A 144,179-nucleotide genomic window follows, 5' to 3' on the forward strand; every position below is an offset into this window, starting at 1 on the left:
TATTAGAAGAATGTGAATAGAGATTTTCAAATCAAGAGTTTCCTTTACCATGAGAATTTATAAAAGGTTGAGTAGAAGTGTAATGTGATCCATTTGTGTGTAGATCAGAGAGAGAGAGAGAGTGAGAGAGAGAGAGAAGTGGGGATGGGGGAGAAATGGATTTGGGATGCTTGTTTGAGACCACAAAGCATACATAGGATGAATGGCTAGTCCATGAGTACGCTAGAATGAAGAATGTAAGTATGCAATGCATTTGGAGTAGGCACAAAATTATGATATTTGGGGGCTTAATTTGTCAAGAGATGTTAACATTTTTTGCAATAGGGAGAGAATCACATTTAGGTATGAGACAGTAGATTTAAGTGAACATAAAGAAATGCATGGGATACTAAGTAAGTGGGAATTGGGGGCAAAGGTAAGTAAAGAGACTACGACCTACAAATTGAAAACATGTGACAAGGGAGACATGAATGATTTTTTTATGGAGATAGAGAACCTAATGATAGAATGGAAACAAAGGTAAACACACATTTCATTAATTTTGGACTCCAATGTCTACCTTTGGACTAATCCTAAAATTCCTTCTCAAATGAAGAGTTTACATTTTGAAACGTTCCCTTCCCAATCAAAAGTTTATTTTATGGCACTATCCTTTCCACATAAAAATATTATTTACTCACATAATCCTTTTGCACATAAAAAGTAGGAAATTTCATTCGCATCTTACTCTAGGATACATTTTTATTTTAAAGAAATTTTCTTTTAGATCTTAACTTTTTAAAAACTTATTAACAATTTAAATGACCTAAAAAAATTTTAATGCATATAGATCTATATGTGTGTGTGTGTGTGTGTGGCCCATCCATGATATTAATTTACCCATAAGAGTTATCTAAAATCTTCAAGATTTCATAACGGTATTGATAAACACCTTTTGAGAGTATCAAAACTCTAAAATCTAGAAGATATGGCATCACAAGCCATTGCACATGAATGCATGTCACGAACATGCCTTTGGTTCATCGATGGAAGGACATTGGTACATATGGAGGGATGGGTGTGCGGCACTTGCCCACATGGCATATTGATGGAAGGCCATTGCTACATATGGTATGACAAGTGCATTGCACTTGCCCACATGGCATGGACATGCCCTGAGGGCTTTTGGTTCATTCGTGTCAGTGTTGGATTCATGCTACCGCTATTGACGAAGGGGAGGGAGGGGGAAAGAGAGATAAAAGGAGGGGGTAATAGAGAGAGGTAAAGGAAGGGGAAAGGGAAGGGGAGCTAAGGGGAAGGGAAGGGAAGCAAAGGGGAAGGGAACAAAGGGGGAAGGGAAGGGGAGGGAGGGAGGGAGAGAGAGAGAGAGATAAAGCAAACCAAAGGGGGGAAAGAAGGGGAGGGAAGGAGGAAAGAAGGCAAGGGGAGGGTGAGGAAGGGGGAAGGGGAGGGGTGAGGAAGAGAGGGGAAGGTTGAGAAAGGGGGAAGGGGAGAAGAGTGGTAGGGGAGGATGGGAAGGGGAGGGGAGGGGAGGGGTGAGGAAGAGAGGGGAACAGGAATGGGGAGGAGAGGGTAAGGGGAGGGAAGGGGGAGGGAGGAGGGGAGGAGAAGGGGGGGGCATGGCCATGGTTACAAGAGGGGGAGAAAGGGGAGAGGGGAGGGCTGCCGGGGGAGGGGGGGAGGGTTAGTGAGAGGTAGGGGGGGAGGGGAGAGGGGAGGGGGCATGGCCATGGCCATGGCCACACACTCCCCTCTTCCCCCCATTTTTTGTTTATACTTTTCCAGAGGCATACATGCATGTCTACGGCCATGCAATTTTGTGTTTAGGAGGAAAAGGGGGAGCAAAATGAAAGAGAATGCGAGGGACAAGGAAGTGAGAAGAGAGAAGAAGAGAGACAGAGAGGGGAGAGAAAGAAGAGGGAATAGAGAGGGAGAGGGGAGGGGAAGGGAAAAGCGAAGAGTTCACGAGAGGAGAGGGTAGAGGGGAGAGGAAGGGAAAAGAAAAGGGAGAGTGGAGGAAGTGAAGAAGGAGGGGAAGGAGACTAGCCTCCCTTAGGTTATGGTGGGAGGTCAACATGTAAGCCACCAAACCCTTAAAAATTCAAATTTCCCTCTTTTTTTTGTCTCCCTTTACCTCCCTAGAATTCGAATTTCCTCCCCTCCCTTCCCTTTCCTAGAATTCAAACTTTCCTTCTCTCCCTCTTCCCCCCCTCTCCCCCCACCTCCCCCTCCCCCCCCCCTCTCCCTCTCCCCTCTCTCTTGTCCCTTACCTTTCCCCTTCCCTCCATTCCCCCCCTCCCCTCTCTCTCATCCCTTACCTTTCCCCTTTCCTTTAATTCCTCTTGCATCCATTCCATTTTTTTCCTACCTTTGTGCTATCGTGACCATATTTTTAAATTTGCTTTTTCCAAACAAAACAATAAATAAATCCGTTCCCGGAGTTGGATTATAGTTAGTCTTTTTCTTTTGATGGCCATGATACTTTGCACTCACATCAATGCCACCTATCTTGAGGTGTGTGCAAATTATCATTGCCATCAGATATAGTTTGCATAGTTGAACTCACATTAGACCAAGTGTTTCACAAAGTCTCATGCACAATGGTCAAAACACACCATCTGATTTGTGTTATTCAAATGCGCACATATCCGATGGCCATGATAATTTGTATGCAGATCAATATCGCCTATTGTGAGGCACATGAAAAGTATCATTGCCATCGGATATGGCTTGCAAGGTGAAAATCGTACTAGACCATGTTTTTCACCAAGTCTCATGCACAATGGTAAAAAAGCACGCTCTGGGTTCCATTATTCAAACACGATACTTTGCATACACATCAACCTTGCCTAGATCAAGGCAGGTGCAAAGTATTATGTCCATCGGATATGGTTTTCATGGTCAAAGTCGCATGAAAGTTTTTTTGGGAGGGGATTATGTATAAACCCTCTATATCATGTGCATTCAAGGCCTATTTGTAAAATACCCTATATGTAAAAAAAACATAATAAATGTTACCCTTTTTCTATATAAATCTGTAATTCTTTTTCAAAATTATTTTAAATACCCCTTATGTAAATTACTTTTAATAGAACTTAGAAATAAAAAATAAACTTCTTTTGAAATCACGTGATAGTGGTACATAAGATGAGTGACCCCCCTGAGCATTAAAGCGTGTTTTTCACCAAGTGTCATGCACAACCGTTAAAAAGACATGCTCGGAGGTATATTATTTGAATGTGCACATGTCCGATGGGCACGATACTTTGCAAGTCTATCAAGGTAGATGGGATTGATATGTGTTCAAAAATATTGTGCCCATTTGATATGGTTTGCATGGTCGAAGTCACATTACACCACGTCTTTTACTAAGTCTCATGCACAACCATCTACCATTAAAAGACACGCTTCGAGGTGTGTTGTTCGAATGTGTACATATCCAATGGGCATGATACTTTGCACACACATCAATCCCACCTATGTTGTAGTATATGCAAAATATCATGTCCATTAGACATGTTTTGCATTGTCCAAGTCGTACCAAAGCATGTATTTTGCCAAGTGTCATACAGAACCATCAAAAAACACACTCTGAGGTGTGTTATTCGAATGCATACATGTCTGATAGGCATGATACTTTGTAGTTACATTAATTGCACCTATGTTGAGTCACATGGGAAGTATAGTTCCCCTAGGATATGGTTTGTATGGTCAAAGTCACATTAAACCCTGTTTTTCACCAAGTCTTACACGCAACTATCAAAAAACAGGCTCTCAGGTCTGTCATTCGGATGCGCATATACCCGCTGGACTTGCTACTTTTCACACGTGCTAATAACACCTACATTGAGACACATGCAAAGTATAATTCCCATTGAATATGCTTTGAATGGTTGAAGTCGCCACAAATCCAGTTGTTATCCAAGTGTTATGCACAACCATCAAAACGCTTTGAAGTGTGTTATTCGAATGCACAAATACCCGACATTACAAGGCATAGGTTCTTTTCTGATGAAAATACTGACCTTTTTTACACTAAAAAGTTTTTTTTTAATGGGCACAAAGGTCGTTATTTACGTTGCGATAATTATCAAAAAAGAACGGTCGCTATATAGCGATGTTAGTAAACATCACTATATAGCAACACTTGTAAATGTCGCTAATTAGTGACACTGGTAAACGTTGCTATATAGTGACGATTAACAAAAGCTTTAAAAAAACATTAGTGGGGCTAAATAGGGCCACAATAAGCCCTATTTTGCCCCACTAATGTTTTTTATTTAGTAATTACAAAAGAATGTTTTTTATTACAAAATTTCCCTTGTGGAAAGGGTGATACAAAATCGCTCAAATGAACCGAGTGACAGAAGCATATACATGTTGAAGATATACAACATTGTTTGTTACAAAATTACCCTTTCCAAAAGGGTGATACAAAATCGCTCAAACGAGCCGATATACAAAAGCATATACATGGCGAAGTATATGCAAACTATTACTAATACTACTACTACTACTGCTCATCTGAATCGTCATCATCATCCTTGTCCTCATCTTGCTGGCTAGATCCTTGGCCCTCGTGAACTATGCCTGATCCCTGGCCCTCGTCAAAGCCATGTAAGCCTAATCCCTCATCATCACTGCTCACCTCCGCTGATGGGACGTTCGAGCTTTGATTCTAAGAGTGAAACCATATTAATTGGAAATTAGATTGGAACTTAAAGAATAAAACAGTTTAAAAAGTGAGATTATAAGTAGGAGTAGACTTATACCATGTGAGAAGCTACCTCAGCCCAATCGACCGTTACTCCCAATGCCTCCTACTCAATAAACCATAGCTTTGTTCCTACGTAAAATGCGCGTCTCATGTCTGTGTCTAAAGGAAGGCGACCCATCGCAGCTTGCTATGGGTCCAATTTACAAGCGTTAGATAAAGTACATGCAATATGTAGTAAAACAAATAGAACAATACATTAAATCAGAAGAAGTAGACTTACCACGGTTGCCTTGAATGCCAACTATCCGCCTGCACTAAAATGCGAGGTAGCTATAGAGTCCAACCATCTCCTCGCAGCCCTCCTCTGACCCTTGAACATTTTGGGATGCTGCTTCTTGAAAAACTTCCAATTAGCTTTGTCTGCCCAGCTGGGTTTAGCCTTCCCCTTTGCGATGGAAGTTATGATGCTTCAAGACCAAACCCATGTGCTCTCGAATGTAATTCTCATTGAACTCCCAATTTAGGGGGTTAGGGTATTTTCTTTTCAATTCATCAGTGATTGACTACTTCTTTTGGTCATCTTAGTACTGCCAGTCAGTAGCTATGCTGCTCCTCAAGTGGTGGCTCATCAACTGCCTCATGGTGGCCATCACTGCTACGTCCTTTTTATCTTCTATTATCTCTCCAACAGCCGTGATTTGATAGGGCAGGTCCTTGATCGGGTAAGGACTCATGGTAGTGGTAGAGTCAAAGCGAGTGGTGTTACTGCGACCGCTTTCGAAGTGAGGAGTAGCAGTGGGAGTAGGAGAGAGTAAGGGACCTGACTGGTACTAGGTCTCGAGACCAAGTGGAGGCATGTAGGGATGTGAGTGTGCTTACTCATCTACATCTCCCGAGTCAGCACAACATAAGCGACCCCTCCTACTCTTCCTTCCCTTATGATGGGCACGCCCAGCTGATGACCCCTCAGTCAAAGGGGCTAGAGGGGACGGCTGAACAGTAGGTCCAGCCATCAGTGTAGGAGAGGGATTTGTTGAGGTCCTCTGGGATAGCAGAGATAAGAATCCCATTGCCTCTGCATCCGTCATCTGTGTGACAAACTCGTCACGAGTCTCGACAAAGCCATGGGTTGCTAGCAAAGGAGTTCCCCGAGGGGTAGTCACAGTGCTACTTTCGAGAGGAGTCGGGCCAGGGGTAGTTGTAGGGGTAGGCCCCTGAGGTGTCGCTTGAGTGGAATCAAAGTTCTTTGGAGAATAGAGATCATGATGTCTCCTCCTACGAGGGTTTCCGTACTCGTCGGATGTGCGACGTGATTCCATGTCTAATTTGGGGGGATTGGACAAACGTAGACACAAACACGAAAATAAAAAATAAAAAACAAGAGCAGGTAAGAAGTGGAAAGCATATGAGGGAAAGCATATGCATAAGAGAAGGAGAAGCATAAGAGAAGCAAAAGAGAAGGAGAACCATAAGAGAAGGAGAGGGGAAAAGAAAAGAAAGAAAAGGGGAAAAGAGATTGAAAGAGGGGAAAAGAACCAAATATGCACAAGAGAAAAAAAGAGAGAAAGCATATGCATACGAGAAAAAGACAAAAAGCATATGCTTATGCTTATTCATAAGCATATGAGCATATGCTCACGCATAAGCATAAGCATAATCATAAGCATAGGTATAGGCATAGGCATATGCTTATGAAAAGAAGCATAGGTATAGGCATAGGCATATGCTTATGAAAAGAAGAGAAAAAGAGAGGAAAAAATAAGAGAAGGGAACGAGAAGGAGAAGGAGAAGGAGAAGGAGACATATGCTCATGCATAAGCATAAGCATAAAAGAAGAAAAAACATTTGCATAAGAGAAAAAGAGAGAAAGCATATGTTTGAAAGAGGGGAAAAGAGATTGAAAAAGGAGAAAAGAACCAAATATGAATAAGAGAAAAAAAGAGAGAAATCATATGCATAAGAGAAAAAGAGAGAAAGCGTATGCTTATGCTTATGCATAAGCATATGAGCATATGCTCATGCATTAGCATAAGCATAGGCATAGGCAAAGGCATATGCTTATGAAAAAGAGAGGAAAAAAGAAGAGAAGGGAAGGAGAAGGAGAAGGAGAAAAAGGAGACATATGCTCATGCATAAGCATAAGCATAAGAGAAGAAAAAACATTTGCATAAGCGAAAAAGAGAGAGAGCATATGTTTGAAATAGGGGAAAAGAACCAAATATGCATAAGAGAAAAAAAGAGAGAAAGCATATGCATAAGAGAAAAAGATAGAAAGCATATGCTTATGCTTATGCATAAGCATATGAGCATATGCTCATGCATAAGCATAAGCATAAGCATAGGCATAGGCATAGGCATAGGCATATGCTTATGAAAAGAGAGGGAAAAAGAAAAGGGAAGGCGAAGGAGAAGGAGAAGGAGGAGACATATGCTCATGCATAAGCAGAAGCATAAAAGAAGAAAAAACATATGCATAAGAGAAAAAGAGGGAAAGCATATGTTTGAAAGAGGGGAAAAGAGATTGAAAGAGGGGAAAAAGAAGAGGGGAAAAGAGCATAAGCATAAGAGAAGGAAGAGGGAAAAAGAGCATAAGCATAGGAGAAAAAGAAAGAAAGCATATGCTTATGGTTATGCATGAGCATATGAGCATAAGAGAAAAAGAGAGAAAGCACAAGCTTGTGCTTATGCATGAGCATATGAGCATATGCGCATGCATAAGCATAAGCATAGCCAAATGCATATGAGCATAAGCATAAGCATAAGCATAAGAGGAGAAAAAGAGAGTGAAAAATAAGAGAAAAAAGAGGGGAAAAGAGATTGGAAGAAGGGAAAAAGAAGAGGGGAAATAGCATAAGCATAAGAGAAGGAAAAACATATGCATAAGAGAAAAAGAGAGAAAGATTATGCTTATGCTTATGCATGAGCATATGAGGGAAAGAGTGGGGGAAAGAGAGAGGAAAAGAGGCAAAGAGGGGAAGAAGAGGGAATAAGAGAAGAGAGGGGAAGAGAGGGTTCCTACATCCATCACTGCAGCTAGCGCTTAAGGCACTAGCTACAGGCCAATGCAAATAACGAAAATAACAAAAGGAAAAAAGAGAAAGCACTTTCTTACATGGAAAAGTCCCGCTCGATGTTTCATGGATTGGCCCTACAAAAGAGAGGAAACATACCATTTTTCAGATAACTAGTTAGAGGAAGGAGGAGTTTCGAGGAGCAACTTCTCAAAGGGATTGGATTGAGGAGACAAGCATAAGCCTACAAACAAGGAGAAAGCATGAACCTACAAACAAGGAGAGAGAGGAGGAAGAGAAATACAAAAAAGAGAAGAGGTGAGTCTTCTTTCTTTCACCAAATCTCGTTTTTTGTCCTTAGCCTCTGAAAATCAAGCATGAAAATTAGCACATAGCCAAGTTAGCAATACAAGGAGAAACATGCTTCAACACTCACAAAATGAGATCTCACAAAAAATGAACCTACATTGCTTAAAGAGACTCACCTTCTTGAAAAACTTCATTTCACACAAGCAGAGAGGGAGAAGGGTGGAGAGGGAGCACAAGTGTTGGGAGAGGGGCTGGGTAGGGGTGAGCAGTGGGGAATAGAGAGAATGAAAGCAAGGTCATCGAATATAAGGTGGGAGGAGAGATTTTTGCTTTTCTCGCAATAGAGTTATGAAAGACGGCATCGCGCAGGGTTTCAGGTTTAAGCCCCCAACGTCGCTATATAGCGACGCTGGTTAGTCACTATCTAGCAACATTTATATCCAAAAAACATCGCTATATAGTGATAGAACAGGGCAAAGCATCGCTATATAGTGACTGAACAGGGCAAAGCGTCACTATATAGCGACGGTTCAAAGTAGTTATTGTTGGAATTCATGGGTGGCTATTTTTTGGATCTTAATAGATTTCCTTACAACTCATGTTGTGATTTTGGAAGTGTGCAAATGGAAGGGATGAGTGGAAGCTCGTCAGATGATGCATCAACGCGTGGGAGCACAGAGTGGCTTATAGAGAGATTCTATTGTCATTGCACTCATTGTAAGTGAGAAGTAGGACATCAACTTTGTATTGTCATGCACCACTTGCGGATGTATGAGGAGGAGCCCAAACCAATACCCACCATTGGTGTTGCAAGTGGTGATGGATCATTAGTAAGTCAATGCTATTTGAGTTCGTAATTAATATTGGATACCATTATGACACGAAACTTTGAGACAAGATCTTATATTTACACGAAATCTTGAAACTAGATGAGGAGGGTGGTGAGGGTACACATATACCTTCACACTTTGAGAAAGATTATAGTCTCCTGGATGTGCCAAATGATGACGAGGGTATGGTGGACATGATGGATATGGGCTTGTCTCTCAATCTTGAATCTACAAGCAAAGTATGGGTGGTCGAATACAAGTGTCTCGGCCTTAATGAGGTTAGCTCCCGCATTAATTTGACTCATTATTTGGATATTGTTTTTTTTGAGAATCATCATGTATGTTTGAGAATCATCAATATTCAAAGCCTATGTATGTTTGAATTGTGACTCTCTTTTATGCTTCTCTCTTTTATCCTCTCTTTTTGTCTCTTTTCTCCTCTCTTTTTCTCTTTTATCTCCTTTCTTTTTCTCCTCTCTTTTCCTCTATTTTCCGCTCTTTTCTCCTCTCTTTCCTTCTCTTTTTTTCTCTCTTTTATCCCCACTTTTTCTCTTTTCACTTTCTCTCTTTTTCTCTCTTATCTCCTCTCTTTTTCTATATTTTTTCTCCTCTCTTTTCTCCTTTTTCTCCTCTCTTTTCTCCTCTCTTTCCTTCTCTCTTTTTCCCCATGTGAAGCTTCAATAGTCTACCATTGAGCAAATAGATATAGACTTCTGTCACTCTAATTCAAAGAATGCAGGAGTCTATAAATGTTTTCTCAATGTCAGGGTGTAGGATTCTAAGCTTGCTGAATGTCTTATCGGTATTCTAAGTTGTAGGATTAGTGTACCAAAAAAAGAAAGAAAAGGGGAAAAGAGAGGTGAGAATCATCATGTGTGTTTAAGAATCATCATTATTCGAAGCCTATGTATGTTTGAATTGTGATAGGTTTCTCTAGAAGATGTTGCCTGCACCAAATACCATGCTCGCATCAAGAGATGAAGCGAAGAAGATGCTGAGAATGGTGGGTATGGATTATGATACCATCCATGCTTGCCGTAATGACTGTATTCTCTTTCGTCATGAGCTTGGAGATTTGGCTAGTTGTCCGAAGTGTGGGGAACAATGATATAGAGATGACTTGCAGGGTGAGCAAATACCGGTAAAGGTCTTGAGACACTTTCCCATCATTGCAAGAATACATCACATGTTTCGATGCAAATCCATAGCGGAGTTGATGACTTGGCATGCATCTCATGGGTCCACTGATGACACATTGAGGATTCCCACATATTGTGTAGCTTGGAAGCACATAGACAACCAGTGGCCGGACTTTGCGAGGGAGCCACGCAACTTACATCTTGGGCTCGCCATGGACAGCATGAATCCTTTCGGTTTATGCTCGTCATCTTGGTTGACATAGCCCATAGTCTTAGTGAATTACAACATCCCACCATGTGTAACAATAAAGAAGGGACACCTCATGCCTGCACTACTTGTGCCAAGGAAGTACAAGGAAAAAAATATGGATGTGTACATGGCACCTTTGATAGAGGAGTTACAGATCTTATGGAGAGGAGTGCGGGTCTTTGATATTTTCAAAGCTCCCAGACATACCAATGATATTTTGGTTAGGGATATCTTGATGTGGACCATGCATGACTACCCATGATATGGAGAGTGTGCATGTACATGGTTATGTCTTTACATGTATAATATAGGATTATGCTTCTATGACTCTCTTTCGCATGCATGTCTTATACTAAGGCATTCATGCATGCGTACAAGACTTGTTACAAGTGGGTACCATGCTTGTCCTGTATGTGGACCGAGTTTGAAATCACTTACATGACACTCCAAACATATGAGGAAAAATGTTTATGAAGGTCATGCTCGATACCTTTTGCTGGACCATCTCGTGCATGGAGGCCAGCTTGATCCACCACCACCATATTTAAAGGCAAGTGACTGGATTCAGGCCTGGAGGGCGAATGGACAGGAACCTCCTCGTGGTATGAAGAGGCTATCAATCTTTCATGAGTTGGATTATTGGGGTCAGTTACAAATCAATCATCTCTTGGATCCCATGCATATCTTTAAGAATGTGGGGGCTACTATTTGGGCACACTTAGTTGGTTCCAAAGACTCGAGAGGGGTGAGAGAAGACTTGTGTGCTATGAATAGGATGTCTCGTTTGTGGCCCCAAGTGCGTGCTTTGGGAAAAGTTATCCTCCCAAAAGCAACATGGATCCTCTCCACGAGACAGGAGGCAGTGATCAAGGAAAACATTGCCTCTTTTCAAACACCCATAGGGTACATGCATTGCTTGAAAGGAGCATTTTCAAAGGACAATAAGCTTAGTGGGCTCAAGTCCCATGATTGGCACAAGGTCTTACAGGTATTCTAAGCTATAGGATTAGTGTACCGATAATCATGATGCGTTAGTGTAATTATGATTATGTTATATTATTGAATGACTTCTTTGTTGCTTTGATAGTTCATCCTCCCAATTACAATAAAAGGATGCTTACAAGAAGATGTTAGAAATACTATATTCAAGATCAGTGGTATTGTAAGGTATGCTTACTATCAAATCGCAATGATTGCATTTTCTTCAATTTAAGCTGAATAATCTGTAGACTGATTATGAATATATCTTACATGGACATGTGAAATAGGTGGATATCTCAAAAAGAGATCTCCATATTGAGCATGGAGAAGGCTAGGGTGGAAGCCATCGAAGCCATATGCTTGCTTGAGAAGTACTTTCCCTCGAGCATTATGACAACCTCGGGGTGGTCACTCATCATATGTAACTCTATCACGTGAGTTCAACAAAAGGATATTTTTTATTTCTAAAATTTACAGAAATAAACATACATAAGGGACTATTTTAAATAGTTTTGGAAAAAAATTACAGATTTGTATAGAAAAGGGGTACATTTTATTAATGAAAAATTTTACAGATAAGGGATTTTAAATATAGGCCTTGAACGCACGTGATATAGAGGGTTTGTACATAGTGACCCCCCCGAGATGACAACTCAAGTGCACTTGCTTGTGCACATAGTTGATGAGGTGGCCATTGTAGGTACCGTTCATAGTCAGTGGATGTTTTTTCTCAAGCGATTTATGAAAACTTTGAAGGGATTTGTAAGACAAAGAGCAAAACCAGAAGCAAGCATGGCAGAGGGATGGCTTGTGCAAGAGTCATTAGTGTATATCATGAAGTTTCTTGCATCCACGAATCCCGATATGCCGCAAGCTTGGTATAACAAGGATGATGATCGCATCGTTGGTGAGGTTCCCCAAGGAAAAGGGATTGAAAGAAAGATGAGCGAAGAGCAAATGAAGAAATTCAATAAGTTTTGTATCCTCAATAGCAAGGAGATGTAGAAGTGGATTGAGAGATATGAGCGGCCAAAGCAGAAAGAATAAATGCAAGGACGAGATCTAGAATAATGTACAAGTGATCGCAACCATATCCATGGGATCTCGCCTTTCTCCCCACTCACATGTCACTTGATTGGCTACAACTCGCTCTACATAAAGCCGAATGCAATGGAGAGACAATAAACGAGCGCGAGCGAGAGTTATCATCTAGATGTATGATGCATGTAAGTTTCTTACCTCTTGACATAATTAGGAATTATTTGTGGCAATATATGCTATAAAATAGATGTATCTTCATTGTTTTAGTGATGCTCTTTTGTAGTACAAAAAGTACAGTGCATTATGGTCATATGGACGACATTTTCATGTGGAGCACATTGATTCAAAGGGAGTCACATATGATTGTGGAGTCATGGCTAACTTCACACAAGATAGCTGGGCAAGTGCTTTGGATACCAATCTTCTCTCCTCACAGTTGGATTATTGTGGAACCATACACAAAATCTATGAAATTGATTTCAAACGATTTAGTATTTTCATTCTTGATGTAAAAAGGTTTAGAACTATTTACAACAGTTGCCATGTGACAATGAGAAAAGACAGTAGCAGTTTCTTTGCAATAGACTCCACCAAACTTTGGACCGATGAAAGTGATACTTTTGTTCTTCTCGAGCATTGTGAGCAGGTGCTTACTAATGATTTAATTAATCGAAGCATTCATTTTTAAAGATCCATTGATACATGTACTTAAGCATAATTTCATATATATAATTGATGGCATTTGGCACCCAACTTCAATATAGGGTGTTTTTCATCTGGATCGTTCTGATCCAAGATGGTGGTACGTGATCCAAGTTGCACCACGAAGTAAGCAAAATTTTGAAGATAGAGATGTGGATATGGAGATGCCACTACCAATGCCAGATCCAATTAATCTAGATGGATCTAGCAAAGAAATTGAAGATCACAATATGAGCCAAGAGGAAGATGCACATAATGACATTGTACGGGAGGAAGATGGAGATCACGATATTGAGGAAGAAGATGATGATCATCAAGAATCACCACACTTTATTGAAGAAGATGATCAAGTACTCTTAGGTGAACGTACGATGCTAGAGTACAATGATGATATAGGTGATCAACTCGGCATAGAGATAGAGATAGACTCGTTTGGCACGTTAGGTTGATGTAAATGCTCTTCATTGATTTTTTTCATCTCAAACTTGGACATGAATATATATATATATGAGCTTCAAAGGTTTGATGTACATGCTCTTGTACTTTTATTCTCTCAAAGGATCAAACATGTATGAAAAGGAAAAAAAAATAATCATTGGGAAAAACTATCTTTTAAGGTCGGTATGGGAAAAAACACTCTCTGTAAAACGTCGCTATAGGAAACTGTCTCAGTGTTGCTATATGACGACCATTCATAATTCTAATAAGTGTCGCTATATAGTGATGCTTCTTAAACGTCGCTATATAGCGATGCTTGTAAAAAGCATCGCTATATAGTGACGCTTGTATAAAGTCGCTATATAGCAACACTTAGCGAATCCCGCTTTGATTACCAACGATTAGCGCCCTGTGCCCGCTAAACGTCGGTGCAAAAGCATCGGAATAAGACCCGTGTGTAGTAGTGTGATGGGAAAGATACTTTGCAAGAACATCAATCTTACCTATGTTGAGTCACATGCCAAGTATCATGCTCATATGATATGCTTTGTATGGTCAAACTGACCATAAACCTCATTTTTTACCGTCTTATGCACAACCGTCAAAAAACACACTCTGCAAGTGTGTTATTCGAACTCGCACATACCTGACAGCTATGATACTTTACACACGCATCCAAAACATACCCAATGGGTATGATTATTTGAGTGCGTCTTAGAGTTGTTTTTATTGATGCACGTGCAAAGTATCGTGCCCATTAGGTACCTAGGCATTCAACTAACATACTTCAAAGCGTATTTTTTTATGGTTGTGCATAACACTTGGTGAAAAATAGGGTTTGTGGTGAATTCGACCATCTAAATCATATTCATTGGGCATGATACTTTGCACACACCTCAATAGAGGTGGTATTGACATGCATGCAAAGTATCATGCCCATCGGATATATGGGCATACGAAAAACACACCTCAGAACTTGTTTTTGATGATTATATATTACACTTGGTGAAAAATGGGGTTTGTTGTGACTTCAACCATCCAAAGCATACCTGATGGTCACAATACTTTGCATGCACCTAAATGTAGGTGGTATTGGCACGTGTGCAAAGTATCATGCCAATTGATTGTGTGTGCGTTAGAATAACACACCTCACATACTATGCTTGGGGGGGTAACTCATGATATGTAACCCTATCACGTGAGTTCAACATAAGGTTATTTTTAATTCCTAAATTTTACAAAAATTAACTTACATAAGGGAATATTTTAACTCTTTTTGGAAAAAAATAACATATTTGTATAGGAAAAGGGTACATTTTATTAAAATTTTTTTACAGATATGGGATTTTACAAATAGGCCTCAAACGCATGTGATCTAGAGGTTTATACATAGTGACCCCCCCGAGATACTATGTTTTGACGATTGTACATAACACTTGGTGCATAACGGGGTTTGTGGTGACTTTGATAGTCCAAAGAATATTTGATGTTCATTATTCTTTATACATGTCTCAATAGACATGGGATCAATGCACATGCAAAGTATCATTCCCATCGGGTATGTACGTGCTCCACTAACACACATCAAATTGTATTTTTTTATGGTTGTGCATAACACTTGGTGAAAATGGATTTTATGGCTACTTCGATCATCCAAATCATATCTAATGGGAACAATACTTGGCACATACCTCATAGTAAATGGGAATGACACACATGCAAATTATCATGCTCATTGGGTATGTGCGAATATGAATAACAGAGCTTAGAGCACGTTTTTTGATGATTGTACATAACACTTAGTGGAAAATGGGATTTGTGGTGACTTTAAGAATCCTAAGCATATCTAATGGAAACAATAATTTGAACACACCTCAAAGTAGGTGGAATTTGTGCGTGTGCGAAGTATTGTGCCCATTGGGTATGTACACATGTTTTCTGATGGCGTGCATAACACTTGGTGGAAATAGGGTTTATGGCGCCTTCCGCCAGCCAAAACATATCTAATGCACATGATACTTTGAACGTGCCTAAACATAGATGATGTTGATGCAAGTGCAAATTATTGTGCCCATCGGGTATGAGCATGTTCGAATAACATGCCTTAGATACTATTTTTTGACAGTTGTGCATAACACTTGGTAAAAAACAAGGTTTGTGGCAATTTTAACCATCTAAATCATACCCAATGGGCACAATACTTTTCCCACGCCTCAAAATAGGTGGATTTCATGTGCTTGAAAAGTATCATGCCCATTGGGTATGTACACAGTCAACAAATGCACTTCAAAGCATATTTTTTTACGGTTGTCATAACACTTTGTAAAAAACGGGGTTTCTAGCGACTTTGACCACATTACAGATCATATCAGACAGGAATGATACTTTGCAGGAGCCTAAACATATGTGGGATTGGAATGCATGCAAAGTATCTTCCCCATTGGATATGTGTGTGTTTGAATAACACACCTACCTCATCTCACATACTATTTTTTTACCATTGTGCATAATGCTTGGTGCAAAACAAGGCTTGTGGTGACTTCCACCATTCAAAACATATCTGATGGGAACAATAATTTAATTTCACCTCAACATATGTGGGATTGATTCACTTGCAAATTATCATGCCCATCAAGGTATATACCCTGTAGGACTAACACACTTCAAAGCATATTTTTTTACGGTTGTGGTGACTTTGACCATCCAAATCATATCCAATGGGCATGATAGTTTGCACGTGACTTAGTGTAGGTGATATTGATGAACATGCAAAGTATTATGTCTATCAGACATGCAGTGTGAATTTGAATAACACACCTCAGAGCATGTTTTCTAATGATTGTGTATAAAACGTGGTGAAAAATTGGGGTTATGGTGACTTTGACCATTCAAATCATATCTGATGGGCATGAAACTTTGCATAAACCTCAATGTATGTGGGATTTATATGCATGAAAAGTTTCGTACCCATCGTGTATGTGCGTGTTTGAATAATGGTTGTGCATAACACTTAGTGAAAAATGAGGTTTGTGGAAACTTCGACCATCCATAGCATATTTGATGGTTACGATACTTTACAAGCATCTCAACATAAGTGGGATTCAAGCACGTGAAAAGTGTCGTGCCCATAGGGTATGTATGCATTCGAATAATACACCTTTGAGCTTGTTTTTTGATGGTTGTGCATAACACATGGTGAAAAACGAGATTTGTGGCAACTTCCACCAGCCAAAGCATATTCAATGGGCGTGGTAATTTTTACACACCTAAATTTAGGTTGTATTGATGTGTGTACAAAGGATCTTTCCCATCCGGTATGTGCGCATTCGAATCACACCTCAAAGCATGTTTTTTGATGATGCGCATAACACTTGGTAAGAAATAGGACTTGTGGCAACTTCAACCATCGAAATCATATCCGATGGACAAAATACTTTGAATGCACCTCAATATATGTGGGTTTGATATGTGTGGAGATTATCATGCCCATTAGGTATGTGTGTTCTCGAATAACACACCTCAGATAATATTTTTTTATGGTTGTGCACATGCATATGTAACACTTGGTGCAAAACGGGGTTTGTGGCGACTGCAATAGTACAAATCATATATTATGTGCACAACACTTTGCACTTACCTCAATAGATGTGGTGTTGATGTGCGTGCAAAGTATCGTGCTCATGGGGTATGCACACGTTCAAGTAACAGCATATTTTTTTATAGTTGTGCATAATCCTTGGTGAAAAATGGGATTTACGGTGACTTTGATCATCCAAAGAATATCTGATGGGAATGATACTTTGCACACACCTCAGCATAAATGGGATTGACATATGTGAAAATTTTCATGCCCATTGGGTATGTGCGCATACAAATAACACACCTGAGAGCGTGTTTGTTGATGGTTGTATATTACACTTAGTGGAAAATGGGATTTGTGGTGACCTCAAGCATCCGAAGCATATCTGATGGGCACATTACTTTGCATTGGGATTGATATGCATGCAAAGTATTGTTCCCATGGGGTATGTACCTGTTTGAATAACACACCTCAAAGCATGTTTTTTGACGATGTGCATAACACTTGGTGGTAAATAGGGTTTATGGCAACTTCCACAAGTCAAATCATATCAAATGCACATGATACTCTACACGCATCTCAACATAGGTGGGATTGATGCAGGTGCAAAACATCGTGCCCATCGGCTATGAGTGTGTTTGAATAACACACCTCAGATTCTATTTTTTGATGGTTGTGCATAACACTTGGATAAAAAAAGGGTTTATGGCGATTTTGACCATCCAAAGCATATCTCTCTTTCCTCCTCCCTCCCCTCTGTCAATAGCTACTGCATGAATCCCACACTGACACGAATGAGCTAAAAACCCTGCAGGCATGTCAGTGCCACATGGGCAAGTGCAATGCACCTATCCCGCCATATATGTACCAATGGCCTTCCAGCGATGTGCCACATGGGCAAGTGTAGTGCACTTGTCTCCACTACTATACACGGATCTTATTGCGATGTCTACGTACCGATGTTTAGCACCTACTTAGCATTAATCGTCGACATGAAAAGCGGGTTTCGTAAAGCATTGCTATATAGCGACTCTTGCTAAAAGTCGCTATATAGCAACTATTATAAACGTCGCTATATAGCGACATTGATATACTATTTTATAGCGAAGTTTTTTCAGAGAGGTTTTTTTTATATATAGGCCTTAAAAGTTAGTTTTTTCCAATGACAAATTTTTTTAAATTTCATACATGTTTGAGCTCATAGAGAATAAAAAAATGAGAGCATGTACATCAAGCCTTTGAAGCTCATATATTCATGTCCAAGTTTGAGATGAGAAAAATCAATTAAGAGCATTTACATCAACTGTTTCATCTTGAGCCAAGTCTAAGGCGCCAAACAAGTCTGTCTCCAACTCTATACCGAGTTGATCTCCTATATCATCATCGTACTCTAGCATTGTACGTTCACCTAAAAGTATTTGATCAACTTCTTCAATAAGGTGTGGTGATTCTTGATGATTGTTGTCTTCTTAATCAATATGGTGATCTCCATCTTCCTCCCGTGCGATGTCATTATGCACATCTTCCTCTTGGCTCATATGGTGATCTACATCTTCTTCGCTAGATTCATCAATTGGATCCGGCATTGGTAGTGGCATCTCCATATCCACATCTCGATCTTTAAAAATTTTCTTACTTCATGGTGCAACTTGGATCACGTACCACCATCTTGGATCAGAACGATCCGGATGAAAAACCACGTATATTGAAGATGGGTGCCAAATGTCGTCAATTATATATATGAAATTATGCTCAAATACATGTATCAATGGACTTTAAAAATAAAAGCTTAGATTAATTAAATCATTAGTATATGCACTTGCTCACAGTGCTCGGGAAGAACAAAAGTATCACTTTCATCGGTCCAATGTTTGGTGGAGTCTATTGCAAAGAGACTGCTACTATCTTTTCTCACTGTCGCATGGGGACCGTTGTAAATAGTTCTAAACCATTTTACATCAAGAATGAAAATACTAAATCGTTTAAAATCCATTTCATAGATGTCGCGTATGGTTTCACAATAATCCAACTGTGAGGAGAGAAGATTGGTATCCGAAGCACTTGCTCGGCTATCTTGTGTGAAGTTAGCCATGACTCCACAATCATACGTGACTCTCTTTGAATCGATGTGTTCCACATGAAAATGTCGTCCATATGACCATAATGCACTGTACTTTTTGTTCTGTAAAAGAGCATCATTAAAACAATGAAGATGCATCTATTTTATAGCATATATTGCCACAAATAATTACTTAATTATGTCAAGAGGTAAGAAACTTACATGCACCATACATCCAGATGATAACTCTCGCTTGCCCTCGTTTATTGTCTCTCCATCACGTTCGGCTTTACGTAGAGCCAGTTGTAGCCAATCAAGTGACATGGGAGTAGGGAGAAGAGCCAGATCCCGTGGATATGGTTGTGATCACCTGTACATTACTCTGAATCTCATCCTTGCATTTATTCTTTCTGCTTTGGCTACTTCATATCTCTCAATCCATGTACCTGCGCACTCTCCATATCGTGGGTAGTCATGCATGGTCCACATTAAGATACCCCTGACCAAAATATCATTGGTATGTCTAGGAGCTCTGGAAATATCAAAGACCTACACTCCTCTCCATAATATCTGTAACTCCTCTATCAAAGGTGCCATGTACACGTCCATGTTTTTTGCCTTGTACTTTCCTGGCACAAGTAGTGCAAGCATGAGGTGTCGCTTTTTTATTGTTAGCCATGGTGGGATATTGTAATTCACCACGACTATGGGCCATGTCGACCAAGATGTTGAGCGTAACCCGAAAGGATTCACGCCGTCCATGGCTAGCCGAAGATGTAAGTTGCGTGGCTCCCTCGCAAAGTCCGGCCACTGATTATCTATGTGTTTCCAAGCTGCACGATCTGTGGGAATCCTCAATGTGTCATCAGTGGACCGATGAGATGCATGCCATGTCATCAACTCTGCTATGGATTTGCATCGGAACATGTGTCGTATTCTTGCAATGATGGGAAAGTGTCTCAAGACCTTTACCGGTATCCGCTCACCCTGCAAGTCATCTCTATATCATTGTTCCCCACACTTTGGACAACTAGCCAAATCTCCATGCTCACGACGAAAGAGAATACAATCATTACGGCAAGCATGGATGGTATCATAATCCATACCCACCGTTGTTAGCATCTTTTTCGCTTCATCTCTTGATGCGGGCATGGTATTCTGTGTAGGCCACATCTTATGGAGCATCCTATGGCAATTCAAAACATACATAGGCTTCGAACAATGATGATTCGGTATACACTATCCAAATGATGATTCTCAAAACAAACAATATGCAAAGAATGAGTCAAATTAATGCAAGAGCTAACCTCATTAAGGCTGAGACACTTGTATCCGACCACCCATACTTTACTTGTAGATTCAAGATTGAGAGACAAGCACGTAGTTTAGACATCCTAGCACCCTCGTACAATTTTGTTGATTGCAACTCTCTCATTTTGACCTCAGACTCTGACATCACGTGTACATGGGATGCAATGCCCCTAAAAATGGAATCCATCATGTCGACCATACCCTCGTCATCATCCGGGAGACTATAGTCTTGCTGAAAGTGAGAAGATATATGCATACCCTCGTCACCCTCCTCATCCTGTTTTAAGATTTCGTGTAAATATAAGATCTTGTAGTTTCTAGTATACAATAAGACTGCGAACTTAAATAGCTTTGACTTACCGATGGTCCATCAACACGTGAAACACCAACGGTGGGTATTGGTTCCGGCTCCTCCCCATACATCTGCAAGTGGTGCATGATAATACGTCGTTGATGTCATACTTATCACTTGCAATGAGTGCAATGACAGTATAACCTCTCCGTAACCCACTTCGTGCTCCCGGGCATTGGCGCATCATCGGACGATGTCCCTTCTATCTACACTCATAAAATCACAACATAAGCATGAAGAAGAGATATTAACAGTTATAAAATAGCATCTATGAGCTTTTTTTCATGCTACAACAAAAAAGTGACTGTAAGCGTCGCTATATAGCGACCTTTTTGCTCTGTTCTGTCGCTATATAGCGACATTTTTAATTAAAAACGTCGCTATTTAGCACCCATAGACGTGCACACAAACACGTTTACTGAACTAAATAAAAAACTTACGAGCGCGTCTCTTTGCGCATCTATTTTGGCATCTGGAGATCCGCGTCTAACAGCACGTCTATATAGGACACACACGCACATATAGACGCACATATAAACGATTAAATAGACGCTCTTATAAACGCATTTGTAGATGCAAAAATAGATGCTTGTCGACAGACAGACGCGTATATAGATGCGTTTATAGATGCACTGATAGACGCGCTTTATAATATTTTTTTGTAATTTTACAAAATGATGTGTATGTTGTGTATGCTATATAGTTACAAGAATCCCATTTCCACATTGTGTAATTCAATTCTTATAGCCAACCGCATTTTAATTAAAATTCCAAATAAAACATTACCTCAACATTACAAATCCAAAACTAAAATTGAAAGCTCAAAAAGTTCTTGTATGTACATATAGCACGAAGCTAAGCCACGTCATGTGGCTTCAAGTACAAAAAATAAGGAAGCTAAGGCACGTCATGTGGCTTCAAGTACAAAAAATAAGAGGAGTATATATACAAGAGGCACGAAGCCAAGCCAGTGGCTTTAAGTACAAAAAAGAGTAGCTAGCACTTCTTCTACAACTAATCCTCGCTCCCTTCCATTCTTCCTTCCACGCTCCCTTCTGTGCTCCCTTCTGCACCTCCTTCCTCGTCTTCCTCGTTGTCTTGTGCACGGGCCTGTAAACAAGGGACAACATATATCAATGTATGAAAAATCAAATCTTTACTTATAATATTGGCATTATTTAATTACTTTCAAATACCTCGGGGGCCGCTCCAGTAGCCCGGATATACTGCTCCTCAGTAATCAACCCGTCATCATAGAAGTGCCTCCATGTATCTCCTCTGCGATGGTGGCGGTGGTAGGTTGTCTCCACAAGAGTAGGGTATCTGCCCACGATCTCAAGCTTCAAGATGACACAATTTGCGGAGGGATTAGTACAAAGAAACAACCTCCTAATAAACTACATAAGCAATATAATTTGAGATCGATACTTACAAATTGGGCCTCCCATGATTCAACACCCCCTGCTCCAAAATGCGCGCTTCCATATTCCTCCATCTGGATCCTTCGTGCCTCCACGTGCTGCAGACTGGGGTCCTCCCTCGCTGACTTGATTGCTTTCTTCCACTCACGCTTGTGAGCGGTGTGGGGCGGGCCCCTTGGTGGTTGACCTCCCTCGAGCCTGGCAAGCTCCGCTAATGCCTGCCTCTTAAGCGAAGATCTTTTATTGCCAAGTATCGTAACAATATTTGACTTGGCCCATTTATCTATGAACTGGCGATTGGGGGGGTTAGGATACCTAGAGCGAACAGCAGCGAGGGTCTCATTAGCCAACCTCTTTGGCTGGTCTTTGAAGTGAATAAAGCAATCTCTGTAATTTTGTTAGCAATTACAGAGCGCATGAAGGCCATGATGTCCTTCCCCCGTGCATCCATCAAGATGCCTCCTGTCTGAGTGATGTCATAGAATATTGTACCATCACTCGGAGGCACATCTAAATAATTTGAATCATCATCGTCCCCACCGCCACCCCTCCCAAAGCACTGTGCCATGCATCCCCCACCGCTCTCCCTGCTACTACACTTGCTACCATGTCGTGTCGAGATCGTACACTAGCCACTCATAGCTGGAGATTGCATGGGACTACACTGACCAGTCGTAGCTAGAGAACTGAGTCTCGACTGCACAGGAGTATGTCGATGGCTCTGTGAGATAGAAGGACCTCCTGACGGCATGGGGGAAGGGGCATAAGACGGCATGGGGGAAGGGGCATAAGACGGCATGGGAGATGGCCTCGGCTGTGTAGCCGGCTGGGCTGTGCTGACTCGGCTGGGGTGATCTCAGCTGGTGTGGGGTGGTTTGGAGTCTGTAGTGCCGACTCTTGGGGGGTGTTTAGAGTACCCGTCATATACTCGTATAACTCCATAGGACTAGGAGGGTGTCCTAAAAGGTTATATAAGTCCCTAAAAATAGACACCTGGGGATCAAGTGAGTTGGAAGCGCTTCCTGGCCACATGATGAACTGGAAAAAAGAAAAAAAATCTATTACTGATGAGCTGAGAAGAAAGGGGAAGGATTACTGTCAGAGTGCATCTGTAGACGCGTCTCATTAGTGCGTCTATTTTTGTGTATAACAGCACGTCTATAGACACGGCTGTCTGTGTCTGCAAACAGACTAGACATGCGTTTAGATGTGCCTGTAGATGCGGTTTTAGACGCGCTCTGGGATGCACCTATAGATGCGCTCCGACAGATGAACTTTTCTAAAAAGTAGAAAAGGACATTGCGCCCGACACCCAAACGTGACACTGATACCCAGATCATGCGTTGATACCCAGATCATGCGTTTTTTGGATACGAGAAAGTACAAATCCAAAGAGAGCAAACTTCCAAAAAAGATCAACTGCAAAAAGACTTACCTTGGATAGAGGTATGGAAGGTTGTTCTCCTTTTTCAAAGTTGCTTGTCCTCCTTGTTCGCCCTCCTCTCCTTTAAGCTTGGAAGTAAGTGTGGGTGCCTTCCTCTTAAGTGTACGCTTGGAAGTAAGTTGGGTGCCTTCCTCTTAAGTGTACGCTTGGAAGTAAGTTGGGTGCCTTCCTCTTAAGCATCGAAACTGTGGATCTGCTAATAAGGAAGCAAGCAAGCTACGTGAAGTATAAGTAATGTCAAGAAAAGCGAAGCGAGCGCGCTAAAAGCAAGTTTTAAAAGCCGCGTCTATAGGCACGTCTAAAAGCGCGTCTATTTGCGTGTCTAAAGATACAGAGTAGATGCAATTTTAAACACGCTTTTAGACGCGCTTTTAGACACACTCCATAGAACAAACATACGCGCTTTTAGACGCTCCTTTAGATGTGCCACAGAGTTTAAAATTAAACATTTGAAGAAGAACAAATTTTTTTGGGTTGTTTGTTTGTAGGATGTCTTCATCCTCAACAAGTAGCTCCAGTGAGGATGAATCCCTCCGTATCCACCATCGCGAAATGTGGTTGGAGCAAAAAATCAAATGTATGTGTGATTGATGTTAAGGAAACATGTATCGTGCACGCAGGATTACACTCAATCACTACAAGGCGTAGGCCATTTTCCGACGGAAATACCGACGCTTTTTACATTAAAATTTTTTTTTTTCACGGGCGCAAAGGTCGCTATAAAAGTCGTTAAAATCGTCGGAAAAGGAGCGTCGCTATATAGCGACTCTGTTAATCGTCGCTATATAGCGACACTGGTAAACGTCGCTATATAGCGACGATTAACAGAAGGTAAAAAAAATGGTTAGTGGGGCTAAACAGGGCCAAAAGGAAGCCCTGTTTAGCCCCACTAACCTTTTTTTTTTTTTTGTAATTACAAAAGAAAGTTTTTTATAACAAAATTTCCCTTGCTTGCAGGGTGATACAAAATTGTTCTTGTGAACGATGAGGAAGAAATGCATATACATATACAACTGTGTTTGAAACAAAATTACCCTGTGAAAGGGCGATACAAAATGGCTCTAACGAGCGGATATGAAAAATGCTACTACCACTACTAATCCGAATCCGAATCCGAATCGTCTTGTTGGGCTGTTCCCTGGTCCTCGGCACCTGCATCTTCTCCCTCGTCCCCGACACCTGCGTCTTCTCCTTCGTCATCGGCACCTGCGTCCGATCCTTGCCCCTGTTGATCGCTCGTCTCTGATGATGGGACGCTTGAGCTTTGACCCTGAGAGTGAACCATATAAATCGAAAATTAGATTGGAACTTAAATTAAAAAGTGAGATTACAAGCAGGAGTAAACTTATACCGTGCGAGCAGCCACCTCAGCCCAATCGACTGTCGCTCCCATTGCCTCTTGCTCAATGAACCACGGCTTGGTTCCTATCCGAAATGCGCGCCGCGTCTCTGCATCCGTAGGAAGACGACCCATCGCAGCTTGCTGTGGATCCAATTTACGAGAGTTAGAGTTTGCTAAAGTGCATGTAATATGTAAGTAAAAAAAATAGAACAATACATTAAATGGAAAGAAGTAAACTTACCACGGTTGCCTCGAACGCATACCGTCCACCTGCACCAAAGTGCGAAGTACCTACGACATCCAGCCGTCTCTTCGCAACCCTCCTCTGACCCTCGAACATTTCAGGATGGTCCCTATTCTGCTTCTTCAAGAACTTCCAATCAGCTTTGTCTGCCCAGCTGGGTTTAGACAACCCCTTTGTAATGGAAGTACGCATGGTTGATCTGCGATGCTTTAGGACCAAACCCATGCGCTCGAGCATATAACTGTTATTAAACTCCACATTTGGCGGATTAGGAAATCTGAGTTTTAACTCATCGATCACCGCCTGCTTCTTTTGGCCATCTTGATACCGCTAATCGATATTTATGCCGCTCTTGAAGTGATGACTCATCAACCGCCTCATGGCGGCCATCACTGCTTTGCCCTTTTTGTCTTCTATTATCTCTCCGGCAGATGTGATTTGATAGGAGAGATCCCCTGATGAGTAAGGGGGACTGACGGTAGCAGAGTCTGAAGGAGTGGAAGCTGCGCGACCGCTTCCGGATCGAGGAGTAGCTGTGGGAGTAGGAGAGGGAAAGGGACCTGACTGATATTGTGTCTCCGGACCAAGTGGAGACCTAAAGGAGCGTGAGTGTGCTGACTCGTCTACATCTCCTGAGTCAGCACAACATGAGCCGCCCATCCTACTCTTCCTTCGCTTGCGGGAGGCATGCGCAGGTGATGATCCCGCGGTCGAAGGGGCGCGAGGGGATGGCTGGGCTGTACGTCCACCCGTCGGTGTAGGGGAAGGAATTGCGGAGGTCCTCTGAGAGAGCAGAGAGAAGAATCTCGCTGCCTCCTCATTGCTCATCTGCGCTACAAACTCGTCGGGAGTCCCAACAAAGCCATGCGCGGCTAGCAAAGGAGTCCCCTGAGGGGTAGTCGCAGTGCTATGTGGAAGAGGGGTCGGACCAGGGGTAGTCACAGTGCTAGGACCGAGAGGAGTCGGACCAGGGGTAGTCCTCGGGGTAGTCGCCTGAGAGGAATCAAAGTCCTCTGGAGCATATAGATCGTGAGCTCTCCTCCTGCGAGGCTGTCCGTACTCGTCCGATGAGCGACGTGATCCCATGTCTAGCATAGACACAAACACGAAAATAGAAAACAAATAAACAAACATGAGCATTCTCATAGGCATAGGCATAGGCAAGAAGAAAGAAGAGGGAAAGGAAAGAAGAGGGAAAGAAAAGAGGGAAAGAAGAGGGAAAGATAAGAGGGAAAGAAGATGTAAAGGAAAGAAAAGAATGAGAATGAGGAAATAGAGAATGAGAGAAAGGGAAAGAGATGAGGGAAAATAGAGAATGAGAGAAGGGGGAAATGAGAGAAGGGGGAAATAGAGTGGGAAATAGAGAATGAGCTTATGCAGAAATAGAGAATGAGCTTATGCTTCTCTCATTCTCTATTTCCGCATAAGCTCACGCATGTGCATGAGCTTATGCGGAAACTTAAGCATAAGCTCATGCACATGCATGAGCATAAGCATGAGAAGGAGCTTATGCGGAAAAAGAGAAGGAGCTTATGCGGAATAAGAGAAGGAGCTCATGCGGAAACTTGCGGAAACTTGCATGCGGAATAAGAGAAGGAGCTTATGCGGAAAAAGAGAATGAGAGAAGCATATGCTTCTCTCATTCTCTATTTCCGCATAAGCTCTTGCGGAAACTTACGCATAAGCTCATGGACATGAATGAGCATAAGCATGAGCTTATGCTTATGCTCATGCATAAGCATAAGCATAAGCTCATGCTTATGCTCATGCGGAAAAAGAGAAGGAGCTTATGCGGAAAGAGAGAAGGAGCACTTGCGGAAACTTGCGGATAAGCTCTTGCGGAAACTTGCGCATAAGCTCATGCTCATGCATGAGCATAAGCATGAGCTTATGCTTATGCTTATGCTTATGCTTGCGGAAACTTGCGGAAACTCATGCTTATGCTCATGCGGAAATAGAGAAGGAGCATAAGCATGAGCATAAGCATAAGCATAAGCATAAGCATGAATGAGCATAAGCATGAGCTTATGCTTATGCTTATGCGATGTCATAAGCATAAGCTCATGCATAAGCTCATGCTTATGCTCATGCGGAAACTTGCGAAGGAGCTTATGCGGAATGAGAGAAGGAGCTTATGCGCAAAAAGAGAAGGAGCTTATGCGGAAAAAGAGAAGGAGCACTTGCGGAAACTTGCGCATAAGCTCTTGCGGAAACTTGCGCATAAGCTCATGCTCATGCATGAGCATAAGCATGAGCTTATGCTTATGCTTATGCTTATGCTTGCGGAAACTTGCGGAAACTTGCGGAAACTCATGCTTATGCTCATGCGGAAATAGAGAAGGAGCTTATGCGAAAAAAGAGAAGGAGCTTATGAGGAATAAGAGAAGGAGCTTATGCGGAAACTTGCGGAAACTTGCGCATAAGCTCTTGCGGAAACTTGCGCATAAGCTCATGACAAGCTCCTTCTCTCATTCCGCATAAGCTCCTTCTCTATTTCCGCATGAGCATAAGCAGGAGCTTATGCTCATGCGGAAATAGAGAAGGAGCTTATGCGGAAGCATAAGCATAAGCATAAGCATAAGCTCCTGCTTATGCTCATGCGGAAATAGAGAAGGAGCTTATGCGGAATGAGAGAAGGAGCACTTGCGGAAAAAGAGAATGAGAGAAGCATATGCTTCTCTCATTCTCTATTTCCGCATAAGCTCTTGCGGAAACTTACGCATAAGCTCATGCGGAAGAATGAGCATAAGCATGAGCTTATGCTTATGCTTATGCATAAGCATAAGCATAACCTCATGCTTATGCTCATGCGGAAAAAGAGAAGGAGCATAAGCTTCTCTCATTCTCTATTTCCGCATAAGCTTATGCGGAAACTTACGCATAAGCTCATGCTCATGAATGAGCATAAGCATGAGCTTATGCTTATGCTTATGCTTAAGCATAAGCATAAGCATAAGCATAAGCTCATGCTTATGCTCATGCGAAAATAGAGAAGGAGCTTATGCGGAATGAGAGAAGGAGCTTATGCGGAAACTTACGCATAAGGTCATGCTCATGAATGAGCAAGAGAATGAGCTTGAGCTTATGCTTATGCTTATGCTTATGCTTATGCATAAGCATAAGCATAAGCTCATGCTTATGGTCATGCGGAAAAAGAGAATGAGAGAAGCTTATGCGAATGAGAGAAGGGGGAAATAGATAAGGGGGAATGAGAGAAGCATAAGCATAAGAGAATAAGAGGGATGCGGAAATAGAGAATAAGGGGGAAAGGAAAGAGAGAAGGGAAAAGAGAGAGGGGGAAAGAGAGAATAAGAGAAGAGGGAAAAAAGAGAAGGGGGAAAATGAGAAAAAGAGAAGGGGGAAGAGAGGGTTCCTACGCCCATCACTGCAGCTAGCGCTTAAGGCGCTAGCTGCAGGCCAATGCAAATAACAAAAAGCTTAAATGGAAAGAAGAGGAAGCACTTACCTGTAAAAGTATGTCCCGCTCGGTGTAGTGGACTGGGCCCACAAAAGAGAGACTATGTCCCGCTCGGTGTAGTGGACTGGCCCTACAAAAGAGAGAAAACATCCCATTTTTTCAAATAAGATGTTAGTGGAAAGAGGAGATCACAAAAGCAACTTCTTTTGAGGAGACAAGGAAAGAGAAGATTGAGGAGACAAGGAAAGGAGGAGATTGAGGAGAAGAGAAGGAAGAGAAGGAAGAGAAATACAGAAAGAAGAGGTGAGTTTCTTGCTTTCTTTCATGAAATTTCGTTTTTTGTTTGAATCCTTTCTAATCAAGCATGAAAACTAGTTTAAAACTTTAGCAATACAAGTAGAAACACTCACAAAACCAAAGCTAACAAACAAACAACCTACATTGTTGAAAAAAACTCACCTTTTGAAGAACTTTCTTTCTGGAAACCAAAGAGGGAAAAAGGAGAGAGAGGGTGCACAAGAGGTAGGAGGAGGGTGAGGAGTGGGAAATAGGGTAGGAGCTTGCTTGGAATAGATGGGAGGTCAGTGAAAATAGGTGGGAGGAGATTTTGGAGAGCTTAGTTTAGAGATTAGGAAAGCTTTGAGCAAAACGCCGCGGGTTTCGCCGTTTCGGGTTTTAACCCACAGAGTCGCTATATAGCGACGCTCTTTCGTCGCTATATAGCGACGGAACAGAGCGTCGCTATATAGCGACGCTTACTGTTTGTTTTTTAATGAGGCCTCTTGTTTGTGACTCAAACATGCTATGCCTATAATTGTCAATATCTCCTCTTACTACATAGCCTTACTATATAGGATTTTTTGTTTCAATCCTTACTATATAGCGATGTCATTCTTTTTATATAGCCTCAAGAGAAGCTCAAATTAAACATGCTATGCTCATAATTGTGTACATCTCCTCTTCATGCTTATGTTTTGGTTTTATAAGTGTAGATGGAAGGGACGAGTGGAAGCTCATCCGATGATGCGCCAACGCCCGGGAGCACGAAGTGGCTTACGGAGAGGTTATATTGTCATTGCACTCATTGCAAGCGAGAAGTACGACATCAACGTCGTATTATCATGCGCCACTTGCGGATGTATGGGGAGGAGCCGGAACCAGTACCCCCCGTTGGTGTTGCACATGTTGATGGAGCCGGACTTTGCGAGAGAGCCACGCAACTTACATCTTGGGCTAGCCATGGACGGCGTGAATCCTTTCGGGTTACGCTCGACATCTTGGTCGACATGGCCCATAGTCGTGGTGAATTACAATATCCCACCATGGCTAACAATAAAAAAGGGACACCTCATGCTGGCACTACTTGTGCCAGGAAAGTACAAGGCAAGAAACATGGACGTGTACATGGCACCTTTGATAGAGGAGTTACAGATATTATGGAGAGGAGTGCAGGTCTTTGATATTTCCAGAGCTCCTAGGCATACCAATGATATTTCCGTCAGGGGTATCTTGATGTGGACCATGCATGACTACCCAGGATATGGAGAGTGCGCAGGTACGTGGTTATGTCTTTACATGTACAATGAGGGATTATGCTTTTTTTACTCTCTTTTGCACGCATGTCTTGTACTAACATATTCATGCACGCGTGCAGGGCTTGTTACAAGTGGGTACCATGCTTGTCCTGTTTGTGGACCCGCTCTGAAATCGCTTGCACGCTACTCCAAACACATGAGGAAAAATGTTTATGAAGGTCATGCTCGATACCTTCCGCTCGACCATCTCGCACGTGGAGGTCAGCTTGATCCACCACCATTATATTTAAAAGCAAGTGATTGGATTCAAGCTTGGAGGGAGAATGGAAAGGAACCTCCTCCTGGTATGAAGAGGCTATCGATCTTTCACGAGCTTCCTTATTGGGGTCAGTTACAAATCAATCATCTCTTGGATCCCATGCATATCTTTAAGAATGTGGGGGCTACCATTTGGGCACACTTGGTTGGTTCCAAGGACTCGAGAGGAGTGCGAGAAGACTTGCGTGCTATGAATAGGATGTCCTGTTTGTGGCCCCAAGTGCATGCTTCAGGAAAAGTTGTCCTCCCGAAAGCAACGTGGATCCTCTCTACGAGGGAGGAGGCAGTGATCAAGGCAGACATTGCCTCTTTTCAAACACCGACAGGGTACATGCGTTGCTTGAAAGGAGCATTTTCAAAGGACAATAAGCTTAGTGGCCTCAAGTCCCATGATTGGCACAAGGTCTTACAGGTATTCTAAGTAGAATTAGTGTACCGATAATAGTGATGCATTAGCGTAATTATTATTATGTTATATTGTTGACATGATTTCATTGTTGCTTTGATAGTTCATCCTTCCAATTACAATAAAAGGGTGCTTACAAGAAGATGTTAGAAATGCTATATTCAAGATCTGTGGTATTGTGAGGTATGCTTACTATCAATTCGCATTATCTATTTTCTTCATGGACATGTGAAATAGGTGGATATCTCAAATATCTTACATATACATGGACATGTGAAATAGGTGGATATCTCAAAAAGAGATCTCTATATCGAGCATCGAGAAGGCTAGGGTGGAATCCATCGAAGCCGTATGCTTGCTTGAGAAGCACTTTCCCTCAAGCATTATGACAACTCAAGTCCACTTGCTTGTGCACATAGTTGATGAGGTGGCTATAGCAGGTACCGTTCATAATCGATGGATGTTTTTTCTCGAGCGGTTTATGAAAACTTTAAAGGGGTTTGTAAGACAAAGAGCAAGACCAGAAGCAAGCATGGCAGAGGGATGACTTGTGCAAGAGTCATTAGTATATATCACAGAGTTTCTTGCATCCACGGATCCTGATATGCCGCAAGCTTGGCACAACAAGGATGATGATCGCATCATTGGCGAGGTCCCCCAAGGAAAAGGGATTGAAAGAAAGATGAGCGAAGAGCAAATGGAGAAATTCAATAAGTTTTGTATCCTCAATAGCCCTGAGATGCAGAAGTGGATTGAGAGATATGAAGTGGCCAAAGCAGAAAGAATAAATGCAAGGACGAGATTCAGAGTAATGTACAGGCGATCACAACCATATCCACGAGATCTGGCTCTTCTCCCTACTCACATGTCACTTGATTGGCTACAACTAGCTATACGTAAAGCCGAACGTGATGGAGAGACAATAAACGAGCGCGAGCGGGAGTTATCATCTGGATGTATGGTGCATGTAAGTTTCTTATCTCTTGATGTAATTAAGTAATTATTTGTGGCAATATATTCTATAAAATAGGTGCATCTTCATTGTTTTAATGATGCTCTTTTACAGTACAAAAAGTACAGTGCATTATGGTCATATGGACGACATTTTCGCATAGAACGCATCGATTCAAAGAGAGTCACGTATGATTGTGGAGTCATGGCTAACTTCACACAAGATAGCCGAGCAAGTGCTTCGGATACCAATCTTCTCTCCTCACAGTTGGATTATTGTGGAACCATACGCGACATCTATGAAATTGATTTCAGACGATTTACTATTTTCATTCTTGATGTAAAATGGTTTAGAACTACTTACAACGGTCCCCATGCAACTGTGAGAAAAGATGGTAGCGGTCTCTTTGCAATAGACTCCACCAAACATTGGACCGATGAAAGTGATACTTTTGTTCTTCCCGAGCACTGTGAGCAGGTGCATACTAATGATTTAATTAGTCAAAGCTTTCGTTTTTTAAGTCCATTGATATATATATAATTGACGACATTTGGCACGTGATTTTTCATCTTCAATATAGGTGGTTTTTCATCCGGATTGTTCTGATCCAAGATGGTGGTACGTGATCCAAGTTGCACCACGAAGTAAGCAGATTTTTGAAGATCGAGATGTGGATATGGAGATGCCACTACCAAATCCGGATCCAATTGATGAATCTAGCGAAGAAGATGTAGATCACCATATGAGGCAAGAGGAAGATGCGCATAATGACATCGCACGGGAGGAGGATGGAGATCACGATATTGACGAGGAAGACAACAATCGTCAAGATCAATCACCACACTTAAGCTTAATTGAAGAAGATGATCAAATACTTTTAGGTGAACGTACGATGCTAGAGTACGATGATGATATAGGAGATCAACTCGGTATAGAGTTGGAGATAGACTTGCTTGGCGCCTTAGACTTGGCTCAAGATGAAACAGTTGATGTAAATGCTCTTATTTAATTTGATTTTTCTCATCTCCAACTTGGACATGAATATATGAGCTTCAAAGGCTTGATGTACATGCTCTCATTTTTTATTTCTCTATGAGCTCAAACATGTATGAAAATTTAAAAAATTTTGTCATTGGAAGAAAATAAATTTTAAGGCTAAAAAAAAAAAAAAACCTCTCTGTAAAACGTCGCTATAATATAGTCTCAGTGTCGCTATATAGCGACCTTTAAAAGTCGCTATATAGCGACTTTTACTAACGTCGCTATATAGCGACTTTTCAAAGTCGCTATATAGCGACTTTTACTAACGTCGCTATATAGCGACGCTTATTAAAAGTCGCTATATAGCGACGATTTACGACACCCGATTTTTATACCGACGATTAACGCTAAGCGGGCGCTAATCGTCGGTACGTAAACGTCGCAATAGGATGCGTGTGTAGTAGTGAATCACATCTCAAAGTATGGAGAATGGGATGCGACCATAAACACGGTAAGGGTTTGTAAGTTAAGGTTGATTGAGATACCTATGGGTGTTCATATGTTTGAGTTATGATCCCGTTTTAATTTGATACAGGATGTAGTGCCACACCCGCATATGTTGCCCTATGCTTGTCGTGAGGAGGCAAAGCGTCGGCAATATGAGGTGGGATCTTCAGGAGGGACCGTTACGGATGCATGGAGTGATGGTGATAGTAGCCCTCCACCATTACCTCATGAAGCCGTGGAGGAGGAGGTGTTTGATGATATGGTGCGGGATTTATATGTCCATCAAGGGAGGGATGATAGCATGGAGCAGGATGATCTTTTTACTGCAGCATCGACTCCACTGTTTGAGGGGTGCACATTCTCTGTTCTATGTGCCTCCCTTGAGTTACTAAACTTGCAAACCATCTATGGATGGAGCAATGCAAGTTTGAATGCATTACTCAAGTAAGCTTTAAAGTCTATTTTGCAAACATGGTGAATTATGCTAGTGGGTCAATTACTGGAATGCTTTTCCTCATTTATGGTCTTCACGTGCAGTCTTCACATGCAGGCTATTGTGTAAAATGCTTCCAAGGGAGAATAAATTACCGACCTCAAGAGATATGTCAAGGCAACATGTGACCTCTCCTGGAGGATTAGATTACAAGCGCATCCATGCATGTGTCAACGATTGCGTTTTGTTTCGTGGACTACATAAGGATGCAAGAGAGTGTCCTACTTGTGGAGAGGCAAGATATAGAGCAGATCTCAAAACCTTGGACGTGCCTCATAAGGTATTGCGACATTTTCCCATAATCCCTCGCATCCAACATATGTTCAAGTGCAAATCTATTGCAGAGCTCATGTCATGGCATTCCTCCCATCGATCAACCGATGGCAAGTGGAGAACTCCCGCGGACTCTCCTGCGTGGAAGCATATTGAAGACACATGTCCAAGCTTCAAGGAAGAACCTAGGAACTTGAGACTTGGATTGGGTATGGATGGTGTGAACCCATTTGGTCTCAAAAGCACGTCTTACAGTGTATGGCCATTGATATTGGTGACTTATAATCTTCCACCCTCTATGGCTATTAAGAAAGGACATGTTATGCTGTCCCTTCTAGTTCCAGGGAAACATAAAGTCAAAAACCCTGATGTTTATTTGGAGCCTTTAATTGACGAGTAAGAGATACTTTGGAGAGGTATCGAGGTGCATGATGTGAGCAAGCCTCCCTCGTCATGAGACTTCAACTGCAAAGCAGTCTTGATGTGGACGATGCATGACTTCCCAGGCTATGGCGAGTGTTCAGGTAAGCATTGCACTTCTAATTATGAATAGGCAAAGGATGTGGCATCCTAAAACCACCTTCAACTCTTAATTGCATCTATTGTTCAAGTCTCACTACATCGGGTTACCATGCATGTCCTATTTGTGGTCCTTCACTAGTTGCCTCACGGGCATCTAGACGCATTGAATAAGGTCATCTATGAGAATCACCATCGATTTCTCCCACCTGATCATCCTATATATGTTGCCCCTTGGAATGAAGTCCTCCCACAATCACTCACCGCGGGATATTGGATAAGAATTTGGGACGGTTCCACAAATCCTCCATCACTTGGCCCTGTATGCTACAAGCTTCTCCCAGCTTGTTTCATCAATTAAAAAGTCCTCATCTGAAATGGCCCTGTACGCTACAAGCTTTCCAGATTCTGAAGTGATGTTGACATTGAATTGAAATCCATGGTTGACTACACTTGTTATTCTCAGTTTATGCTCATTCGCAAGCTTCTCAACATATGCAATCACCTGTGGTGGAATTTGGGCTCTCATGAATGAGGTGACTACTTCAGCTGCATCTTCTTGATTCTTCATCCACTTATGCGCCTATGCCTTTTCCTTAGTTGTAGATAAAGCGGCTATATGCTTCACAATATTAGGGTCAATATTGCATTGACCAGTAGGAATCACTTTTGATGTGACCAAATATCTGATTGCACTATCCACTGCATCACGTTTCACATGTACATTGATTCATCCTCCATGCAACGATCTTTGTCCTTCCTACCAAAAAACCATTCTTTGTTGAGAAGCTTTTCTATTACTAGCAAATACTTCACGGGCCTCCACATTCTTGCCATCCCCTCTTTTTTTCCAACATTTGACTTTTGTGATAGTAACAAAGGACCTTCATAAGTAACATCATCCTTCTTATATGCACTGCAAATAGCCACAACTTGCTTAAACATCTCATTAGGTTGAAAAATTATACTTGTGTAGTCGGCATACATATCTCTCACTACCTTGAAGCTTGTGAGAGATTCTTCTCGTTCTTGACTTCCCCTTAGTACAATTGCACTTAAACATGTATAAAGTTGACTAATGTGTCTACATCTGCTTTTGTGGCAGTTATTTTCAAATGTGTTGCTGGAGAACCAAGTGTAGTCCATAGATTCCTCGCTTTCATCAAAATTTCTGATGTTGAGGTTATCTTACGTCTTGCAAAAATATCATGTTTCAGTCTTTTGGACTCAATCAAATATTTTATTTGATGCTTAAAAATGCATATTGTAGTCATATAAAAATTGAAGGGAAGAACCTTTGACATTTGCTCTGTAGTGAGCCTTCTTGAGTCCCTTGCTTGTCTAGCAAGTTCATTACAAGCATATGCATAATGCTAACCATCAATCGGCTCAAATTTACAATGCAGCAAGAAATTTCTCTTTGCCTCTTTCAAAAATTTATCGAAATTTGCCTCTTCACCCTTTCCATGCGGAATTTGTCAAAGGCTTTGTGTGAATAATTTGCTGAAAGTCTCCTCAAAATGGGTAGGTTCTTCAAACGTAACTCCATTGTCATGGCTACCTATATTTGGACAGAACATGATTGGATGTAGGACCACATTAGAGACCATGGGTTTCTTGCCACCCACCAAAGCCTTGAATATTTGCATCGCATAAGATATATCAAGATTTTTATTATTGGTAAAAGTAGATGTTGACTCCACATCTCGAGCATTCACAGCATAGGGCTTTTGTCCCCATATATATCAGACATCATCTATTGTGATCATCTCATTGAGATGCAGATTGAGATTCTTTATTGACATGAGCTCATCTTAATCTTCCTTAACCTCTTGATTTGAATCTTCTTCCTCTTTATTTTCTTTGTCCTCCTCTTTCCCTTGTACTTGAAGTTTTTGAGTGGAGGAACGTTGCCTTTTTTTTAAAGTAGCCTCTGGAATTGTGTCCTCTTTATCTTTTTCCTATACTTTGTGAATGGAGGAACGTTGTATTTTTGTGAAAGTAGCCTCTGGAATTGTGGCCCTTGCAATACTAATCTTTTCTATTTTACATCTTTCTTTTCCTTTGATAGGTTGCACCAAAGTGGCCTTGGCTCATCCTTCCTCTTTCTCTATCTTTTGTATTTCTTTAGGCCACAATGGTTGTGTGGCTTATTCATTTTTCACTTGGAATGTAGCATCTGCTTCTTCTTCTATCTCAAAGAGTTTGCATGCAGAACCTTGATGTGGGGCTCCTTGTCTAGGCTCCTTCTGAGCCAAACTAGAAGTTCTCTCATCTTGCTTGTCTCCTCTTTATTTTTTAACCAAACTAGCATCCACATGATCTTGCTTGTGCCCTCCTTTCTCTTGATTGAATTCATAGTCTATCTTGAGTGATGATGTCTTAAAGTACTCAACCATAATCTTTTGACGCATCCTACTTGCCTCTGCATTGAGAAACGTACTCCATTCATCCATGAGAGCCTGTAATGGAGTTTGTAATTCTGCAATGTTTGATGGTGGAGGAGGTGGCATTGCGAACCTATTTAGACCTCTTGATAAGATAAAATGATAACCCCCCATACTAGGTTGTGAACACTTCACAAAAATATCCAAGTATGGGCTATTTGGTTCTATAGTAATTCCTGCAACCATGCTAGAAGTTATATCTTTCTTAGAGAAGCTTGCATTCTATGGATCCTCATCTTGCTCCATATCTTTTCTCGACATCATCAGATGTAACCAAACTTTTCTTCCCATGTGCATGTGATTCCACTTCCCTTCAAAGTTACCAGGGGCATACTCTTTCCCATTGAAATGTAAGGTGGTGCTAGAGACAAAAGCTCTAATGTCTTGAGAGTGCTCCATAATAGTAGAAAACCCTACATGAAAAATAATTCACAAGACTTTAGAAACAATGCTTCAATAAAATAGCCAATAAGGCATTAAAGTACAAACTAAAAGAAAGTATACTTTGCCCATACTGTAATGTGACCAAGATGCATTCTGCCCATCATATTCTGCCCATCATATAGTAATGGTTCCAAGTTGAAAGACAATGCATTTTGCCCATAATACTGTAATGTGCCCAAGCTGAAAGACAATGCATTTTGCCCATCATACTATAATGTGCCCAAGCTGTAATGTGTCCACTGATACAACTAAGTGTGTGTCCATTTAACAAAATCTTTGAATGGATGATCAAAAATAGCTCCAAAGGCTTTACAAGGGTCAATATATGTACATAAATTAAAAAATAATAGCCAATAAGGCTTTACAATGAGATGAGCAGAAGTAAAACTATGATCCATCATTAACAAATACATTGTGTCCACTGAAACTCTGACTCTGTCATCTAAATTTGAAACATTGCTTATAGGGTTGTGTTATGAGTGTGAAACTACACGTGAATGTAGGGCTGACGCCGATTAGGAACTAGTCGGGAATTTTTGAGCATGGCTTTGATTGGTTGTTTTGGAGTTCTGTCCTCTATGAATAAAATAATATATGCTAATCTAAGCTATACCAACCATCGAATCGAAGAAAATGCAACAAATAATTTTTTTCCGTATTCATTTTAATAGGTTTCCTGCAAGACAAGAGTTATAAACAAAATTTGATTCTTTTCACATATAATCAAAGTATATTTAATTTAGCAAAATATTTTAAACTAAATTGAATATACTTTAAATATACATTTAATGTAAAATGAATTAAAAATTAAAGATTAAATAGAAATTACAAACTATGAACTAGAGAGTATGTAAACACATAAATTATAAACTAAGATATAATAAATAAAAATAAAATGATGAAATGATAGACATAAAAAAATCCTTCATTTTCTCTCTTATATATACATATATATTCATATATATACATATATATGCATTCAAATGATAGGAACTAATAAGAACAATGGCGTCCTCTAGAGATGGTGGTAGGGATAGAGCATCTCCTTGTGTTGGCGGTGACAAGACCTGTGGCAGCGACAAAGATAGGGTGGGAGCTCCCCCCACAAAAAATACCCCTCTCCACTCCATTGAACTAGAGACACTAAATCATGAGGATAAGAGTAAAGTAGATCTCATCATGCAAGATCTCGAGAGGACCAAAGAAAATGCTAAAGATGGTATGAAGTCGGGTTTTACATTCCACATGGAAGAATGTGACATGCAAAACACTGGCGGGGATGTGCTCAAAGATCTACTCAGCTCTTTGAGAAGTGCCACCGATAGCAGACCGTCGTCATTAGGAAAGAAGACAATGGAAAGGCCCAAAAGTGTCATTTTTTCAGCTCCCAAACAAGATAGACAACCCAATGGAGCCAAGCAAAATCCATTGCAACAGATGCAAACAGGGGCTCCCTTGTCCAACATGTAGAGAGGATTCTATGCCAGAGCGATTCAAAGCAAAGCTCGCACAATCTTCAAAGTGCCCCAAACACCAAAACAAATAGTGTGGGAACATCTCTCCCCACGGGCCAGACACGTCTTTGATGATCACTCCAATGTAGGACTGGAAAAGCTAGCTAGTGCAGATGGAAGCGCTGTCAAAGGTAAGCTTCCAATAGTAAAAGTTCACAATGGAATGCTTAACGAGACAAAAAATGGTTGTGCTCATGTGCGGTACTTGGGTATATCCATGGACCACAACCCCCCGCTATGTTTCTTGAAGGATGGATCAAGAACTTCTGGTCGAGAAAGGGTTTGAACATCACTAGCATTCATTTTTTAAGAAACATGTATATTGTCTTTATCTTTGAAAAAGCAGAGATGGCAATGGAAGTGGTTCACAAGGGAACTTGGACAATTAGAAATCAACCTTTGTCAGTCTAGCCCTAGGAGCTATGCTTCAATCCCAACTCACCTCTTCCCATAGGCACCTATTTGGGTTGAGTTCCTTGATCTGCCTCTTTCTCTATTCCCACAGCTGGAGGCTCTCTTCTTGCCCCTTGGCTAGTTTCTAGATGTAGAAAGTGAGAGGTTCATAATCCCAAGAGGAAACCCTCTTGCTTGTGTTCTTATGGACCTATCCATAGACCCCCCTAATGCCATTAGACTTCTAGATGGAGATGGTGCAGAGTTGATTCAAAAAGTTTTCTATAAAAATATACCGAATTCCTGTTTCCTCTTTAGGGCGGTTGGCTTGATTTCTGATGCCCACCATCTCAAGCCGAAGATCATCATTCAGGGCCTTGGCTAGGTCATTGACTCCAGGTTCTGTTGCAGGGGGGGCCTCTTTAGTTGGAGGGGCCATGGGAGTAGAGAGGAGGGGGGCTCGTGGGCGAGGCTAGGGAAATCTTCGAGGCGGAGGATGAGGATATGCACCTTGTTGAGGGTAAGCATCTAAGGGAGGACCATACATTTGAAGAGGAGGCGGTGGATACATCCCTGATGAGGAGTGGGGGTATGCCCCTGAGTTAGACCCCCCAGGTTGTTGTTGCAGGAATTGAGGGGGATGCGGAGGGACAATCGTCTTCTTTGAAGCGGGGTCAGACTGAACTTTATCAAACTTTTGAGCAATCTCATGCACTAGCACCATAGTTTCTGGATTCTCCCATTTAAGCTTGAGGCGGAATTCATCACTCGCTCCTGCTACAAGGTAGCCTAGCACATGCTGAGTCATTCCAGCTCGAAATCCGGCATTGTCCTCCTGTGTGGCAATCAAACGGTCCAGGAGCACGGCCGCTCGATCCACATATCGACGTGCCGTCTCACCTTCTAAGTTTGCCACCTGCAGGTACACATTCTCCAGCTCCTCTTCTTTGCCGAAATACTCAATCATCGCTGCTGTCATCAACCTTGGCTAGCTTTGGCGAACATCTTCGGCTTGCTTCTGATACCACACTTGAGCCAAACCCTCTAGAAATGTGGGAAGAACCAATAGCCATCTGTCTTCAGTAAGAAAATTGAGAGAAACACAACGGCGCTTGAAGGCCACAAGATACTCATTTGGATTCCGTCCACAAAACACGGGAATATCAGCCATGCTTGGAAGATGGAAAAGAGAGGCTTATCTATGGACGAACAATAGTAAGAGGAACCTTGAACTGAAAATCGGGTGAAGATACATCCAAAAAGCACACATAGGCAGGGTAGGGTGTGACTGGTGTAGTGTGAAATATTACACGAGAAGAATCTTAAGCATAGAATAGCACATAAACAATCTTAAAAGGACCAACCCTCATGATATCACATCGATCATTACAAGCGAGGGTTAGAGGCACGGCGTTGCATGAGGTTGTTCATCAAGGCAAACAAGAATGCCATGACAAATGTCAACAGTTGGAGAGCTTGCACATCACCTTCAGCTTCTTCCAGTTCTTGTAGTCGCCATGCTATTTCTTCAAGGGGTGTGCGGTCTGGCATCCTTCTTTTGAGCAATGTCCTTGAGAACCCTCCTTATGATCTTCCGAAGTCGATGAACTCGTATCAAGTATGCCCAACACTTAGTTTCATGATGACCACAACATTTGCATTCCTTACAAATGATCACCCTCCTTCGTGGCTTGCAGCTTTGTTGCGGTGGCGCTTCCACTCGCGTCATGCGTGATTGAAGTACAAGCTTCACGTGCCAAGAAATCAGCAACAAGATTTCGAGCTCGAGGGATATGCTGAATTTTTACCTCTTCAAATTGGTTGCAAAGCTCTAAGGCTTGTTGATGTCATGGAACTAAGCCTTTGCTCCACACCTTCCACCTTCCACTAACTTGTTCACACACTAGTTGAGAATCTCCTTGCACCTCCAATTGCTTGGCATGATGTTCTTGTGCCTTTTGTAGCCCAAAAATGAGCGCCGAGTACTCAGCTTGATTGCAAGTATTTGTGGATGAAGACTTGCTGTAACAATACTCCTCACCCCCTGGTGAAGTGAGCTTCACACCTACGCCAGCCGCCTTGGTCGAAGGTTTGTAAGCTCCATCAAATTGAAGAATCCAAGATTTCATCACACCAAGACTAAAATTTGGACATCCCAAGTTTCTCGGTAGTCCAAGATAGGTAGGAGGAGAGGGTGGGGAGAATTCAACACTTGAGCCAAACGTTCAGCACCAAATAAACTTGCAATCCTTTGTTGATAGTTTATCTTAAGACCAAAAAGAATTACAATTTGAAGCTCAAAATGAGGCACAAAAGGCTGATTAGGTACAAATGGATTCCTTGGTCGAAACATTACCAACCATAGCTGAGGCCTAGAAACCTTTGTAATGAGATTGTGAATAAACCATTCAGGACGAGCTTTTCCACAGGAATCAACAGGCAGATGTTCCAAATCTCCCCCCAAGCTTGGGGAGCATCCCACCCTTCGATGAAGGACACCGTTTTAATCACCTCTGAAGCAGCAAGTAATTCGATCACCGCACAATGAGTAGAAGCAAAGTCAAAATCCTCCCAGCGTATCAGTAGTTCTTCACCATGAATCATCCATGGTGTATCATTCCACCCGTCATCTCCATCAATGATGCACTGGACAATCAGCCGTTGAAGGTCGACATGAAGATCAAGGAAGACATCTCGATTGGTAGCCGTAAGGTGCGGAGGAACAGGCACCAATTCCTTAAACGCATCGAGAAGTGACATAAATGTCTACCCTTCTCGTGTGGCGTGCGTCCGTGAAGTGAGCTTGGAGAAGTTCTGAATTGGTGATCTAGCAAGAGATGTGGATAGAGCACGTAAAATGAAGTATTTTTGCTTTTTACAGCAAGAGCAAACTCCCTACGGTTAGAGAGTTACAGTTCCCGCGATTTCAATATATGAACAAAAATCATTACATTTGTACCACTTCTAACTTGTTGGCCCAATGATAAGACTTTCTTTTGTGAAGGGGGAGGTCTTGGGTTTCAATCCTACTCTTTAATAAAAAGAGAGGAGAGGAGAGGAGAAGGAGAAGAGAAAGAGAAAGAGAAGAAGAAGAAGAGGAGGGAGGGGGGGGCGCGGGATTTGCTGTTACTCTTTTGCAGAGGCTCAGAAGACAGTCCGCGGCCAGAAGCCGCAGCAGTCCAGAGAACTGTCGCGCAGAAAAAACAGTCCGCCAACAGAAATCGCAGCAGTCCAGAGAACTGTCGCGCAGGTGAGCGCAGAAAACAGTCCGCCAACAGAAATCGCAGCAGTCCAGTGAATTGTCGCGCAGGTGAGCGCAGAAAACAGTCCGCCAACAGAAATCGCAGCAGTTCAGTGAACTGTCGCGCAGAAAACTGTGAGTAGAAGATTCGCCACTAGCCGTGGAGATTCGTATCCCAGCAGCCACACCAAAACTTTTAGCCGGAAAAGTTATCGAGATCAGAGGCTAGAGGCTAAGTATGGCGACGCTCAAAGGCCATAGAGAAAAGGAAATCATGAGGGCGAAGGGATGTCATAGGGGTGAGCAAGGAATTAGAAGTGGAGGGAAGGAAAAGGGAGACTATGACACTAGGGGAAAGGGAGAGGGGGAAGAGAAGCATGTACATGATAGGAGGAGGAATGTTGAGATGTAGACATCAAGGGAAGAGAACCATACTTTATTTGAAAGAAGGGATGAGAGGGAAATATCAAAATACTAGCTAGGTGGCTTTACAAGAATGAGCGTCTCATCAAGGAATAGCCCCTTCCTTTTATAGCCAAAAGAGGGGGGCTCTCCACATTAATGTATCTTCCCACATGCATGGTGTGTGTGGAAAAGTCTCCCATGTGGGCTAGGTGGTTACGCACTCTCAATTGTGTGCGACAACCCTTTGCCTCAATTTTCCACATAAATCAAGCCCCATATCTCAAGTCTATGATACTCCCTTGGTCTCTTTCCAATTTTATAATATGTTCAAACCTCTAGGAGGACAAGTGGAGGGTTGGCACAAGGAATCTTGCCACCTCATCCTACTTTCCCCATTATTTAACTAGCTCTCTTTGTCCTTCTATACCTCCCCCACATGGGCCTAACCCAAATGGAGGGAATAACTCAATATAATAGCCATTTCCATTTATTTTATATTGCTTCTCCCATGGACTTTGAGCCATATCTCACTAAATGCAGCCTAGGTGGAGGGGTGGCCCATGGAGGAGTCATGCCACCTTGCATTTTATAATATTACTATTATGGATTATGTACAACACACCTTATGGGTCCTCTTATATGGAAGGGTGGCACATGGTCATGCCCTGCCACCTCAACCTTGGGCCCTATGCACACCATATTTTATTATACTATTGCCACATATACAAACACACATACATATAAATGCCTTTTTCCTTAGACAATTTTATCCATAACAGTGTCAAATGCCATCAATTATATATATGAAATTATGCTTAAGTACATGTACCAATGGATCTTTAAAAACAAAAGCTTTGATTAATTGAATCATAAGTATGCACCTGCTCACAATGCTCAGGAAGAACAAAAGTATGTTGTAAATAGTTCTAAACCATTTTACATCAAGAATGAAAATACCTCCTTAAGTGGGGGCCCTTCGCGTCTCCACAAAAAAAAAAAAAAAAAAAATAATAATTAATTTAATTTTAAAAAAATATAAAAAGAAAAATAAATAAATAAATAAAATATAAAAAATTAAAATAAAATTTAAATAAATAAATAAAATAAAATAATTTAAAAAAATAAATTAATTAATTAAATTTAAAATTTTAAAAATTAAAAATTTTTAATTTTTTAAAAGAAAAAATAAATTAAATTTTAAATATATAGATATATAAATAAATAAATTTAAATAAATAAAATAAAAATTTTTAAAAATTCAATAGAATTTAAGAAAAATTAAATTAAATTCTTTTATCTATGTTTATAAAATATTTTGAATTAAATTATTTATGTAGAAAAATATTATATTAAAACATAGTATCTAGAAATATAAAAATATATTTTTAAAAATATATTTAAACTTTTAAAAATTTAAGTAATTTTTAATATTTAATATTTAAATATTTAATTAGCAATTTTTTTAATATTTTGAGTTTGAAAATCATTGTAATTCTAATTTTTTGTTTTTGATTGCTTTGCAGAAAACTATGGCTTCGAGTTTTGGTTCCAAGGTGTCTTGCAAATATCTTGAACATGCTTGATATTTTATGGAACGCAAATCAAAGTATTTTTTTGTGATCACTGCCAAGAATGTGTCAAGCGTGAAATATTCTCCAGAGGCAGTAAGAAATGGTGGCATGGTCTCAACCATCAACATTAAAGAAAATAACTTGATAGAAGTTGTGTGCAAAGGGAAGAATGATGATGTGGTCTACAAGTTACGAGTTACGCACAAGCACTTCTTGAAGCCCTTACCAGATTCAATTGAGGGATCCCAAGAATTACTTAGTGCCTTGGAAGCATTGAAGAAAATGTGGGATGCATTTCCAAGTGGTGGTGTTGTATACTCAGTAGCGGCAAGTACGTCATCTATAACATGTAACCCTCAAGTTGTACCGCCAATATCTGTGGTGATAACTACGGTATCTCCGGCAAGAGTAGCTACAATATTTGCAGCAGTAACTACAGTATCTCCAACTATACCTACACCATCGACTGCTCGAACTACAGGAACAAGGAGTGATCGTGGAGCGGATTCAAGTTCCACAGCTATTACCAAAAAGAGAGCAAAAATAACTCCTACTCCACGTGCAGATCGTTCAAGTGCAGGTTATTTAAAACCAGGTGAAAATTTGGATAATGATGATCAGGAGGATCCGCAAGAAGAAGATACAAGTCTCGCAGACTTTTCTATAAGTGTGGCAGACTTACATCCTCTAGAGGATGAGGGGTACATTTGGGGATTTTCACAATTCAGCTTGGCCACAATGCTTATTGATTGAGCTTCTCTTGAGCTTCATTGTTCACAAATCAAAGAAAGCTGAATAAGACATTTGACACAAATTGTATGAAGATACGAGGAAAACAAGAACTTCAGTTGCCACTAATATCACTCTTCTTCCTATGGCATTTAAGAGACTTCAAGAAGATGATCCTACATTGCCTGATGTCACATTTCAAAAGCGCGTGGACTTTCTTAATGCTTTTGAGAACTTTAGAAGGAGTGACTTTGTTCGTGGAGAGTCTTTGTTCCAAAGCCGATATGGGACTGACATCGAGAAGAGATACATGCTGGCAAAGAATAGATTCTTGGAAAGATGCACGTTTGAGCCCATTGGGGACGAGCATTTTCCGAGCGAAATCTTCTGAGCGTCCGAGCGAAGGAAAAAAAAAGCTTTCAACTATGCAAAAATATGGCAAAAATATGGAAAACATAGTTTCACTTAAAAATATGCAAAGTATTATAGCAATCCCTATTTTATACACAAATCTTTACGTGAATCTTTAGGCATGGTGAGAACATAATGGGATGGCTTTTGAAGAAATCAACATGTAGAGTAGACTTCTCTATGAAAATTCCCTTATGATCCTTCTTACAACTTTTACTTAATAGGGGGTGACCTTGAAAAACCTCTCTCAACCTATCTTCATGAAAGGGTTTTTTCGTAGAAAAATCATTGAAGAAAGCCATTTAGGTGGTTTCAACAGCGAAACCCCTTTGAAGTAGATCTTCCAAGGTAGTTTCGCTGGCGAAAATATTTTGCACAACATTTTTAAAAGTGACATAACTTTCACATCCAATGTCCAAGTATAGTCATTCAATCACTCAAATTGATCGGAACACCCCATTTGAGCACATCTATGGAGTTATATTCTGAAAAATCTTGCATATATAGTATTGAATATTACATGTATTTTATGAGAGTGATATATAAGCCCAGGTTAATACTTATTTATAGTAATTTAAACTTCTTTAGAAACATGTCCATAAATATCTTGTTATTTATGCTATAAAAACACTAGAAAGATATTGCCATATGATATAAATGTGTTAATAAGTAATTATATATGTATAGTATTATTACATTGAGAGTGGCTATGAGGGATGTTTGTTAAAGGAATTATTTTTCAACACTTTTTTAAGGTAATAACAAGGGTACAAAGAGATGTCTATAAATAAGAAAATTTATGTTGTGTAAAAATGAATGAGTGACTAGTTTATATATTTTTATGATAAAGGGATCTAGTTCTAATGAAAATAAAAGTGTAAAAACCATGTTTCCTAAAGAAATACAATTTTTCAAATCTCTTGAAAAACACACTCAGATAAACCTGCTCATAGGTTTTTACTCATAAAATTGACGCATCCGAGCCCCCATTGATGGGTAACACTTTTGTGAAGCTTGCAGGATCACCCTTGATGAGGGAAGAAAAGAAAACTTGCCATAAATTGATTGGATGGAAAAGTTTCAACGCATCATTTGTCATGTATGCATATTTAACAATGACTCAAAGTACATTCTAGAAGCAGAAAGGCTGAATTCTGCTCCATTTAGGTCGAAAAAAGGCTCTTCTCTTTCTGAGATCCTGATAAAGGCAAGGGAGTTATGGGTGGGCTGTGGAAAGGCACAAACAATGAAGGGCAGGAGACCTACATCTGAGTACATGGCAAAGAGGATCTGGTTCTATAGATGCTTGAAAGTTGTTGTAAGAAATACACAAGGCATACCAAGTAATAAGGTTGAGGCAAAGAATCTGAACACTATTGTTGCAAGATACAGGGATGTTACTTGCATTGTCTTCTGCAAGGACTCAGTGTTTCATAGCATGATGGATGTTTGCCAATCATATGAAACAGGAAAGATATTCTTTGAGGCACTAGAGCACATTGCAACTCAAAGGAAAGAAATAATGAAACAGATGTCTATTGTTTGGTGGAGAACATTAAGGTTTGTTCCAGATGCAATAATAGAAGAAGTATGCAAGAAGATCCTAAGCGGTGACTGCTTCTTTGGAAAGAAGAGCAAGCATAGAAACTTGGATGAAGTGGTCACCCGAATGATTCAAAGTGAGGCTGCTCTCTCGACACTATTGTTTTTATTGAAATCTGATGATGAGTTAGCTAGCAAGTCCATTAATGTGGATAAGAAGAAAGCACTTAGCCTAGGTCAACTCCTTGATAAGACATGGGCTAGAAAGTGGTTGGCTTCAATGGATGCAGGTGCCACACCAACAAAGGATCTAAGAGCTAAAATGCAAAAGGTTGTTGAGACAGAATATATGGACATCAAGAAAAAGGCCTTGCAGTCCACTACCCATGGTAGAGCAATTGGTGGTTTAGATGATGGTTCTCCATTCAGCTTCTCCTATGATATCTTGCTATCAGAGAATGATACAAATTTTGCACACATCAATGGCATTGATAGAGAGCATTTCATAACAATGAGCGGTCATGCTTGGGAGAAGCCATGTGTATTTTTCATAGATGAATTGCAAGACCTTGCAGTGTCATGGATATTTGAACTTGTGCAGGTTATCATAGAAGGTCCTATGGTAGATAAGAAAAGATAAATGTTGGTCCTGTTCATGACAGAATCACAAAGGGATGCCTTGTATGCGAGTTTGACATCTGCATTTGGGTATTTACTTTCAAAAGTATACCATGGTATAGTCCTACATAATCATATGAGTGTCTTGGAAGGCACTGCCATTCAAGTCTTGCAGCCTTTCTTGAGGTGCTTCTTATCTAGGAGGTGGTGGAAATCTAATCAAAATTCCTTTAAGGACTCTCGAGCTTCATTACTTTGAGGACAATAAGGTTAAACTTGATGCAGCAATGGTGGATTACAGAAAGCCGATGGATCCTCATGTGATACGAGAGATGACAAAGAATTTACTGAATGATGGGTGGGAAGTAGCATTGTATCGAATGGGTTTTGCTGCTGAGAAATTGCAAGGTAGAAATGTAAATGTCATTGATACCCCCATTAGATTAAGTTCTTTGACACATATTACAGTTGCACTACCTTCTTTGAAGAGGAAAATGTCAAAGAAGAAGGTAGTGATGAAAATGTTGAAGACGAGGGTAGTGAGTCTGAGGGTGATGATTCTAGCTTAGGTGATGATGAGGATGAAAGCCCTGCATCCGATGATTTACGCCAAGAAAAAATCTACACAAAGAATAAGGGTGATCAATTGTTAACTAGATTCAAGGACGTTCCACTCATCATACAGGAAGGCTCGCGGTAGCAAGAAGTAGTAGTACAACATGTCATAGGAAAAGGTAAGACTAAAGAGGTGGAAGCACTTCCCTTGAAATTAAAAGTGAGGAAGGCACCTTTGATCTTGGGTGAAGGACATGCAAGTGGATCAAGCAAGGAAGCCTTACACAAAGAAGGTATGGATGAGGCAACAAGCATGACCGGGAGGAGTTACTAGGAGGCATAGATGGTTATTTAACCATGACCTTATAGACTCCAGAGCAACCGACTTGTCAGGAACCTAGTAGCCAGGACCCTACTCACCAAGAAATTGGACATGAGACTTTAGAGCAGCCTATTAGTTAGGTGCTTGGAACTGAAGAGCAAACTACTAAGGACCTTGCTACTGAGACTCCAATCTTAGAGCAGCCTATTAGTCAAGACCGTGGTAGCCAAGGGTGCATTGAGGACATTGGTACTGTCTTAGAGCAACCTATTAGTTAGGACCCTGGTAGTCAAGGGCCTGGCATTGAGGACATTGGTACTGAGGAACATGATGGCTAATGGCTTTGTAATCACAAGTTTTGAACTTCTATGTAAAGCGAATATCTAATAAAAAGTTAACTACTTTTTTGATTTCTGTACTCTCATTATTGTGTATAAAGATTGTTTATGAGGTCCATTTTATACTTAATCGTGTATTTTAAACTTTATGTCAATGTATTTTTATAGTTGAGGGTGTTTTTTAATACCAAGTAAGGTGTATATGTACACCACTTACACATAAAAGGATCTATGTACACTACCTTTCTAAGGGGTTTATGTACACCACCTTTTTTAAAGAAATGGTCATAAAGGTGTGTGCACACCACTTATACATAAAGGTGTTTATTTACACCACCTTTCTAAGAGAATTGGTCATCTATTGATGTTCTTAGGTGATAGTAGCTCAATTCGTAAGAAGTTATGAAGATGTTTATGTAGACCATCTCTATAAGAGATTTGGTTATGCATTGATGTTCTTAGTACTTAATCACCAAATCCTTTGTTCGGAGTTGTCAAATCTAGTTCAAAAAACAACATTACTAGTATGTTAGAAAAATTTGGACTGTTTTTTAGTCCATTTCTCAAATTGGACTTTACACAAGTCCAAAAATTTTGAATAGTGTGTTATTTCTAACATCTTCTTGTAAGCACCCTTTCATTGTAATTGGGAGGATGAACTATCCAAGCAACAAAGAAGTCATGTCAATAATATAACATAATCATAATTACACTAACGCATCACGATTATCGATACACTAATTTAGAATACTTGTAACACCTTGTGCCAATCATGGGACTTGAGCCCACTAAGCTTATTGTCCTTTGAAAATGCTCCTTTCAAGCAACGCATGTACCTTGTCGATGTTTGAAAAGAGGCAATGTCCGCCTTGACCGATCCATGTTTCTTTCAGGAGGACAACTTTACAAGCACGTACTTGGGGCCACAAACAAGGCATCCTATTCATAGCAGTGCAACTCTTTTCGCACTCCTCTCGAGTCTTTGGAACCAACCGAGTGTGACCAAATAGTAGCCCCCACATTCTTGAAGATATGCATGGGATCCAAGAGATGATTGAGTTGTAAATGACCCCAATAAGGAAGCTTGTGAAAGATGGATAGCCCCTTCATACCTTGAGGAGGCTCCTCTCCATTCGCCCTCCAAGCCTGAATCCAGTCACTTGCCTTTAAATATGGTGGTGGTGGATCAAGCTAGCCTCCACGCACGAGATGGTCTAGTGGAAGGTATCAAGCATGACCTTCATAAACATTTTTCCTCATATGTTTTGAGTATCATGCAAGCGGTTTTAAACCCGGTCCACAAACATGACAACCATGATATCCACTTGTAACAAGTCCTGCACGCGTGCATGAATGTGTTAGTATCAGACATGCACGCAAAAGAGAGTCATAAAAGCATAATCTTATATTATACATGTAAAGACACAACCATGTACCTGCACACTCCCATATCCTGGGTAGTCATGCATGGTCGACATCAAGATTCCCTTGACCAAAATCTCACTGGTATGTCTAGGAGCTCTAGAAATATCAAAGACTCGCACTCCTCTCCATAAGATCTATAACTCCTCTATCAAAGATGCCATGTACACGTCCATATTTTTTGCCTTGTACTTCCCTAGCACAAGCAGTGCAAGCATGCGGTGTCCCTTCTTTATTGTTAGCCATGGTGGGATATTGTAATTCACCAAGACTTTGGGCCATGTCGACCAAGATGTCGAGCATAACTTGAAAGGGTTCACGCCGTCCATGGTGAGCCCAACATGTAAGTTGTGTGGCTCCCTCGCAAAGTCCAACCAATGATTGCCTATGTGCTTCCAAGCTACACAATCGGCGGGAATCCTCAATGTGTCATTAGTAGACCGATGAGATGCATGCCAAGTCATCAACTCTGCTATGGATTTGCATCAAAACATGTGCTATGTTCTAGCAATGCCGGGAAAGTGTCTCAAGACCTTTATCGGGATCTGCTCAACCTGCAAGTCATGTCTATATCATTGTTCCCCACACTCCAGACAACTAGCCAAATCTCGATGCTCACAACGAAAGAGAATACAATCATTACGGCAAGCATGGATGGTATCATAATCCATACCCATGGTTGTTAGCATCTTCTACGCTTCATCTCTTGACGCGGGCATGGTATTTGGTGCAAGAACATCTTCTGGAGCAACCTATCGCAATTCAAAAATGCATAGGCTTCAAATAATGATGATTCTCAAACATACATGATGATTCTCAAAACAGACAATATCCAAGTAATGTGACAAATTAATGCGGGAGCTAACCTCATTAAGGCTAAGATACTTGTACCAACCACGTATAGTTTTCTTGCAGATTCAAGATTGAGAGACAAGCCCATAGTTTAGACATCCTAGCACCCTTGTACAACCGTGTTGATTGCAACTCTCGCATATTGACCTCATACTCGTACATCACGTGTACATGTGATATAGTGCCCTATTTTCTATCATGTCCACCATATCCTCGTCATCATCTCGAACTTCAAGGAGACTATAGTCCTGCTCAAAGTGTGAAGGTATATGCGCACCCCCACCACCCTTCTTATCCTATCTCAAGGTTTTGTGTAACTATAAGATCTTGTCTCAAGGTTTTGTGTCGTGTACGCATGCAATATTAATCATGAACTCAAATAGCATTGACTTGCCGATGATCCATCACCACGTGCATCACTAATGGTGGGTACTGGTTCCTCCCCATACATCTGCAAGTGGCACATGACAATATGTCGTCAATGATGTACTTCTCGCTTACAATGAGTGCAATGACAATACAACCTCTCCATAAGCCACTCTATGCTCCTGGGCATTGGCTCATCATCTGACAATCTTCCACTCGTCCCTTCCAACTACACACCTCCAAAATCACAACATGAGCTGCAAGGAAATCCATTAAGATCCAAAAAATAGCAACCCATGAGCTCCTTTTCTCTCTCCTTAGATTATGTGCCTTGAACTATCACTAGATAGTGACGCTTTGCCCTGTTCTGTTGCTATAAAGAGATGCTTTTACATATTAAGAGTCGCTATATAGCAACGCCTGGGGCTAAAACCCAAAACCTTGCACGACGTCGTCTTTCATAACTCTATTGCAAAAAATAAAAAAATATCTCCTCCCACTTTATATTCAGCGACCTCTCTTTTCTCCTCTCTCTTCCCCATACTCCTCACCCCTACCTAGCCCACTTGTGCTCCCTCTCCACCCTTCTTCTTTGCTTGTGTGAAAGGAATTTTTTCAAGAAGGTGTGTCTCTTTAATCAATGTAGGTTCATTTTTTGTGAGATTTTGTTTTGTGAGTGTTGAAGCATGTTTCTCCTTGCTTTGTTAAGCCTATGTGCTAATTTTCAGGCTTGATTTTCAGAGGTTGACAAAAAACGATATTTGGTAAAAGAAAGAAGACTCACCTCTTCTCTTCTTTGTATTTCTCTTCCTCCTCTTTCCCTTTCTTTCATGCTTTCTTCTTGTTTGTCCGCTTATGCTTGTCCCCTCAATCCAATCCCTTTGGAAAGTTTCTTCTCCAAACGCCTCCTTCCTCCAACTAGTTATCTGAAAAATGGTATGTTTCCTCTCTTTTGTAGGGCCAGTCCATGAAACACCGAGCGGGACTTTTCCTTTGATTTCCATTATTTGCATTGACCTACAGCTAGCACATTAAGTGCTAGCTATAGTGAAGGGTGTAGGAACCCTCTCTTCCCCTCTCTTCTCTTATTCCCTCTTCTTCTCGTCTTTTCCTCTTTTCTCACTCTTTCCCCCCTCTTTCCCTCCCTCTGTTATTTCCTCTTCTTCTTCCCCTTTCTTTTCCTCTCTTTTGCGAATGCTTATGCTTATATGCTTATTTGCTTATGCTTTCTCTCTTCTCTTTTCTCCCTCTCTTTTTTCTTTCCTTTCCTTCTCTTTTCTTCTCTCTTTTCCTTCCACTCTTTCATCCTCTCTTCTCTCTTTTCTCCTCTCTTTTCTTCTTTTCCCCTCTCTTTTTTCTTCTCTCTTCCTCTCTTTCATACTCTTCCTCTTTTCTCTCTTTTCGTAAGCGTATGCATTCGCCTACGAAAAGAGAGAAGAAAAGAGGAAGAGTATGAAAGAGAGGAAGAGAGAAGAAAAAAGCATCTCTTTTTTTCTCTCTTTTCTTCTTTTCCCCTCTCTTTTTTCCTTATCTTTTTTCCTCTTTCTTTCTCTTCCTTGTCTTCTTTTCCCCTCTCTTATTTCCTCTCTTTCATCCTCTTTTCTCTTATTTTCATAAGCATATGCATTTGCCTATGTTTATGCTCATATGCTTATGCTTATATGCTTATATGCTTATGCTTTCTCTCTTCTCTATTGTCCCTCTCTTTTTTCTCTCTTTTCCTTCTCTTTTCTCCTCTCTTTTCTTCTACTCTTGTCACGCACCGTTCTATCACAATCACGATCAAAATTGTAGCAAGATAATAATCACGAATGAACAAGAAGAGAGATTCCAGTATGAATCAAACTGATAAGTCTTTAAAATAATTTTGGAGAAGAATCACTTCGTGAAGGAGCTCGATACCACCCGTCCACCCTCGAGCTATCTCACTCTCACTCTCACTCTCACTCGCATGAAGATGTTCAAATCAGATGATCAAATGATCAAATCTCAATCACACTCTCACTCTCACTCTCAAAATATCTTGATCTTATCTTCTTCTTTGTGCTGCCTTGATTCGCGTGTGCTATTCACTTTTGCAGTGCCTCGATATGCGTGCCTTCTCTTCTCTCGCGTGACCTCGAGATGCATGCCTTCTCTTCTCTTTCGTACAGCCTCGATATGTGTGCGTTGGATTGTGTGTTCTCCTTCTCACGATCTCTTCTTTTATAGGCTTTCACGACTTCCAGAAAGTGGCCAAAAGCCTCCAAAATCGGCCAAAAATAGCTTTTCTCGAAAAGCGTGCGTGTGCTTTTCACCATCTTTTAGCGTGTGCTTTTGATAGCAAACGCGTACGGAATCTCGATGTCTCTCTTTTCTTTTCTTTAAAAAAAAAAAAATTTTAAAGGCATGAAAACGGCCCTGTTTAGAGCATCACCACGCCTACCTCGTAGATCCAATGGACAAGCTCAATAGCTCATCTCGAAGATCAGACCCTCTTCTTTCCCTTTGCATTTGACCTTTCATGGCCAACTCTTCCATCTCGACCTCCATCTAATGCCTGCAATTCTTGACACGGAAATCTAGATGCACTTTTAGCTCAAAACCACTTTGTTAGCAACTTTTGACCTCCATACAGGCATGCAAATGAGTGAACCACAAATTTTTCACTAGGACAAAGTTTTTCTACTCAACAAGATCTAAAACTTTCTCATACAGAGTTTCTTCAAATTATTTCTCTAACCAACTCAAAATCAAGCCGCAAAATCCAGCCGACACCATAATGGACAAAAACCAAAATTTTTTGACCAACACCAAACTTTCCCAAAACCTTCAAAACATCAAAAGCATCCTTTCTGAACAATATCTGTGATATATATTCCAAAATATTTCATATACAAAATTGGAGCGTCACAACTCTTTCATCCTCTCTTCTCTCTTTTCTCCTCTCTTTTCTTCTTTTCCCCTTTCTTTTTTCTTCTCTTTTGTTCTCTGTCATCCTCATTCTCTTTTCTCTCTTTTGATAAGCGTATGCATTTGCCTATGCTTATGCTTATGCATGAGCATATGCTCATGCATAAGCATAAGCATATGCTTTCTCTCTTTTTCTCTTTTTTTTTCTTATTCCTCTCTCTTTTCCTCTCTTTTCTTCATTTCCCCTCTTTTTTCCTTCTATTTTTCTTCATTTCCCCTCTCTTTTTTCCTTCCTCTTCCTTCTTTTCTTTTCCCCTCTCTTATTTCCTCTCTTTCATCCTCTTTTCTCTCTTTTCATAAGCATATGCATTTGCCTATGCTTATGCTTATGCATGAATATATGCTCATATGCTCATGCATAAGCATAAGCATATGTTTTATCTCTTTTTCTCTTTTTCCCATCTCTTTTCTTCTTTTCCCCTCTCTTTTTTCCTTGTCTTTTCCCCTCTTCCTTCTCTCTTTTCATAAGCATATCCGTTTGCTTTCTCTTCTTTTTCCCTCTCTTTCATCTCTTCCTCTCTTTTCCTTCTACTCTTTCATCCTCTCTTCTCTCTTTCCTCTCTTTTCTTCTTTTCCCGTCTTCTCTTCCCCTCTTTCATCCTCTTTTCTCTCTTTTCATAAGCATATGCTCTTGCATATGCTTATGCTCATATGCTAAAGTAGATGCATGAGCATATGCTTGTATGCTTATGCTCATACATGAGCATATGCTTGTATGCTCATGCATAAGCATAAGAACATCCTTTCTCTTCTTTTTCCCTCTCTTTTCCCCTCTCTTCCCTTTCTTTTTCTCTCTTTTCATATGCATATGCATTTGCTCTTTTTTCTCCTCTTTTCCTTCTCTTGCATTTACCTATGCTTATGCTCATATGCTTATACTTTTCTTCTTTTCCCCTCTCTTTTTTCTTCCCTTTCCATGCATGAGCATATGCTAATATGCCCATATATAAGCACAAGCATATGGTTTCTGTCTTCCCCTCTTTTCCTACTACTCTTTCATCCTCTCTTCTCTCTTCGTCTCTTTCAATTGCTTCCTTCTCTTCTTTTTCCTTTTCTTTTCCCCTCTCTTTGTCTATTTTTCTTCTTTTCCCCTCTCTTTTTTCCACTCTTTTTTTATTTTCCCCTCTTCTTATGCTTATGCTTATTTCCTTCTCCATAGTCGTATTCCATTATTTTTTCTTTTGCTCCTTAACCATATTTGGTTCTTTTTTTTTTCAAACAGATTCTAAATGGAACAACCACCCCCTCACCCACGGGTGTCCTCCGTAAACCCCAACCTGGTTCCCCAGGTTGCACGGATTATAGACATTGCTTTTCTGCTAGCTCATGTAAAAGAAAAGATTGCGCAAGATAGCGACTAGGTGAAGTACAATGTTTAGGTGCATGCACATGGGTGGGATCCAAGACAAAGGGTAGTGGAGCAAGGGTGACTAAGGAATGCACGACAAAACCTACAGGATCTCTATAGGTTTTGGAGAGATGACCATGACTATTGGAGCACAATATATGATTGTATAAAGGACATAATGGATTGTGTGGAGGCCTTCATGGATTGGGAATACATAATCCCTAAGAAGCATGACCACATATTAGAAGAAGTGGAGGATGAGTGGAGGATGAGGTCCCCAGTGACCCGCCTAGCACCTCGAAGTAATGCAGAGCAGTAGACCTCCTCCACTATTTTACAATTTTCGGAGAATGTCTCTTTTGGATACAAATTTTTCTTAAGCATACTTTTGGAGACATATTTTGCGCTCTCTTTTTGTACATGAGAACCTTCTTGTATTTTTGGTGATATTTTTTATATGTGAAAACCTTCTTGAATTCCACTTGCCTTTCATAAATATTTATCATTTCAAAACTGGCTTTTCATAATTGTCCTAAGTAAATAATTGTCCTTTTATATTTATCCTTTCTACATTGATGTCATTTCATAATTTTCACAAGTGATTAATTGTCTTTTCATAATTTCTTGAGTTTTAATTTCATAATTGTCTTAAGTAATTAATTGTCTTTCTACTTCTTACCTGCTCTTGTGTTTTTTTTAAATCTTTGTCTATGTTTGTCCAATCCCCCAAATTTAGGCATGGGATCACATCACACATCCGATGAGTATGAAAACCCTTGTAGGAGGAGACATCACGATCTCTACTCTCTAGAGGACTTTGATTCCATTCAGGTGACTCCTTAGGGCCGGCCTACCGACTCCTCTTGGACCTAGCACTATGACTACCCCTCGGGGAACTCCTTTGCTAGTAGCCCATGGCATCACCAAGAGCCCCGACAAGTTTGTCGCACAGATGAGCGATGCAGAGGCAACGATATTCTTCTCTCTACTATCCCAGAGGACCTCAACTCTTCCCTCTCCTACCGACGGTTGGACCTACTCGACAACCATCCCCCCTAGCCCCTTCAATCGAGGGGTCATCACCTTGGCGTACCCATCATAAGGGAAGGAAGAGTAGGAAGGGTCGAGGCTGCTGTATTGACTCAAGAGATGTAGATGAGTCAACACATTCACATCCCTACAGGTCTCCACTTGGTCATGAGATCCAATACCAATCAGGTCCCTGGCCCTCTCCCACTCCCTCTACTACTCCTTGCTCTGTAAGCACTCGCAGCAACACCCCTCAGTCTAGCTCTGCCACTCCCATGACTCCTCCTTTCTTGCCCAAGGACCTGTGCTATGAAATCACTAGGGATGGAGAGATAATAGAAAATAAAAAGGGCTCGGAAGTGCTGGCCACCATGAGGCGGTTGATGAGCCACCACTTCAAGAGCGGTATAGCTACTGACTGGCAGTACAAGGATGATGAAAAGAAGAATGCAATCATTGATGAATTGAAAAGACAATTACCTAACCCCCCAAATCAGGAGTTCGGTAACTCTTAAATGAAAGAGCGCATGGGTGGGGTCTTGAAGCATCGTAGGTCAACCTTGCGTACTTCCATCGCAAAGGGGAAGGCTAAACCCAGCTAGGGAGACAAAGCTGACTAGAAGTTTTTCAAGAAGGAGTACAAGGACCATCCTAAAAAGTTTGAGAGTCAGAGGAGGGCTGCGAGAAGATGGCTAGACTTCATACGTACTTCGCTTTGGTGCAGCCGGAGGGTTGGCGTTCGAGGCATGGGTGGTAAGTCTGCTTCTCATTTAATTTATTATTCTATTTGTTTTATCACATATTTCATGCACTTATCTAACTCTCATAAATTGGGCCCACATCAAGATGCGATGGGTCACCTTACCACAGACAAAGAGATGAGACGCGCATTCCTCATAGAAGCAAAGCCGTGGTTTATTGAGTAGGAGGTTCTAGGAGCAATATCAATTGGACTGAGGTGGTTCCTTGCATGGTATAAGTCCAATTGAAATATATTTTCTCTAAATTGTGTCATCTTGTAGCTTGATATCGTGCGTAGATACCCTACTCTTGCCGAGACAGCCTACCATCATGGACATTGGTGACATACTTCGAGGGGTGGATTACTAAGGAGCAGTATATCTGGGCTACTGGAGTGCCCTTGCAGGTATTTAAAAGTACATAAAAAATTTCAATGCTTTAAATAAAGATTTATTTTTTTATACATCGAGACATGTTGTCCCTCATTTATAGGCTCCTGGGGATATTGAGGAGGAAGAAGATGAGGATACTGAGGAGGAAGAAGGCAATGAAGAAGGCTCTGATGATGGGAGAGAGGATGAGGATGCCTCCGATTAGTCATAGAAGTAGTGCTACCTATTCTCTTTTGTACTTGAAGCCACAGGTGGCTTGGCTTCATGCTATTGTGTATATACAAGCATTTTTTGGGCTATGAATTGATATACACTCCTCTTATTTTTTAAACTTAAATCCATAGGTGGCTTGGCTTCATGCTATATGTATATACAAGCACTTTTTGGGCTATGAATTAATATACACTCCTCTTTTTATTTTGGCATTCAATTTCCTTGTGCAATGTTTTATCAATGAATGCTCTGTGTTTTGGAGTTGTAATGTTTTATTCGGAATTGTAGTCATCGGCTATAGACGTGCATGGAATCATGCAGATTAAAATGTTATTGGCTATAATAATTGCATTGCACATTGTAGAATTGGGATTCTTGCAACCACATAGCAAACACAACATTTTGTTCAATCACACAGCATTCTGTTTTTTTAATAAAAATTATAGAGCATCTATAAGCGCGTCTTTTTGTTCTTTTTTCAAAATTTTGCATAGCATCTATTATCACATCTATACACATACATGTCTCTCTACTATATAGACATGCCTATAGATGTGGGTCTATAGATGCATTAATAGATGTGCTAACAGATGCGCCCGTCACTTTTTTTTAAATTTCAATAAACACGTCTGAAAATGTGTGTATGGATGCATTGTGTTGTTGTGCATGCTATCGGCTTTGATGCTATATATTATGAAATTGAATGACCTTTGACATTCTTATGAGCCATATAGCAAGGAATTGCATGGAAAAGAACTGATACAAAATTGTACATAGTGTTAAATTTATTAAAACATCTTTATATATGAACAAATCGCACATTTTTAAGTTCTTCTATTCTAGGGTGAATCTAGATACCAATATTACCAACTATTAGTGTTTTAAGACCACCATGCAACAATCCCACTTGTTTGGCTTATATTTTTTCAATTGGTTTTTGTTTTTATCAAATCAAGAAGAAGTTATAGAGTGTTCCCTCAAATGGGTGTGCATAATTTTAGCACAACACTGGAAGCCTCTTAAACCACATTTAATGTTATCAATTATGTGTGTGCTTTGGTTGAGGTGAAGCTCACTGGTGTACTTTGAATGATTACTTGGTCGCATGTATGAGAAGAAGAAAATTTGGAGTTTTTGAATAAATTTTTATATCCTATACTCTTCAAAATGCATGCTTCACACTCAATATAGCACTTGTAATGCTTTAATGGTCTTGTTCCAAATATTTATTCCATATTTTTTTGTTCTGATGTTAAAGTTTGGAATATGTACTACAACTTGAAGACCAAGTTTTCCAAATTTGGTTGAGCAATACATAAGTTGTGGGTCAAGCAAGATACATATGTACCAAAAAAGCCTTGAACCGAACCACAACTAGCTACACCCAAGCAAACATTGACCCTATCAATGGTTGCTAATTTTGTGAATTTACTGTGATTCTTACCACAACTCCATAATAATTGTGTACATATTTTAGATACTAATTTTAAAATTATTCACAAATACCATTGTATATACTATGCAACACTAAACACATACAATTTTTAACTTATGCCTTATGTCCATCTTTGTATATATGTCACATAGATAGCTCGGGTTTTTCCCTTATACACCCAAAGGTACTTTTTCATGCACCAAAGAAAAACCCTAGTTGTTAGGGCTATATGTAGCTAGCCCTAACTCAACCTAGCTCTCATCTGTTTATACATATGAACTATCAATACTACTCACTACCATCAAGAGCAACTCATGTCCTCTCTCTCTTTGCTATTCTCCTTTTGTTTAACAATATCTATTATTTATTTATACACATTTTCAAATCTAAGAAATATAACACAAATAATAGAAGATAGCTCTAAGAAAAGAATTAAGAAAATAAAATTGTACCATTTTACAAACATTGAAGTTCTGAGACTCCTTTGAGCCTTAGTTAAGAACATACCTCTCATACCTCTGGAATGATGCATTACAAAACTTGGATGAGATAGTAGGATTTTAACTAGTATCTACCATGCCATGGGCACTCAATAGTATCCTTTACCTTTTTTTCACTACACATTTCCACATGGTTAAATTGTAGCCTACAATATATGTGATATCTTGCTTAACGTAAGGGTACTAACTATAGGTGCTCTTTTTGAATATCATTTGATCAATTTTTATCCTTTAGTTTTTTAAAAATAAATTACAATAATTTAAATCTCTCGAAAACTTCTGCTTCTATAAGCTCACTATATGACAATTTGAGAATGTGCAATCATAAATATTGCCAAAATTTAGTGCCCCTAATGATTTTTGTGAAACCTTTTTTGTTACAAAAATCCGTTTTAAGTACAATTGATTTAAATCACTAAAAGAACCTACTTTTATTCACAAACTAGTTGACTAAGAACATAGCACTTAATATCTCAATTTGTTTATCATGGTGTACTCTCATACAAGTAATATTTACTAATGGTAGTAAGAAAATCATGTTTTGATAAGTGTTGACCAATCCTCCAATCACTAAGGGAACAATTCCCTTGATTTATTGACGTTTTTCAACGTTTACAAATCGATTTAAATCATCATTTCATATGAACCAATTTAAATCCCTTAAAATTCCATTGTGTCCCAATTATTCACAAAGTATGATGTGGCCATAAATCAAGGATCCCATCATGGCTAGAGTCTCGAGATCAATTGCCACCTTTGTGATGGTAGATTATTAATAAAGTCTTCAAGAAAAAGGGTTTGTTGCATCACAAAGAGTGAAAATTATTATTAGAAGAATGTGAATAGAGATTTTCAAATCAAGAGTTTCCTTTACCATGAGAATTTATAAAAGGTTGAGTAGAAGTGTAATGTGATCCATTTGTGTGTAGATTAGAGAGAGAGAGAGAGAGAGAGAGAGAGAGAGAAGTGGGGATGGGGGAGAAATGGATTTGGGATGCTTGTTTGAGACCACAAAGCATACATAGGATGAATGGCTAGTCCATGAGTACGCTAGAATGAAGAATGTAAGTATGCAATGCATTTGGAGTAGGGACAAAATTATGATATTTGGGGGCTTAATTTGTCAAGAGATGTTAACATTTTTTGCAATAGGGAGAGAATCACATTTAGGTATGAGACAGTAGATTTAAGTGAACATAAAGAAATGCATGGGATACTAAGTAAGTGGGAATTGGGGGCAAAGGTAAGTAAAGAGACTACGACCTACAAATTGAAAACATGTGACAAGGGAGACATGAATGATTTTTTTATGGAGATAGAGAACCTAATGATAGAATGGAAACAAAGGTAAACACACATTTCATTAATTTTGGACTCCAATGTCTACCTTTGGACTAATCCTAAAATTCCTTCTCAAATGAAGAGTTTACATTTTGAAACATTCCCTTCCCAATCAAAAGTTTATTTTATGGCACTATCCTTTCCACATAAAAATATTATTTACTCACATAATCCTTTTGCACATAAAAAGTTTATTTACTTACATAATCCTTGTGCACTAAAAATGAAAAAATAGGAAATTTCATTCGCATCTTACTCTAGGATACATTTTTATTTTAAAGAAATTTCCTTTTAGATCTTAACTTTTTAAAAACTTATTAACAATTTAAATGACCTAAAAAAATTTTAATGCATATAGATCTATATGTGTGTGTGTGTGTGTGTGGCCCATCCATGATATTAATTTACCCATAAGAGTTATCTAAAATCTTCAAGATTTCATAACGGTATTGATAAACACCTTTTGAGAGTATCAAAACTCTAAAATCTAGAAGATATGGCATCACAAGCCATTGCACATGAATGCATGTCACGAACATGCCTTTGGTTCATCGATGGAAGGACATTGGTACATATGGAGGGATGGGTGTGCGGCACTTGCCCACATGGCATATTGATGGAAGGCCATTGGTACATATGGTAGGACAAGTGCATTGCACTTGCCCACATGGCATGGACATGCCCTGAGGGCTTTTGGTTCATTCGTGTCAGTGTTGGATTCATGCTACCGCTATTGACGAAGGGGAGGGAGGGGGAAAGAGAGATAAAAGGAGGGGGTAATAGAGAGAGGTAAAGGAAGGGGAAAGGGAAGGGGAGCTAAGGGGAAGGGAAGGGAAGCAAAGGGGGAAGGGAAGGGGAGGGAGGGAGGGAGAGAGAGAGAGAGATAAAGCAAACCAAAGGGGGGAAAGAAGGGGAGGGAAGGAGGAAAGAAGGCAAGGGGAGGGTGAGGAAGGGGGAAGGGGAGGGGTGAGGAAGAGAGGGGAAGGTTGAGAAAGGGGGAAGGGGAGAAGAGTGGTAGGGGAGGATGGGAAGGGGAGGGGAGGGGAGGGGTGAGGAAGAGAGGGGAACAGGAATGGGGAGGAGAGGGTAAGGGGAGGGAAGGGGGAGGGAGGAGGGGAGGAGAAGGGGGGGGGGGGGGGGGAAGGAGGGGGGCATGGCCATGGTTACAAGAGGGGGAGAAAGGGGAGAGGGGAGGGCTGCCGGGGGAGGGGGGGAGGGACAGTGAGAGGTAGGGGGGGAGGGGAGAGGGGAGGGGGCATGGCCATGGCCATGGCCACACACTCCCCTCTTCCCCCCATTTTTTGTTTATACTTTTCCAGAGGCATACATGCATGTCTACGGCCATGCAATTTTGTGTTTAGGAGGAAAAGGGGGAGCAAAATGAAAGAGAATGCGAGGGACAAGGAAGTGAGAAGAGAGAAGAAGAGAGACAGAGAGGGGAGAGAAAGAAGAGGGAATAGAGAGGGAGAGGGGAGGGGAAGGGAAAAGCGAAGAGTTCAGGAGAGGAGAGGGTAGAGGGGAGAGGAAGGGAAAAGAAAAGGGAGAGTGGAGGAAGTGAAGAAGGAGGGGAAGGAGACTAGCCTCCCTTAGGTTATGGTGGGAGGTCAACATGTAAGCCACCAAACCCTTAAAAATTCAAATTTCCCTCTTTTTTTTGTCTCCCTTTACCACCCTAGAATTCGAATTTCCTCCCCTCCCTTCCCTTTCCTAGAATTCAAACTTTCCTTCTCTCCCTCTTCCCCCCCTCTCCCCCCACCTCCCCCTCCCCCCCCCCCTCTCCCTCTCCCCTCTCTCTTGTCCCTTACCTTTCCCCTTCCCTCCATTCCCCCCCTCCCCTCTCTCTCATCCCTTACCTTTCCCCTTTCCTTTAATTCCTCTTGCATCCATTCCATTTTTTTCCTACCTTTGTGCTATCGTGACCATATTTTTAAATTTGCTTTTTCCAAACAAAACAATAAATAAATCCGTTCCCGGAGTTGGATTATAGTTAGTCTTTTTCTTTTGATGGCCATGATACTTTGCACTCACATCAATGCCACCTATTTTGAGGTGTGTGCAAATTATCATTGCCATCAAATATTGTGTGCATAGTTGAACTCACATTAGACCAAGTGTTTCACAAAGTCTCATGCACAATGGTCAAAACACACCATCCGATTTGTGTTATTCAAATGCGCACATATCCGATGGCCATGATAATTTGTATGCAGATCAATATCACCTATCGTGAGGCACATGAAAAGTATCATTGCCATTGGATATGGCTTGCAAGGTGAAAATCGTACTAGACCATGTTTTTCACCAAGTCTCATGCACAATGGTCAAAAAACACGCTCCGGGTTCCATTATTCAAACACGATACTTTGCATACACATCAACCTTGCCTAGATCAAGGCAGGCGCAAAGTATTATGTCCATCGGATATGGTTTTCATGGTCAAAGTCGTATGAAAGTTTTTTTGGGAGGGGATTATGTATAAACCCTCTATATCATGTGCGTTCAAGGCCTATTTGTAAAATACCCTATATGTAAAAAAAACATAATAAATGTTACCCTTTTTCTATATAAATCTGTAATTCTTTTTCAAAATTATTTTAAATACCCCTTATGTAAATTACTTTTAATAGAACTTAGAAATAAAAAATAAACTTCTTTTGAAATCACGTGATAGTGGTACATAAGATGAGTGACCCCCCTGAGCATTAAAGCGTGTTTTTCACCAAGTGTCATGCACAACCGTTAAAAAGACATGCTCGGAGGTATATTATTTGAATGTGCACCTGTCCGATGGGCACAATACTTTGCAAGTCTATCAAGGTAGATGGGATTGATATGTGTGCAAAAATATTGTGCCCATTTGATATGGTTTGCATGGTCGAAGTCACATTACACCACGTCTTTTACTAAGTCTCATGCACAACCATCTACCATCAAAAGACACGCTTCGAGGTGTGTTGTTCGAATGTGTACATATCCAATGGGCATGATACTTTGCACACACATCAATCCCACCTATGTTGTAGTATATGCAAAATATCATGTCCATTAGACATGTTTTGCATTGTCCAAGTCGTACCAAAGCATGTATTTTGCCAAGTGTCATACAGAACCATCAAAAAACACACTCTGAGGTGTGTTATTCAAATGCATACATGTCTGATAGGCATGATACTTTGTAGTTACATTAATTGCACCTATGTTGAGTCACATGGGAAGTATAGTTCCCATAGGATATGGTTTATATGGTCAAAGTCGCATTAAACCCTATTTTTCACCAAGTCTTACACGCAACTATCAAAAAACAGGCTCTCAGGTCTGTCATTCGAATGTGAATATACCCGATGGACTTGCTACTTTTCACACGTGCTAATAACACCTACATTGAGACACATGCAAAGTATAATTCCCATTGAATATGCTTTGAATGGTTGAAGTCGCCACAAATCCAGTTCTTATCCAAGTGTTATGCACAACCATCAAAACGCTTTGAAGTGTGTTATTCGAATGCACAAATACCCGACATTACAAGGCATAGGTTCTTTTTTGATGAAAATACTTACCTTTTTTACACTAAAAAGTTTTTTTTTAATGGGCACAAAGGTCGTTATTTACGTTGCGATAATTATCGAAAAAGAACGGTCGCTATATAGCGATGTTAGTAAATGTCACTATATAGCAACACTTGTAAATGTCTCTAATTAGTGACACTGGTAAACGTTGCTATATAGTGACGATTAACAAAATCTTAAAAAAAACATTAGTGGGGCTAAACAGAGCCACAATAAGCCCTATTTTACCCCACTAATGTTTTTTATTTAGTAATTACAAAAGAATGTTTTTGATTACAAAATTTCCCTTGTGGAAAGGGTGATACAAAATCGCTCAAATGAACCGAGTGACAGAAGCATATACATGTTGAAGATATACAACATTGTTTGTTACAAAATTACCCTTTCCAAAAGGGTGATACAAAATCTTTCAAACGAGCCGATATACAAAAGCATATACATGGCTAAGTATATGCAAACTATTACTAATACTACTACTACTGCTGCTCATCTGAATTGTCATCATCATCCTTGTCCTCATCTTGCTGGCTAGATCCTTGGCCCTCGTCAAAGCCATGTAAGCCTAATCCCTCATCATCACTGCTCACCTCCGCTGATGGGATGTTCGAGCTTTGATTCTAAGAGTGAAACCATATTAATTGGAAATTAGATTGGAACTTAAAGAATAAAACAGTTTAAAAAGTGAGATTACAAGTAGGAGTAGACTTATACCATGTGAGCAGCTACCTCAGCCCAATCGACCGTTACTCCCAATGCCTCCTACTCAATAAACCATAGCTTTGTTCCTACGTAAAATGCGCGTCTCATGTCTGTGTCTAAAGGAAGGCGACCCATCGCAGCTTGCTATGGGTCCAATTTACAAGCGTTAGATAAAGTACATGCAATATGTAGTAAAACAAATAGAACAATACATTAAATCAGAAGAAGTAGACTTACCACGGTTGCCTTGAATGCCAACTATCCGCCTGCACTAAAATGCGAGGTAGCTACAGAGTCCAACCATCTCCTCGCAGCCCTCCTCTGACCCTTGAACATTTTGGGATGCTGCTTCTTGAAAAACATCCAATTAGCTTTGTCTGCCCAGCTGGGTTTAGCCTTCCCCTTTGCGATGGAAGTTATGATGCTTCAAGACCAAACCCATGTGCTCTCGAATGTAATTCTCATTGAACTCCCAATTTAGGGGGTTAGGGTATTTTCTTTTCAATTCATCAGTGATTGACTACTTCTTTTGGTCATCTTAGTACCGCCAGTCAGTAGCTATGCTGCTCCTCAAGTGGTGGCTCATCAACTGCCTCATGGTGGCCATCACTGCTACGTCCTTTTTATCTTCTATTAACAGCCGTGATTTGATAGGGCAGGACCGGGTAAGGACTCATGGTAGTGGTAGAGTCAAAGCGAGTGGTGTTACTGCGACCGCTTTCGAAGTGAGGAAGTGAGGAGTAGCAGTGGGAGTAGGAGAGAGCAAGGGACTTGACTGGTACTAGGTCTCGAGACCAAGTGGAGGCATGTAGGGATGTGAGTGTGCTTACTCATCTACATCTCTCGAGTCAGCACAACATAAGCGACCCCTCCTACTCTTCCTTCCCTTATGATGGGCACGCCCAGCTGATGACCCCTCAGTCAAAGGGGCTAGAGGGGACGGCTGAACAGTAGGTCCAGCCATCAGTGTAGGAGAGGGATTTGTTGAGGTCCTTTGGGATAGCAGAGATAAGAATCTCATTGCCTCTACATCCGTCATCTGTGTGACAAACTCGTCACGACTCCCGACAAAGCCATGGGTTGCTAGCAAAGGAGTTCCCCGAGGGGTAGTCACAGTGCTACATTCGAGAGGAGTAGGGGTAGGCCCCTGAGGTGTCGCTTGAGTGGAATCAAAGTTCTTTGGAGAATAGAGATCATGATGTCTCCTCCTACGAGGGTTTCCGTACTCGTCGGATGTGCGACGTGATTCCATGTCTAATTTGGGGGGATTGGACAAACGTAGACACAAACACGAAAATAAAAAATAAAAAACAAGAGCAGGTAAGAAGTGGAAAGCATATGAGGGAAAGCATATGCATAAGAGAAGGAGAAGCATAAGAGAAGAAAAAGAGAAGGAGAACCATAAGAGAAGGAGAGGGGAAAAGAAAAGAAAGAAAAGGGGAAAAGAGAATGAAAGAGGGGAAAAGAACCAAATATGCACAAGAGAAAAAAAGAGAGAAAGCATATGCATACGAGAAAAAGACAAAAAGCATATGCTTATGCTTATGCATAAGCATATGAGCATATGCTCACGCATAAGCATAAGCATAAGCATAAGCATAGGCATAGGCATAGGCATATGCTTATGAAAAGAAGAGAAAAAGAGAGGAAAAAAGAAGAGAAGGGAACGAGAAGGAGAAGGAGAAGGAGAAGGAGACATATGCTCATGCATAAGCATAAGCATAAAAGAAGAAAAAACATTTGCATAAGAGAAAAAGTGAGAAAGAATATGTTTGAAAGAGGGGAAAAGAGATTGAAAAAGGAGAAAAGAACCAAATATGAATAAGAGAAAAAAAGAGAGAAATCATATGCATAAGAGAAAAAGAGAGAAAGCGTATGCTTATGCTTATGCATAAGCATATGAGCATATGCTCATGCATTAGCATAAGCATAGGCATAGGCAAAGGCATATGCTTATGAAAAAGAGAGGAAAAAAGAAGAGAAGGGAAGGAGAAGGAGAAGGAGAAAAAGGAGACATATGCTCATGCATAAGCATAAGCATCAGCATAAGAGAAGAAAAAACATTTGCATAAGAGAAAAAGAGAGAAAGCATATGTTTGAAATAGGGGAAAAGAACCAAATATGCATAAGAGAAAAAAAGAGAGAAAGCATATGCATAAGAGAAAAAGATAGAAAGCATATGCTTATGCTTATGCATAAGCATATGAGCATATGCTCATGCATAAGCATAAGCATAAGCATAGGCATAGGCATAGGCATAGGCATAGGCATATGCCTATGAAAAGAGAGGGAAAAAGAAAAGGGAAGGCGAAGGAGAAGGAGAAGGAGGAGACATATGCTCATGCATAAGCAGAAGCATAAAAGAAGAAAAAACATATGCATAAGAGAAAAAGAGAGAAAGCATATGTTTGAAAGAGGGGAAAAGAGATTGAAAGAGGGGAAAAAGAAGAGGGGAAAAGAGCATAAGCATAAGAGAAGGAAGAGGGAAAAAGAGCATAAGCATAGGAGAAAAAGAAAGAAAGCATATGCTTATGGTTATGCATGAGCATATGAGCATAAGAGAAAAAGAGAGAAAGCACAAGCTTGTGCTTATGCATGAGCATATGAGCATATGCTCATGCATAAGCATAAGCATAGCCAAATGCATATGAGCATAAGCATAAGAGGAGAAAAAGAGAGTGAAAAATAAGAGAAAAAGGAGGGGAAAAGAGATTGAAAGAAGGGAAAAAGAAGAGGGGAAAATAGCATAAGCATAAGAGAAGGAAAAACATATGCATAAGAGAAAAAGAGAGAAAGATTATGCTTATGCTTATGCATGAGCATATGAGGGAAAGAGTGGGGGAAAGAGAGAGGAAAAGAGGCAAAGAGGGGAAGAAGAGGGAATAAGAGAAGAGAGGGGAAGAGAGGGTTCCTACATCCATCACTGCAGCTAGCGCTTAAGGCACTAGCTACAGGCCAATGCAAATAACGAAAATAGCAAAAGGAAAAAAGAGAAAGCACTTTCTTACATGGAAAAGTCCCGCTCGATGTTTCGTGGATTGGCCCTACAAAAGAGAGGAAACATACCATTTTTCAGATAACTAGTTAGAGGAAGGAGGAGTTTCGAGGAGCAACTTCTCAAAGGGATTGGATTGAGGAGACAAGCATAAGCCTACAAACAAGGAGAAAGCATGAACCTACAAACAAGGAGAGAGAGGAGGAAGAGAAATACAAAGAAGAGAAGAGGTGAGTCTTCTTTCTTTCACCAAATCTCGTTTTTTGTCCTTAGCCTCTGAAAATCAAGCATGAAAATTAGCACATAGCCAAGTTAGCAATACAAGGAGAAACATGCTTCAACACTCACAAAATGAGATCTCACAAAAAATGAACCTACATTGCTTAAAGAGACTCACCTTCTTGAAAAACTTCATTTCACACAAGCAGAGAGGGAGAAGGGTGGAGAGGGAGCACAAGTGTTGGGAGAGGGGCTGGGTAGGGGTGAGCAGTGAGGAATAGAGAGAATGAAAGCAAGGTCATCGAATATAAGGTGGGAGGAGAGATTTTTGCTTTTCTCGCAATAGAGTTATGAAAGACGGCATCGCGCAGGGTTTCGGGTTTAAGCCCCTAACGTCGCTATATAGCGACGCTGGTTAGTCACTATCTAGCGACATTTATATCCAAAAAACATCGCTATATAGTGATAGAACAGGGCAAAGCATCGCTATATAGTGACTCAACAGGGCAAAGCGTCACTATATAGCGACGGTTCAAAGCAGTTATTGTTAGAATTCATGGGTGTCTATTTTTTGGATCTTAATAGATTTCCTTACAACTCATGTTGTGATGTTGGAAGTGTGCAAATGGAAGGGATGAGTGGAAGCTCGTCAGATGATGCATCAACGCCCGGGAGCGCAGAGTGGCTTATAGAGAGATTCTATTGTCATTGCACTCATTGTAAGTGAGAAGTAGGACATCAACTTTGTATTGTCATGCACCACTTGCGGATGTATGAGGAGGAGCCCAAACCAATACCCACCATTGGTGTTGCAAGTGGTGATGGATCATTGGTAAGTCAATGCTATTTGATTTCGTAATTAATATTGGATACCATTATGACACGAAACTTTGAGACAAGATCTTATATTTACACGAAATCTTGAAACTAGATGAGGAGGGTGGTGAGGGTACGCATATACCTTCACACTTTGAGAAAGATTATCGTCTCCTGGATGTGCCAAATGATGACGAGGGTATGGTGGACATGATGGATATGGGCTTGTCTCTTAATCTTGAATCTACAAGCAAAGTATGGGTGGTCGAATACAAGTGTCTCGGCCTTAATGAGGTTAGCTCCCGCATTAATTTGACTCATTATTTGGATATTGTTTTTTTTTAGAATCATCATGTATGTTTGAGAATCATCATTATTCAAAGCCTATGTATGTTTGAATTGTGACTCTCTTTTATGCTTCTCTCTTTTATCCTCTCTTTTTGTCTCTTTTCTCCTCTCTTTTTCTCTTTTACCTCCTTTCTTTTTCTCCTCTCTTTTCCTCTATTTTCCGCTCTTTTCTCCTCTCTTTCCTTCTCTTTTTTTCTCTCTTTTATCCCCACTTTTTCTCTTTTCACTTTCTCTCTTTTTCTCTCTTATCTCCTCTCTTTTTCTATATTTTTTCTCCTCTCTTTTCTCCTCTCTTTTTCCCCATGTGAAGCTTCAATAGTCTACCATTGAGCAAACAGATATAGACTTCTGTCACTCTAATTCAAAGAATGCAGGAGTCTATAAATGTTTGCTCAATGTCAGGGTGTAGGATTCTAAGCTTGCTGAGTGTCTTATAGGTATTCTAAGTTGTAGGATTAGTGTACCAAAAAAAGAAAGAAAAGGGGAAAAGAGAGGTGAGAATCATCATGTGTGTTTGAGAATCATCATTATTCGAAGCCTATGTATGTTTGAATTGTGATAGGTTTCTCCAGAAGATGTTGCCTGCACCAAATACCATGCTCGAATCAAGAGATGAAGTGAAGAAGATGCTAAGAATGGTGGGTATGGATTATGATACCATCCATGCTTGCCGTAATGACTGTATTCTCTTTCGTCATGAGCCTGGAGATTTGGCTAGTTGTCCGAAGTGTGGGGAACAATGATATAGAGATGACTTGCAGGGTGAGCAAATACCGGTAAAGGTCTTGAGACACTTTCCCATCATTGCAAGAATACATCACATGTTTCGATGCAAATCCATAGCGGAGTTGATGACTTGGCATGCATCTCATGGGTCCACTGATGACACATTGAGGATTCCCACATATTGTGTAGCTTGGAAGCACATAGACAACCAGTGGCCGGACTTTGCGAGGGAGCCACGCAACTTACATCTTGGGCTCGCCATGGACAGCATGAATCCTTTCGGTTTACGCTCGACATCTTGGTTGACATAGCCCATAGTCTTGGTGAATTACAATATCCCACCATGTGTAACAATAAAGAAGGGACACCTCATGCCTGCACTACTTGTGCCAAGGAAGTACAAGGCAAAAAATATGGATGTGTACATGGCACCTTTGATAGAGGAGTTACAGATCTTATGGAGAGGAGTGCGGGTCTTTGATATTTTCAGAGCTCCTAGACATACCAATGATATTTTGGTTAGGGATATCTTGATGTGGACCATGCATGACTACCCATGATATGGAGAGTGCGCATGTACATGGTTATGTCTTTACATGTATAATATAGGATTATGCTTCTATGACTCTCTTTCGCATGCATGTCTTATACTAACGCATTCATGCATGCGTACAAGACTTGTTACAAGTGGGTACCATGCTTGTCCTGTATGTGGACCGGGTTTGAAATCACTTACATGACACCCCAAACATATGAGGAAAAATGTTTATGAAGGTCATGCTCGATACCTTTTGCTGGACCATCTCGCGCATGGAGGCCAGCTTGATCCACCACCACCATATTTAAAGGCAAGTGACTGGATTCAGGCCTGGAGGGCGAATGGAGAGGAACCTCCTCCTGATATGAAGAGGCTATCGATCTTTCATGAGTTGGATTATTGGGGTCAGTTACAAATCAATCATCTCTTGGATCCCATGCATATCTTTAAGAATGTGGGGGCTACTATTTGGGCACACTTGGTTGGTTCCAAAGACTCGAGAGGGGTGAGAGAAGACTTGTGTGCTATGAATAGGATGTCTCGTTTGTGGCCCCAAGTGCGTGCTTTGGGAAAAGTTATCCTCCCAAAAGCAACATGGATCCTCTCCACGAGAGAGGAGACAGTGATCAAGGAAAACATTGCCTCTTTTCAAACACCCATAGGGTACATGCATTGCTTGAAAGGAGCATTTTCAAAGGACAATAAGCTTAGTGGGCTCAAGTCCCATGATTGGCACAAGGTCTTACAGGTATTCTAAGCTGTAGGATTAGTGTACCGATAATCATGATGCGTTAGTGTAATTATGATTATGTTATATTATTGAATGACTTCTTTGTTGCTTTGATAGTTCATCCTCCCAATTACAATAAAAGGATGCTTACAAGAAGATGTTAGAAATACTATATTCAAGATCAGTGGTATTGTAAGGTATGCTTACTATCAAATCGCAATGATTGCATTTTCTTCAATTTAAGCTGAATAATCTGTAGACTGATTATGAATATATCTTACATGGACATGTGAAATAGGTGGATATCTCAAAAAGAGATCTTCATATTGAGCATGGAGAAGGCTAGGGTGGAAGCCATCGAAGCCATATGCTTGCTTGAGAAGTACTTTCCCTCGAGCATTATGACAACTCAAGTGCACTTGCTTGTGCACATAGTTGATGAGGTGGCCATTGTAGGTACCGTTCATAGTCAGTGGATGTTTTTTCTCAAGCGATTTATGAAAACTTTGAAGGGATTTGTAAGACAAAGAGCAAGACCAGAAGCAAGCATGGTAGAGGGATGGCTTGTGCAAGAGTCATTAGTGTATATCATGAAGTTTCTTGCATCCACGAATCCCGATATGCCGCAAGCTTGGCATAACAAGGATGATGATCGCATCGTTGGTGAGGTTCCCCAAGGAAAAGGGATTGAAAGAAAGATGAGCGAAGAGCAAATGAAGAAATTCAATAAGTTTTGTATCCTCAATAGCAAGGAGATGTAGAAGTGGATTGAGAGATCTGAGCGGCCAAAGCAGAAAGAATAAATGCAAGGACGAGATCTAGAATAATGTACAAGTGATCGCAACCATATCCATGGGATCTCGCCTTTCTCCCCAGTCACATGTCACTTGATTGGCTACAACTCGCTCTACATAAAGCCGAATGCAATGGAGAGACAATAAACGAGCGCGAGCGAGAGTTATCATCTAGATGTATGATGCATGTAAGTTTCTTACCTCTTGACATAATTAGGAATTATTTGTGGCAATATATGCTATAAAATAGATGCATCTTCATTGTTTTAGTGATGCTCTTTTGCAGTACAAAAAGTACAGTGCATTATGGTCATATGGACGACATTTTCATGTGGAGCACATTGATTCAAAGGGAGTCACATATGATTGTGGAGTCATGGCTAACTTCACACAAGATAGCTGAGCAAGTGCTTTGGATACCAATCTTCTCTCCTCACAGTTGGATTATTGTGGAACCATACACAAAATCTATGAAATTGATTTCAGACGATTTAGTATTTTCATTCTTGATGTAAAAAGGTTTAGAACTATTTACAACAGTTGCCATGTGACAATGAGAAAAGACAGTAGCAGTTTCTTTGCAATAGACTCCACCAAACTTTGGACCGATGAAAGTGATACTTTTGTTCTTCTCGAGCATTGTGAGCAGGTGCTTACTAATGATTTAATTAATCGAAGCATTCATTTTTAAAGATCCATTGATACATGTACTTAAGCATAATTTCATATATATAATTGATGGCATTTGGCACCCAACTTCAATATAGGGTGTTTTTCATCTGGATCGTTCTGATCCAAGATGGTGGTACGTGATCCAAGTTGCACCACGAAGTAAGCAAAATTTTGAAGATAGAGATGTGGATATGGAGATGCCACTACCAATGCCGGATCCAATTAATCTAGATGGATCTAGCAAAGAAATTTAAGATCACAATATGAGCCAAGAGGAAGATGCACATAATGACATTGTACGGGAGGAAGATGGAGATCACGATATTGAGGAAGAAGATGATGATCATCAAGAATCACCACACTTTATTGAAGAAGATGATCAAGTACTCTTAGGTGAACGTACGATGCTAGAGTACAATGATGATATAGGCGATCAACTCGGCATAGAGATAGAGATAGACTCGTTTGGCACGTTAGACTTGGCTCAGGATGAAGCCGTTGATGTAAATGCTCTCCATTAATTTTTTTCATCTCAAACTTGAAGTTTCTTGCATCCACGAATCCCGATATGCCGCAAGCTTGGTATAACAAGGATGATGATCGCATCGTTGGTGAGGTTCCCCAAGGAAAAGGGATTGAAAGAAAGATGAGCGAAGAGCAAATGAAGAAATTCAATAAGTTTTGTATCCTCAATAGCAAGGAGATGCAGAAGTGGATTGAGAGATATGAGCGGCCAAAGCAGAAAGAATAAATGCAAGGACGAGATCTAGAATAATGTACAAGTGATCGCAACCATATCCATGGGATCTCGCCTTTCTCCCCACTCACATGTCACTTGATTGGCTACAACTTGCTCTACATAAAGCCGAATGCAATGTCACTTTTCAATTCATCAGTGATTGACTACTTCTTTTGGTCATCTTAGTACCGCCAGTCAGTAGCTATGCTGCTCCTCAAGTGGTGGCTCATCAACTGCCTCATGGTGGCCATCACTGCTACGTCCTTTTTATCTTTTATTATCTCTCCAACAGCCGTGATTTGATAGGGCAGGTCCTTGATCGGGTAAGGACTCATGGTAGTGGTAGAGTCAAAGCGAGTGGTGTTACTGCGACCGCTTTCGAAGTGAGGAGTAGCAGTGGGAGTAGGAGAGAGTAAGGGACCTGACTGGTACTAGGTCTCGAGACCAAGTGGAGGCATGTAGGGATGTGAGTGTGCTTACTCATCTACATCTCCCGAGTCAGCACAACATAAGCGACCCCTCCTACTCTTCCTTCCCTTATGATGGGCACGCCCAGCTGATGACCCCTCAGTCAAAGGGGCTAGAGGGGACGGCTGAACAGTAGGTCCAGCCATCAGTGTAGGAGAGGGATTTGTTGAGGTCCTCTGGGATAGCAGAGATAAGAATCCCATTGCCTCTGCATTCGTCATCTGTGTGACAAACTCGTCACGACTCCCGACAAAGCCATGGGTTGCTAGCAAAGGAGTTCCCCGAGAGGTAGTCACAGTGCTACTTTTGAGAGGAGTCGGGCCAGGGGTAGTTGTAGGGGTAGGCCCCTGAGGTGTCGCTTGAGTGGAATCAAAGTTCTTTGGAGAATAGAGATCATGATGTCTCCTCCTACGAGGGTTTCCGTACTCGTCGGATGTGCGACGTGATTCCATGTCTAATTTGGGGGGATTGGACAAACGTAGACACAAACACGAAAATAAAAAATAAAAAACAAGAGCAGGTAAGAAGTGGAAAGCATATGAGGGAAAGCATATGCATAAGAGAAGGAGAAGCATAAGAGAAGCAAAAGAGAAGGAGAACCATAAGAGAAGGAGAGGGGAAAAGAAAAGAAAGAAAAGGGGAAAAGAGATTGAAAGAGGGGAAAAGAACCAAATATTCACAAGAGAAAAAAAGAGAGAAAGCATATGCATACGAGAAAAAGACAAAAAGCATATGCTTATGCTTATTCATAAGCATATGAGCATATGCTCACGCATAAGCATAAGCATAAGCATAAGCATAGGCATAGGCATAGGCATATGCTTATGAAAAGAAGAGAAAAAGATAGGAAAAAAGAAGAGAAGGGAACGAGAAGGAGAAGGAGAAGGAGAAGGAGACATATGCTCATGCATAAGCATAAGCATAAAAGAAGACAAAACATTTGCATAAGAGAAAAAGAGAGAAAGCATATGTTTGAAAGAGGGGAAAAGAGATTGAAAAAGGAGAAAAGAACCAAATATGAATAAGAGAAAAAAAGAGAGAAATCATATGCATAAGAGAAAAAGAGAGAAAGCGTATGCTTATGCTTATGCATAAGCATATGAGCATATGCTCATGCATTAGCATAAGCATAGGCATAGGCAAAGGCATATGCTTATGAAAAAGAGAGGAAAAAAGAAGAGAAGGGAAGGAGAAGGAGAAGGAGAAAAAGGAGACATATGCTCATGCATAAGCATAAGCATAAGAGAAGAAAAAACATTTGCATAAGCGAAAAAGAGAGAGAGCATATGTTTGAAATAGGGGAAAAGAACCAAATATGCATAAGAGAAAAAAAGAGAGAAAGCATATGCATAAGAGAAAAAGATAGAAAGCATATGCTTATGCTTATGCATAAGCATATGAGCATATGCTCATGCATAAGCATAAGCATAAGCATAGGCATAGGCATAGGCATAGGCATATGCTTATGAAAAGAGAGGAAAAAAGAAAAGGGAAGGCGAAGGAGAAGGAGAAGGAGGAGACATATGCTCATGCATAAGCAGAAGCATAAAAGAAGAAAAAACATATGCATAAGAGAAAAAGAGGGAAAGCATATGTTTGAAAGAGGGGAAAAGAGATTGAAAGAGGGGAAAAAGAAGAGGGGAAAAGAGCATAAGCATAAGAGAAGGAAGAGGGAAAAAGAGCATAAGCATAGGAGAAAAAGAAAGAAAGCATATGCTTATGGTTATGCATGAGCATATGAGCATAAGAGAAAAAGAGAGAAAGCACAAGCTTGTGCTTATGCATGAGCATATGAGCATATGCTCATGCATAAGCATAAGCATAGCCAAATGCATATGAGCATAAGCATAAGCATAAGCATAAGAGGAGAAAAAGAGAGTGAAAAATAAGAGAAAAAAGAGGGGAAAAGAGATTGGAAGAAGGGAAAAAGAAGAGGGGAAATAGCATAAGCATAAGAGAAGGAAAAACATATGCATAAGAGAAAAAGAGAGAAAGATTATGCTTATGCTTATGCATGAGCATATGAGGGAAAGAGTGGGGGAAAGAGAGAGGAAAAGAGGCAAAGAGGGGAAGAAGAGGGAATAAGAGAAGAGAGGGGAAGAGAGGGTTCCTACATCCATCACTGCAGCTAGCGCTTAAGGCACTAGCTACAGGCCAATGCAAATAACGAAAATAACAAAAGGAAAAAAGAGAAAGCACTTTCTTACATGGAAAAGTCCCGCTCGATGTTTCATGGATTGGCCCTACAAAAGAGAGGAAACATACCATTTTTCAGATAACTAGTTAGAGGAAGGAGGAGTTTCGAGGAGCAACTTCTCAAAGGGATTGGATTGAGGAGACAAGCATAAGCCTACAAACAAGGAGAAAGCATGAACCTACAAACAAGGAGAGAGAGGAGGAAGAGAAATACAAAAAAGAGAAGAGGTGAGTCTTCTTTCTTTCACCAAATCTCGTTTTTTGTCCTTAGCCTCTGAAAATCAAGCATGAAAATTAGCACATAGCCAAGTTAGCAATACAAGGAGAAACATTCTTCAACACTCACAAAATGAGATCTCACAAAAAATGAACCTACATTGCTTAAAGAGACTCACCTTCTTGAAAAACTTCATTTCACACAAGCAGAGAGGGAGAAGGGTGGAGAGGGAGCACAAGTGTTGGGAGAGGGGCTGGGTAGGGGTGAGCAGTGGGGAATAGAGAGAATGAAAGCAAGGTCATCGAATATAAGGTGGGAGGAGAGATTTTTGCTTTTCTCGCAATAGAGTTATGAAAGACGACATCGCACAAGGTTTCAGGTTTAAGCCCCCAACGTCGCTATATAGCGACGCTGGTTAGTCACTATCTAGCGACATTTATATCCAAAAAACATCGCTATATAGTGATAGAACAGGGCAAAGCATCGCTATATAGTGACTGAACAGGGCAAAGCGTCACTATATAGCGACGGTTCAAAGTAGTTATTTTTGGAATTCATGGGTGGCTATTTTTTGGATCTTAATAGATTTCCTTACAACTCATGTTGTGATTTTGGAAGTGTGCAAATGGAAGGGATGAGTGGAAGCTCGTCAGATGATGCATCAACGCGTGGGAGCGCAGAGTGGCTTATAGAGAGATTCTATTGTCATTGCACTCATTGTAAGTGAGAAGTAGGACATCAACTTTGTATTGTCATGCACCACTTGCGGATGTATGAGGAGGAGCCCAAACCAATACCCACCATTGGTGTTGCAAGTGGTGATGGATCATTAGTAAGTCAATGCTATTTGAGTTCGTAATTAATATTGGATACCATTATGACACGAAACTTTGAGACAAGATCTTATATTTACACGAAATCTTGAAACTAGATGAGGAGGGTGGTGAGGGTACACATATACCTTCACACTTTGAGAAAGATTATAGTCTCCTGGATGTGCCAAATGATGACGAGGGTATGGTGGACATGATGGATATGGGCTTGTCTCTCAATCTTGAATCTACAAGCAAAGTATGGGTGGTCGAATACAAGTGTCTCGGCCTTAATGAGGTTAGCTCCCGCATTAATTTGACTCATTATTTGGATATTGTTTTTTTTGAGAATCATCATGTATGTTTGAGAATCATCAATATTCGAAGCCTATGTATGTTTGAATTGTGACTCTCTTTTATGCTTCTCTCTTTTATCCTCTCTTTTTGTCTCTTTTCTCCTCTCTTTTTCTCTTTTATCTCCTTTCTTTTTCTCCTCTCTTTTCCTCTATTTTCCGCTCTTTTCTCCTCTCTTTCCTTCTCTTTTTTTCTCTCTTTTATCCCCACTTTTTCTCTTTTCACTTTCTCTCTTTTTCTCTCTTATCTCCTCTCTTTTTCTATATTTTTTCTCCTCTCTTTTCTCCTTTTTCTCCTCTCTTTTCTCCTCTCTTTCCTTCTCTCTTTTTCCCCATGTGAAGCTTCAATAGTCTACCATTGAGCAAACAGATATAGACTTCTGTCACTCTAATTCAAAGAATGCAGGAGTCTATAAATGTTTGCTCAATGTCAGGGTGTAGGATTCTAAGCTTGCTGAATGTCTTATCGGTATTCTAAGTTGTAGGATTAGTGTACCAAAAAAAGAAAGAAAAGGGGAAAAGAGAGGTGAGAATCATCATGTGTGTTTGAGAATCATCATTATTCGAAGCCTATGTATGTTTGAATTGTGATAGGTTTCTCCAGAAGATGTTGCCTGCACCAAATACCATGCTCGCATCAAGAGATGAAGCGAAGAAGATGCTGAGAATGGTGGGTATGGATTATGATACCATCCATGCTTGCCGTAATGACTGTATTCTCTTTCGTCATGAGCCTGGAGATTTGGCTAGTTGTCCGAAGTGTGGGGAACAATGATGTAGAGATGACTTGCAGGGTGAGCAAATATCGGTAAAGGTCTTGAGACACTTTCCCATCATTGCAAGAATACATCACATGTTTCGATGCAAATCCATAGCGGAGTTGATGACTTGGCATGCATCTCATGGGTCCACTGATGACACATTGAGGATTCCCACATATTGTGTAGCTTGGAAGCACATAGACAACCAGTGGCCGGACTTTGCGAGGGAGCCACGCAACTTACATCTTGGGCTCGCCATGGACAGCATGAATCCTTTCGGTTTATGCTCGACATCTTGGTTGACATAGCCCATAGTCTTGGTGAATTACAACATCCCACCATGTGTAACAATAAAGAAGGGACACCTCATGCCTGCACTACTTGTGCCAAGGAAGTACAAGGAAAAAAATATTGATGTGTACATGGCACCTTTGATAGAGGAGTTACAGATCTTATGGAGAGGAGTGCGGGTCTTTGATATTTTCAAAGCTCCTAGACATACCAATGATATTTTGGTTAGGGATATCTTGATGTGGACCATGCATGACTACCCATGATATGGAGAGTGCGCATGTACATGGTTATGTCTTTACATGTATAATATAGGATTATGCTTCTATGACTCTCTTTCGCATGCATGTCTTATACTAAGGCATTCATGCATGCGTACAAGACTTGTTACAAGTGGGTACCATGCTTGTCCTGTATGTGGACCGGGTTTGAAATCACTTACATGACACTCCAAACATATGAGGAAAAATGTTTATGAAGGTCATGCTCGATCCTTTTGCTGGACCATCTCGTGCATGGAGGCCAGCTTGATACACCACCACCATATTTAAAGGCAAGTGACTGGATTCAGGCCTGGAGGGCGAATGGACAGGAACCTCCTCGTGGTATGAAGAGGCTATCGATCTTTCATGAGTTGGATTATTGGGGTCAGTTACAAATCAATCATCTCTTGGATCCCATGCATATCTTTAAGAATGTGGGGGCTACTATTTGGGCACACTTGGTTGGTTCCAAAGACTCGAGAGGGGTGAGAGAAGACTTGTGTGCTATGAATAGGATGTCTCGTTTGTGGCCCCAAGTGCGTGCTTTGGGAAAAGTTATCCTCCCAAAAGCAACATGGATCCTCTCCACGAGAGAGGAGGCAGTGATCAAGGAAAACATTGCCTCTTTTCAAACACCCATAGGGTACATGCATTGCTTGAAAGGAGCATTTTCAAAGGACAATAAGCTTAGTGGGCTCAAGTCCCATGATTGGCACAAGGTCTTACAGGTATTCTAAGCTGTAGGATTAGTGTACCGATAATCATGATGCGTTAGTGTAATTATGATTATGTTATATTGTTGAATGACTTCTTTGTTGCTTTGATAGTTCATCCTCCCAATTACAATAAAAGGATGCTTACAAGAAGATGTTAGAAATACTATATTCAAGATCAGTGGTATTGTAAGGTATGCTTACTATCAAATCGCAATGATTGCATTTTCTTCAATTTAAGCTGAATAATCTGTAGACTGATTATGAATATATCTTACATGGACATGTGAAATAGGTGGATATCTCAAAAAGAGATCTCCATATTGAGCATGGAGAAGGCTAGGGTGGAAGCCATCAAAGCCATATGCTTGCTTGAGAAGTACTTTCCCTCGAGCATTATGACAACTCAAGTGCACTTGCTTGTGCACATAGTTGATGAGGTGGCCATTGTAGGTACCGTTCATAGTCAGTGGATGTTTTTTCTCAAGCGATTTATGAAAACTTTGAAGGGATTTGTAAGACAAAGAGCAAGACCAGAAGCAAGCATGGCAGAGGGATGGCTTGTGCAAGAGTCATTAGTGTATATCATGAAGTTTCTTGCATCCACGAATCCCGATATGCCGCAAGCTTGGTATAACAAGGATGATGATCGCATCGTTGGTGAGGTTCCCCAAGGAAAAGGGATTGAAAGAAAGATGAGCGAAGAGCAAATGAAGAAATTCAATAAGTTTTGTATCCTCAATAGCAAGGAGATGTAGAAGTGGATTGAGAGATATGAGCGGCCAAAGCAGAAAGAATAAATGCAAGGACGAGATCTAGAATAATGTACAAGTGATCGCAACCATATCCATGGGATCTCGCCTTTCTCCCCACTCACATGTCACTTGATTGGCTACAACTCGCTCTACATAAAGCCGAATGCAATGGAGAGACAATAAACGAGCGCGAGCGAGAGTTATCATCTAGATGTATGATGCATGTAAGTTTCTTACCTCTTGACATAATTAGGAATTATTTGTGGCAATATATGCTATAAAATAGATGCATCTTCATTGTTTTAGTGATGCTCTTTTGTAGTACAAAAAGTACAGTGCATTATGGTCATATGGACGACATTTTCATGTGGAGCACATTGATTCAAAGGGAGTCACATATGATTGTGGAGTCATGGCTAACTTCACACAAGATAGCTGGGCAAGTGCTTTGGATACCAATCTTCTCTCCTCACAGTTGGATTATTGTGGAACCATACACAAAATCTATGAAATTGATTTCAAACGATTTAGTATTTTCATTCTTGATGTAAAAAGGTTTAGAACTATTTACAACAGTTGCCATGTGACAATGAGAAAAGACAGTAGCAGTTTCTTTGCAATAGACTCCACCAAACTTTGGACCGATGAAAGTGATACTTTTGTTCTTCTCGAGCATTGTGAGCAGGTGCTTACTAATGATTTAATTAATCGAAGCATTCATTTTTAAAGATCCATTGATACATGTACTTAAGCATAATTTCATATATATAATTGATGGCATTTGGCACCCAACTTCAATATAGGGTGTTTTTCATCTGGATCGTTCTGATCCAAGATGGTGGTACGTGATCCAAGTTGCACCACGAAGTAAGCAAAATTTTGAAGATAGAGATGTGGATATGGAGATGCCACTACCAATGCCGGATCCAATTAATCTAGATGGATCTAGCAAAGAAATTGAAGATCACAATATGAGCCAAGAGGAAGATGCACATAATGACATTGTACGGGAGGAAGATGGAGATCACGATATTGAGGAAGAAGATGATGATCATCAAGAATCACCACACTTTATTGAAGAAGATGATCAAGTACTCTTAGGTGAACGTACGATGCTAGAGTACAATGATGATATAGGTGATCAACTCGGCATAGAGATAGAGATAGACTCGTTTGGCACGTTAGGTTGATGTAAATGCTCTTCATTGATTTTTTTCATCTCAAACTTGGACATGAATATATATATATATGAGCTTCAAAGGTTTGATGTACATGCTCTTGTACTTTTATTCTCTCAAAGGATCAAACATGTATGAAAAGGAAAAAAAAATAATCATTGGGAAAAACTATCTTTTAAGGTCGGTATGGGAAAAAACACTCTCTGTAAAACGTCGCTATAGGAAACTGTCTCAGTGTTGCTATATGACGACCATTCATAATTCTAATAAGTGTCGCTATATAGTGATGCTTCTTAAACGTCGCTATATAGCGATGCTTGTAAAAAGCATCGCTATATAGTGACGCTTGTATAAAGTCGCTATATAGCAACACTTAGCGAATCCCGCTTTGATTACCAACGATTAGCGCCCTGTGCCCGCTAAACGTCGGTGCAAAAGCATCGGAATAAGACCCGTGTGTAGTAGTGTGATGGGAAAGATACTTTGCAAGAACATCAATCTTACCTATGTTGAGTCACATGCCAAGTATCATGCTCATATGATATGCTTTGTATGGTCAAACTGACCATAAACCTCATTTTTTACCGTCTTATGCACAACCGTCAAAAAACACACTCTGCAAGTGTGTTATTTGAACTCGCACATACCTGACAGCTATGATACTTTACACACGCATCCAAAACATACCCAATGGGTATGATTATTTGAGTGCGTCTTAGAGTTGTTTTTATTGATGCACGTGCAAAGTATCGTGCCCATTAGGTACCTAGGCATTCGACTAACATACTTCAAAGCGTATTTTTTTATGGTTGTGCATAACACTTGGTGAAAAATAGGGTTTGTGGTGAATTCGACCATCTAAATCATATTCATTGGGCATGATACTTTGCACACACCTCAGTAGAGGTGGTATTGACATGCATGCAAAGTATCATGCCCATCGGATATATGGGCATACGAAAAACACACCTCAGAACTTGTTTTTGATGATTATATATTACACTTGGTGAAAAATGGGGTTTGTTGTGACTTCAACCATCCAAAGCATACCTGATGGTCACAATACTTTGCATGCACCTAAATGTAGGTGGTATTGGCACATGTGCAAAGTATCATGCCAATTGATTGTGTGTGCGTTAGAATAACACACCTCACATACTATGCTTGGGGGGGTAACTCATGATATGTAACCCTATCACGTCAGTTCAACATAAGGTTATTTTTAATTCCTAAATTTTACAAAAATTAACTTACATAAGGGAATATTTTAACTCTTTTTGGAAAAAAATAACATATTTGTATAGGAAAAGGGTACATTTTATTAAATTTTTTTTACAGATATGGGATTTTACAAATAGGCCTCAAACGCATGTGATCTAGAGGTTTATACATAGTGACCCCCCCGAGATACTATGTTTTGACGATTGTACATAACACTTGGTGCATAACGGGGTTTGTGGTGACTTTGATAGTCCAAAGAATATTTGATGTTCATTATTCTTTATACATGTCTCAATAGACATGGGATCAATGCACATGCAAAGTATCATTCCCATCGGGTATGTACGTGCTCCACTAACACACATCAAATTGTATTTTTTTATGGTTGTGCATAACACTTGGTGAAAATGGATTTTATGGCTACTTCGATCATCCAAATCATATCTAATGGGAACAATACTTGGCACATACCTCATAGTAAATGGGAATGACACACATGCAAATTATCATGCTCATTGGGTATGTGCGAATATGAATAACAGAGCTTAGAGCACGTTTTTTGATGATTGTACATAACACTTAGTGGAAAATGGGATTTGTGGTGACTTTAAGAATCCTAAGAATATCTAATGGAAACAATAATTTGAACACACCTCAAAGTAGGTGGAATTTGTGCGTGTGCGAAGTATTGTGCCCAGTATGTACACATGTTTTCTGATGGCGTGCATAACACTTGGTGGAAATAGGGTTTATGGCGCCTTCCGCCAGCCAAAACATATCTAATGCACATGATACTTTGAACGTGCCTAAACATAGATGATGTTGATGCAAGTGCAAATTATTGTGCCCATCGGGTATGAGCATGTTCGAATAACATGCCTTAGATACTATTTTTTGACAGTTGTGCATAACACTTGGTAAAAAACAAGGTTTGTGGCAATTTCGACCATCTAAATCATACCCAATGGGCACAATACTTTTCCCATGCCTCAAAATAGGTGGATTTCACGTGCTTGCAAAGTATCATGCCCATCGGGTATGTACACGTTCAACAAATGCACTTCAAAGCATATTTTTTTACGGTTGTCATAACACTTTGTAAAAAATGGGGTTTCTAGCGACTTTGACCATTCCAGATCATATCGGACAGGAATGATACTTTGCAGGAGCCTAAACATAGGTGGGATTGAAATGCATGCAAAGTATCTTCCCCATTGGATATGTGTGTGTTTGAATAACACACCTACCTCACGTCACATACTATTTTTTTACCATTGTGCATAATGCTTGGTGCAAAACAAGGCTTGTGGTGACTTCCACCATTCAAAACATATCTGATGGGAACAATAATTTAATTTCACCTCAACATATGTGGGATTGATTCACTTGCAAATTATCATGCCCATCAAGGTATATACCCTGTAGGACTAACACACTTCAAAGCATATTTTTTTACGGTTGTGGTGACTTTGACCATCCAAATCATATCCAATGGGCATGATAGTTTGCACGTGACTTAGTGTAGGTGATATTGATGAACATGCAAAGTATTATGCCTATCAGACATGCAGTGTGCATTTGAATAACACACCTCAAAGCATGTTTTCTAATGATTGTGTATAAAACATGGTGAAAAATTGGGGTTATGGTGACTTTGACCATTCAAATCATATCTGATGGGCATGAAACTTTGCATAAACCTCAATGTATGTGGGATTTATATGCATGAAAAGTTTCGTACCCATCGTGTATGTGCGTGTTTGAATAATGGTTGTGCATAACACTTAGTGAAAAATGAGGTTTGTGGAAACTTCAACCATCCATAGCATATTTGATGGTTACGATACTTTACAAGCATCTCAACATAAGTGGGATTCAAGCACGTGAAAAGTGTCGTGCCCATAGGGTATGTATGCATTCGAATAATACACCTTTGAGCTTGTTTTTTTATGGTTGTGCATAAAACATGGTGAAAAATGAGATTTTGGCAACTTCCACCAGCCAAAGCATATTCAATGGGCGTGGTAATTTTTACACACCTAAATTTAGGTTGTATTGATGTGTGTACAAAGGATCGTTCCCATCCGGTATGTGCGCATTCGAATCACACCTCAAAGCATGTTTTTTGATGATGCGCATAACACTTGGTAAGAAATAGGACTTGTGGCAACTTCAACCATAGAAATCATATCCGATGGACAAAATACTTTGAATGCACCTCAATATATGTGGGTTTGATATGTTTGGAGATTATCATGCCCATTAGGTATGTGTGTTCTCGAATAACACACCTCAGATAATATTTTTTTATGGTTGTGCACATGCATATGTAACACTTGGTGCAAAACGGGGTTTGTGGCGATTGCAATAGTACAAATCATATATTATGTGCACAACACTTTGCACTTACCTCAATAGATGTGGTGTTGATGTGCGTGCAAAGTATCGTGCTCATGGGGTATGCACACGTTCAAGTAACAGCATATGTTTTGATAGTTGTGCATAATCCTTGGTGAAAAATGGGATTTATGGTGACTTTGATCATCCAAAGAATATCTGATGGGAATGATACTTTGCACACACCTCAGCATAAATGGGATTGACATATGTGAAAATTTTCATGCCCATTGGGTATGTGCGCATACAAATAACACACCTGAGAGCGTGTTTGTTGATGGTTGTATATTACACTTAGTGGAAAATGGGATTTGTGGTGACCTCAAGCATCCGAAGCATATCTGATGGGCACATTACTTTGCATTGGGATTGATATGCATGCAAAGTATTGTTCCCATGGGGTATGTACCTGTTTGAATAACACACCTCAAAGCGTGTTTTTTGACGATGTGCATAACACTTGGTGGTAAACAGGGTTTATGGCAACTTCCACAAGTCAAATCATATCAAATGCACATGATACTCTACACGCATCTCAACATAGGTGGGATTGATGCAGGTGCAAAACATCGTGCCCATCGGCTATGAGTGTGTTTGAATAACACACCTCAGATTCTATTTTTTGATGGTTGTGCATAACACTTGGTTAAAAAAAGGGTTTATGGCAATTTTGACCATCCAAAGCATATCTCTCTTTCCTCCTCCCTCCCCTCTGTCAATAGCTACTGCATGAATCCCACACTGACACGAATGAGCTAAAAACCCTACAGGCATGTCAGTGCCACGTGGGCAAGTGCAATGCACCTATCCCGCCATATATGTACCAATGGCCTTCCAGCGATGTGCCACATGGGCAAGTGTAGTGCACTTGTCTCCACTACTATACACGGATCTTATTGCGATGTTTACGTACCGATGTTTAGCACCCACTTAGCGTTAATCTTCGACATGAAAAGCGGGTTTCGTAAAGCGTTGCTATATAGCGACTCTTGCTAAAAGTCGCTATATAGCAACTATTATAAACGTCGCTATATAGAGACATTGATATACTATTTTATAGCGACGGTTTTTCAGAGAGGTTTTTTTTTTATATAGGCCTTAAAAGTTAGTTTTTTCCAATGACAAATTTTTTTAAATTTCATACATGTTTGAGCTCATAGAGAATAAAAAAATGAGAGCATGTACATCAAGCCTTTGAAGCTCATATATTCATGTCCAAGTTTGAGATGAGAAAAATCAATTCAGAGCATTTACATCAACTATTTCATCTTGAGCCAAGTCTAAGGCGCCAAACAAGTCTGTCTCCAACTCTATACCGAGTTGATCTCCTATATCATCATCGTACTCTAGCATTGTACGTTCACCTAAAAGTATTTGATCAACTTCTTCAATAAAGTGTGGTGATTCTTGATGATTGTTTTCTTCTTAATCAATATCGTGATCTCCATCTTCCTCCGGTGCGATGTCATTATGCACATCTTCCTCTTGGCTCATATGGTGATCTACATCTTCTTCGCTAGATTCGTCAATTGGATCCGGCATTGGTAGTGGCATCTCCATATCCACATCTCGATCTTCAAAAATTTTCTTACTTCGTGGTGCAACTTGGATCACGTACCACCATCTTGTATCAGAACGATCCGGATGAAAAACCACCTATATTGAAGATGGGTGCCAAATGTCGTCAATTATATATATGAAATTATGCTCAAATACATGTATCAATGGACTTTAAAAATAAAAGCTTACATTAATTAAATCATTAGTATGCACTTGCTCACAGTGCTCGGGAAGAACAAAAGTATCACTTTCATCGGTCCAATGTTTGGTGGAGTCTATTGCAAAGAGACTGCTACTATCTTTTCTCACTGTCGCATGGGGACCGTTGTAAATAGTTCTAAACCATTTTACATCAAGAATGAAAATACTAAATCGTTTGGAATCCATTTCATAGATGTCGCATATGGTTTCACAATAATCCAACTATGAGGAGAGAAGATTGGTATCCGAAGCACTTTCTCGGCTATCTTGTGTGAAGTTAGCCATGACTCCACAATCATACGTGACTCTCTTTGAATCGATGTGTTCCACGCAAAAATGTCGTCCATATGACCATAATGCACTGTACTTTTTGTTCTGTAAAAGAGCATCATTAAAACAATGAAGATGCATCTATTTCATAGCATATATTGCCACAAATAATTACTTAATTATGTCAAGAGGTAAGAAACTTACATGCACCATACATCCAGATGATAACTCTCGCTTGCCCTCGTTTATTGTCTCTCCATCAGGTTCGGCTTTACATAGAGCCAGTTGTAGCCAATCAAGTGACATGTGAGTAGGGAGAAGAGCCAGATCCCGTGGATATGGTTGTGATCACCTGTACATTACTCTGAATCTCATCCTTGCATTTCTTCTTTCTGCTTTGGCTACTTCATATCTCTCAATCCATGTACCTGCGCACTCTCCATATCCTGGGTAGTCATGCATGGTCCACATTAAGATACCCCTGACCAAAATATCATTGGTATGTCTAGGAGCTCTGGAAATATCAAAGACCTACACTCCACTCCATAATATCTGTAACTCCTCTATCAAAGGTGCCATGTACACGTCCATGTTTTTTGCCTTGTACTTTCCTGGCACAAGTAGTGCAAGCATGAGGTGTCGCTTTTTTACTGTTAGCCATGGTGGGATATTGTAATTCACCACGACTATGGGCCAAGTCGACCAAGATGTTGAGCGTAACCCGAAAGGATTCACGCCGTCCATGGCTAGCCCAAGATGTAAGTTGCGTGGCTCCCTCGCAAAGTCTGGCCACTGATTATCTATGTGTTTCCAAGCTGCACGATCTGTGGGAATCCTCAATGTGTCATCAGTGGACCGATGAGATGCATGCCATGTCATCAACTCCGCTATGGATTTGCATCGGAACATGTGTTGTATTCTTGCAATGATGGGAAAGTGTCTCAAGACCTTTACCAGTATCCGCTCACCCTGCAAGTCATCTCTATATCATTGTTCCCCACACTTTGGACAACTAGCCAAATCTCCATGCTCACGACGAAAGAGAATACAATCATTACGGCAAGCATGGATGGTATCATAATCCATACCCACCGTTGTTAGCATCTTTTTCGCTTCATCTCTTGATGCGGGCATGGTATTTGGTGTAGGCAAGATCTTATGGAGCATCCTATGGCAATTCAAAACATACATAGGCTTCGAACAATGATGATTTGGTATACACTATCCAAATGATGATTCTCAAAACAAACAATATGCAAAGAATGAGTCAAATTAATGCAAGAGCTAACCTCATTAAGGCCAAGACACTTGTATCCGACCACCCATACTTTACTTGTAGATTCAAGATTGAGAGACAAGCACGTAGTTTAGACATCCTAGCACCCTCGTACAATTTTGTTGATTGCAACTCTCGCATTTTGACCTCAGACTCTGACATCACGTGTACATGGGATGCAATGCCCCTAAAAATGGAATCCATCATGTCGACCATACCCTCGTCATGATCCGGGAGACTATAGTCTTGCTGAAAGTGAGAAGATATATGCATACCCTCGTCACCCTCCTCATCCTGTTTTAAGATTTTGTGTAAATATAAGATCTTGTAGTTTCTAGTATACAATAAGACTGCGAACTTAAATAGCTTTGACTTACCGATGGTCCATCAACACGTGAAACACCAACGGTGGGTATTGGTTCCGGCTCCTCCCCATACATCTGCAAGTGGTGCATGATAATACGACGTTGATGTCGTACTTATCACTTGCAATGAGTGCAATGACAGTATAACCTCTCCGTAAGCCACTTCGTGCTCCCGGGCATTGGAGCATCATCGGACGATCCCTTCTATCTACACTCATAAAATCACAACATAAGCATGAAGAAGAGATATTAACAGTTATAAAATAGCATCTATGAGCTTTTTTTCATGTTACAACAAAAAAGTGACTGTAAGCGTCGCTATATAGCGACCTTTTTGCTCGGTTCCGTCGCTATATAGCGACATTTTTAATTAAAAACGTCGCTATTTAGCACCCATAGACGTGCACACAAACGCGTTTACTGAACTAAATAAAAAACTTACGAGCGCGTCTCTTTGCGCATCTATTTTGGCATCTGGAGTCCCGCGTCTAACAGCGCGTCTATATAGGACACACACGCACATATAGACGCGCATATAAACGCTTAAATAGACGCTCTTATAAACGCATTTGTAGATGAAAAAATAGATCCTTGTCGACAAACAGACGTGTATATAGATTCGTTTATAGATGCACTGATAGACGCGCTTTATAATATTTTTTTTTAATTTTACAAAATGATGTGTATGTTGTGTATGCTATATAGTTACAAGAATCCCATTTCCACATTGTGTAATTCAATTCTTATAGCCAACCGCATTTTAATTAAAATTCCAAATAAAACATTACCTCAACATTACAAATCCAAAACGCAATAAAATTGAAAGCTCAAAAAGTTCTTGTATGTACATATAGCACGAAGCTAAGCCACGTCATGTGGCTTCAAGTACAAAAAATAAGGAAGCTAAGGCACGTCATGTGGCTTCAAGTACAAAAAATAAGAGGAGTATATATACAAGAGGCACGAAGCCAAGCCAATGGCTTTAAGTACAAAAAAGAGTAGCTAGCACTTCTTCTACGACTAATCCTCGCTCCCTTCCATGCTTCCTTCCACGCTCCCTTCTGCACCTCCTTCCTCGTCTTCCTCGTCGTCTTGTGCACGGGCCTGTAAACAAGGGACAACATATATCAATGTATGAAAAATCATATCTTTATTTATAATATTGGCATTATTTAATTACTTTCAAATACCTCGGGGGCCGCTCCAGTAGCCCGGATATACTGCTCCTCAGTAATCAACCCGTCATCATAGAAGTGCCTCCATGTATCTCCTCTGCGATGGTGGCGGTGGTAGGCTGTCTCCACAAGAGTAGGGTATCTGCCCACGATCTCAAGCTTCAAGATGACACAATTTGCGGAGGGATTAGTACAAAGAAACAACCTCCTAATAAACTACATAAGCAATATAATTTGAGATCGATACTTACAAATTGGGCCTCCCATGATTCAACACCCCCTGCTCCAAAATGCGTGCTTCCATATTCCTCCATCTGGATCCTTCGTGCCTCCACATGCTGCAGATTGGGGTCCTCCCTCGCTGACTTGATTTCTTTCTTCCACTCACGCTTGTGAGCGGTGTGGGGCGGGCCCCTTGGTGGTTGACCTCCCTCGAGCCTGGCAAGCTCCGCTAATGCCTGCCTCTTAAGCGAAGATCTTTTATTGCAAAGTATCGTAACAATATTTGACTTGGCCCATTTATCTATGAACTGGCGATTGGGGGGGTTAGGATACCTAGAGCGAACAGCAGCGAGGGTCTCATCAGCCAACCTCTTTGGCTGGTCTTTGAAGTGAATAAAGCAATATGTGTAATTGTTAGCAATTACAGAGCGCATGAAGGCCATGATGTCCTTCCCCCGTGCATCCATCAAGATGCCTCCTGTCTGAGTGATGTCATAGAATATTGTACCATCACTCGGAGGCACATCTAAATCATTTGAATCATCATCGTCCCCACCGCCACCCCTCCCAAAGCACTGTGCCATGCATCCCCCACCGCTCTCGCTGCTACTACACTTGCTACCATGTTGTGTCGATATCGTACACTAGCCACTCATAGCTGGAGACTGCATGGGACTACACTGACCAGTCGTAGCTAGAGAACTGAGTCTCGACTGCACAGGAGTACGTCGATGGCTCTGCGAGATAGAAGGACCTCCTGACGGCATGGGGGAAGGGGCGTAAGACGGCATGGGGGAAGGGGCATAAGACGGCATGGGAGATGGCCTCGGCTGTGTAGCCGGCTGGGCTGTGCTAACTCTGCTGGGGTGATCTCAGCTGGTGTGGGGTGGTTTGGAGTCTGTAGTGCTGACTCCTGGGGGGTGTTTAGAGTACCCGTCATATACCCGTATAACTCCACAGGACTAGGAGGGTGTCCTAAAAGGTTATATAAGTCCCTAAAAATAGACACCTGGGGATCAGGTGAGTTGGAAGCGCTTCCTGGCCACATGATGAACTGGAAAAAAGAAAAAATATCTATTACTGATGAGCTGAGAAGAAAGGGGAAGGATTACTGTCAGAGTGCATCTATAGACGCGTCTCATTAGTGCGTCTATTTTTGTGTATAACAGCACGTCTATAGACACGGTTGTCTGTGTCTGCAAACAGACTAGACGCACGTTTAGATGTGCCTGTAGACACAATTTTAGACGCGCTCTGGGATGCGCCTATAGATGCGCTCCGACAGATGAACTTTTCTAAAAAGTAGAAAAGGACATTGCGCCCGACACCCAAACATGACACTGATACCTAGATCATGCGTTGATACCCAGATCATGCGTTTTTTGGATACGAGAAAGTACAAATCCAAAGAGAGCAAACTTCCAAAAAAGATCAACTGCATCGAAACTATGGATCTGCTAATAAGGAAGCAAGCAAGCCGCGTGAAGTATAAGTAATGTCAAGAAAAGCGAAGCGAGCGCGCTAAAAGCAAGTTTTAAAAGCCGTGTCTATAGGCACATCTAAAAGCGCGTCTATTTGCACGTCTAAAGATACAGAGTAGATGCGGTTTTAAACACGCTTTTAGACGCGCTTTTAGACATGCTCCACAGAACAAACAGACGCGCTTTTAGACGCTCCTTTAGACGGGCCACAGAGTTTAAAATTAAACATTTGAAGAAGAACAAATTTTTTGGGTTGTTTGTTTGTAGGATGTCTTCATCCTCAACAAGTAGCTCCAGTGACGATGAATCCCTCCGTATCCACCATCGCGAAATGTGGTTGGAGCAAAAAATCAAATGTATGTGTGATCGATGTTAAGGAAACATGTATCGTGCATGCAGGATTACACTCAATCACATCTCAAAGTATGGAGAATGGGATGCGACCATAAACACGGTAAGGGTTTGTAAGTTAAGGTTTATTGAGATACCTATGGGTGTTCATATGTTTGAGTTATGATCCCGTTTTAATTTGATACAGGATGTAGTGCCACACCCGCATATGTTGCCCTATGCTTGTCGTGAGGAGGCGAAGCGTCGGCAATATGAGGTGGGATCTTCAGGAGGGACCGTTACGGATGCATGGAGTGATGGTGATAGTAGCCCTCCACCATTACCTCATGAAGCCGTGGAGGAGGAGGTGTTTGATGATATGGTGCGGGATTTATATGTCCATCAAGGGAGGGATGATAGCATGGAGTAGGATGATCTTTTTACTGCAGCATCGACTCCACTATTTGAGGGGTGCATATTCTCTGTTCTATGTGCCTCCCTTGAGTTACTAAACTTGCAAACCATCTATGGATGGAGCAATGCAAGTTTGAATGCATTACTCAAGTAAGCTTTAAAGTCTATTTTGCAAACATGGTGAATTATGCTAGTGGGTCAATTACTCGAATGCTTTTCCTCATTTATGGTCTTTACGTGCAGGCTATTGTGTAAAATGCTTCCAAGGGAGAATAAATTACCAACCTCAAGAGATATGTCAAGGCAACATGTGACCTCTCCTGGAGGATTAGATTACAAGCGCATCCATGCATGTGTTAACGATTGCGTTTTGTTTCGTGGACTACATAAGGATGCAAGAGAGTGTCCTACTTGTGGAGAGGCAAGATATAGAGAAGATCTCAAAACCTTGGACGTGCCTCATAAGGTATTGCGACATTTACCCATAATCCCTCGCATCCAACATATGTTCAAGTGCAAAATCTATTGCAGAGCTCATGTCATGGCATTCCTCCCATCGATCAACCGATGGCAAGTGGAGAACTCCCGCGGACTCTCCTGCGTGGAAGCATATTGAAGACACATGGCCAAGCTTCAAGGAAGAACCTAGGAACTTGAGACTTGGATTGGGTATGGACGGTGTGAACCCATTTGGTCTCAAAAGCACGTCTTACAGTGTATGGCCAGTGATATTGGTGAATTATAATCTTCCACCCTCTATGGCTATTAAGAAAGGACATGTTATGCTGTCCCTTCTAATTCCAGGGAAGCATAAAGTCAAAAACCCTGATGTTTATTTGGAGCCTTTAATTGACGAGCTAGAGATACTTTGGAGAGGTATCGAGGTGCATGATGTGAGCAAGCCTCCCTCGTCATGAGACTTCAACTGCAAAAGCAGTCTTGATGTGGACGATGCATGACTTCCCAGGCTATGGCGAGTGTTCAGGTAAGCATTGCACTTCTAATTATGAATAGGCAAAGGATGTGGCATCCTAAACCCACCTTCAACTCTTAATTGCATCTATTGTTCAAGTCTCACTACATCGGGTTACCATGCATGTCCTATTTGTGGTCCTTCACTAGTTGCCTCACGGGCATCTAGACGCATTGAATAAGGTCATCTATGAGAATCACCATCGATTTCTCCCACCTGATCATCCTATATATGTTGCCCCTTGGAATGAAGTCCTCCCACAATCACTCACCGGATAAGAATTTGGGACGGTTCCACGAATCCTCCACCACTTGGCATGAGCCGATAAGGGTTTGTAACTATTGTGTGCTATATTGGCTGGAAATAAAGATTACCCGCTAACACTTTATTTTGTTTAGATACTCCATCTTTTATTGTTTACCATATTGGTCCCACCTCAAGATCAATCACCTGCTTGATCCCATGCATATCTTCAAGAATGTGGCATCTACTATTTGGGAGCATTTGAATGGGACATGAGATTTCGCAGGCATAAGGGAGGATCTACGTACCACAGGGAGGATGCGTGAAGCTTGGCCACAAGAGAGACCAAATGGGCATGTTTTTTTACCTCGTGCACCATGGATGTTATCAAAGCTAGAGATGGCGACGGTGAAGTGTGCTATTACTACAATTCGTACTCCCACTAGATGCATGAGGTGTTTGAAGGGAGACTTTACAAAGAGCAAGAAAAGAGGTGTAGAGCAATTATATGGCTTGAAATCTCATGATTGGCACAAGATGCTCCAAGTAAGTATTTTATGTGCATAATATCTTTTTCCTTTCAAATTTGTGAGTGAATAATTATAAGCAACTAATCAACCACCTCCTCATGGGTTTAGTTCATACCACCTTCTAGCATTTCACGTAGTGCATCGAAGGAGGTGAAAGATTGTATTTACAAGATGGGCGAGCTTGTGAGGTACTTTACATGATACAAAATATGATGCGTATCAATGCTCCATGCAAGTTTGAATGCATATTGCTAATATGCTATACTTTTTTATTTCTAGGTATGTGAGCTCAAAGGAAATAGATCCCACCACGCTTGAGAATGCTCGAGTTATGTCAGTGGAGGTGGTTTGTTTAGTGGAGGAGACATTTCCACATTCTATTCTCACAATCCAACTACATCTTATAGTGCATTTGGTGGATGAGATTGCTATATGTGGTACTATACATGCACGATGGTTGTTCTTCCTCGAGCGCTTCATGAAAACATTGAAGGGCTTCATGAGACAAAATGCAAGACCCGAAGGTAGCATGGCCGAGGGTTGGTTGGTACAAGAGTCACTTGTATATATTTCTGAGTTTCTTGTTGATGTGGATAGCTCTCTCCCACGACTATGGAGAGATGATGAAGACCTAAGGATGACCTCTATTGTGCCTCAAGGGAAAGGACACAACAAAGTAATAAACACGGAGTTGCATAATAGTATCAACCTCTTTTGCGTGCTTAATAGTGATGTGATGAAAAGATGGGTGATAAGATACGAGGATGCAAAGGCAAGAAGACAAGAAGAAAGGGCCCTCTTTCATACACACCACGGATCTCGTGTGCCATACCCTCAGTATCTAAGAGCACTTCCAAAGGATATTCATGTGGATTGGCTACTTGATGAAATGGAGAAAGCAGAGAAAGACGAGGGGATGCATATCACAATGGAAGAATGGGAGTATGCTAGGGGATGCATGAGCAAGGTCGGTATATAGAATGTTATGCATAAGTTAGGAGCTTTCAATAATTTAGATTTCTTATTTAATTGATTTTTTCTTGGTGTAGTGCACTATGTTCAATGCTATATGGTGTGAGGGCAAGCATTTTCGAACACAACGGATTGATGATAAGAGAAACACACAAGATTGTGGCGTCATTGCTAGCTTTGAGGGAGCCAATGGAGCCATGGATGATTATTGTGGCATGATCCAAGATATTATTATGCTTGACTTTCGACGCTTCTTTGTGTATGTTTTGGATGTAAAGTGGTCTAAGGACATGGTGGCAAGAGGCCCTAATGTAACAATCAAACGCCATGCAAGTGGCTTTGTAACTATTGACTCCACAAGTTTTGGCAAAGTACGAAGGACACACTAGTACTACCGCAACAATGTGAACAGGTACTGTGCACACATATAAAAATACTCACTTTTAAATATTTGATGCAAGAAAAATAACATGATTGTATTTGTGTTTGAATTAGGTTGTCGATCAACCAATGGTGGATAATACCCGATGGTGGCATGTCATACCTATTATGCCATGTTCCAAATTGATGTATAGTACATTTACTAATATGGAGCCTATGGAGGATGATCATGGCCATGGACGTGATGATGACCGTGATACGAGAGAGGAGGATGATCATGAGATAGGAGATACAGATATTGAGGCCATTACCCGTGAGGACGAGCCTACCATTGGTGATGCTGATTTCGATGAGCACATGAGTAGCACAAGTAGTAGTGGGTTGAATGTATTTGTAGATCTAAACACTTGTTTGGATTTTGAAGTAAATAGTTTGGCAAGGGTTGATCTCATTGAGGATGAGATTGAACCGTAGCCCAACCACCATCATTGATATTGGCAAAACTATTTTACATATTGTCTCATTCTCCTCACCTCACTTAATTCTTGTATATGTGGGCTTGCAAAAAAGCATTGATGTTTTTGTTAAAATTATGTGCTTTGGTAATCATGGGCAATATTTGGAAAGCAATGATTTACACCAAAATCTCACTTTCTGTATTCTCTGGTTTGCGTCTATATATGCATCTAAATATGCGTCTGATTCCCAGTGTAAACACACAAATAGACGCACTGATAAACGCGTAAATAGACGTGCTGATAAATGCTATGTTAGACAAGCCAATATTTTCTCAGTTTAGACGTGCAAATAGATGTGTTAATACATGCGCAAATAGACACGCTGATAAACGCAATGTTAGACGGGACCGTATTTTCTCAGTTTAAACGTGCAAATAGACGAGTTGTTAGATGCACCCGTAATTCCTCTACTCAAACTCCTCACCCTTCTCCTAGCTCTTGTACTCCCTCTCTACCCTTTTCCCTCTTCGGTTTCTTGAAAGGAAGTTCTTCAAGAGGTGAGTTTGTTTCAACAATGTAGGTTGTTTGTTTGTTCACTTTAGTTTTGTGAGTGCTTCTCCTTGTATCGCTAAACCTGTAAACTAGTTTTCATGCTTGTTTTCAAAGGATTGAAACAAAAAACGAGATTTCAAGAAAGAAAGAAGACACCTCTTTTTTCTGTATTTATTTTCCTTCTCTTTCTCCTTGTCTCCTCAATTTCCTCCTTTCCTTGTCTCCTCAATCTCTTCCTTTCCTAGTCTCCTCAATCTCCTCCTTTCAAGAAGTTACTTTTGTAATCTCCTCCTTCCTGTAACATCTTATTTGAAAAAATGGGTTGTTTCCTCTCTTTTGTAGGGCCAGTTCACAACACCGAGCGGGACGTACTATTTCAAGTAAGTGATTCCTCTTTTTTCCATTTATTATTTTTGTTATTTGCATTGGCCTGCAGCTAGCGCCTTAAGCGCTAGCTGCAGTGATGGGCGTAGGAACCCTCTCTTCCCCTTAAACTCTTTCCTTCTTCCCTCCTTCAATCTATTTCCTCCTCTTTTTCCCTCTTTCCTTTTCCTCTTCTTCTCTCTTTCTTTCCCTCTTTTTCCCTCTTATTCTCTATTTCCCCCTTCTCTTATGCTCATGCATAAGCATGAGCTTATGCTTATGCTTTATGCATAAGCATGAGCTTATGCTCATGCTTATGCATAAAGCATAAGCATAAGCTCATGCTTATGCATGAGCATAAGAGAAGGGGGAAATAGAGAATAAGAGGGAAAAAGAGGGAAAGAAAGAGAGAAGAAGAGGAAAAGGAAAGAGGGAAAAAGAGGAGGAAATAGATTGAAGGAGGGAAGAAGGAAAGAGTTTAAGGGGAAGAGAGGGTTCCTACGCCCATCACTGCATATGCATAAGCATGAGCTTATGCTTATGCTTATGCATATGCATAAGCATGAGCTTATGGTTATGCATAAGCATAAGCATGAGCTTATGCTTATGCTTATGCTTAAGCATAAGCATGAGCATAAGAAAATGAGACATATGATCCTACTTATGCTTATGCATGAGCATAAGCGAAGTAGACATATGCTCATGCATAAGCATGAGCATATGTATCTTTTTTCCCCCTTCTCTTATTTTCTCTTTCCCCCTTCTCTCTTTCCTTTCCCTCTTTCCTTTCCCTCTTATTCTCTATTTCCTCCTTCTCTTATGCTCATGCATAAGCATAAGCATGAGTTTATGCTTATGCTTATGCTTATGCTTGCTTAAGCATAAGCATAAGCATAAGCATGAGCATAAATGAGACATATGCTCATGCTTATGCTTATGCATGAGCATAAGCAAAGTAGACATATGATCATGCATATGCATGAGCATATGTCTCTTTTTTCCCCCTTCTCTTATTCTCTCTTTCCCCCTTCTCGCTTTCCTTTCCCCTTTCCTTTCCCTCTTATTCCCTATTTCCCCCTTCTCTTATGCTCATGCATAAGCATAAGCATGAGCTTATGCTTATGCTTATGCTTAAGCATAAGCATGAGCATAAGGAAATGAGAGATATGCTCATGCTCAAGCTTATGCATGAGCATAAGCGAAGTAGAAATATGCTCATGCATAAGCATGAGCATATGTCTCTTTTTTCCCCCTTCTCTTATTCTCTCTTTCCCCCTTCTCGCTTTCCTTTCCCCTTTCCTTTCCCTCTTATTCTCTATTTTCCCCTTCTCTTATGCTCATGCATAAGCATAAGCATGAGCTTATGCTTATGCTTATGCATATGCATAAGCATGAGCTTATGCTTATGCTTATGCTTATGCTTAAGCATATGCATGAGCATAAGTAAATGAGACATATGCTCATGAGCATAAGCATGAGCATATGTCTCATTTTCTTATGCTCATGCTTTGTTATTTGCACTGGCCTGCAGCTAGTGCCTTAAGCGCTAGCTGCAGTGATGGGCGTAGGAACCATCTCTTCCCCTCAAACTCTTTCCTTCTTCCCTCCTTCAATCTATTTCCTCCTCTTTTTCCCTCTTTCCTTTTCCTCTTCTTCTCTCTTTCTTTCCCTCTTTTTCCCTCTTATTCTCTATTTCCCCCTTCTCTTATGCTCATGCATAAGCATAAGAATGAGCTTATGCTTATGCTTATGCATATGCATAAGCATGAGCTTATGGTTATGCATAAGCATAAGCATGAGCTTATGCTTATGCTTATGCTTAAGCATAAGCATGAGCATAAGAAAATGAGACATATGCTCCTGCTTATGCTTATGCATGAGCATAAGCGAAGTAGACATATGCTCATGCATAAGCATGAGCATATGTATCTTTTTTCCCCCTTCTCTTATTTTCTCTTTCCCCCTTCTCTCTTTCCTTTCCCTCTTTCCTTTCCCTCTTATTCTCTATTTCCTCCTTCTCTTATGCTCATGCATAAGCATAAGCATGAGTTTATGCTTATGCTTATGCTTATGCTTGCTTAAGCATAAGCATGAGCATAAGAAAATGAGACATAGCCACTGTTGGTTGTTTCTTACTGATCCAAGAGAAGACACCTGAACCCAAAGACAAACAATATCCAGAAACTGATTTCTTGGAATCAACATCTCCAGCCCAATCTGAGTCACAATGACCAACTAAGGAAGTGCCCATACCATAGGTGATGCCATAATCAAGAGTGCCCTTCACATACTTGAGCACCCGCATCCTTGCATTCCAATGATTCTCCCGAGGCTTATTGGAGAACCTACTCAAAATGCCAACAGCAAAACTGATGTCCGATCTAGTGTTGCATGGATAGATGAGACTGCCAACCAACTTCCTGTACCTCCCGATGTCTGCTAGTGGTGAGGCATCCTCCATAGACAACTTTGCATTTACCTCCATAGGTGTAGCTATCTCCTTGCACTCGGACATACCAAATGCCTTCAAGACCTCCCTTGCATATATTTTTGCTGAGAGATGAAGATCTTGCCTATCTGGCTCTTGCCAGACTTCAATCCCCAAACAATAGTGCATCAAGCCTAATTCTATCATCTCAAACTCTGTGCTCAATGCCTTTCTAGTCTACTGGATCATGTCTTCATAGTCATCTGTAATAAGGAGATCATCCACATATAGAACAATAATAGCAGTTTTTCTACCTTTCCTATACACATACAAGTTAGCATCCGAGGCACATCTTTTAAAGTTTAATTTATGAAAGAATTTGTCTATCCATTGGTACCATGGTCTTGGGGCCTATTTTAGCTCATAGAGAGCCTTCTTCAGCTTACATACCTTGTTCTCAGAATGGGGGGGCTCAAACCTAGGTGGTTGAGCCACGTACACCTCCTCCTTGAGATCACCATTCAAGAATGTTGATTTAACATCCATTTGATAAACTGGCCACTTTTGATAAGCAGCCACCCATAGTACTGTGCGAATAGTGGTCATTCTGGTAGTCAGAGCGAGAGATTCCTGAAAATCAAACCCTTCAACCTGTGAAAATCCTTGTGCAACCAATCTGGCTTTGTACTTTTCCAAAGTCCCATCAGCCTTGTACTTTACCTTCCAAACCCACTTGGTGCCAATAACCTTTCTATTAGGTGCCAACAACCTTCTTGGACACTTATACATGGCAGGGCTTTCTTGCACATCTTGTAGCTTGGCATCCAGAACTCAAGGATGGTCTGGCATGTAGCCCATGTGCTAGCTCATATAGCTACTCTTATGTATCTCTTTTGTCTTATTCCTTTCCATGCTTCCCCCATGTACTCATATAGAGATGCATAGGTGAGGAGGTGACCCCAACATTCCACCTCTCCCTCTTATCGAGCCATAACACCCACTCTTTTAGGGAGAGAATGCTCCATTTTCTCCCTCAAAATAGCTCTCTCAAAGAGTTTGAAGGAATCCTTTATATTTGATCCTCATATCGGCAGGTCCTACTCCTCCAAGTCCAACTCAAAGAGTTTGAAGGAATCCTTAATATTTGGTCCTCATATTCGTAGCTCCTATCCCTCCAAGTACAAATCCACCCTAGAACATAGGTACCATCCCTAGAACAAACGTGTCAATCTCACCAACTATCTCAAGTACCTTTGTTAGGGTCATCCACAAGCTAGGTTGGTTGCAATTTGAATCATGGATAGGTAAAGATAAATAATGCTCACCTATAGGAGAACTATGCAATGAATTTTTATAGATATCATGGTCATCTAGCAAGAGTAATTGGATGCATAAAGGGCCTTGAAGTGGGTAACCATCTGTGACCTTGAAGCAGCCTTGAAGCAGGTAACCATCTGTGACCAACTTGAGCACAAAAACCCTTGTTGACTAATCCATGTAGATCTTGTTCTAGAACACCTTTGGTAGGTGCATGGCATCTTTATCTGGAACACGTGCGGGAATCTCCATGCTATATTCTATGAAGTATCTTGCATGGCATCAAGTTTTTTTGCGTAGATCGTGGCTGTCATATGAATCCAATGTACTCCTGTTTTAGGTCATAGGAGGATTCCACTAGTTTTCTTTATCTATATGCTTTTCACTATTTCTAGAAGACTAGGAATGGCTCATTATAGCCTCTATGAATATGCTGCTTCTCAAGGTAACTACCATGTAGCATTTTATATATTCTTTTCAATACATTTTGGTAGGTTATATTATGCTTAGCATCTTCTCTGTCCTGAGTGTGTTGATTCATTCTATGGTCTAGACTATGATTTAAGAGCAATAATTGGTATCAAAGCTATCCAAGAATAATTTTTCTTATTTGTGTTACGAGTCTTGTGTGAAATGAAAATTTTGGTGATCCACATGGATGTTATGTATGATATGCTCTATAAGAGACACCATAGATAGAGTTTGCAAAGTAGGTTCTTGTTGTTAATATAAAACAATGGCTAATACAAAATGCAACAAACCATGCATTCAGAGAGTGTATTAGTGAAAGAGTTTGCAAAGTAGGTTCTTGTTGTTAACATAAAACTATGGCTAATGCAAAATGCAACAAACCATGCATTTAGATAGCGTACTAGTCTATTTAAAAATGAGTCTATTGCCGTCTGAGTCAAATGCATGTAATAGGTTTAGAAAACGCTTGCTATCATCATGTTTCCTATGTGATGGCTATCATGTGGGTGGCACGTTGGTTGTTGACATGTCAATAACAGCATAGCACATAGGATTGGAAAATGGGGTTTAATGTGACCTTGTTCAAGGCACACTTGGAACTCAAGTATGGGCATACTTGTTGCTGTATGTGTAAAGGTAGCCCTTTTTCATTAAATTCATATTATTTAGAATGATGTTCAATCTTGCTCTTTTCATCTATTGATTTGAAAATTGCTTATTTTAGTTATCCTTATATCAATACCTTGTTTGTTGTTCTAGAAGATAGAATCACTGGCTCATTTAGATCAGCTCTTTGCTAAACATTACTCAATTCGCAACTTTTGTTTGAAAATGTTTACCCTTTGTTTTTGAGCATATGAAGATCAAGCTTTTTCCTTCTTGAGCTACCAGGGACGTAGTGGTTAAACAACCTATCTACAAGCCAAAATTAATTGAAGGAAGTGCTGAAGTTTTCTTGCAAAAGTCCTTTCTCACTCTAAAAAAATTAGAGTCCTTGTTTCATAAACATAGTGGCAATGTTGTGGTTCATGCACGAGAAAACGATGGTGGAGACGTGCAAGTAAAACTGTGAAGTATATTTGATGGTGTACCAAGAAAATGCTATAATGTTTTGGAGAACTATGTTCCTAACCAATCCCCATTATATCGCTTGTTTTGACGTGCTCCATTATTGAAGATGATACTTGTGACAAGTTAGCGAAAGATTTGGGAAATAAAACAAAATCCTCTCCATACTCATTGATGTATACTGATCGATGATTTTTTACATCTTCACACAAAGACGTCATGTGCTCTATGTCTTGAATGCTTTTGGTGGAAGGTTCAAGGACATGGAATTTTAGGAATCCCCATGTTGATTGTAACTTACATGCATGGGCAACTAGCATGTGTTTTGGAGATGGCCCAATGCCTACATCAGATTATTCATTCCAAGCTAGGTCTAGCTCTTTAGTAATTGTTCCTCCTTATTGGTCACATTCAATAATCAGGACTGAGAGAAGCATTGGCATTATAGGACAGGTCATAACACATGAGAGTGTATTTCAAGTTCACATAATGTGGGACAAAATCCTATCATATTATGATAGTGATAGAGTTTTACCCTATAAATCAATGGTCTGTTTGTTTGTAAGGCGATTTGGCTTTCGGACGATTTGTGAGTATGAAAGGACTTTGTTACGCATAAGTGAGTCCATTTCTCCATGAGTTCAAAGCCACGTAGATGATCTTCATTTGTTGAAAGCTACTTCATCATCAAAGGTTGGAAAGGGACTACAAGTGAATGGAAGAGGGAAAAAGAGATGCACAAACTTTGGTACATGGGTGCAAGGCACTTGTAAATCTGTAGATGTAAATCATGATCCCACCAAACCTTATAGTATGGGGGTGAGATATACCTCAATTTCTTATGGCTCTCTTATTTATCTTTTGTATAAGCCTTGTTATGATGGTAATAGGTCATGTAATACTTTTCATCAATTGGTGTAATGAAGTTTGTTTTTTGAATACTTTTCAACAATTGGAGTGATCTATGAAAAATTTCAACATGAAAACATGAAGTTTGATCCTTTGAATACTTTTTAGCAATTGGAGTAATGGAGTTTGATCTATGAAAATTTTCAACATCAAAGTTTAAGAGAATTATGATTTTTTGATATTTATGAACGTTATTTTTGAAATGTAATAATTTTATTTCTTTGTTATTCAAACCATAATTCAAGTTTTGGTTGTTGGATTTATAAATCACAAAGATGTCCACATGACAACCATTGCAAAGCATGGTTTGTGGTATCTGAAATGTTTCTTTGTGTTTACTTATTTATGTGATTTTTACTTTTTGATATTCATGTATGCATGTGCTTTTGCTTGATTACTAAAAAAGAGTGTTTGAATTTGTTGTGAAGAAAAGACATCTTTGTCACTTGCTATTGGTACATCCACATGTAGCAAGAGTTATGGAGAGACAGAGTCCTCTTCAAGTTCAAGCTCGTCAACTAAAGATGAGTTAGGAGATAATATTGATGATGTACCTGTTAATGTTCCGTACTTTCCTTTTATAGATACATCAACATATAGTTCAAAAAAAGGATTGACCTTTGATGCAACTTTGTATAAGTTAATGTTGTTCACATTAGTCTCTCAATGTTTACCCACAGTTGAAGAAATCAAGATCAATTCAAATGTAATGATTATTGACCATCCAAGATGGAGCTGTATAGCTAATAACTTAGTCACAGCTCTTGAAGTTGATGGGACCATGTGCATTTGCTTATCTGATCGACCTAAGATTTGCATCCCATTTATTGAGGAGTGGTCATCGATAGTGCAATATTTTCATATCTCAAATCAAGGCTTCCTTCAAGGCATTGAATGCACTATGAAGGCCATGAGTACATTGTGGTGCATAGTCTCTCGCGACGACATGGAATTTCTTCATTATTTGTTCAAAATTACATTGGTGGATGTGGTTGTCAAATCAAGATGGCATATCGTAAATCTCAAATCTTTCATGAATTAATGTCTATTGAAGAAAATAGTATCTCGAGGAAACTAGAGGAAATATCAATTCAGTATAAGGTTCATTTGGTTACCGTCAGGGTTGCACCACAATGTACTGATTATAGATGTCATCGTGAAGTCTTGGTCAAGCATGCAAAAAATCACATTCTACCTCTTGTACTTCACGTCCCAAATCAAGCAGAAAGGTTGGATGTCCATTCCTTGTTCGCGTATATTGTACAAAGGGAAATATGTGTGACATAAGGTGTCCAACCGCCATAAAGGACATGTGTGGGGAAGTCAATCAGATTTATATCACACAGCAGACTTATACGATGTTGGAATTGCACAACATGTTAGTAAAATGTCAAACTGAAAGGAGAGTCGACTCAAAGAACACGTGCCCATTTTTTGAGAAACAACTTTTAGATTTTTCATGATATACGTAAGAAGATTAGTAGGCTTTCTTGCAATCTATGAGTTGGAGGTAAATTCATTTCACTTAATATATTTCATGATTGTATTGGTTCTATTACAATAATGTTAGATCATATATTGATTGTAATATTTTGTTTATTCTTTATTTTCATGGACAACAAACATGAACATGTTTGATTGGGATGCTATGACATTGGAAGCAAAGAAATTACTTCAACAAAGCAAGGTAGTATGAAAGGTACTAATCCTTATCTAGAGCAATGCATGTTATGAGTATAAATAATAAATTTGACCTCTTTCCATAATGTGGTTTTAGGTTATTTTCCACCAACCCTACAATCCAATTGCTCAAGATCCAAGGCAAAGACCATTTATTTTGGTTTTGCAAGATGACTTTATGCTTGAGGTATCACGAAGATTATCTACTTGATCAGAGGCTTGGGCTGTGGATAGCACCTTTAAAACCAATAAGTATGGGTTGCCATTGTATGCGGCTATTGTACCAAATAAAAAAGGTAATGGTATTCCCATTTTCAATAATGGGAATCTGCCTACTCATATTAATGGGGGAATTATCAAATTAATTCCTAAGGAGGGGGATAAGGAAGAGATAAGAAATTCAAGGCCACTCACTATGCTTAGCTGCAGCTATAAGATTTTTGCTAAAGCCCTTTCTCTGAGAGTAAAGAATAGAATGGCCGAGTGGATACTTCCAGAATAGAAAGGCTTCATAAAGGGCAGACATCTTCTTGAAGCCATCATCAATATCTGAGAGGGATGTGAGTATGGCAGGGAAACAAAACAGGACATATGTTTTCTAAAGGTTGACTTTGATAAAGCATATGATAGACTTGAGTGGGACTTCATCATCCATACTCTCGCTAATCTGGGCCTTGGACCTCTGTTCATCTCTTATATTAAACTGCTTCTCACCAATGCTTCAGCCAAGATTTGTGTCAATGGTGTCATGAGTCAACCCTTTGTCCTTAAAAGATCTATAAGATAGGGTTTCCCTATTGCTCCTTTACTTTTTGCAATCGCTGCAGACTCACTAGGGTGGCTACTTCAACATCAAAGTCAAGAAGGAAATGTGAAAGGAATTGAGCTACCCTCTAGCAAGGACCTTATCTACCAACAGTTTGCTAATGACAATAATTTAACCCTCGGGAATGAGACTCAGGTTATAAAAAGGCTATGAAGTCCTTAGAGATCTTTTGTAAAGCTTCTGGATCCAAAATCAACCACTCCAAAATTGGATATGCAACTCTCAAAGGGGATGAGCAGGCTTTCTTGGAAGAGATGGGTTGCTAGAGAATCAATCATCGTACAGTCTTTAGATTATTGGGTATCCCCATGGGGTTTGACATTTCCCTCAAACAGAGATGGGACTGGTTCTTGAACATGTTTCAAAGCAAGATTGAGAAATGGAGAGGGTTCCAAGCGAGTCTAGCTGGAAGGAGAATGGTTCTCAACCATTGCATATACCCAATTTTCATTTTCTACCTCACTTCTTGGTCCCCATCTAGAACGGGAATTGACAGGTTCATTAGAATTTCAAAGATCCTTTCTTTGGGGGGGATGATAGCCAAGGTCAGGTGGGAGTTTTGTATAAAACCCGAGCAGGAAGGAGGCTTAGGTGTGATAGATATAGAGAAGGCTTCTCTGAAACTATCCTCAACTTGGATAATTAAAGCAATCCTCCATCCTCTTGAGGATTGGGCCCAAATCCTTCTAAGGAATGTCAACTCCCTAAGACCTCTCAGAGCTCCTAAGTGGAAAAAGTACCCTATGATGTCAGCTATTTGTAACCCTGAACCTTGCAAAGCTAAAGGCAGTCAACTTTGGCTCTCATTATGGCCAGCCTTTGAAGGAATTAAAGGCCAAATTTTCTTCTCTGCAAAGGAGCTTTTATGATATTAGACTCAATCTCGGTCTCTGTTATCTTCAAGGAGGCTATTCTCTCTGATGAATACTTTGATAAGGTTGTTGTACTCTTCAAAAAAGGACTACAATACTGGGGTCAGCTTTGGAACAGAGATGAGCTAAGATGGAAAACCTGAATTGAGACTAGGAGGGAGTTCAGTTTCAACAACCAATGCCAAACACTAGTCTTGAACAAAGTTCACCTCTGGGAGGGAAATCATCAATTGAAAGGTGAATCATTCTTGGTTTATAGTAAAGAGTTTAGTTGGGTTGAGAGTACTTCTTTCTTCCCTATCCCCACTTTAACCAAGGACATAGGTGATGTTGTCCTTAATACTAGGTGGAAACTGCAAGACTTTAGGGGCAAATGGAAATTCATATTTTGCTCCATTTGGTCAAGCTCAATCCCTGACAAATTGTCTGCCTTTCTTTTCCTAATAATGCATAAAGCTGTGTGGACTAACAATAATAGAGGACTAAGAATTGGAAAGGGAAATGGCAAATGCATGAGTGCCCCTTTATAAATGAAGATATTTTCCATCTCTTTGTTGCATGTCCTGTCGCTAGAAAGTTGTGGAAAATAGTACAATTTGAAACATGGGAGCCAATAAATTGGAAGGCCATACTACTAGGAGACTCTTCAAGGACAAAACATGAGATGTGGACACCTATCAGAGCACATGTGCTATGGTTTATTTGGATAACTAGAAACAATTCTCAGTTTAATCAAATTGAGTTGCATGCTGACTTTTTCTCAATTGGTTGCACAAGCCCAAAGAAGAATTACAGAAATGATAAACCAGTTTAGAACTGATGCTGCCCTCTTTAATGTTGACCTGCAAGACCATGTTCAAAGCTTGTGTGGGATGGACAATACTACTCCTTCTAAAATCCCCCCTGAGTTTACTGGTTTTCTTAAATAGGTCCCCCCTCCAACTGTAAAAAAGGAACCAGTGTCACCCAGTGAAGCCCAGGCTGCTGCCACAAATGACTCTGACAACTCTGGTCATTCAGAGGACTTCAACTACTCTGATTACTTTAATGATGATGGCACAGATGATAAAAATGATTCATATGTACCTCTCTTCTAATTCTGCTGCCATGTCAAACTCAGAAGCCCTCAAGGTCATGAGTGTCTGTCAGAAACATTTTGTTAAAGAAACGTCTCCCCATGGGGGCTGGCTATTATATGCTAAAGAACATGTACTGTGCATATTGATGATGATGATATAATATAATACAAACTTTTTTCTGCCCAAAAAATAAATAAATGCTAACTGCAACATGGCAACATACACTAACAACGTGAATTTCCTATAGTTTCTAGAGAGTGGATGATGTCCATTTTTTCTACTAACACAGAATGTGAAATGAGCAATGTCTCTTTGATGTTCAACTTCCTCTAGCAAAATCATTGAAAACTTTGTAGTCATTTGCATGCAATTGATACTTATAGATGCCTTTGCTTCATTTTCAAAATAGGCATAGCAATGGATGATGGTGAGCCTAGTCCCCTTTCCTACACCCTTTCCTACATGAGAAAAACCAATAGCACTAGAATCACTATCCATAGCATCATCATGGTTGATAGTGTGAGACTCAGGCATAAACAAATACTCATCTTGCAAGGTAGTAGATTAGGTCCATCACACAGTTTTGAATTCCCTCTTTTAACTTTCTATGCAATTCCAACATGAGCAGAAGGACATCCACCAATCCCCCTACCACTAAGTCCAAACATAGGGAGCACAAGATGTGTCAGCGATCTCACAAGAGGCTTGCCATAATAATTGGACTTACACTCTTTGTTTCTAGATGCTACTACCACAATCATAGTAGTATGGATCCCCCAAAGTGGATTCGAAGGTTTAGGCATGGTAAATCTTTGCTACTGTGTTGTAATTCTTTGCTATTATGACATGTGTCCTATCATGTTGGCATCACTACAAGGCATAGGCCATTTTCCGATGAAAATACCGACGCTTTTTACATTTTTTTTTTTTTTCACGGGCGTAAACGTCGCTAAAAGCATCGAAAAAGAACGGTCGCTATAAATCGTCGCTATATAGCGACGATGACAAATGTCGCTATATAGCGACACTGTTAATCGTTGCTATATAGCGACACTGGTAAACGTCGCTATATAGCGACGATTAACAGAACTAAAAAAAAAGGGTTAGTAGGGCTAAACATTGCTATGGCCCTGTTTAGCCCCACTAATCCTTTCTTTTTTTGGTAATTACAAAACAAAGTTTTTTTATAACAAAATTGCCCTTGCGAAAAGGGTGATACAAAATCGCTCTTGTGAAATGATGAGCAACAAAAGCATATACATGTCGGACATATACAATATTGTTTGGAACAAAATTACCCTTTCAAAAGGGCGATACAAAATTGCTCAAACGAGCGGATATACAAAATGACATACAGGGTGAAGAAAATGCTACTACCACTACTACTCATCCGCCTCGTCTTGTTGGCCTGTTCCTTGGTCCTCATCAGCTGCATCTTCTCCCTTATCCTCATCACGTGTGTCTGATGATCCTTGGCCCTGTTGATCGCTCGCCTCCGATGATGGGATGCTTGAGCTTTGACCCTAAAAGAACTTAAAGAATCAAACAATTTAAAAAGTGAGATTACAAGTAGGAGTAAACTTATCCCGTGCGAGCAACCACCTCAACCCAATCAACCGTCGCTCCCATTGCCTCTTGCTCAATAAGCCATGACTTTGTTCCTATCCGAAATGTGCATCGTGTCTCTGCATCTATAGGAAGATGACCCATCACATCTTGCTTTGGATCCAATTTACGAGAGTTAGAGTTAGGTAAAGTGCATGTAATATGTAGTAAAACAAATAGAACAATACATTAAATGAGAAGAAGTAGACTTACCATGGTTGCCTTAAATGCCAACCGTCCGCCTGCACCAAAGTGCGAAGTACCTACGACGTCCAACCGTCTCTTCGCAGCCCTCCTCTGACCCTCGAACAATTCGGGATGGTCCCTATTTTGCTTCTTGAAGAACTTCCAATCAGCTTTGTCTGCCCAGCTGGGTTTAGCCAACCCCTTTGTGATGGAAGTACGCAAGGTTGATCTACGATGCTTCAAGACCAAACCCATGCGCTCTCGCATAGAATCCTCATTAAACTCCCAATTTGGTGGGTTAGGGTATTTTCGTTTTAACTCATCGATGACCGCCTACTTCTTTTGGCCATCTTGATACCGCCAATCGGTAGCAATGCCTCTCTTGAAGTGATGACTCATCAACCTCCTCATGGTGGCCATCACTACTTTGCCCTTTCTATCTTCTATTATCTCTCCGACAGCTGTGATTTGATAGGAGAGATGTTGAGATATCGAGCTCCACTCGCGATATGCCAGGGTGACCGTTGTGTATTTATGTCACCGACTTGTTAGCTGGAGATGCGGTTGGTACACCGCCCACGAATAATAGCTGGATGACAGCTATCCTTATCTACTCTAGTTTGTGGCTCAGTTAGTATGCCACCTTAGTTAGTTGAGTTTGGTTTGAGACCCACATATAGGGTTCTTCTATTTTCTTTGTACTAGAGTTCTTTTGGCTTTCACAACTAAGAAGAGGAAAACTGTTTTCAGCCTCCACCTTTGTGTGTATTCCCCCATTGTGATTGTGAGAAAGCCTCAAGTGAGACTCCTTCCCTCTCTCCCACTATCTTCACATGGTACCAAAGCCTTGTTCGTGGTAAGGAGCTCAAGAAAGAAAACCAAGTTCACAGTGTCCTGGTAAGAGGACAAGTGTTGCTTTCCTTTTTGGAGTTTGGGAGCATGATACTTTGCAAGCACATGAAATCCACCTATTTTGAGGCATGGGAAAAGTATTGTGCCCATTGGATATGATTTAGATGGTCGAAATTGCCACAAACCTTGTTTTTTACCAAGTGTTATGCACAACCGTCAAAAAATAGTATCTGAGGCATGTTATTCGAACATGCTCATACCTGATGGGCACAATAATTTGCACTTGCATCAACATCATCTATGTTTAGGCACATTCAAAGTATCATGTGCATTAGATATGTTTTGGTTGGTGGAAGGTGCCATAAACCCTATTTCCACCAAGGATTATGCACGCCATCAGAAAACATGTGTACATACCCAATGGGCACAATACTTCGCACACGCACAAATTCCACCTACTTCGAGGTGTGTTCAAATTATTTTTCCCATTAGATATGCTTAGGATCCTTAAAGTCACCACAAATCCCATTTTCCACTGTCTTATATTGTACAATCATCAAAAAACGCGCTCTGAGCTCTGTTATTCATATGCGCACATACCCGATGGGCATGATAATTTGCATGTGTGTCATTCCCATTTACTATGAGGTATGTGCCAAGTATTGTTCCCATTAGATATGCTTTGGATGATCGAAGTAGCGATAAAATCCATTTTCACCAAGTGTTATGTACAACCATAAAAAAATACGGTTTGATGTGTGTTAGTCGAGCACGTACATACCCAATGAGAATGATACTTTGCATGTGCATCAATCCCATGTCTATGAGGCATGTATAAAGAATCATGAACATCAAATATTATTTGGACTGTCAAAGTCACCACAAACCCCATTATGCACCAAGTGTTATGCACAATCGTCAAAACATAGTATGTGAGGTGTGTTATTCTAACGCACACACAATCAATCGGCATGATACTTTGCAGACGTGCCAATACCACCTACATTTAGGTGCATGCAAAGTATTATGACCATCAAGTATGCTTTGGATGGTTGAAGTCACAACAAACCCCATTTTTCACCAAGTGTAATGTACAATCGTCAAAAACAAGCTCTGAGGTGTGTTTTTCGTATGCCCCATATATCCGATGGGCATGATACTTTGCATGCATTTCAATACCACCTATACTGAGGGGTGTGTAAAGTATCATGCCCAATGAATATGATTTAGATGGTCGAATTCACCACAAACCCTATTTTTCACCAAGTGTTACGCACAACCGTCAAAAAAGACGCTTTGAAGTATGTTAGTTGAATGCCTAGGTACCTCATGGACACGATACTTTGCCGTGCATAAAAAAAAACTACTCTAAGACATGCTCAAATAACTATACCCATTGGGTATGCTTTGTATGTGTGTGTAAAGTATCATGGCTGTCAGGTATGTGCGAGTTCGAATAACACACTTTCAGAGTGTGTTTTTTGACGGTTGTGCATAAGACGGTAGAAAATGAGGTTTATGGCCAGTTTGACCATACAAAGCATATCATATGAGCATGATACTTGGCATGTGACTCAACATAGGTAAGATTGATGTTCTTGCAAAGTATCTTTCCCATCGCACTACTACACACGGGTCCTATTCCGATGCTTATGCACCGACGTTTAGCGGGCGCGGGGTGCTAATCATTGGTAATCAAAGCGGGATTCCTTAAGTGTTGCTACATAGCGACTTTATACAAGAGTCACTATATAGTGATGCTTTTTACAAGCATCACTATATAGCGATGTTTAAGAAGCGTCGCTATATAGTGACACTTATTAGAATTGTGAATGGTCGTTATATAGCAACACTGAGACAGTTTCCTATAGCGACGTTTTACAGAGAGTGTTTTTTGTCTTGTTGTGTAAGCAGAAAAATGCCAACTTGAATTTACATTTGCAAAATATTCTCTTGTAAAATATTCCAGGATATCCCTCTCAAAGGAGCCGCTTGAATCATACAAATTGGAGAGACAAGGGATCTACCTCTTGTACTTCACGTGCCAAATCAAGTAGAAAGGTTGGATGTGCATTCCTTGTTCGAGTATATTGTAGAAAGGGAAATATGTGTGACATTAAGGTGTCCAACCGCCATAAAGGACATGTGCTAGGAAGTCGATCAGATTTATATCACACAGCAGAATTATACGATGTTGGAATTGCACAACATGTTAGTAAAATGTCAAACTGAAAGGAGAGTCTACTCAAAGAACACGTGTCCATTTTTTAAGCAACAACTTTTAGATTTTTCATGATGTACATAAGGAGATTAGTAGGCTCTCTTGCAATCTATGAGTTGGAGGTAAATTCATTTCACTTAATATATTTCATGATTGTTTTTTGGTGCTATTACAATAATGTTAGATCATATATTGATTGTAATATTTTTTTAATTCTTTATTTTCATGGACAACAACCATGAACATGTCTGATTGGGATGCTATGACATTGGAAGCAAAGAAATTACTTCAACAAAGCAAGGTAACGTAGTATGAAAGGTACTAATCCTTATCTAGAGCAATGCAAGTTATGAGTATAAATAATAAATTTGACCTCTTTCCATAATGTGGTTTTAGGTGATTTTCCACCAACCCTACAATCCAATTGCTCAAGATCCAAGGCAAAGAACATTTATTTTGGTATTGCAAGATGACTTTATGCTTGAGGTATCATGAAGATTCTCTACTTGATCAGCAGGCTTGGGCTGTGGATAGCACCTTTAAAACCAATAAGTATGGGTTGCCGTTATATGCAGCTGTTGTACCAAATAAAAAAGGTAATGGTATTCCCATATGTTTCATGTTATGTAGCAAAGATCCTAGACAACAACATGAAAATATTGCCTTGGAAACAACATTCACTATATTGTTTTCTAGACTTGCCTCTCTTAGGCCAGGAGCCATAGTTACAGATAAGTCTAAGGTGGTGTTCAATGCAATATATAAGGTTGTCAAGAATGATCCCTTTTGTCGGGATACAAACCATACAAGGAGATACCATTGCCATATTTTACTATGTTAGTTTCACATGAAGAAGGCATGGGTGGAATTAAGGATGAACTATATGCAGCCATGTATGGAATGATATATGCTCCCACCCTTGAGGAATTCAATACTCGGTATGAAGCACTATTAGGGGCATTCTCTGGATATCCAGGTGTGGGTCCCTATGTTACAAATTGTTGGTGTGGACCAAACTATAGGATGTGGGGCCGTTATGGTAGGTTATTTCCACATGGAGGAATGGAGACAACCAATCTTGTGGAGAGATTGTGGTAGTACTATTAAGTATACATTATTGGATGGGTAGGTAAATCTCATTAACGAGTTGTTGATAGCTTTGGTAGGAGATGTAAAGACAAGCTCATGCTCCCTTATTGTGGAGGCTTAGTAGTAGGTAGCCTAAAAGAGCAAAAATTACCAGATAGCCAACCGCTATCGTAGTTGTAAATGATTACAGATAAGGACTTATGTAAAAGCAATATATCCAACTATACAAGATACGGAAAGGAGACACTTCTCTGGCTATATTTATCATAAAAAATTCCTCTATTGTGCACTTATTTGTTTTCCTTCAAGGTAAATCTCATAAGCCTCAAAACACATATAAGATATCCTTACCATAAGCACCCGAAGACTTAGCATCTTGATTATTCATTTTCAAAAGTGACACAAGGGCCCTTCGGCGAGATAGAGCATCTTCCTTCTTGAACGAGGCTCTTGCACCACATAAAAGAAATGGACACTCCCTGTCAGCTCTTCGAGTTGGAAGAGGGGGGCCACGATATAATACGGGGCAGTAGCTTAGAAAGCTAGAGGTGGATTCTTCTCCCTTCAAGCACAAAAGGATACTTCTTGCTTTGCTAGTCTAGGATGGAAAGATATCAAAGATATGAAAAGACGAACCAGCTCCAAAGCAAATCAACAGTAAACGAGGAAACTCTAGCTTAGATCTCTTGAGAACTTGATCGAGGTGAAAGAGGAAAGGGAAGAGCCAGCGAGATGGAGAAGGATGTAAAGAAGGAACTAGTGCCTCCAGAGGTGTTCGAAGAACAAATCAAAGAGACCCCCGAAGCGGGGATGACAGGGGGCGTGGAAGAGAACATGAAGGAAATGAAAAGAACTTTCACGATGAGGAAGAAAAGAAAGACCCACAGGACCCAGGCAATTGCTCCACCCCCGTGTGGACTAACAATAGAGGACTAAGAATTGGAAAGGGAAATGGCAAATGCATGAGGTGCCCCTTTATAAATGAAGATATTTTCCATCTCTTTGTTGCCTGTCCTGTTGCTAGAAAGGTGTGGAAAATAGTACAATTTGAAACAGGGGAGCCAATAAATTGGAAGGCCATAATACTAGGAGACTCTTCAAGGACAAAACATGAGATGTGGACACCTATCAGAGCACATGCACTATAGTTTATTTGGATAACCAGAAACAATTCTCAATTTGTCGAATAGAAAAAATGAGCTTCCAAAAATTCTAAAAATGTGTAGCAGGCCAAAAAAATGTCGATGTAATGAGGAAAAGTATTTATCAAATGCTCATTAGAGAATGGAAATCGCTTAGTCAAAGACCGAAGGTATCTTCCACACGTTGCTTTGAGCATTATCTTTACATTGCCTGCTAAACCTTCCCATTCGCTATGGCTTCGCCCCTTCCTACACGTTTCGACTCTCGGCCGTTGATTCTCCGTCGTTGCGCTCCCTTGTGGTTGTCCACCCTGCTGCTCTTCCTTCCCCACGCTTCTTCGCAGCCTTGCTCCAACCAGCAGTGTGGCAATGTTACCTTCGGCTACCCTTTCAGTGCAAGTCCTGCCTGCCCTGCTTTCTCCACTCATTTTGAGTTACTATGCAAGTCTGGTGGCGTCGCGGGCGATATACTGTACTTGAATACAACCGTAAGCGGGAGTAACTTTCCAGTTCTCCACATATCCAGTGATAGCGTGATCGTTAATATCACAGACGCAAGATCCATCTTACCTGCTGATAACTGCGGAGCATCCAACTCTTCAGGGAATCTTACAACTCTAGCACTCCCTGACTATCCTGGTCCATTTCTTCTATCTGGCGACAACAAATTCGGAAGCTTCAATTGTACTATTGGTGAGCTCCTTACACCGGATACAGCTTCTCTTGCGGACTATGCCGTAGGAGGATGCGAAATAGTCTGTTCGGGAAACAATTCCAACCCGGAATGTGGCAATAGGACCTGTTGTGTTACCTCTTTTCCGTCGGACATTCGGACAACCTTTTATCAAGTGTCAACCTTCAGTGTCTTGAACGGCACCTGTGCAGGCTTCTGCACGCCATTCTACAAGAACTACACAGACTTCGAAAGTCTGTTCGGTTTGAAGCTCGAATGGGCATTGCCCTCTAAGGGGAACGACCCAGAGTCTATCACAAAAGAAGCGAACTACGCTTGCACCCAATACTCCAATATTACCCTTGTATCGGCAGTTCCCGGATACCGGTGCGATTGCTTGGTCGGGTTTCAGGGAGACGGATACTCTCAGGGAAGAGGCTGTACAGGTAAAATCCAGGAATCCTAGTTTACACCTGTGAGTTCCGTATTTAAAATCGAGAGTCCAGGAATGCGTTGATATCATCTTTATGCTAAATTTGGACGATGTAAGGAGCCTGTCGTTGATAAACTGTAATTTGACACAGATATCGACGAGTGTGCAAATTCGACTCTGAACGACTGCATCGTAGGTCGCACAGTTTGTGAAAATTCAATCGGCAACTATCGATGCCGTTGCAAATCGCGTTTATTTGTGGGTGATGGAACTAGAAACGGATCGGGCTGCCGGCTTTCGCCCGCCCTGAGGAAAGCTGTGGGCATCAGTGGTGGTAAGAAGACCTCTGTTTCTGTTGTATCTATTGAGGACGCCAAAGATAGGGTATTTTACCGTAAAAGAACTATGTGGAGAAATTTCAAAAGACTCGATTTTTATCAGGTTTCGTCGGCTGTATCGTTTTTGTCTTGGTTGTTATCCTCATCGCCCTATACTGGAGAAGGCGGCGACGACGCAAGTACTTTCTCTTAAACGGGGGTTTGCAGCTGGAGGCGTACATCGCCGGGAGCACAGGAAGACAAACCACCAGGCTTTTCACCATCGAGGAGCTCCAATTGGCGACCCAAAACTTCTCGGAGCAGTTCAAGGTCGGGACGGGGGGCTTCGGCACAGTATTCAAGGCCACGTTGAGGGATGGGAGGATCGTCGCCATCAAGAGGGCAAACCGTTCGGGAGACGAGAGAGACAGCCAGCAATTTCTGAACGAGGTAGCCATTCTGACGCAGATCAATCACAGGCATATAGTGCGGCTACTGGGGTGCTGTTTGGAGACGGCAACGCCGCTGCTGGTGTACGAGTTCGTGTCGAACGGAACGCTCGCGGAGCACCTACAGGGAGGGAAGCCGGAGAAGCAATATATGGGGTGGAGGAGGAGGCTACAGGTAGCGATTCAGACAGCGGAAGCGCTGGCATATTTGCATGGGGCGGCGTCACCGTCCATATTGCACAGGGATGTGAAGACGGCGAATATATTGCTGGACGGAAATTTGGAGGTGAAGGTGGCGGATTTTGGGGTGTCGAAGCTGGTGCCGGAAGGGGAGAAGCAGGTATCGACAGCAGTACAAGGAACGATAGGATACTTGGATCCGGAGTACTTCCAGACGCTGCAGTTGACGGACAAGAGCGACGTATACAGCATGGGGGTGGTGCTCATCGAGCTGATCACGGGGCTCAAGCCGGTTGACAACCACGATCGGGAGGCTCAGTTCGCTAATCTGGCGCTCCTCTTCATCGAGAGGATGAGAGAGGGCAGGGTCCCAGAGCTCATCGACCTCCGCCTCGTGGCCGAGGCGGAAGAGACGGCGGCAGAGGCGGCGCTCACAGCCTCTGTCATGCGTCTAGGCAGACTCGCTCGTCGGTGCTTGGCCCTTCGAGGAGCGGAGCGTCCCTCAATGGGCGAGGTAGCCGAGGATCTCCGTCGCATTGAACGCGACTTGCCAGGTCTGGATGCATCTGAGGAGGCAGCGCCGTTGCTTGCCGCTGCCAAATGCAACTCACAAAACGGCAATGACTCGCCTGAGGCGGGCGCAATTGTGGCGTCGAAGTCTACTTTCTACGTACAATCGTCGCCCTCATCCTCTTCCGTCACCACAATGTCCTTCAGCTTAGCGTCTTTGCTACCCGGTTATGCATCTCCTCGCTAAAGATCACCCCTTGTAGTAGAATGTATATTATAGAACCCTATGCAAATGTAAAGGAGTAAATTCTCTACACATGGATTGGGCTAAGCACTTTAGAAGCTATTACAATGACATGATTTGAGTGTTCGTCCACATGAGTTATCTTCGAATGGCCCTAGCCACACTAAATTGTATATTTTACTACCTCGACTATTCACCTTATGGAAATGTGAAGTAGATTCTACATATATGGCTCTAACTAAGAATGATCACACTTTGCCCTAGACTCATTCTCAATTGTACATTGGTAATGGAAATATGGTTTCTTTCTAAGATCATCTTGAAGAACTCTCCTTCTACTACTTGGTTTCTTGTGCACACTTTGTGTCCATCTTTTGAGTGTAGCCTCTTTCTAGCTTAAGTAGTGTATGCCCCCTAATACTTAGGGGGGGTTTAAATGTTCTTCCTATCAAGACATACATCGAAGTCTTGCTTAGATACTCCAAGAAATGTTGGTTTACACAACAAGGTTATGGAATTCATTTACACCAAGGGCTTTGTTGCTTCTTCAAGCCTCCTCTTTATTTATTTATATATAGATCTGGATTCATCCATGAACATGTCTAAAGGCATCCTCTACAAGGATTTTCAAGGGATTTAAACCATTTGATTCACAACAGTCAATTTCTGAAATTAAAAATCACTTTACAAAATTGCTCAATCAAGAGTATTTTTAGTTGATGTTTGGTGGATTGAGCTTATATTCAAACATGGTTTTCTTACTACCATGTGGTAGATATTACTTTTATCTAGCATACCATGAAAGAAAGCCAAGATATGAAATGGTATATTCTTGGTCAAATAATTACCGCATTTTGCAAGTGATTTTAATTATTGAAATCTCTTGAATCGATTTAAATTGATGTAAAACATATTTTTTGAAGAAAAAATGTTATTTAAAATCTCCTTGCAAGGGATTTAAATCATTTGGCTTAAAATTATGATTGATATTGATTGAATCCTTTGGTTTAAAATGGGGGTTGCATTAAAAATATTGCTCAATCAAGGAAAAAAAATTCCTTGGTGATTGGTGAATTCGTTAATTCTTATCAAGACATGGTTTTCTTACTACCATGTGCTAAATTATTTTTATATAGTATACCATGCAAAAACGCAGATTGATTTGAAAGTATTTTTTGAATGAAGAACGTTTCAAAGATTCCTTTGGAAACAAATACTATATCGACATAAACAACTTGGTCACTTGTGTGTAAACTTATATTGTGTATGTGACCCTATCATCATCAGCCTCGATAATTTCACTACCTAAATTTTCAAAAGGAGACCTCTTCAAGTACGAGCATATATGCTCATCAGTGACATCATCTTGATCACATACTCATCACACTACAAGTTCTCCAATTCTTTAAGAAGCCTTAGTATGTAGCATGGATGGTTAGTTTTGTTAGGAAGTGAAACTCTCATATTGGAATGGAAGTTTGAGTGGCCTAATAAAAACAATAAAATTTGTAAACATTTTAAAACTTTTAATATAAAATTCTTATAGTATTACCCAGATATAAATTTGCAAACATTTGCTAGTAAGTAAAAATTGTATTATAAAATTCTTGTAGTGTTATCAAGATTTACATCGAAAAGAGAATACCTCTTACTTTAGAGATTCTTTTACATATTATATTATTACCAAAACACATTTCATCAATTTTGGACTATGCAATGCGCAAAATCATTTTTGTAAGTACTTTTGGAAAGTGTACTCTCCAAAATCATTTGTATACATATTTTGAAGTACTTTTAGATGTATTTTTTAAAACATATCCACCCTTAAAGAAACAAATTAAAACAAGAAAGTAAGCTAATTTTGTAAGTTTTTGGAAGTGCAAAAAATAAAAATTGTAAAAATTAATGCAACATGTGATAGATGCTTAGACCTAAATTTTTCTTGCCTTATGAACAATTTAAAATTCTAAAAATAATTTTAATGCATACATATAAATATAAATATAAATAAATAAATATATATATGTATGTATGTATGTATGTATGTACGTACGACCCATGCAGGACATTAATTTACCATAAAATCTTCAAGATATCATAACGGTATTGATAAACACCGTTTGAGAGTTTCAAAACTCTAAAATCTAGAAGATATGGCTGCACATGCATGCATGGCACGAACATTCCTTTGGTTCATCGATGGAAGGCCATTGGTACATATGACAGGACAGGTGCACTACACTTGCCCATGTGGCACATCGATGGAAGGCCATTGGTACATATATGGCGAGACAGGTGCATTACACTTGCCCACGTGGCACTGACATGCCTGCGGGGTTTTTAGCTTATTCGTGTCAGTGTGGGATTCATGCAATAGCTATTGATAGAGGGGAGGGAGGAGGAAAGAGAGATATGCTTTGGATGGTCAAAATTGCCATAAACCCTTTTTTTAACCAAGTGTTATGCACAACCATCAAAAAATCTCCAAAAAATAGAATCTGAGGTGTGTTATTCAAACATACTCACAGCCGATGGGCACGATGTTTTGCAACTGCATCAATCCCAGCTATGTTGAGATGCCCGTAGAGTATCATGTGCATCTGATATGATTTGACTGGTGGAAGTTGCCATAAACCCTATTTACCACTAAGTGTTATGCACACCATCAAAAAACACGCTTTGAGTTGTGTTATTCGAACAAGTACATACCCGATGGGCACAATACTTTGCATGCATATCAATCCCAATGCAAAGTAATGTGCCCATCAGATATGCTTGGGATGCTTGAGGTCACCACAAATCCCATTTTCCACTAAGTGTAATATACAACCGTCAACAAACACGCTCTCAAGTGTGTTATTCGTATGCGCACATATCCAATGGGCATGAAACTTTTCACATGTGTCAATCCCATTTATGCTGAGGTGTGTGCAAAGTATCATTCCCATCAGATATTCTTTGGATGATCAAAGTCACCATAAACCCCATTTTTCACCAAGGATTATGCACAACTATAAAAAAATATGTTGTTACTCGAACGTGTGCATACCCCATGGGCACGATACTTTGCACGCACATCAACTCCACATCTATTGAGGTACGTGCAAAGTGTCATGCACATAATATATGATTTGTACTATTGAAGTTGCCACAAACCCCGTTTTGCACCAAGTGTTACATATGCATGCACAGAACCATAAAAAAATAGTATCTGAGGTGTGTTATTCAAAAACACACATACCTAATGGGCATGATAATCTCCACACATATCAAACCCACATATATTGAGGTGCATTCAAAGTATTTTGTCCATCAGATATGATTTGGATGGTTGAAGTTGCCACAAATCCTATTTCTTACCAAGTGTTATGTGCATCGTCAAAAACACGCTTTGAGGTGTGATTCGAATGCACACATACCAAATGGGAACGATCCTTTGCACACACATCAGTACAACCTAAATTTAGATCTGTAAAAATTACCAGGCCCATCGAATATGCTTTGGCTGGTGGAAGTCGCCACAAATCCCATTTTTCACCATGTGTTATGCACAACCATCAAAAAACATGCTCAAAGGTGTATTATTCAAATGCATACATACCCTATGGGCACGACACTTTTCACGCGCTTGAATCCCACTTATGTTGAGATGCTTGTAAAGTATCATAACCATCAGACATGCCATGGATGGTCCAGGTTTCCACAAACCTCATTTTTCACTAAGTGTTACGCACAACCATTATTCAAACACACACATACACGATGGGCACGAAACTTTTCATGCATATAAATCCCACATACATTGAGGTTTGTGCAAAGTTTCATGCCCATCAGATATGATTTGAATGGTCGAAGTTGCCATAACCCCAAATTTTCACCATGTTGTATACACAATCATTACAAAACATGCTCTGAGGTGTGTTATATTCAAATGCACACTGCATGCCCGATAGGCATAATACTTTGCACATTCATCAATATCACCTACACTAAGTCATGTGCAAACTATCATGCCGGTTGGATATGATTTTAATGGTCAAAGTCACCACAAACACTATTTTTCACCAAGTATTATGCACAACCGTAAAAAAATATGCTTTAATGAAGTGTGTTAGTCGTATGGGATATATACCCTGATGGGCATGATAATTTGCAAGTGAATCAATCCCACATATGTTGAGGTGAAATTAAATTATTGTGCCCATCAGATATGTTTTGAATGGTGGAAGTCACCACAAACCCTGTTTTGCACCAAGCATTATGCATAATGGTAAAAAAATAGTATGTGAGGTGTTATTCAAACACGCACATATCCCATGGGGAAGATACTTTGCATGCATTTCAATCCCACCTATGTTTAGGCTCCTGCAAAGTATCATTCCTGTCCGATATGATTTGGAATGGTCAAAGTCACCACAAACCCCGTTTTTCACAAAGTGTTATGACAACCATCAAAAAATATGCTTTGAAGTGCATTTGTTGAACGTGTACATACCCGATGGGCATGATACTTTGCAAGCACATGAAATCCACCTATTTTGAGGCATGGGAAAAGTATTGTGCCCATTGGATATGATTTAGATGGTCGAAATTGCCACAAACCTTGTTTTTTACCAAGTGTTATGCACAACCGTCAAAAAATAGTATCTGAGGCATGTTATTTGAACATGCTCATACCCGATGGGCACAATAATTTGCACTTGCATCAACATCATCTATGTTTAGGCACATTCAAAGTATCATGTGCATTAGATATGTTTTGGTTGGTGGAAGGTGCCATAAACCCTATTTCCACCAAGGATTATGCACGCCATCAGAAAACATGTGTACATACCCAATGGGCACAATACTTCGCACACGCACAAATTCCACCTACTTCGAGGTGTGTTCAAATTATTTTTCCCATTAGATATGCTTAGGATCCTTAAAGTCACCACAAATCCCATTTTCCACTGTCTTATATTGTACAATCATCAAAAAACGCGCTCTGAGCTCTGTTATTCATATGCGCACATACCCGATGGGCATGATAATTTGCATGTGTGTCATTCCCATTTACTATGAGGTATGTGCCAAGTATTGTTCCCATTAGATATGCTTTGGATGATCGAAGTAGCGATAAAATCCATTTTCACCAAGTGTTATGTACAACCATAAAAAAATACGGTTTGATGTGTGTTAGTCGAGCACGTACATACCCAATGGGAATGATACTTTGCATGTGCATCAATCCCATGTCTATGAGGCATGTATAAAGAATCATGAACATCAAATATTATTTGGACTGTCAAAGTCACCACAAACCCCATTATGCACCAAGTGTTATGCACAATCGTCAAAACATAGTATGTGAGGTGTGTTATTCTAACGCACACACAATCAATCGGCATGATACTTTGCAGACGTGCCAATACCACCTACATTTAGGTGCATGCAAAGTATTATGACCATCAAGTATGCTTTGGATGGTTGAAGTCACAACAAACCCCATTTTTCACCAAGTGTAATGTACAATCGTCAAAAACAAGCTCTGAGGTGTGTTTTTCGTATGCCCCATATATCCGATGGGCATGATACTTTGCATGCATTTCAATACCACCTACACTGAGGGGTGTGTAAAGTATCATGCCCAATGAATATGATTTAGATGGTCGAATTCACCACAAACCCTATTTTTCACCAAGTGTTACGCACAACCGTCAAAAAAGACGCTTTGAAGTATGTTAGTTGAATGCCTAGGTATCTCATGGGCACGATACTTTGCCGTGCATTAAAAAAAACTACTCTAAGACATGCTCAAATAACTATACCCATTGGGTATGCTTTGTATGTGTGTGTAAAGTATCATGGCTGTCAGGTATGTGCGAGTTCGAATAACACACTTTCAAAGTGTGTTTTTTGACGGTTGTGCATAAGACGGTAGAAAATGAGGTTTATGGCCAGTTTGACCATACAAAGCATATCATATGAGCATGATACTTGGCATGTGACTCAACATAGGTAAGATTGATGTTCTTGCAAAGTATCTTTCCCATCGCACTACTACGCACGGGTCCTATTCCGATGCTTATGCACCGACGTTTAGCGGGCGCGGGGTGCTAATCATTGGTAATCAAAGCGGGATTCCTTAAGTGTTGCTACATAGCGACTTTATACAAGAGTCACTATATAGTGATGCTTTGTACAAGCATCACTATTCGCCCCACACCGCTCACAAGCGTGAGTGGAAGAAGGAAATGAAGTCAGCGAGGGAGGACCCCAGTCTGCAGCATGTGAAGGCACGGAGGATCTAGATGGAGGAATATGGAAGCGCGCATTTTGGAGCAGGGGGTGTTGAATCATGGGAGGCCCAATTTGTAAGTATCGATCTCAAATTATATTGCTTATGTAGTTTATTAGGAGGTTGTTTCTTTGTACTAATCCCTCTGCAAAGTGTGTCGTCATGCAGCTTGAGATCGTGGGTAGATACCCTACTCCTGTGGAGACAGCCTACCACTGCCACCATCGCAGAGGAGATACATGGAGGCACTTCTATGATGACGGGTTGATTACTGAGGAGCAGTATACCTGGGCTACTGAAGCGGCCCCCCAGGTATTTGAAAGTAATTAAATAATGCCAAAATTAAAAGTAAAGATTTGATTTTTCATACATTGATATATGTTGTCCCTTGTTTACAGCCCTGTGCACAAGACGATGAGGAAGACGAGGAAGGAGGCGCAGAAGGGAGCGCAGAAGGGAGCGTGGAAGGGAGCGAGGACATGGAGAACATAGATTAGTCGTAGAAGTAGTGCTAGCTACTCTTTTTTGTACTTAAAGCCACTGGCTTGGCTTCATGCCTCTTGTATATACACTCCTCTTATTTTTTGTACTTGAAGCCACATGACGTGGCTTAGCTTCCTTATTTTTTGTACTTGAAGCCACATGACATGGCTTAGCTTCGTGCTATATGTATATACAAGCACTTTTTGAGTTTTCAATTTTATTGCGTTATGGAGTTGTAATGTTTTATTTGGAATTGTAATTAAAATGCGGTTGGCTGTAAGAATTGAATTACACAATGTGGATATGGGATTCTTGTAACTATATAGCATACACAACATACACAACATTCTGTAAATTAAAAAAAATAATAATAAAGCGCGTCTATCAGTGCATTTATAAACGCGTCTATTTACGCGTTTGTCTGTTTGACAAGCATTTATATTTATGTCTATAGACACGTTTACAAGCACGTCTATTTAAGCATCTAAGTGCGCGTCTATACACGCGTGTGTCGAATATATAGACGCGCTGATAGACGCAGGTCTCCAAACGCAAAAATAGACACGCCCGTAAGTTTTTTATTTAGTTCAAAATACGTGTGTGTGTGCGCGTCTATGGGTGCTTTGTCTTGTTGTGATAGGCATAGGCAAAGGCATATGCTTATGAAAAAGAGAGGAAAAAAGAAGAGAAGGAAAGGAGAAGGAGAAGGAGAAGGAGAAGGAGACATATGCTCATGCATAAGCATAAGCATAAAAGAAGAAAAAACATTTGCATAAGAGAAAATGAGAGAAAGCATATGTTTGAAATAGGGGAAAAGAGATTGAAAGAGGGGAAAAGAACCAAATATGCATACGAGAAAAAAAGAAAGAAATCATATGCATAAGAGAAAAAGAGAGAAAGCATATGCTTATGCTTATGCATGAGCATATGAGCATATGCTCATGCATAAGCATAAGCATAAGCATAGGCATAGGCATAGGCATATGCTTATGAAAAGAAGAGAAAAAGAGAGGAAAAAACAAAAGGGAAGGAGAAGGAGAAAGACAAGGAGAAGGAGAAGGAGGAGACATATGCTCATGCATAAGCAGAAGCATAAAAGAAGAAAAAACATATGCATAAGAGAAAAAGAGAAAAAGCATATGTTTGAAAGAGGGGAAAAAGAAGAGGGGAAAAGAGCATAAGCATAAGAGAAGGAAGAGGGAAAAAGAGCATAAGCATAGGAGAAAAAGAAAGAAAGCATATGCTTATGCTTATGCATGATCATATGAGCATAAGAGAAAAAGAGAGAAAGCATAAGCTTGTGCTTATGCATGAGCGTATGAGCATATGATTATGCATAAGCATAAGCATAGCCAAATGCATATAAGCATAAGCATAAGAGGAGAAAAAGAGAGTGAAAAATAAGAGAAGGTCAAAGAGGGGAAAAGAGATTGAAAGAAGGGAAAAAGAAGAGGGGAAAATAGCATAAGCATAAGAGAAGGAAAAACATATGCATAAGAGAAAAAGAGAGAAAGATTATGCTTATGATTATGCATGAGCATATGAGGGAAAGAGGGGGGGAAAGAGAGAGGAAAAGAGGAAAAGAGGGGAAGAAGAGGGAATAAGAGAAGAGAGGCAAAGAGAGGGTCCCTACATCCATGACTGCAGCTAGCGCTTAAGGTGCTAGCTACAGGCCAATGCAAATAACGAAAATAACAGGAAAAAAGAGGAAGTACTTTCTTACATGGAAAAGTCCCACTTGGTGTTTCGTGGACTGGCCCTACAAAAGAGAGGAAACATACCATTTTTTAGATAACTAGTTAGAGGAAGGAGGAGTTTAGGGAAGCAACTTCTCAAAGGGATTGGATTGAGGAGACAAGCATAAGCCTATAAACAAGGAGAAAGCATAAACCTACAAACAAGGAGAAAGAGGAGGAAGAGAAATACAAAAAAGAGAAGAGGTGAGTCTTCTTTCTTTCACCAAATCTCGTTTTTTGTCCTTAACCTCTGAAAATCAAGCATGAAAATTAGCACATAGCCAAGTTAGCAATACAAGGAGAAACATGCTTCAACACTCACAAAACGAAATCTCACAAAAAATGAACCTACATTGCTTAAAGAGACTCACCTTCTTGAAAAACTTCATTTCACACAAGCAGAGAGGGAGAAGGGTGGAGAGGGAGCACAAGTATTGGGAGAGGGGCTGGGTAGGGGTGAGCAGTGGGGAATAGAGAGGAGGAAAGCAAGGTCGTCGAGTATAAGGTGGGACGAGAGATTTTTGCTTTTCCCGCAATATCACGTAGGGTTTCGGATTTAAGCCCCCAATGTCACTATATAGCGACGCTGGTTAGTCACTATATAGCGACATTTATAATATCCAAAAAACGTCGCTATATAGTGACGGAACAGGGCAAAGCATCGCTATATAGCGACTGAACAGGGCAAAGCGTCGTTATATAGCGACGGTTTAGAGCAGTTATTGTTAGAATAGGGAAAAGGAGCTCATGGGTGGCTATTTTTTGGATCTTAATAGATTTCATTGCAACTCATGTTGTGATTTTGGAAGTGTGCAGATGGAAGGGATAAGTGGAAGCTCATCAGATGATGCGCCAATGCCCAGGAGCACAGAGTGGCTTATAGAGAGATTGTATTGTCATTGCACTCATTGCAAGCGAGAAGTAGGATTAGTATACCGAAAAAAGAAAGAAAAGGGAAAAAGAGAGGTGAGTATCATCATGTATGTTTGAGAATCATCATTATTCGAAGCCTATGTATGTTTGAATTGTGATAGGTTGCTTCAGAAGATGTTGCCTACACCAAATACCATGCCCGCATCAAGAGATGAAGTGAAGAAAATGCTAACAACAGTAGGTATGGATTATGATACCATCCATGCTTGCCGTAATGACTGTATTCTCTTTTGTCGTGAGCATGGAGATTTGGCTAGTTGTCCAAAGTGTGGGGAACAATGATATAGAGATGACTTGCAGGGGGGGTGAGCAGATACTGGTAAAGGTCTTGAGACACTTTCCCATCATTGCAAGAATACATCACATGTTCCAATGCAAATCCATAGCGGAGTTGATGACTTGGCATGCATCTCATTGGTCCACTGATGACACATTGAGGATTCCCGCAGATTGTGCAGCTTGGAAGCACATAGACAATCAGTGGCCGGACTTTGCGAGGGAGCCACACAACTTACATCTTGGGCTCGCCATGGACGGCGTGAATCCTTTCAGTATATGCTCAACATCTTGGTTGACATAGCTCATAGTCTTGGTGAATTACAATATCCCACCATGTGTAACAATAAAGAAGGGACACCTCATGCTTGCACTACTTGTGCCAGGGAAGTACAAGGCAAAAAATATGGATGTGTACATGGCACCTTTGATAGAGGAGTTACAGATCTTATGGAGAGGAGTGCGGGTCTTTGATATTTTTATAGCTCCTAGACATACCAATGATATTTTGGCTAGGGATATCTTGATGTGGACCATGCATGACTACCTAGGATATGGAGAGTGCGCACGTACGTGGTTGTGTCTTTACATGTATAATATAGGATTATGCTTTTATGACTCTCTTTCACATGCATATCTTATACTAACACATTCATGCACGCGTGCAAGACTTGTTACAAGTGGGTACCATGCTTGTCCTCTTTGTGGACTGGGTTTGAAATTGCTTGCATGATACTCCAAACATATGAGAAAAAATGTTTATGAAGGTCATGCTCGATACCTTCTACTGGACCATCTTGCACATGGAGGTTAGCTTGATCCACCACCACCATATTTAAAGGCAAGTGACTGGATTCAGGCTTGGAGGGCGAATGGAGAGGAACCTCCTCGTGGTATGAAGAGGCTATCGATCTTTCACGAGCTAGATTATTGGGATCAGTTACAAATCAATCATCTCTTGGATCCCATGCATATCTTCAAGAATGTGGGGGCTACTATTTGGGCACACTTGGTTGGTTCCAAAGACTCGAGAGGAGTGTGAGAAGACCTGTGTGCTATGAATAGAATGTCTCGTTTGTGGCCCCAAGTGCATGCTTTGGGAAAAGTTATCCTACCAAAAGCAACATGGATCCTCTCCACGAGAGAGGAGGCAGTGATCAAGGCAGACATTGCCTCTTTTCAAACACCCACAGGGTACATGCATTGCTTGAAAGGAGCATTTTCAAAGGAAAATAAGCTTAGTGGGCTCAAGTCCCATGATTGGCACAAGGTCTTACAGGTATTCTAAGGTGTAGGATTAGTGTACCGATAATCGTGATGCGTTAGTGTAATTATGATTATGCTATATTATTGACATGACTTCTTTATTGCTTTGATAGTTTATCCTCCCAATTACAATAAAAGGTCGATGCTTACAAGAAGATGTTAGAAATGCTATATTCAAGATAAGTGGTATTGTGAGGTATGCTTACTATCAAATCGCAATGATTGCATTTTCTTCAATTTAAGCTGAATAATCTGTAGACTGATTATGAATATATCTTACATGGACATGTGCAATAGGTGGATATCTCAAAAAGATATCTCCATATCAAGCATCGAGAAGGCTAGGGTGGAATCCATCAAAGCCATATGCTTGCTTAAGAAGCACTGTCCCTCGAGCATTATGACAACTCAAGTGCACTTGCTTGTGCACATAGTTGATGAGGTGGCTATTGTAGGTACCGTTCATAGTCGGTGGATGTTTTTTCTTGAGCGGTTTATGAAAACTTTGAAGGGATTTGTAAGACAAAGAGCAAGACCAGAATCAAGCATAGCAGAGGGGTGGCTTGTGCAAGAGTCATTAGTATATATCACGGAGTTTCTTGCATCCACAGATCCCAATATGCCGAAAGCTTGGCATAACAAGGATGATGATCGCATCGTTGGCGAGGTTCCCCAAGGAAAAGAGATTGAAAGAAAGATGAGCTAAGAGCAAATGAAGAAATTCAATAAGTTTTCTATCCTCAATAGCAAGGAGATGCAGAAGTGGATTGAGAGATATGAAGTGGCCAAAGTAGAAAGAATAAATGCAAGGACGAGATTTAGAGTAATGTACAAGTGATCGCAACCATATCCACGGGATCTTGCCTTTCTTCCCACTCACATGTCACTTGATTGGCTACAATTGGCTCTACGTAAATCCAAACGCAATGGAGAGACAATAAACGAGCACGAGTGAGAGTTATCATCTGGATGTATGATGCATGTAAGTTTTTTACCTCTTGACATAATTAGGAATTATTTGTGGCAATATACGCTATAAACTAGATGCATCTTCATTGCTTTAATGATGCTCTTTTGTAGTATAAAAAGTACAGCGCATTATGGTCATATGGATGACATTTTCGTGTGGAACACATTGATTCAAAGAGAGTCATGTATGATTGTGGAGTCATGGCTAACTTCACACAAGATAGCCGAGCAAGTGCTTTGGATACCAATCTTCTCTTCTCACAGTTGGATTATTGTGGAACCATACACGAAATCTATGAAATTGATTTCAAATGATTTAGTATTTTCATTCTTGATGTAAAATGGTTTAGAACTATTTACAATAGTTGCCATGCGACAGTGAGAAAAGACAGTAGCGGTTTCTTTGCAATAGACTCCACCAAACTTTGGACCGATGAAAGTGATACTTTTGTTCTTCCTGAGCATTGTGAGCAGGTGCATACTAATGATTTAATTAATTAAAGCATTCGTTTTTAAAGATCCATTGATACATGTACTTAATCATATTTTAATATATATAATTGATGGCATTTCGCACCCATCTTCAATATAGGGTGTTTTTCATCCGGATCGTTCTGATCCAAGATGGTGGTACGTGATCCAAGTTGCACCACGAAGTAAGCAAATTTTTGAAGATAGAGATGTGGATATGGAGATCGTAACAATCTTTGACTTGGCCCATTTATCTGTGAACTGGCGATTGGGGGGGTTAGGATACCTAGAGTGAACAGCAGTGAGGGTCTCATTAGCCAACCTCTTTGGCTGGTCTATGTAGTGGATAAAGCAATCTCTGTAATTGTTAGCAATTACAGAGCGCATGAAGGCCATGATGTCCTTCCCCCGCGCATCCATCAAGATGCCTCCTGCCTGAGTGATGTCATAATAAATCGTACCATCACCCGGAGGCACGTCTAAATTATCTGAATCATCATCGTCCCCACCGCCACCCCTCCCAAAGCACTGTGCCATGCATCCCCCACTGCTCTCCCTGCTACTACGCCTGCTATCGTGTCGTGTCGAGCTCGTACGCTGGCCACTCGTAGCTGGAGACTGCACGGGACTACACTGACCACTCGTAGCTAGAGAACTGAGTCTCGACGGCACATGAGTATGTCAACGGCTCTGCGAGACAGAAGGACCTCCTGATGGCATGGGGGAAGGGGCATAAGACGGGATGGCAGAAGGGGCATAAGACGGCTTGGGGGAAGGGGCATAAGACGGTATGGGGGAAGGGGCATAAGAAGGGGCATAAGACGGCTATGCTGACTCTGATGGGGTGATCTCAGGCGGTGTGGGGTGGTTTGGAGTCTGTACTGCCGACTCCTGGGGAGTGTTTAGAGTACCCGTCATATACCCGTATAACTCCGCAGGAGTAGGAGGGTGCCCTAAAAGGTTATATAAGTACTTCCAAATAGATTCCCGGGGATCAGGTGAGCTGAAAGCGCTTCTTGGCCACATGTTGAACTGGAAAAAAGGAAAAAAATCTATTACTGATGAGCTGAGAAGAAAGGGGAAGGGAAGAGAGGCTTACTGTCGGATCGCGTCTATAGACGCATCTGATTAGCGCGTCTATAGACTCGTCTAATAGAGCGTCTAACAAAGCATCTAACAGAGCGTCTAACAGAGCGTCTAATAGAGTGTTTAACAGAGCATCTAATAGAGCGTCTAATAGTGTCTGCAAACAGGCTAGACGCGCGTTTAGACGCATCTGTAGATGTGCTTTTAGACGCACTCTGAGACGCACCTATACACGCGCTCCGATAGACGAGATTTCTAAAAAGTAGAAAAGGACATTGCGCCCGACACACAAACTTGACACTGATACCCAGATCATGCACTTCTTGGATACGAGAAAGTACAAATATAAAGAGAGCAAACTTCCAAACAAGATCAACTGCAAAAGGACTTAATTGGATAGAGGTATGGAAGGTTCTTCTTCTTTTTCAAAGTTGCTTCTCCTCCTTGTTCTTCCTCCTCTCCTTTAAGCTTAGAAGTAAGTGTGGGTGCCTTCCTCTTAAGTGTAAGATTGGAAGTAAGTATGGGAGCCTTCCTCTTAAGCGTCGAAACTATGGATCTGCTAATGAGGAAGGAAGAAAGCCGCACAAAGTATAAGTATTGTGAAGAAAAGCAAAGCGAGCACGCTAAAAGCAGGTTTAAAAGCCGCATCTATAATCGCGTCTAATAGCGCATCTATAGCTGTGTCTATATACATAGAGTAGACACGCCTTTAGACACGATCTTAGACGCGCTTTTAGACGCGCCTTTAGACGCGCCACAGAGTTTAAATTAAACATTTGAAGAAAGCAAATTTGGTGGGTTGTTTGTTTGTAGGATGTCTTCATCTTCAACAAGTAGCTCTAGTGAGGATGAAACCCTCCGTATCCATCATCGCGAAATGTGGTTGGAGAAAAAAATCAAATGTTTGTGTGATCGATGTCGAGGAAACATGTATCGTGCACGCAGGATTACACTCAATCATATTTCAAAGTATGGAGAATGGGATGTGACCATAAACAGGGTAAGGGTTTGTAAGTTAAGGCTGATTGAGATACCTATGGGTGTTCATATGTTTGAGTTATGATCTCATTTTAATTTGATACAGGTGCAGTGCCACATCCGCATATGTTGCCCTATGCTCGCCGTGAGGAGGCAAAGCGTCGGCGATATGAGGTGGGATCTTCAGGACAGACTGTTACGGATGCATGGAGTGATGGTGATAGTAGCCCTCCGCCATTACCTCATGAAGCCGTGGAGGAGGAGGTGTTTGATGATATGGTGCGGGATTTATATGTCCATCAAGGGAGGGATGATAGCATGGAGCAGGATGATCTTTTTACTGCAGCATCGACTCCACTGTTTGAGGGGTGCACATTCTCTATTCTACGTGCCTCCCTTGAGTTACTAAACTTGCAAACCATCTATGGATGGAGCAATGCAAGTTTGAATGCATTACTCAAGTAATCTTTAAAGTCTATTTTGCAAACATGGCGAATTATGCTAGTGGGTCAATTACTCAAATGCTTTTCCTCATTTATGGTCTTCACGTGCAGGCTACTGTGTAAAATGCTTCCAAGGGAGAATAAACTACCGACCTCAAGAGATATGGCAAGGCAACATGTGACCTCTCTTGGAGGATTAGATTACAAGCGCATCCATGCATGTGTCAACGATTGCGTTTTGTTTCGTGGACTACATAAGGATGCAAGAGAGTGTCCTACTTGTGGAGAGGCAAGATATAGAGCAGATCTCAAAACCTTGGACGTGCCTCGTAAGGTATTGCGACATTTTCCCATAATCCCTCGCATCCAACATATGTTCAAGTGCAAATCTATTGCAGAGCTCATGTCATGGCATTCCTCCCATCGATCAACCGATGGCAAGTGGAGAACTCCCGCGGACTCTCCTGCGTGGAATCATATTGAAGACACATGGCCAAGCTTCAAGGAAGAACCTAGGAGCTTGAGACTTGGATTGGGTATGGACGGTGTGAACCCATTTGGTCTCAAAAGCATGTCTTACAGTGTATGGCCTGTGGTATTGGTGAATTACAATCTTCGACCCTCTATGGCTATTAAGAAAGGACATGTTATGCTGTCCCTTCTAATTCCAGGGAAACATAAAGTCAAAAACCCTGATGTTTATTTGGAGCCTTTCATTGACGAGCTAGAGATACTTTGGAGAGGTATCGAGGTGCATGATGTGAGCAGGCCTCCCTCGTCACGAGACTTCAACTGAAAAGCAATCTTGATGTGGACGATGCATGACTTCCCAAACTATGGCGAGTGTTCAGGTAAGCATTGCATTTCTAATTATGAATAGGCAAAGGATGTGGCACCATAAACCCACCTTCCACTCTTAATTGCGTCTATTGTTCAGGTCTTACTACATCGAGTTACCATGCATGTCCTGTTTGTGGTCTCTCGCTAGTTGCCTCACGGGCAGACGCATTGAATAAGGTCATCTATGAGAATCACCATCGATTTCTCCCACCTGATCATCCTAGATATGTTGCCCCTTGGAATGAAGTCCTCCCACAATCACTCACCGCAGGAGATTGGATGAGAATTTGGGATGGTTCCATGACTCCTCCACCACTTGGCATGAGCGGGTAAGGGTTTGTAACTATTGTGTGCTATATTGGCTGGAAATAAAGATTGCCCGCTAACACTTTATTTTGTTTAGATACTCCATCTTTTATCGTTTACCATATTGGTCCCACCTCAAGATCAATCACCTGCTTGATCCCATGCATATCTTCAAGAATGTGGCATCTACCATTTGGGAGCATTTGAATGGGACACGAGATTCCGCAGGCATAAGGGAGGATTTACGTACCACAGGGAGGATGCGTGAAGCTTGGCCACAAGAGAGACCAAATGGGCGTGTTTTTTTACCTCGTGCACCGTGGATGTTATCAAAGCTAGAGATGGCGACGGTGAAGCACGCTATTACTACAATTTGTACTCCCACTGGATGCATGAGGTGTTTGAAGGGAGCCTTTACAAAGAGCAAGAAAAGAGGTGTAGAGCAATTATATGGCTTGAAATCTCATGATTGGCACAAGATGCTCCAAGTAAGTATTTTATGTGCATAATATCATTTTCCTTTCAAATTTGTAAGTGAATAGTTATAAGCAACTAATCAACCACCTCCTCGTGGGTTCAGTTCATACTGCCTACTAGCATTTCACGTAGTGCATCGAAGGACGTGAAAGATTGTATTTACAAGATGGGCGAGCTTGTGAGGTACTTTACATGATACAAAATATGATGCATATCAATGCTCCGTGCAAGTTTGAATGCATATTGCTAATATGCTGTACTTTTTCATTTGTAGGTATGTGAGCTCAAAGGAAATAGATCCCACCACGCTTGAGAATGCTTGAGTTATGTCAGTGGAGGCAGTTTGTTTAGTGGAGGAGACATTTCCACGTTCTATTCTCACAAGCCAACCACATCTCATAGTGCATTTGGTGGATGAGATTGCTATATGCGGTACTATACATGCACGATGGTTGTTCTTCCTGGAGCGCTTCATGAAGACCTTGAAGGGCTTCGTGAGACAAAATGCAAGACCCGAAGGTAGCATGGCCGAGTGTTGGTTGGTACAAGAGTCACTTGTATATATTTCTGAGTTTCTTGTTGATGTGGATAGCTCTATCCCACGACTATGGAGAGATGATGAAGACCTAAGGATGACCTCTATTGTGCCTCAAGGGAAAGGACGCAACAAAGTAATAGACACGGAGTTGCATAATAGTATCAACCTCTTTTGCGTGCTTAATAGTGATGTGATGAAAAGATGGGTGACAAGATACGATGATGCAAAGGCAAGAAGACAAGAAGAAAGGGCCCTCTTTTGTACATACCACAGATCTCGTGTGCCATACCCTCAGTATCTAAGAGCACTTCCAAAGGATATTCATGTGGATTGGCTACTTGATGAAATGGAGAAAGCAGAGAAAGACGAGGGGATGCATATCACAATGGAAGAATGGGAGTATGCTAGGGGATGCATGAGCAAGGTCAGTATATAGAATGTTATGCATAAGTTAGGAGCTTTTAATAATTTAGATTGCTTATTTAATTCATTTTTTCTTGGTGTAGTACACTATGTTCAATGCTATATGGTGTGAGGGCAAGCATTTTCGAACACAACGGATTGATGATAAGAGAAACACACAAGATTGCGGCGTCATTGCTAGCTTTGAGGGATCCAATGGACCCATGGATGATTATTGTGGCATAATCCAAGATATTATTATGCTTGACTTTCGACGCTTCTTTGTGTATGTTTTGGATGTAAAGTGGTTTAAGGACGTGGTGGAAAGAGGCCCTAATGCAACAATCAAACGCCATGCAAGTGGCTTTGTAACTATTGACTCCACAAAGTTTTGGCAAAGTAGGAAGGACACACTAGTACTACCGCAACAATGTGAACAGGTACTGTGCACACATATAAAAATACTCGCTTTTAAATATTTGATGCAAGAAAAATAACATGATTGTATTTGTGTTTGAATTAGGTTGTCTATCAACCAATGGTGGATAATAATAGATGGTGGCTTGTCATACCTATTATGCCACGTTCCAAAGTGATGTATAGTACATTTACTAATATGGAGCGTATGGAGGATGATCATGGCCATGGACGTGATGATGACCGTGATACGAGAGAGGAGGATGATCATGAGATAGGAGATACAGATATTGAGGCCATTACTCGTGAGGACGAGCCTACCATTCGAGATGCTGATTTCGATGAGCACATGAGTGGCACAAGTAGTAGTGGGTTGAATGTATTTGTAGATCTAAACACTTGTTTGGATTTTGAAGTAGATATTTTGGCGAGGGTTGATCTCATTGAGGATGAGATTGAACCGTAGCCCCATAATTGATATTGGCAAAACTATTTTACATATTGTCTCATTCTCCTCATATCACTTAATTCTTGTATATGTGGGCTTGCAAAAAATTATGTGCTTTGGTAATCATGGGCAATGTTTGGAAAGCAATGATGTACACCAAAATCTCACTTTCTGTATTCTCTGGTTTGCATCTATCTACGCGTCTAAATGCGCGTATGATTCTCAGTGTAAACACACAAATAAACGCGCTAATACACACGCAAATAGATGCGCTGATAAATGCCAGGTTAGACGGGCCCGTATTTTCTTAGTTCAGATGCGCAAGTACACGCGTCAATTTACGCGCAAATAGACGAGCTTTTAGATGCACTTTTAGACGCGCCTGTAAGTCCTCTACTAAAGCAACGCCTATAGACGCGCCCATTATTTTGCACGTCTACCAAGCGCGTCTATAGTTGCTTTGTGTTGTTGTGTATGCTTATGCTTATGCATGAGCATATGCTCATATGCTTATGCATAAGCATAAGCACATGCTTTCGCTCTTTTTCTCTTATGCATATGCTTTCTCTCTTTTTTCCTCTTATGCATATTTGGTTCTTTTCCCCTCTTTCAAACATATGCTTTCTCTCTTTTTCTCTTATGCAAATGTTTTCTCTTCTTTTATGCTTATGCTTATGCATGAGCATATGTCTCCTTCTCCTTCTCCTTCTCCTTCCCTTCTCTTCTTTTTTCCTCTCTTTTTCTCTTCTTTTCATAAGCATATGCCTATGCCTATGCCTATGATTATGCTTATGCTGATGCTTATGCATGAGCATATGCTCATATGCTTATGCTTATGCATATGCTTTCTCTCTTTTTCTCTTATGCATATGCTTTCTCTCTTTTTTTCTCTTATGCATATTTGGTTCTTTTCCCCTCTTTCACTCTCTTTTCCCCTTTTCTTTCTTTTCTTTTCCCCTCTCGTTCTCTTATGGTTCTCCTTCTCTTTTTCTTCTCTTATGCATATGCTTTTCCTCATATGCTTTCCACTTCTTACCCACTCTTGTTTTTGGTTTTTTATTTTTGTGTTTGTGTCTACATTTGTCCAATCTCCCCAAATTAGAAATGGGATCACGTCGCACGTCCGACGAGTATGGAAACCCTCGTAGGAGGAGACATCATGATCTCTATTCTCCAAAGGACTTTGATTCCACTCAAGCGACACCTCAGGGGCCTACCCTTGCAACTACACCTGGCCCGACTCCTCTCAGACGTAGCACTGTGACTACCCCTCGGGGAACTCCTTTGCTAGCAACCCATGGCTTTGTCGGGAGTCCTGAGGAGTTTGTCACACAGATGACTGATGCAGAGGCAATGAGATTCTTATCTCTGCTATCCCAGAGGACCTCAGCAAATCCCTCTCCTACACCGATGGCTGGACCTACTGTTTAGCCGTCCCCTCTAGCCCCTTTGACTGAGGGGTCATCACCTGGGCATGCCCATCATAAGGGAAGGAAGAGTAGGAGGGGTCGCTTATGTTGTGCTGACTCGGGAGATGTAGATGAGTTAGCACACTCACATCCCTACAGGCCTCCACTTGGTCTCGAGACCCAATACCAGTCCGGTCCCTTGCTCTCTCCTACTCCCACTACTATTCATCACTCTGGAAGTGCTCGCAGTAACACCACTCGCTTTGACTCTACCACTACCATGAGTCCTTACCCGGTCAAGGACCTGTCCTATCAAATCACAGCTACTGGACAGAGAATAGAAGATAAAAAGGACGCAGCAGTAATGGCCACCATGAGATGGTTGATGAGCCACCACTTGAGGAGCAGCATAGGTACTGACTGGCGATACCAAGATGACCAAAAGAAGTAGGCAATCATTGATGAATTGAAAAGAAAATACCCTAGCCCCCTAAATTGGGAGTTCAATGAGAATTACATGCGAGAGCGCATGGGTTTGGTCTTGAAGCATCATAGGTCAACCTTGCATACTTCCATCGCAAAGGGGAAGGCTAAACCCAGTTGGTCAGACAAAGCTAATTGGAAGTTTTTCAAGAAGCAGCATCCCAAAATGTTCAAGGGTCAGAGGAGGGCTGCGAGGAGATGGCTGGAGTTTGTAGCTACCTCGCACTTTAGTGCAGGCAGACAATTGGAATTCAAGGCAACTGTGGTAAGTCTACTTCATCTCATTTAATGTATTGATCTATTTGTTTTACTACATATTACATGCACTTTATCTAACGCTCATAAATTGGACCCATAGCAAGCTGCGATGGGTCGCCTTCCTACAGACATAAAGACGAGATGCTCATTTTATGTAGGAACAAAGCTATGGTTTATTGAGTAGGAGGCACTAGGAGTGACAGTCAATTGGGCTGAGGTGGCTGCTCACACAGTATAAGTCTACTCCTACTTGTAATCTCACTTTTTAAACTATTTTATTCTTTAAGTTCCAATCTAATTTCCAATTAATATGGTTTCACTCTTAGAATCAAAGCTCAAACATCCCATCAATGGAGGTGAGCGGTGATGATGAGGGATTAGGCTTACACGGCTTCGACGAGGGCCAGGGATCAGGCGTAGCTCACGAGGGCTAGGGATCAGGCACAGCTCACGAGGGCCAAGGATCAGGCCAACAAGATGAGGACGAGGATGATGATGACGATTCGGATGAGCAGTAGTAGTAGTAGTATTAGTAATAGTTTGCATATACTTCGCCATGTATATGCTTTTGTATATCGGCTCGTTTGAGCGATTTTGTATCACCCTTTTCGAAAGGGTAATTTTGTAACAAACAATGTTCTATATCTTCAACATGTATATGCTTCTGTCACTCGGTTCATTTGAGCGATTTTGTATCACCCTTTCCACAAGGGAAATTTTGTAATAAAAAACATTCTTTTGTAATTACTCAATAAAAAACATTAGTGGGGAAAAACAGGGCTTATTGTGGCCCTATTTAGCCCCACTAATGTTTTTTTAAAGCTTCTATTAATCATCGCTATATAGCAGCGTTTACCAGTGTCGCTAATTAGCGACATTTACAAGTGTTGCTAGCGACGTTTACCAGCATAGCTATGTAGCGGCTCTTATATAGGGATCGTTCTTTTTCGACAATTATCGCAATGTAAATATTGACCTTTGTGCCCATTTTAAAAAAAAAAAATAGTGTAAAAAAGGTGAGTATTTTTGTCAAAAAAAGACCTATGCCTTGTAGTGTCGGGTATTTGCGCATTCCAATAACACACTTCAAAGTGTTTTGATGTTTGTGCATAACACTTGGATAACAACTGGATTTGTGGCGACTTCAATCATTCAAAGCATATTCAATGGGAACTATGCTTTGCATGTGTCTCAATGTAGGTGGTATTGACACATGTGAAAAGTAGCAAGTCCATCGGATATATGCGCATCCGAATGATAGACCTGAGAGCCTGTTTTTTGACAGTTGCGCATAAGACTTCGTGAAAAATAGGGTTTAATGTGACTTTGACCATACAAACCATATCCTATGGGAACTATACTTCCCATGTGACTCAACATAGGTACCATTGATGTAACTACAAAGTATCATGCCTATCAGACATGTATGCATTCGAATAACACACCTCAGAGTGTGTTTTTTGACGGTTCTGTATGACACTTGGCAAAATACATGCTTTGGTGCGACTTGGACAATGCAAACCATGTCTGATGGACATGATATTTTGCATGTACTACAACATAGGTGCGATTGATGTGTGTGCAAAGTATCATGCCCATCAGATATGTACGCATTCGAACAACACACCTCAAAGCGTGTCTTTTGATGGTAGATGGTTGTGCATGAGACTTAGTAAAAGACGTGGTGTAATGTGACTTCGACCATGCAACCATATCAGATGGGCACAATATTTTTGCACACATATCAATCCCATCTATGTTGATAGACTTGCAAAGTATCGTGCCCATCGGACATGTGCACATTCAAATAATATACCTCTGAGCGTGTCTTTTTAACGGTTGTGCATGAGACTTGGTGAAAAGCACGCTTTAATGCTCAGGGGGGTCACTCATCTTATGTACCATTATCACGTGATTTAAAAAGAAGCTTATTTTTTATTTCTAAGTTCTATTAAAAGTAATTTACATAAGGGGTATTTAAAATAATTTTGAAAAAGAATTACAGATTTATATAGAAAAAGGGTAACTTTTATTATGATTTTTTTTACATATAGGGTATTTTACAAATAGGCCTTAAACGCACATGATATAGAGGGTTTATACATAATCCCCTCCCAAAAAAACTTTAATGCGACTTCGACCATGAAAACCATATCCGATGGACATAATACTTTGCACCTGCCTTGATCTAGGCAGGGTTGACGTGTATGCAAAGTATCGTGTTTGAATAATGGAACCGGGAGCGTGTTTTTTGACCATTGTGCATGAGACTTGGTGAAAAACATGGTCTAGTGTGATTTTCACCTTGTAAGCCATATCCGATGGCAATGATACTTTTCATGTGCCTCACGATAGGCGATATTGATTTGCATACAAATTATCATGGCCATCAGATATGTGCGCATTTGAATAACACAAATCGGATGGTGTGTTTTGATTGTTATGCATGAGACTTTGTGAAACACATGGTCTAATGTGAGTTCGACTATGCAAACCATATCTGATGGCAATGATGCTTTGCACACACCTCAAGATAGGTGGGATTGATGTGAGTGCAAAGTATCATGGCCATTAAAAGAAAAAGACTAACTATAATCAAACTCTAGGAACGGATTTATTTATTGTTTTGTTTGGAAAAAAAAAATTTAAAAATATGGTCATGATAGCACAAAGGTAGGCAAAAAATGGAATGGATGCAAGAGGAATTAAAGGGAAGGGGGAAGGTAAGGGATGAGAGAGAGGGGAGGGGGGGAAGGGAGGGAAGGGGAAAGGTAAGGGACAAGAGAGAGGGGAGAGGGAGAGGGAGAGGGAGAGGGAGAGGGGGGAGGGGAGGGGGAGGTGGGGGGAGAGGGGGGGGGGAGGGAGAGAAGGAAAGTTTGAATTCTAGGGAAGGGAAGGGAGAGGAGGAAATTTGAATTCTAGGGAGGGAAAGGGAGACAAAAAAAAGAGGGAAATTTGATTTTTTAAGGGTTTGGTGGCTTACATGTTGACCTCCCACCATAACCTAAGGGAGGGTAGTCTCCTTCCCCTCCTTCACTTCCTCCACCCTCCCTTTGCTTTTCCCCTTCCTCTCCCCTCTACCCTCTCCTCTCCTAAACTCTTCGCTTTTCCCTTCCCCTCCCCTCTCCCTCTCTCTTCCCTCTTCTTTCTCTCCCCTCTCCGTCTCTCTTCTTCTCTCTTCTCACTTCCTTGTCCCTCGCATTCTCCTTCATTTTGCTCCCCCTTTTCCTCCTAAACACAAAATTGCAAGGCCGTAGACATGCGTGTATGCCTCTGGAAAAGTATAAACAAAAAATGAGGGGAAGAGGGAAGTGTGTGGCCATGGCCATGGCCATGCCCCCTCCCCTCTCCCCTCCCCCACCTACCTCTCACTGTCCTTCCCCCCCTCCCCTCTCGACTATGGATTTGCATTGGAACATGTGTTGTATTCTTGTTGCAATGATGGAAAAGTGTCTCAAGACCTTAACTGGTATCTGCTCACCTTGCAAGTCATCTCTATATCGTTGTTCCCCACACTCCGAACAACTAGGCAAAACTCCATGCTCACGCGACAAAAGAGAATACAATCATTATGGCAAGCATGGATGGTATCATAATACATACCCACTATTTTTAGCATGTTCTCCGCCTCATCTCTTGACGCGGGCATGGTATTTGGTGCAGGAAACATCTTCTAGAGCAACCTATCACAATTCAAACATACATAGGCTTTGAATAATGATGATTCTCAAAACAAACAATATCCAAATAATGAGTCAAATTAATACGAGACCTAACCTCATTAAGGCTGAGACACTTGAATCCAATCACTCATACTTTGCTTGCAGATTCAAGATTGAGAGACAAGCCCATAGTCTAGACATCCTAGCACCCTCATACAATTGTGTTGATTGCAACTCTTGCATATTGACCTCTCGGGGGGGTCACTATGTATAAACCCTCTATACCACGTGCGTTCAAGGCATATTTCTAAAATCCCTTATCTGTGTAAAATTTTCATTAATAAAATGTACCCCTTTTCTATACAAATCTGTAAATTTTTTCCAAAACTATTTTAAATAGTCCCTTATGTATATTAATTTCTGTAAATTTTAGAAATAAAAAATATCCTTTTGTTGAACTCACGTGATAGGGTTACATATGATGAGTGACCCCCCCGAGATTGACCTCAGACTCGGAGATCACGTGTACATGTGATGTAGTGCTCCTAAAAATAGAATCCATCATCTCCACCATACCCTCATCATCATTGTTGGCTCTTTCCCATGGCTTTCGCAGGAAGAGTAGGGTATTTTTAGTAAGTAGGGTTCCTAGGCTTTTTGTCACCTACAGATCCGTTCTCATTCGCCCTCTTCAAAGCATTCTTTTGGAGGTTATCAGGGTTGTCTTTTCTAGTATACGTGTAGCTTAGGACCTCAAGTCATATTCTGGTGAGAGACATAGGCTTAAGTTTGGTAACCAAATATAGTGCATGTTTAAGGGTTCAAAGGAGGTTCCAGAGTTTAGAAGGAGGTTCCAAGGTTAGAAAGATGTTTCAGAGTTTAGAAGAGGTTTAAGGGTTAGAAGGAGGTTACAAGGTTTAGAAGGAGGTTCCAGAGTTTAGAAGAGGTTCTAGGGTTAGAAGGAGGATCCAAGGTTTAGGATAGAGTACATGGTGGAGAACTCGTCTCCCTCATAGATCATGGAGGTTAAGGGTTGAGGAACTAAGGGTTTAGGGGGAGCATAGGAGTGAGAGAGGAAGAAGGTGTGAGAGCATGGGGGAAGGAAGAGAGAGGAGGGAGGAGGAGGAGGAGGAGGAGGAGAAGGAGGAGGGAGGAGAAGAAGGGAGGAGAAGGGAGGAGGCAAAGGAGGGAGGAGGATAAGGGAGGACAAGGGAGGAGGAGGAGGAGGGAGGAGGGGAGGAGGAGGGAGGAGGAGAGGGAGAGGATGGGTTGCAAGGTTGTAGGAGAGGGGAGGAGGAGTTGCAAGGTTAGGAAATGCTTTTGGACGTGGAGTGCAAGGGAGCATGGACACTTGATACAATTGCTTGGAATACCAAAGTAGAACTCAACACAATGCCCCAAAAAGTGTGGGCTTCATTCCAGTATGGGGTATTTATACAAGTTGGAGAGCTTCTCTCTCTACATATAGGAATTATAAGACATTCTCTCTCTACATGTAGAACTTGCATATAGAAGTTGCATGTAGGAATTGCATGTA

The 144,179-nt window shown here is 40.7% G+C and overlaps 2 protein-coding genes and 1 pseudogene across 2 annotated transcripts; all 3 read left to right on the plus strand.

Annotated features, from left to right (window-relative positions):
* Positions 1-9,876: 9,876 nt before the first annotated feature.
* Positions 9,877-10,518, plus strand: LOC147890248 (uncharacterized; annotated as a pseudogene).
* Positions 10,519-10,860: 342 nt separating this feature from the next.
* Positions 10,861-108,598, plus strand: LOC147890249 (uncharacterized). Its single transcript, XM_087390239.1, has 5 exons — positions 10,861-11,244; positions 11,344-11,423; positions 11,525-11,626; positions 11,882-11,999; positions 108,431-108,598. The coding sequence occupies exons 1-5, from the start codon at positions 10,861-10,863 to the stop codon at positions 108,596-108,598; spliced, it is 852 nt and encodes a 283-aa protein (XP_087246365.1).
* A 7,310-nt stretch (positions 108,599-115,908) lies between these two features.
* LOC147890250 (wall-associated receptor kinase-like 8) lies at positions 115,909-118,656 on the plus strand. The gene is made up of 3 exons (XM_087390240.1): positions 115,909-116,794; positions 116,933-117,115; positions 117,223-118,656. The coding sequence occupies exons 1-3, from the start codon at positions 115,909-115,911 to the stop codon at positions 118,482-118,484; spliced, it is 2,331 nt and encodes a 776-aa protein (XP_087246366.1). The 3' UTR covers positions 118,485-118,656.
* Positions 118,657-144,179: the final 25,523 nt, after the last annotated feature.

The sequence above is a fragment of the Dipteris shenzhenensis genome, chromosome 19 (genome assembly GCF_047967505.1).
Source record: "Dipteris shenzhenensis isolate YYH24624 ecotype China chromosome 19, Dip_SZ_1.0, whole genome shotgun sequence".
Taxonomy (NCBI): domain Eukaryota; kingdom Viridiplantae; phylum Streptophyta; class Polypodiopsida; order Gleicheniales; family Dipteridaceae; genus Dipteris; species Dipteris shenzhenensis.

Coding starts and splice junctions, on each gene's coding strand:
- LOC147890250 (XM_087390240.1), top strand. CDS start 115,909: ATGGCTTCGCCCCTTCCTACACGTTTCGACTCTCGGCCGTTGATTCTC. Junction 116,795..116,932: donor TCAGGGAAGAGGCTGTACAG/GTAAAATCCAGG, acceptor AATTTGACACAG/ATATCGACGAGTGTGCAAAT. Junction 117,116..117,222: donor AGCTGTGGGCATCAGTGGTG/GTAAGAAGACCT, acceptor GATTTTTATCAG/GTTTCGTCGGCTGTATCGTT.
- LOC147890249 (XM_087390239.1), top strand. CDS start 10,861: ATGAAGAGGCTATCAATCTTTCATGAGTTGGATTATTGGGGTCAGTTA. Junction 11,627..11,881: donor AAGTACTTTCCCTCGAGCAT/TATGACAACCTC, acceptor TGACCCCCCCGA/GATGACAACTCAAGTGCACT. Junction 12,000..108,430: donor TGAAAACTTTGAAGGGATTT/GTAAGACAAAGA, acceptor TTTCTTAAATAG/GTCCCCCCTCCAACTGTAAA.